This window comes from Dermacentor variabilis, chromosome 11 (genome assembly GCF_050947875.1).
Source record: "Dermacentor variabilis isolate Ectoservices chromosome 11, ASM5094787v1, whole genome shotgun sequence".
In the NCBI taxonomy this organism is placed as follows: domain Eukaryota; kingdom Metazoa; phylum Arthropoda; class Arachnida; order Ixodida; family Ixodidae; genus Dermacentor; species Dermacentor variabilis.
In genome coordinates, this window is record NC_134578.1 from 32185866 (window position 1) to 32329661 (window position 143796).

At 46.4% G+C, this 143796-nt stretch overlaps 1 protein-coding gene and 18 non-coding genes across 19 annotated transcripts; 18 read left to right on the plus strand and 1 right to left on the minus strand.

Moving 5' to 3' along the window:
- The first annotated feature begins 1818 nt into the window (after positions 1-1818).
- On the plus strand, positions 1819-1911 carry TRNAY-GUA (transfer RNA tyrosine (anticodon GUA)). The gene is made up of 2 exons: positions 1819-1855; positions 1876-1911. It is a non-coding gene; the product is annotated as a tRNA-Tyr (tRNA).
- Positions 1912-4585: 2674 nt separating this feature from the next.
- On the plus strand, positions 4586-4658 carry TRNAA-AGC (transfer RNA alanine (anticodon AGC)). Its single transcript has one exon. It is a non-coding gene; the product is annotated as a tRNA-Ala (tRNA).
- Positions 4659-9103: 4445 nt separating this feature from the next.
- Positions 9104-9196, minus strand: TRNAY-GUA (transfer RNA tyrosine (anticodon GUA)). The gene is made up of 2 exons: positions 9160-9196; positions 9104-9139 (listed from the first exon to the last, which is right to left on the minus strand). It is a non-coding gene; the product is annotated as a tRNA-Tyr (tRNA).
- A 12320-nt stretch (positions 9197-21516) lies between these two features.
- Positions 21517-21609, plus strand: TRNAY-GUA (transfer RNA tyrosine (anticodon GUA)). Its single transcript has 2 exons — positions 21517-21553; positions 21574-21609. It is a non-coding gene; the product is annotated as a tRNA-Tyr (tRNA).
- A 2661-nt stretch (positions 21610-24270) lies between these two features.
- Positions 24271-24343, plus strand: TRNAA-AGC (transfer RNA alanine (anticodon AGC)). The gene has a single exon. It is a non-coding gene; the product is annotated as a tRNA-Ala (tRNA).
- Positions 24344-34113: 9770 nt separating this feature from the next.
- Positions 34114-34205, plus strand: TRNAY-GUA (transfer RNA tyrosine (anticodon GUA)). Its single transcript is given in 2 exon segments — positions 34114-34150; positions 34170-34205. It is a non-coding gene; the product is annotated as a tRNA-Tyr (tRNA).
- Positions 34206-34784: 579 nt separating this feature from the next.
- TRNAY-GUA (transfer RNA tyrosine (anticodon GUA)) lies at positions 34785-34877 on the plus strand. The gene is made up of 2 exons: positions 34785-34821; positions 34842-34877. It is a non-coding gene; the product is annotated as a tRNA-Tyr (tRNA).
- A 2241-nt stretch (positions 34878-37118) lies between these two features.
- On the plus strand, positions 37119-37191 carry TRNAA-AGC (transfer RNA alanine (anticodon AGC)). Its single transcript has one exon. It is a non-coding gene; the product is annotated as a tRNA-Ala (tRNA).
- A 2957-nt stretch (positions 37192-40148) lies between these two features.
- On the plus strand, positions 40149-40240 carry TRNAY-GUA (transfer RNA tyrosine (anticodon GUA)). Its single transcript is given in 2 exon segments — positions 40149-40185; positions 40205-40240. It is a non-coding gene; the product is annotated as a tRNA-Tyr (tRNA).
- Positions 40241-43337: 3097 nt separating this feature from the next.
- Positions 43338-43410, plus strand: TRNAA-AGC (transfer RNA alanine (anticodon AGC)). The gene has a single exon. It is a non-coding gene; the product is annotated as a tRNA-Ala (tRNA).
- An 8053-nt stretch (positions 43411-51463) lies between these two features.
- Positions 51464-51555, plus strand: TRNAY-GUA (transfer RNA tyrosine (anticodon GUA)). The gene is given in 2 exon segments: positions 51464-51500; positions 51520-51555. It is a non-coding gene; the product is annotated as a tRNA-Tyr (tRNA).
- Positions 51556-52165: 610 nt separating this feature from the next.
- On the plus strand, positions 52166-52258 carry TRNAY-GUA (transfer RNA tyrosine (anticodon GUA)). The gene is made up of 2 exons: positions 52166-52202; positions 52223-52258. It is a non-coding gene; the product is annotated as a tRNA-Tyr (tRNA).
- Positions 52259-80597: 28339 nt separating this feature from the next.
- TRNAY-GUA (transfer RNA tyrosine (anticodon GUA)) lies at positions 80598-80690 on the plus strand. The gene is made up of 2 exons: positions 80598-80634; positions 80655-80690. It is a non-coding gene; the product is annotated as a tRNA-Tyr (tRNA).
- Positions 80691-85848: 5158 nt separating this feature from the next.
- On the plus strand, positions 85849-85921 carry TRNAA-AGC (transfer RNA alanine (anticodon AGC)). The gene has a single exon. It is a non-coding gene; the product is annotated as a tRNA-Ala (tRNA).
- Positions 85922-88464: 2543 nt separating this feature from the next.
- Positions 88465-88537, plus strand: TRNAA-AGC (transfer RNA alanine (anticodon AGC)). Its single transcript has one exon. It is a non-coding gene; the product is annotated as a tRNA-Ala (tRNA).
- A 1624-nt stretch (positions 88538-90161) lies between these two features.
- Positions 90162-92492, plus strand: LOC142563986 (uncharacterized). Its single transcript, XM_075674751.1, has 2 exons — positions 90162-90308; positions 91571-92492. The coding sequence occupies exons 1-2, from the start codon at positions 90224-90226 to the stop codon at positions 92299-92301; spliced, it is 816 nt and encodes a 271-aa protein (XP_075530866.1). The 5' UTR covers positions 90162-90223; the 3' UTR covers positions 92302-92492.
- Positions 92493-120919: 28427 nt separating this feature from the next.
- TRNAY-GUA (transfer RNA tyrosine (anticodon GUA)) lies at positions 120920-121012 on the plus strand. Its single transcript has 2 exons — positions 120920-120956; positions 120977-121012. It is a non-coding gene; the product is annotated as a tRNA-Tyr (tRNA).
- A 4179-nt stretch (positions 121013-125191) lies between these two features.
- TRNAA-AGC (transfer RNA alanine (anticodon AGC)) lies at positions 125192-125264 on the plus strand. Its single transcript has one exon. It is a non-coding gene; the product is annotated as a tRNA-Ala (tRNA).
- Positions 125265-127592: 2328 nt separating this feature from the next.
- Positions 127593-127665, plus strand: TRNAA-AGC (transfer RNA alanine (anticodon AGC)). Its single transcript has one exon. It is a non-coding gene; the product is annotated as a tRNA-Ala (tRNA).
- The last annotated feature ends 16131 nt before the right edge of the window (positions 127666-143796 follow it).

The following is a 143796-nucleotide window of genomic DNA, read 5'->3' on the forward strand; positions in this document are numbered from 1 at the left end:
TACCTAACGAATTTTTGTCACCATTCTTGTAGATTACTGAAACTCTTGCGACCTGCATGTTGTTTGGAAAAATTCCCATCGAAAAAGAAACGTTATATATGTGTGTAAGCGCTGGCGCAATTAAATCTGTAACGTATTTGATTCGTTTTATTTTTAGATCATCTACATCACGGCTACGGCTATATTTAAGCTTCGGATACAATATTGTTACTTCAGGGATGGATGTTCGCAGTAAGTACGCTGTGTGGAATAATCTCTGGAAGATGATTAGTAGCTTCATGACAGTATGTACTAGCGCCAATTTCAACAAAGAAATCGTTAAAAAGGTTAACTAGTTCGTTTCCACCAACCATTTTGTTATTTATAACAAGGTTGTCAATCGTGGCATCCTTAGTGCTCTTGTTTGATACCTCGTTAATTTTCCTCCACACTTTGCCGCTATCACGCAAGGAATTGTTGTCAAATACACGCTTGTAATATCCGCTTTTTGATCTTTTTATATCTTTATTCAACCTATTTCGAAAGATGCTAAATTCTTTTAATTTTTACATGCAACGTGGCTTTAGAAAGTTGTCAGAAAGTTGGTTATTATGCTTAATAAGCTCGATATGTTCATGTGTGATCCATGGTTCGCGCAACCTTTTTCATTTACGGTATGTGCGTAATGGGAAGGACCAAAATAATGTTTCTTGAAGATTTTTAGAAATTTTGCTGTTTGTTGCTGTTTTCAAAAGTAAATGTTTCCTTCCAGTTTGTTTGAGCGATCTTATCCCTGAAATTTTTTAACCTGATAGATGATATTCCCCTGCACGTGACTTCAGGCCACTCCTTTTGTTTCAACGTGCTGTTACGCTGAAGCATACGAAAAGTAGGTAAGTGATCACTGTTGTCACTGTTTATAACACAAGAGAAAATATTATTAGCATTTAAATTAGTAATGAATAAATCTAGCACAGATGCAGTTGAAAGAGTAGCTCGTGTTGGCGTTGCTATAACATTCTGAAAAACATTATTCTATAACACAAACAAAAAGTCATTCGCCCGGCTCGAGACCTTTTGAACATCAATATTAATATCACCGCCTATTTTCCGCATTCATCTATTTTCATTGGCACAAGAAAGTAAAAAATCAAAGAAGTTTAAAAATGTGACGAAGTTGCCGCTTGACGGTCTGTACAGCACAGCGAACACATTCTTGTTTTTCTTAATACAAATTATTTCAGTATCACTGGCAACGGAGCTAAATTTGTGTAGCATTTCGAAACATAGTACAGCAACCTGAATGGAGACTCCGCCGCCTCTGCAATTTTTCCGATTTAAAATGAAATGATTATAACATGGTAAAATAAACTGATCCGAGTTTTCACCATACCAAGTCTCAGCGAACATGAGTGCATCAAATCTAACACTGCATGATTCTAAAAGTGTGATATTTTTGTCCAATTCCTACTGAGTGGATCCTACTTTTAGATGAAAAAAGCTTAAAAAGCTCGTCTGGATTGTCAGATGTGACACCACGTATGTCCTGAGGTAGCACACAAACGGTAGCCATGTTTGCACATGCTTGGAAAATCGTAGTGCTCGCGCCAAGCATGCGCACTCTTATCCTGTCGCGGTAACTCGGTTCCAGTAATGACGTGACAATAGCAGTGTCAACAAAGGCACAACGACACGGACAAAGCGCGATCATTCTTCGCCGCGAACGAAACAGGTGCGAAGCCGAAGTGGTTCCGCACAAGGTGTGCGAGACACGCCTCAGTTTATCTTAACTGTGTGGGGCCGCCTTCAAGACACCCCGGCGGGATATTGCGTCCCGTTCCGTCGATAGCTCAGTTGGTAGAGCGGTGGACTGTAGAGGTTTCACCCGAAGCGGACATCCATAGGTCGCTGGTTCGAATCCGGCTCGACGGACTGTCTTTTTTTTTTTTTCGGAGAAGAAAAAAAGAGCGAAATTGACGGTTGAGGTGCCCAACATAGAAATTTTCTCGCGTCACCGCGACGTGTATCATGGGAGGAGACTAAACCAATCGCATTTTAGACTTCAGTAAAATGCACCTGGCTGTTAAAAAGGATGAAATTTTGGGCTCTTACTTGTGAAAACCGCGAGATGAGAATGAGGCTCGACCAAGTGGTGAACTCCGAATTATTTTGACCACCTGGGGGTTTCTAAACGTGCACGCAATTCAGTGTACACGGATGCTTCTTGAATTTCATTGAAATTCGGCTGGGATTTGAATCCCCTGCGCTTTCGGGCTTAGCAGTGCAACGCCAGAGCCGCTATGCAAACCCGGCGGATGGCGAGGCTGTTGAGATGCATGATTCGACCCTCGTAACTGGATCAGACAGTGTGTGGATGTACTGCACCAACGAGCTGACCGTGATGACGTCGACGCCTAGTCGCTAGATCAGCCGGTGATCAATACACCGAAAGGGTGTATGGCCTCGTAAAATAGCAATCGATATTAACAGCCCCGTTATTAAGCGCTGCTCCGCTGCAAGCGTGCGTACCAAGCCGGTCAAAATTAGCACGCCGGTCAATTAGCACCCGACAGAGGGATGTCAAAGCGACTTGTTGGGGTCAAAACCGGCCGTCGGTTTGGAGTAAGCGCTAGCAGGTCAGGCCAAGCGATAGTCGATGCGAGCTCAGTCAAGCCGCCTCTAGGAGAAGGAGGGACTCATTCAACCAGCTTGGCAAGATGCCTGGCGACACTGTCGGATCGGGCTCGGTCTAATCGAATTCCGAAACTCGACCAGCTCGCGTCGAGTTCATGTGAGCGAAGGGAACAAGTGTAACTGAAGCTGTTTGCCAAAGTTACTCAACCTTGAATACGTTTCGCGCTGTCTTCTTTTTTCTTTTTTCTTTTTTTTTCTTGTCACCGCCAGTGGAGAACGTTGATACATGGATTGCGGAAACACAGTGGAAAACGGAGAGCTAAGACTGTCTCTAGTTTCATTCGATTGACAACACTTCATTTATCCTCGCGACAACCAGATCGCATCCCTTTTAGTGTGAAATGAGAACAAACAATGGAAAGGAGAAACAGCAGCGACCACCGGTTTCTGCTGCTGTTTCGCTCTCCTTTCTTCGTTCGGGTTTCACAATAAACGCGGTGTGCTATTTGAGGAGCCCTGTAACAAGGTCACTCTCGTCGGGGATGTAACTCAGATGGAATCCCTTTGAATGGGATTCCATCTGCATTCCATCGCAGTATACCGAGACGTGTACTGCGATGGATACGCATCATCTTTACAATTGTTTTTTCTATTGTTTTGCTTTGAATCTCGCAAACGTCTTCTGTAATGTTCAGAACAAAGCGACAACAAACAAGAGATGTCAAAAAGCAAGCGCTGTCTGCTTTTCTACGTTCATTGTTCTTGGCTCAGGTCATACTTCATACTGGAGGAATCTGAGGCACTAATACACTGCTTGGGTATGGCAACCCTATGTCTGCCCAGAGAGCCTAGGATTGGTGGGCAATAAGTGGAGTTGCCTATAGTTCGTGGTCCTGATTAATTAACTACCTTGGGAATAGCATACCGACTCGTATGTTACGAACGTGAAAATACAATGTCTTTACCGCGGTTAGATGCTGAAGGCAGCATGTGCCTTTGTGGGGTAAATATTGTCACCACCCATCGATGGTTGTCACAAAAATCTTTTTTTATTCGACTAAACACAGTGATGAAGATGTAACGTCACGTGGTACGTTGACGTGCTGAGCCTGGATCGTGAATTTTTGTCTCAACTCGCGGTACTCTATAAAGGTACTTGAAGGGTGCCTTTCGTCGTCTTTGATGACACCGTGGTCTACACCAACTCGGTAGGAATTTTCACAAAACATTTACGTCAGTAATGCAGCTAAACCACCCCCATAAAATTTCGAATGCATTTGACTTCGTATGCGGGATTAATACGCTACGTAATCTCTTGTGAATTAATATAAAAATGACTGAAAACAAGGTACACAATTGGCTAGTTAGGGACAGAATAGGATATGGTTTCCTTGTGGAACTTTTTCCTCTAGGAAAGACACAATTCGTGCGTAAGACGGGCAGGCTACGCGGTGTAAATTGGACGTCAGTGTCAAGAGTGTCAGTCAAGAGTGTCAACAGTGTCAGTGTCAGTGTCCGAGCCTAGCGGTATTGTTTTATAGGCAGCGCCAACTCAGAGCAATTGAGCTCGAAACACCCCAAATGCAATATATGTCTTTTTTGTCCTCTTCTGTAAATGAATTGTCTTTGAGTTGGACAACGGTGTACTTGCGACTGCATTCTATAGGTTGTCAACGTCATCACAGTAGTGTGAAATAACGTGACCCGGACGGTCCAAATGTAATGCCGAATAACTTAACAGACGAATACCGCAGTTGGAAGCACGAAAAGGCATCAGCGCCGATTTAATCGAAACGAGAAGGTTGCTGTTCAGCCTCCGCACCGTACACTGACTGACGCCGGCTCGTTAGAATGCGAGGTGAGGTTGTCGGAGCATCCGGTTGCCGCCGGCACCTTCGGCCCCGTCGTACGGCCTAGTTTCCCATCGAAGGCCTACGGACGAAGTGGCGTTCTGTTGCGCTGTTTCCCCGTCGGGGGTGTAGCTCAGATGGTAGAGCGCTCGCTTAGCATGCGAGAGGTACTGGGATCGATACCCAGCACCTCCACTGTTTTTTTTTCAGGTCTTACTTCTTTTTCACTTGACACGGCTGTTCAGGATCGATAATTTATAGCGACTGGCAATAACGCGACACCGAAGACGCTGTGAAACGAGCACAACGATGCAAGGGAACCAGCCATGCTCTATTGTAGTTTTTTTTTATTCTCTTTTACCGACGAAAAAAACCTGTGCACACGTAATAAAAAAGAGCAGCAGCTAAATAAAACGTATGGTAGCTGCGTTTAATATTAGCCCGACTATATATCATAGGCGTATTTGACGTGCCAAGCACATCAAATGTTTTGGAGGGCGCAGTGGCGTAGCTAGAGGTGGTCTGGCCCCCTAGGCCCATAGGTCTTCGGTCACCCTCCACCCACCCGGGTGTAGCCAGGAAGGCGAGCATATTGAAAATTTTCGGAAAGGGGGGCGGGTGATGTTTAAGCACCAGCACGGACGCCTCGGATGCCGCGCATGTCCCCCAGGGCACGCGCTTTCGCTTTCGTTTCCAGAGATTGCGAATGTAGCATACATAAACGATGTTTTATTTTCTGCACCAAATAACACAGGGTGCTGGATTGATAACTTGTGATAAGCGCATCTGCGCATCTGCTGTCAGAGTGTAAGGCTTGGCAGCCAATAAACGCGCAGCATCGTGGAAAATATGGCTCACAAGTAACAAAAATAGTTTAATGAAGTTTTAATTAGCGATTTAGGAGGCCACATTGCATTTGCGGAATTGAAGCCCGACAGTCATGTGTTGTCCAACAACTTCACAAGAATCGTCGTAGTTACTACGGTGTGCAGTATTTTGGGCTGCCGGCAGCCCTGAACACAAACGAAAATTAAGTAGCGCGTCAGCGACGCTGATCTCTCCACCCTATAGAAAAGGCCATCTGCTTCACTGTTGCGCGGGCGCTAATGCTATCACAATTACAAGTTCTCTTCATTCTGATCCACATAACCTTTTTTTTTATTTGCTGCTGTTCGCAAACGTGGTTGTACGAGCTGCGGCACCTCAACAGGATTGGGAACGGAATAGAGCATGCCCCCCCCTCCCCCTCATCCCACCCCACCCCGTCGATAACTGGCGTCACCATGCAAAAGAAAGAGAAGGCCGTGATGAAGTGCCAGCGGAAGCTTGTGCTACTGTTGGTATGCAATAGAGAGGATGGAGATATCCACGCAAGTGGTGCTCTATTCCATATTTCTTTTGATAGCGCCATTTTAGACCGCCCGCAATGTCAAAGTATTCCAGGCTCTGTAGCACCCGAGACATTTTTGTTTAGAGGAGAAGTTTTTATTGAGTTAATGATATGAATTTGGGTCCTAAATTCCCGAATTGCAGTGTTTGATCTGTAATTGCCAATTAATCAGGTATTTAAGATATCCTTATTAATTATGTGCCATATTTTGCACGATACCTAATTCCAAGTGGTCACAAAGACACCTAACCTGACAGGATATCAGAAAATAACATAAAATCCAGCTTTTCATAAAATGGCGTGCAGCTGAAACAACACACTGTATTTGTGAGATGAAGTCACACAACAACAAAATGATGAAGAGATGGTTAGCTAGGACTAGAAGACTGTGTTTTTATTGAACACCGCGAAAGTGATAAAAAGGTAATATAAACGATACACAACTGATAGATGGAACACTGTACGTACGTGCTGACGACACCGAAACCATTTAGCGAAATAAATTTTTTAGCCCGCACATTTGTGCAATTACACGTGGGATGTTGATAAAGCTGCAACCGACAATTATGCGACACTACACGTCTGGTACATCGGGTACATGACCTCGGGCTGCTGGTTACTGGAGCATTCTTTACCATTTACGCCTAGTCAAGCCGGCGGAAATAGGGGTGTCTGCTAACATATATGACATATATCCCTGGTGGGAGCTATAGCGTCTGTTCGTGCGCCTTACGTATAAGCTGGCCTGCATGTCCAAATCCGCCGAACGAAGAGGGATGTGCGGGGCCGCGTAAGCTACGCGAACCGATCATGAGGACTTGTGTGAGTCCCCATCAGTCATCTTCTCTGAGGCCATGCTTTCTGTTTCTAATACGAACTGACCAAGCGAAGGACTTGCGTGCTGGAGCTTTGCAGCCGTTGGAGGCATAGACACCGCAACCGTCGGCTTGCATATGCAGGCCGAGGATGCCAAGGGTATTTTCTTTACCCGAGGGATGCTGCTTGAACCGATTTGGAGGTCTGTGTCTCAGATCTACTATTCCTCTCGGCTTGCGAGCCGGGATGAGAAGCGCCGACTTCTCAGGTGCATATTAAAGTCAGCTGCGGGTTGCGTAGGAAAGTCTTGTTGACGGCACGTTTAGAAGCATTTTGCTGTTTGCAAACAGATCCACCCGTTGTCCCGATTGCTTGTGGCATCAGCGAAAAAAGCATGTAGGATGTTGGGAATGGCTCGTAGTTGTTGAGGGAGTTTCGTGATGGCGATGTCGAAAAGCGTAGGGGAGAAGTAGTGCGTCTTGGTTGATTCCCATGTAGGGGAGGGGAAGATAACTGATGCGCACAGATCACACATGGTTATAGTGTCTGCATGGTTACAGTGAGGGAAAGTCCGATATAGTTTTAGGGGGTTGCCTGCAGTTGGATGTGGTCCGAGTTCTCCAGGGTGGAGTAATGTGTGCTGTTGTCGAAGTGAGCCTTTAGATCGACAGCGAGAATCTCGTGGGTATTGTTATGGGAGACGTGATCTATAACCTTTTCCTTGAGCTGGAGTAGCACGTCTCGCACTGAGAGGACTGGGCTGAAGCCAAACATGGCATCTGGGAAGAGCTGGTTCTCCTCGATATATTGTTGAAGTCGTTCGGGGCCGGTGTGTTCTAGTATCTTGCCCAGGCACGACGTCAGCTATTCTGGGTGAAGGTCGAGAACCCGGATGACATACGGGGTACACATGTCTCACTAATAATCTCCAGACAACAGCCTGCGTGTAACCAAGGCGCCATCAAGCCTTGCTGTAGGGGCGTGCGAATAGTGATTTTCAGACTGAATAGAATACGAACCGAATAGTGCCAGAAGTGAATCAAACATCAAATTGTTCTCGAATAATGAACAGTCGTTGTCACAATTCTTATAAAACGATGTTCACATCCTAGTATTTTTATTCTTAGCAAGTTTCTGTCATTATATTGTACGTTCTGAAGCATTGTTACAGCGAAGCTGTATATGGCTAGGATCCCGGGAAATGTTCACGTCCGTCGACAAAAAAAAAATCATCATCAGTGGCCCATACCCCCGTAAACACTCATATCCCTTTCACAGCCCAGTAAGCAAGGAAACAATGCAATGACTCATAGCCTCGTAAGGTAAAGGCTACAAGCACTCAGCAAAGTGACATTAACAGTGCTTGCATTCTTTGGAAACAAACATACAACATACAGAACACTCCGCCGAAAACTATGAACATCAAGAACAAACAGCGTGTCGAAAATTATCATCATCAAGGGGTCATACCCCGTAAGCAAGCAAAATGAGCGGCTTATGCTTAACTCTTGTAAACCTAGTTATCACGGGTGAAAGGTCTGTGTGGTTGGGTTTTGCAAAGACTATTTGCAAAACCACAGTTTTTCTGCAAACACACACAGATTCATTAAAATTAAGCGACGGCCTTTCACGCGCGTTACACACGCTGCTGAACAGGTTGTCTGTGAAGTCGCGGTGAGACCTGGCCGTCACAGTCGAGCTTGACGCAAGCTGAAGGGTGCGGTTCGTCAAACGTGCGCTGGGGGAGCCGTTGCTTGTATCCACGGCTGTTCCAGAATGACGGCGGTGGTTGCACTAGCCTTCGATCTTGGAACGCTTCCGCGCTTGGTAAGCTTCTCTATAACGTGCTATTTTTGCGTCCCTTTTCTCCGCTGTTTCAGCAGGTAACGCTGCCTTTGCTTGAGATTTGGCATCCTGCCGTCTGGGCATATCTACTGAATTATTAGATTTATTGTGTCGCTTGCGCTGAACGCCTGCACAGACGGTCCAGCCGGCGTACCATCCATGGCGAGACTGAGCTACCAAACACCTCGGGAAAGGGAACCTCACACGTCGGCTATGGCATGGCGCTGCTCAGCCTCAGGTTGCGGGTCGGATACTCGGCAACGGAGCCCGCGATGACATGGGAGCGGAATGTAGAAAAAAAAACATTTAGTTGCCTGTTAAATAGGGTGGATCCAGTATTGTTTTGATAAAAATATTGCTGGATTCATTTTTCAGCTTGGGCACTTCAATCCCTCACAAATAATTTATTTAGTAACCCTTTGGAACAAAACTGCTGCTATATGTTACGTTTCTTTCAGCTGCACTATGCCAACGCAAAATAAAGAATGAGTTACAGAACATATCATAGTAAGACCGAGCAAAGACGAAAAATATACATATACTATCTCCTAATGGCTTTCTTAATTTGCAGTAAATAAAAAAGGAACAGTCCGTCGAGCCGGATTCGAACCAGCGACCTATGGATGTCCGCAATGGGTGAAACCTCTACAGTCCACCGCTCTACCAACTGAGCTATCGACGGAACGGGAAACACCGCGCCTACCGGTTTGTCTTGAAAGCAGCCTCGCACGATGTGACCCAGTTAAGATAGCCGACGCCGGTCTCGCGCACCTTACACGCAGCCGTTTCTGCTCTGCACCCTTTTTCATTGGCCAGAATGAATGATCGCACTTTGTCCGCGTCGTTGTGGCTTTCTTTCCGCTGCTATTGTGGCTTCATTAACGCAACGCATACGCAACCTACTTCACGTGAGGTGCACTCCTAGCTCACGTGAAAACAAAAGAAATATGTGGGGAAAAATTCACCGACGATTACGACACTCCGTAAGGTGAATTTTGAGCGTGACTGTTAGTGTGTTTTTATTTCGCGATATATTGGCTGGCGCGCAACATTAGTTTCGTTTTAGCCGCCGCGCTTGCTTCGTGGCTATGGTGTTGGGCTGCTAAGCAAAAGGTAGCGCGATCAAACCCCGGCCGCCGCATTTTGATGGGGGCGGAATGCGAAAGCACCCGTGTATTCAGATTTAGATGCACGTTACAGAACCCCAGGTGATCCGAATCTCCGGAGTCCCCCTCTACGGCGTGCCTCATAACGAGACCGTTCTTTAGGCACCCAAAAACCCCCAAGAAATCTGTTTTATCCGGTACTTCCAAACGAAGCGAAGTGTGGCGCGACTGCCTCGCTAATAGTTAGATAGCGAGAGGCAGCGCGTGGCTGACGCCTGGGTGCGATTCACAGCAGGCGCCGCAGACAGACCTCCACTCATGCAGCGCTTCGGTGAACAGGCGCAGCTTTTAGGCACGCTCCCTTGTGAACGGAGCGGAGGTGAGCGAGCGCTTCGAGGCACCCTGACGACGTGCGATACTCTGGCGCCACCTCGTAGCCATCGTCGCCATAGTCCGTCTTGCGCGACACTCCCCTTTACTTGTCGCGCTTTAGCCATGCCCTCCTCCTCCGCTTTCCTCCTCGCGTCCACTTCGCTCTCGCGGTTTTTCATCGACCACTAGGCTGCGCGTTCACTCTCGCTCTGCTCGTTCCATCGGTTACGAGGTACGAAGCCGACGGTCACCGCAGTAACGGGCGGCGAAAAGCTGCGCTATAAAGAAAATCTAGCCTTAGATAATGCACCACGACGAATTACACCAATCTCATTAGTAAAAAAAAATAGCTTTATTGAAAGAATTTCCTTCACCATTTGTACATAATCCTACAAGGTCATGATTCAGCCCCGTGGCCCCAGCAATTGTCTAGTCTGTACTTTTCCCCATAAGTTAAGCTTTTAGTGCGATCCACGCACACCCATGCACAGTGTAGAAAATGAACCGCTGCACACGCTCAATATCCAAAGGCAGCTTTCATTCAAGGCCGCAATCAAAGGTTTATTCCACTGTTCACATTGTAAAAACTGTTCATTTTTTGTTTTGTTGAATTCGTAGTTTGTGAAGTGTCCTTCGTCGTCTACCACTGCTGTTTGACCTCACAGGCACCATTTTGAACTTTCAGGCTCTTGTATAACGCGTCGCTCTCTCTCTCTCCAGTTTTCTTCTTCTTATTTTGCACTTGTAAACCTCACCAAAAATCAATTATTCCGTCTTAATAAACTTAATAAAGCCTTCCTACAACTTCAATGGCTATCTATAGACAGCCTTTGCAATTACCGCTCTGCAGGTTTTGTCGACTAGTTCGTGCCGCTTTCCAACTGACTCCTTGAAAACAGCTTATTTGCATATATATGGGCAGCAGTTCGACTGCTTGTGATGCCTATGGTCAAGCAATGTAAATACCTTGATGCATTTACACAGGTATTCGCACCAACCCCACCTTGCGTGACCAAGCAATCCGCAAACGGTTTGCGGACAAACTAAAGCTATCTGATATTCCTTCACGTTGCTGCTCGAGGAGACGCTGATATGCCTACACACCACGTGGGTGGTGTGTAGGCATTGGATTCCTTCTCCGCTGTGCGTTCCCTCTCCAATATTGGACTTCGATGGGATATTCAAAATACATAGTCATCCGGCAACACTGGCGGCGTCCGTCGTCTTTCTGGCAGCATAGCTCTGCGAGGCCGGCTGCATGTTTCTGGGCTGGACAGTTGTCATCGTACGTCTATTCAGGGCTCTAAACTGCAACGATTGCGTTCGTATTCCGGAGATGAATGAACATCCCGGATCATAGTGGAGCCGCGAATTAACGAAGCTACGCCAGTGGGATTTCGTATCCGTCGATATGCTTCCGGACGGCATTCACAAAAGGCGCACTCCTTTGAAACCAAAACGTTGGCCATGTCCATTTTCCGCTGCGGCATGAGCTTCGAACCCGAGCTTAAACGGCTAGAAAAATCACCCATTCCCTCTCAATGTTTATCAAGTCTCTAACCTTGCTCTGCAACCTTGCTCAGCATTGCGATGCCCTAGACTACAGTTACATCCGAAAGAGAATGTCTTGCATATATATCTGATGTTTCAGTATTAGTGTTCATCGTCTGAGCTGATAAATAGGACAAAGGTGCTCGGCAAGTTGAAAGTCTGGACTTGATTCAGTGCTCTATTTTAATCCGTTCGCCACCGCACTATGTAGTTGTTACATGATAGGGCGTCGCACGAGTTTTCTCTCTCTCTATGCAAGAAGTATGCAAGCAAACGTTTGCCAACGTATGCTTGCGTACTTCTTCAAGGCGACGTATGCTTGCATACGTCGCCTTGAAGAAGACAAGTCCACTTGTCAAAACGTTGGCTCCTGCTTTCTCCTTGTTCACGTTTTGCTCATCGTCTTGAATTTCCATCTCCCGCATTCCCCGTATGAACCCCTATTGTATAACAGCCAGATACTTGATTTAGTTTTTGGTGAGAGCAATAATGGGCGTGCTGATGCAAATGTTACCCAGCCGCTGCATCTCGCCAGCGTCTATGATTTCACGTGCAAGCTGTTCTCGGTATTTGGATATTACGACGCAGTTCTCAAATTTAGGGTCACAGTGGCCGTCTCTGCAGTGAATGCCAACATGACCTTGCACGGCGGCGTAAACATCGGCGGACCCCAGCGGACCGAGTATCGGCATAACACATGAGAACCTGCGTAATGGAAGCAGGCTACGTAGCTTAGGCAGTCATACTTTACAGGCGATACAACGATCATTCGCACTTACCGAAGAGTCCTAACTGTGCCTGCGAAGAAACTACTCGTTTGCTCATAAGGCTTCATTTGGGCTTTTAATAAAAAAGTCGCCATCCGGCCCTGCGAAAGTGGCTGTGGACCACTACAACTGCTGATGGGGCATGCAATGCTTTATGGCTTTAGATAAATGATAGCAGTGCTATTATAGATTAGTGGTAGGAATGAGGGTGATGGTAATTTTGAGTGCAGACCATCGCCCTTAGCGGTGATGAAACAACATTGAAATGATTTGCTAGGCTGGTTACTTTATATACAAAACGATAGGACGTCACAACCCACTTCGCAAGTTGGCGTCGCCGTGACAGCTTGGACAACAGTAATCTTTACCGGGAATTGTACGCGGGCAGAGAGAGCTACGTGCTTCGAATTGCTATCACGAGCGCCTTATCGTCAATTATTCGGCTTGGAGGCTTGTTTCGAGCTTGGTCTTTATTGAAACGTATGCTGTTCAGTATGTAGTATGCGTGATTCCAAGGAATTCGTGCACTGTTCGCTTCACCTTTCCGAGGACTTGAAGCCTCTGCCTCACAGGGGTAAGAGCCATTGCATGTTTAGGGCGAAAGCTCTACTACGGCATGTCTCCCAAGGTCATTCATCCGGTCGCAGTAACCTCGAGCTTCCGGAGCGCGATCGCGGCAGGTGTGACGTCACGCCACGAGATGCGCTGCAGAGAGGTGTCGCAACTGCGCTAGCTCAGCGCCTCGCCGCTGCGGTGTCACGTGAGTTACGTGAGTGACATGACGTGCGGTGTTCCCGAGTTGCCCTGGCCAAAACATTTGCATTTCTTATGTTTTCTATTTCTACATTCACGCCAAGCGTAAACAACAGCAACGAAACAGGGTATAAATATCTCGCATCGACGGGTGAGGTTCCCAACATAAACAATTTTCTCGTATCGCCATGACGTGTATCATGGGAGGTGACTAGCGCAGTTGGATTTTAGACCAGCAAAATTCCCGGCTAATAAAACAAACTTAAATTTTGAGGTCTGAAAGCTCAAAATGCTGCCTGTGAGGTCGAACAGCAGTGGTAGACGAAGAAGGATACTGCGCAGACTACAAATTTAAGGAAACAAAGAAATGAATAAACACTTGGTACAATGCGAACAGTGGTATAAACCATTGATTGCCGCCTCGACCGAAAGCTACCTAGCTACCTAGTTGTGCTCCCGGAGGGCATGTTTGGTGCTAAATCCTCTGAGGAACTGAAGAAGAACTTTAAATATATTAGGTACTCTGAAACCAGAATAAAAAGCAGGGTTGTAAGATTGTGCAAGTCTGTTAATCTCCATAGACTAGCTAGGGACATCAGTAGCGCTTCGGGCGCAGCGCTAAGTGTTTTCTTTACTGCGAAGACACATAAGCCGGGCATTCCATTCAGGACAATAGTCAGTGAGCGTGGACCGTGGCAGGTTCAAGTTAGCCGCTTCATTTTAAAGAGTTTGAAGACGTTTGCTAATCCGACCCCTTTGTTACAAAAACCTCTGACGAAGTTGTTGATTTTCTAAGGGCTAACCAGGACATATGTCCGGCTTTTTCGGTTGATGTAGATCTTTTCTACTCCGTTCCTCATAGACATCTGTTTGTTGCTGTGAAGTTGCGTATTGAAGAAAATGACACTATTCCCTTCCAGAACGCAGCTGGTATCTCGGTGGAAGATTTTTAACGCTTTTAGAAACCTATCTCAGCAGCACTTTTATCAGTTTTGACGAACTCTTCTTCCTACAGAAACGCGGAATCTGCACCGACTCGTGCATTGCGCCGCTTTTGTGCAACATTCTTTTAGCTACCATAGACAAAGCGTTTGATCAAGCGTTTGGGGAGGAGGGGAGGAGTTTTTAAACATTTTAAAAGTTTTTAGATATAGGGATGATTTTTTAATTGTTTTAACGGGCAAGGAAGTTTAACTTCTTATGACAGCATTCTAGCCATTTTTAAACAACTCGGTAAAGGGCTTTCTTTTACTCACGAAATTCCACTCGACAATTGTCTGTGTTTTTTAGACCCACACGTTTTTTTTATTTTGCTAAAGGCCACGCGTGCTGGCAGTACTTCCCTCGGGCACAGTAGGGTTTGGTGCCATATGACTCCTCCCAGTCAAAGATTGTTAAGCGAGGAGTAGCGATGCTCTGCTTAGAATCGGCTCACCGCAAATCGTGTGTGCAGAAGATGCAGCTTACCTTTGACAATCAGATTACCCGTATTAGTACGGCAGGGTTCCCTGACTCGATGGTGACGCCAGTGGTGGAAACCCTCCTGCAGAAGATAAAATGATCTATGAGCAAAGCAAGGGTGAGGACGACTACTATGGCCGTAAGACCTGAAGTGGTACCGTATATTTACAGGGTCACTCACAACCTAAGGAAGGTGGCAGGCAGGTTTGGAGTCTCCCTTGTCTTTTCAAACCGTTTTACACTGACGCGGCTCTGCCCTCGTACCTTTCGTGATCCTAAAGATACGCAAGGCTTTGGCAAGAACCATACCAAGCCGTATGCAAAATGCAATATAGGAGTTGTGTACGAAATCCCCTTGGCGTGTGGCAAGTCCTACATAGGGCAGACAGGACTATGCCTGAATTATGGAGCCAGAGAACATGAACAAACGTTAACGAAAGATGCTTTGGCGCACTTGCCTGCGCACTGCAATGCCTGCCTCAGTGCACCACTTTTTAAGGAGATAAAGATTCTGAGGAGAAGCCAGGACCAGACTGCACGCGAACTGACGGAGACTGCACGGAACTGATGGATAAAAACGAAAGGCCAAGGCTGTGTTAGTTACACTTCCATTAGGTTGTTTCTATCGGGGATAGATTTTTTTGATAATTGGTTGCGCCGCTAGGCTGATGAGTGTTCTTGTTTGCTGCGTTCTGCGCATGTTCTATTTGCCTATATATGCCCACGGGTTGCCGTGAATAAACCAGTAGAAAGTTAGCGCCCTTGTTGCTTTTGTGTTCTCTTCCGCTGTCCCCGTCTTTACTTGCAGTCAGTATGATCTGCAGTAAACACAAACTAGGCCAAACTGAAGTTCTTCTACCTTAGGACAATGAGCATGTGCAGCGGTTCATTTCCTGCACTGTACTTTAATATGCGTGGATAGCACTAAAGGCTTAACTTACGGGCAAGAATACGAACTAGTCGTTAGCTAGGGCCATGAGGTTAAAATATGATCACATAGGATTATGTACAAATGGTGAAGGAAATTCTTTCAATAAAGCTAGTTTTTTTAACATTCATTACCACAGACTTGTGGTGCCAGTGGCCACAGCTAGATTTATTGTGCCGCACGTTTGGCAAGGACCAGCACGGGAGGAGAAACCCCACCTCATGTCGGCCTTCGCTGTCCAGCACTGGCCTCCCCAAGACGTCAGTTGTTATTGTGTCTTTGTAATACTTATCTTTTATAGCTGTAGCCTACCTCAACTAACTCCATAATAAGGAGCAACACAATGGTAGTCAAAACAGTACAGAAAAAAAGAGAAAAAAATAAGAAAGAAAATTGTTAAACCACAATGGACAACTAGAAATGTTAACGAACTCGTGACGAATCCTTAAGGAACATCTATACTCTTTTTCTGAATCTATTGAGACAAATTGAGCTACCGCGAAGGACGCAGGCACTCAACTAAGCCAGATCCGAACGAGACAGGCCTAAGGTCTTACCTAACTCCAATGTCTCCCGACAGGTCGTGCTTCTAGCTCCGGAAACTTAACTATAAGAGGAGAATTTCTTCTATGGATCGAAGCAGCTCCGTAAAGCTGCCTTCTCACGTACCTTGTCTTTAAGCAACCCCACATTGGCGTCCCACACGACAGCCAAGTCGACCACCAACACTTTGTCCATAGTCTCGATGACTATGTCAGGCTTCATCCTGCTGCCCTCTCGAGTCGTTAAACGAGGTTCTTCTTGAACCGTAACGCTCGGGCTTTTTTCCTGCACTAGATGGGCAACCTCTTTCGCCACGAGGTTGTGCTGCTCAGTACGCGCGAGGTGCACAGACTCACACTGCTGCAAAATGCGGAATGTAGTTTCCGGCTTTTCATGACATCGACGGCACAGCCGTGACATCGGATCGCTGCTTTGTTTGTTAGGGATATACCAGGTTGGATACAGATTATTCATATGGCGCAAAGCCTCAGACGATCCCATTCCTTCAACAACTTGAAATCATGATTCAACCAAGTGTTAGCCACGAACTGGCCTTGGTGTGCCAAGAGGTCTTTGTTGGTTTGCTTTAACTTTAGATCGGACCACCATTTTCGGGATCCTCTATTTAATGCTCTCTCAATCGCCTTCAGAGAGGTTATTCCAGAAGGGATTGAGAAATGTTCAGCAATACTTCGAAAATTCTTATCCAGGATACTATCAAAAATATTAACTACGAACGTATCCCCTAGTCTACGTAACCGTGCGAGGCTCTTAAACTGAACCGCCTGAGCAACCCTCTGCAGTTAAATGACGCCCAACCCCCCATTCTTTGACGGAAGCCATATGTGGATATTGGGGAAACCTGGAGGTAAATGAAGAACTTTCTTGATCCACTTGCGAATGAGCCTGTCCAGCCTGCAGGACTCTCTAGCAACCTCAAGAGTATTTGACGCACTGTACAAGAATAGTGAGATAACCAGTTGTCTTAGGCAATTGACCTATTGAAATGACTTTAGCGAGACCTTCGCAAGGAGATCAAGAAATTTCATAGATTTTTGAGAATGGGCGGTTGGATTTTATTTATGAAGATATCTAATCCTAGATATCTAATCGGTTCACCTCTACATTTCGGTTTGATATCGTGCCCTAAGATAGGCAGAGTAGGAATGTTGCAGTCAAAACCCTTACTGGTGTGATCGGAACGCCGACCGAAATATTGAGACTTTGAAGGATTTATTTGCAAGCCAACATTCTTAAGAAAGGAAACTATTTCATCTACGAGGAGTTGAAGTACCTGAAGAGTATTAGACATCAAAAGCAGATCATCAGCAAATGCCATAGCAGACATTGAACTGTCAAGCAATGGGACACCCACACCTAACTCATTTAGGCGGTATATTAGAGGATTAATTATGCTCAAATGTTAACATTTTTTAGAGGGTCACCTTGTTTCATAACTCTTCTTAGTAGTACTCTGACGTTATCTGAGACACCACCACAAGTGTGTGTGGTGGTGCAATGGACATATAAATGATTAAGTTAAGAAGGCGCAAAGGGACATTACGTGCATCTAGGGCACTGAAAATAGCAGAGTGAGAAACTGAATCAGAAGCCTTGCGCAGGTGAAGTTTTAAAGCAAAGAAAGGTTTACGTTTAAGTTTAAGCATCCTAATAATGCTTGCAAGACAAGTAAATTGGACGAATTACTACAATTTTCGACGAAACCCGACTGATACTTATGAAAATGGTTGGTGGCACTCAACCTACACAGCAAGAGTTTGGAAAATAACTTGAAAAGAACGGGAAAAACAGAGATGGGCCTAAAATCGCCTGGACCACCGGTTTGTATTTCTTCGGTCTAAATACCGTCCTGCTTTGCTTCATTTCCAACGGAACTAAGCCAAAAGCTAACCAATTATAGAAAATATGAGTTAAGATACTCGGTGGTATCTTTAAGAGTTCAGTAGTTCAGACATTATCTGGTCCTGGCGAGAACATTGAAGAGACCAATCTGACTGCGACAGCAGCTTCCCCCTGCGTAAACAAAGATTCGTCAACCTCTGGAGCTATTGACGCGTTAAGTGGAGAAGACAGTGGTGCAGAATAAGCATTAAAAATGGGATCAAACTCTTTGTGTAAATCTTGTAAGGAGGATGCAGCTGAAGAATCACCTATAAGAAAGTGATCAGCCAGAACTTCCGGACCTAAGTGATAAAGCCTTTGAAGCTCAACGTAACGTGACCACTTACGTTGACTTCGATTTTGAGTTTGCTGAATGTGAGGATTGTAGTTCTTACTGTTTGTTACTTTTCGTTTTCTGCTTTACACTGAATGCTTTATAGATGGTCCGAAGTTCATCCATAGAAATAGGACGTGCTACAAGACAAGATACAATAGCCTCGTCCGTAATGCCAACCTCAGAGAGCGCGAGGCGTACCTCCGCAGAAGAAAGATCCAAAGGAGGAGGAGGAGTTATTTCACCAGAAAAAGACGAAAGAGCAGGGGGTGGGACAAAAGCTTCAGATTTCAAGAGCTGAAGTATGTCCTAATAAAGACTTGTACGCCAAATTTGAGAAATCGACGAGATGGTTCGGCTATTGAAAATCCGATGAGCTGCCTCATTAATTCTTTTATGAAAACCTATATCTATTGCACGCTTATCCAAAGCTATATGTTCCGAATCAGACCATCGACCGTGTGAGTACGTAGGACCATCTAAAATGTGGACTTCTCCTAAGCTAGCGTGTGTCGCCTTAAGTTTAGATAGAATTTCTTTGTAACTCGATTGCTTGCGTATCTTTTCGATGGAGTCTTTAGACCGGTGCGGAAACTTAGTAACTAATACGTCCATCACTGAGTAGACTTCACCCAAACCTAATTTTGCATAAGCAGCAGCTTCCAACTCAGCTGGGGTCCATTGACCTCCAGTGAAGGTAACATTCCGACTCGTCGAAGAACCAGGCGGGGGCAAGACCGTTTGGGCGTCAACCGCGCCGGAAGAAACATGTGCAGAGTTGGGCATAGAAATACCAGGACAATGTTCATAAATACTGTGAGTCTAATCACCGATGTTCTCGCCCCCATCAGTAGTCATCAAAGAAGCCGGAATGCCCACTGATTCCAGACTGACACTTGATACAGGAGAGTCAAGTTCAGTGACCACCTCTGGAATGGACTGTCCAGCAGGTTGAGACTGCAACATGTGAACATGTGAAACATGTGAAGACATGTTTTGACTAGACGGTAGTTTATAAAGAAGATAGTAAGGACACTGCCACGACTTGTGGATAGCATTAGAAGAGTAATGCGTTTCGAATTTGACTCGCGAAGTCAAGCGATCATCACAGATGTGACAAATGTAGACGTCGCTATTATAAGAGATGTGTGTTTCATTTCGAGGATTATACGTCAGCCGCGACGGTTACAAAGAACTACGTCACCCAGGGCAAAAAAAAAGATATGTAACCCAATCCGAAGTACAAAGTACGAGACAATTTCAGAGCCTATTATGTGGGCAGTGGTGATTAAAGTTGGACGGAGCAAACAGAAAAACCTAGCTCAGTAGGCGAAACACATTCAGCCCATCAGACTGTTGCTGCTTTGTTGAAACAACAGGTGCAGCAACCTTAAACCTAACCCTGTTTTGCAACTGCTGGTACAGGTAACCGAAGCTAGGGCTGCTTTACTGGATCAGACGGTGCAGCTAACCGTAAAATTATGCAGTCGTAATTTCAGACAACTTCAAGCGTGGCACAAAATCAAGTTGGATCCAGAGAAGATCCTGCTAGGAACAAGCTCCCATTCCTTGGCAAGCCAAGGGCGCGCTTTTGGGCGGGAGGCACGGACCCGCTTTAGGAGGCGAACTCCTCTTCCTTGGAAAACCAAGGGCGTGCCTTTTGAATGGGGGGCACGATCCCGCTCTAGGAGATGAACTCCCCTTCCTTGGAAAATCAAGGGCGTGCTTTTGGACGGGTGGCACGATCTCGCTTTAGGAGGCGAACTCCCCTTCCTTGGCGAGCGAAGTGCGTGCTTTTTCCTGGAAAAGCAGGAACCACTCTCTGGACCACAGACCTGTTCTCCTTCGCTGTTCAGCTGGTGCAGTCAACCAAGAGCCCTGTACTGCTTCGCTTTGGTCAGCTGGTGCAGTTTACCAGAAGCTAAGCCTGTTTTGCTGAATCAGCAGGTGCAGTAACCTGAAACCTAACCCTGTTTTGCAACTGCTGGTACAGGTAACCGAAGCTAAAGCTGCTTTTACTGGATCAGACGGCGCAGCTGACCGTAAGAACAAACGAGTGGTAGACCTAGGGGAGTAGAGTGAAGAAAACCCATTAGAAATTCGTTAAGCACGTGGCTTCAGAAAGATGCGACCGAAGCCGCTGGCGACCAAGGCCGCTTAAGACAATGTTGGGAGGAGTCCGTGTTGCTCCCGTGGGTGGAGGGACTCAAAGGCTGATGGCTTAAGGCCCTTTATTCAGAGAGAGGTCAACAAGTTACACCTGCGCGGCCATCTTGGGCAAATGAGACGCTACTTAGTTCCCCAAGCTGACGCCTGGATATCCAGGGGGCACCACGACGAGGTGAGCGTCTCTGAAGCACCCGAAAACTAAACCTGTGCTGCTACGCCCATCAGAGAACGGCCTCATTTGTCGTGGTGCATTAATTAAGGCTATATTTTCTTTAGAGCGCATCTTTTAGGCGCCCGTCCCTGCGGCGACCGTCGGCTTCGTACCTAGTAACCGAGCGAACGAGCACAGCAAAAAAAGATAGCGAATGCGGAGCGTACCGGTCGATGAAACAGGGCGAGAGCGAATATGACGCGAGGAGGAAAGCGGAGGAGGAGGGCATGGCGAAAACGCGAGAAGAAAAGCGCATTGCCGCGCAAAACGAACTACGCCGACGATGGGTACGAGATGGCGCCAGAGTAGTGCGAGTCGCTAGGGTGCCTCGATGCGCTCCTCGCTCATCTCTGCTCTGTTCGCAGGGGCGCGCGCCTATAAGCTGCGTCTGTTCACCAAAGCGCTGCATGAGTAGAGGTCTGTCTGCGGCGCCTGCTGTGAATCACGCGAATGAGTCATTCACGCGCTGCCTCTCGCGATCTGCCGATTAGCAAGGCAGTCGCGCCACACTTCACTCCGTTTGGAACGTGCCACCCGAGACAGATTGTGCGCGCCAGCCAATACATAGCAAAAGAAAAACACGTGTAGAGCAGCGTTCAAATTTCGCTTTAGGGTGTATCGTAATGATCGGTGATTTCTTTCCCACATCTTTTTTTTTGTTTTAATGTGAGATAACAGCGCGCGTCACGGCGAAGCTAGTTGCGTATGCGTTGCGTTAACGACGTGACAATAACAGTGACAACAAAGGCAGAAACGACACGGACAAAGCGCGATCGTTTGTTGCGGCGAACGAAACAGGTGCGAAGCCGAAGTAGCTCCGCATAATGCATGCGAGACACGCCTCAGTTTATAATAATTGTGCGGGGCCCCTTTCAAGACAAACCGGTGGGGCGGCGTATCCCGTTCCGTCGATAGCTCAGTTGGTAGAGCGGTGGACTGTAGAGGTTGTACCCAATGCGGACATCCATAGGTCGCTGGTTCGAATCCGGCTCGACGGACATTTTTTTTTGCGAAGAGTAGAAAGAACAGATTGGAATTGACGTGTGAGGTGCCCAACATAAAAATTTTCTCGCGTCACTACGACGTGTATCATGGGAGGTGACTAAACCAATCGCATTTTAGACTTGAGTAAAATGCACCTGGCTGTTAAAAGAATTAAATTTTGGGGTCTTACGCGTGAAATCCGCGATATGATTATGAGGCACGACAGAGTAGTGGACTCCGTGTTAATTTTGACCACCTGGGGGTCCTTAAACGTGCACGCACTGCACGGTACACGAGCGCTTTTGCATTTAGCCCCTATACAAATGCGGCCGCCGCGGGTGGGATTTGAATCCCCTGCGCCGTCGAGCTTAGCAGCGCAACACCAAAGCCACTGTGCTAACCCAGCGGGTAGCACGCTGCGCTGTTGAGATGCATTATTCGATCCTCGTAATTGGATCAGACAGTGCGCGGATGTACTGCACAGACGAGCCGACAGCGATGACGTCGACGCCGCCTCGATAGCTCAGCCGGTGATCAATGCGTCGAAGGGGTGTATGGCCTCGTAAAACAGCAATCGTTATTAACAGCCCCGTTATTAAGCGCTGCTCCGTCGCAAGCGTGTGTACCAAGCCGGCCAAAATTAGCACACTTCTGACCCAAAGGGACCCACGTTTGTATGAACCCGACAGAGGGATGTCGAATTGGTTTGTTGGGCTGAAAACCAGCCGTCAGGTTCGAGTAAGCGCTAGCAGGTCGGGCCAAGCGATCATCGAGGCGAGCTCGGTCAAGCCGCCTCTAGGAGGTAGAGTGACTCATTTAACCGGTTTGGCATGCAGCCTGGCGACACTGTCGGATCGGGCTAGGTGTAGTCTAATTCTGACACTCGACCAGCTCTAGTCGAGTTCATGTAAGCGAAGGTGATAGTATAACTGAAGCTGCTTGCCAAAGTTACTAAACCTAGAATACGTGTTGCTCTGTTTATTCTTGTTACCGCCAGCGGAGAACGTTGTTGCATAGATCTCGGAAACACTGTGGAAAACGGACAGTTAAGGGTGTCTCTAGTTTCATTCGATTGACGAAACTTCATTTATCCTCGCGATAAGTAGATCACATCCCTTTTAGGGTGAAACTGGAACAAACAAAGGAAAAGAGAAACAGCTGTGACCACCGCCTTTCTGTTGCTGTTTCGCTCTCCTTTCTTCGTCCGGGTTTCACATCAAACGTGGTGGTCTATTTAAGGAGTCCTGTAACCGGTTGCCCTCGTCGGGGATGTAACTCAAATGGAATCTCTTTGAATTCGAGAGGTATACTGCGTTGGATATGCAGTTTGTCTATAATTAGTTTTTTTCTATAGTTTTGCTTTGAATCTCGCAAAACTCTTCTGTAATGTTCAGAACAAAGCGACAACAAACAAGGGATGTCGAAAAAGAAGCGCTGCATGCTTTTCTGCGTTCATCGTTTCTTGACGCAGGTCAGTCAGACTGGAGGAAAATGAGGCACTGATACAGTGCTTGCGTATGACCCCCCTATGTCTGCCCAGACAGCCTAGGATTGGTGGGTTATAATGGAGTTGCCTATAGTTCGTGGTCGTGGTTTTTAACTACCTTGGGAATAGCGTACCGACTGGTATGTTACGAAGGTGAAAATACAATCTCTTTACCCCGGTTAGATGCTGAAGGCAGCATCCGCCTCTGTTTGGAGAAAATTATCACCACCAAGCATTCTATCACCAAGAGAAATTATCACCAAGCATTGTGTGACAAGCACTGGCTTGTCACAAAAACAGTTTTTTTATTAGACTAAACACAGTGGTGAAGATGCAACATCCCGTGGTAGGTTGACATGCTTAGCCTGGTTCCTGCATTTTCGTCTGAACTTGCGGTATTCGAAAAGTACCTGCAGGGTGCCTTTCGTCGTCCGTAACGACACCGTTGTCTACACCAAATTGCTAGGAATTTTCACAAAACATTTACGTCAGTAATGCACCTAAACCAACGCCATACAGTTTCGAATGCATTTGACTTCATATACGGGATTAATACGTTACGTAATAACTCGTGAGTTAATACGGAACCTCACTAAAAGCAATGTATTCGATTGGCTACTTAGGGGCAGAGGAGGATATGGCTTCCCTTTGAAACTTTTCGGAAGTATGCGAGTCATGTGTAAGACGGGTGGGCTACAGAGTGAATGGCATCTCAATGCCAAGAGGCAATTGTCCAAGCGTAGTGGTATTGTTTTATAAGCAGCACCAACTCAGAGCAGTTTAGCTCGGAAGACCCAAAATGTAAAATATATCTGTCTGTCCATCACTGCAAACGAATTTTCTTTTAGTTGGACAGCGGTGTACTTGAGACTGCACTCTTTAGATTGTCACCGTCAATATTCTAGTGTGGAGTAATGTGAGCCAGACGGCCCAGAGTCAATTTCGACTCAATTAACAGACGAATACCGCAGTTAGAAGCATGAAAAGGCAACAACGCCGATTTAATCGCAACGAGAACCTGACTCTCGAGCCTAGGCGTTGTACACTGGCTGACGCTGGCTCGTTAGGATGCGCGACGAGGTTGCCAGAGCAACCGGTTACCGCCGGAATCCTCGGGCCCATCATACGGCCTACTTTCGCGTCGAATGCCTACGGATGAAATGGCGTTCTGTTGCGCTGATTCTCAGTCGGGGGTGTAGCTCAGATGGTAGAGCGCTCGCTTAGCATGCGAGAGGTACTGGGATCGATACCCAGCACCTCCACTGATTATTTTTTTCTTTCAGGTCTTCTTTTCCACTTCACACAACTGTTCAAGACGATAATTTATAACAAGACTGGCAATAACGCGACACCGATGACGCAGTGAAATGAGTACGACGATGCAGGCTTTGATGCAAGCAAATTTTCAGCTGACCAGCAGCAATGGTGGAACAGTGCTCGTTAGGACACAGCGCTTCGTAACTTTTACAACACCACGGCGGTCAAACAGACATCAGTGCTTGCACTCTATAGCATGATTTTAAGACACATACGCACCGCATAACGTGAATTGCAGACTCTTGTCTTGTGTAGTGTTTGTGTTTGAGCTGCTTCTTTTTCAGTGTTAAACTCAAGCGCGAGAATATTGCGGTATAGAGGCGGGATAAAGGATCGGAAAAGACGACGCTAGACAGGCGCCCAGTAAGAAAGTGATTCAAACATCGATTAAGCATCCATTAAAGTCACGCACCTAAGAGGAGGTGTAAACATAAATCGAAACAAACGCGTTCACAAAACCGTCAGTTTACCTCCTTCCTGTCTTCATCGACTAGAGTGTCTCGCCTAGTCCTATGCGATAGGATATATCTCACTGAACTTTAAAACATCATCTCATCTCTTATTCGCCACGGGCATCTTTATTGCATATTCTTTTTCTTCTCATGCCATGTTAGCTGACTCGTTTTTTTCCCGAGGACGTTGAAGCAATCTAATAACTTGCTTCTCTTCGTCACCAGAACTAATAATTTAGTGCGCCGAGATCAGCCATTATTAACTCGTTTGCGCTTCTAGCGCAATATTTTTGGAATTTATTCATTGACCATATCTAAATTTATTGATGTTATACTGAGTTTTGTAGACATAGAAGCGTCAGGTCTACATAAATCATCCTGCGGAACTGCTCGCTGATTGTCATTTTGCGTGAAGTTGAGTTTACTGCCACATTGTCAGGCACTACTTACTAATGTCATCCACGATAAATTCGAAGTGCGAGGCTTCTTGAAAAAAAGAAATCAGTTGTGCTGCATCAGAACGGCAACGCCATATACGACGGCTCTGGTGACCAACGTGTTTTCGCAGTAGCCATGACCACCGTGGTGACGTTGGCCGTGGCCACGCCATCACGGATGGCGCCACCTTACCGTTGCGACGGAATAAAATTTGTGTTATTGGCATCGCGGCAAGCGACACTCACTTCACTTATTGTGAACTGACAGGGGGGGGGGGGGAGGGGGGCGAGTAAGTAATGCCTCCTCCCCCTGAGTAAGTAATAACTAAGCTCCCAGCGTTAAAGGAAGGAAACGTGAGCAAGACAGATGAAGGTTATCGTTGTGGGACAAGATAAGCCCCCAAAGGGCGTAATCTTCTTTAAGAATGTATTCCAGAGTCGTTATCCGCTGTTGCGTAGTGCAGCACGGCTAGGGACAAAAAGCAAAGCGCGTGCTCGTCCGTAGCAATGTGTTACCTAGGCAAAAGCGCATTTAAAAGCAAGATTCCCCAGCGAAAAGTCCACAGATTTCATTGACCGCACAGTCCTCCCTGCAAAAAAAAAAAAAAAAAAGAGAAGAATGCTGCCTCCTCGGGAAGCACGTCGCGGCTTTGTCTAAGGTGAAGGTTGCAGCAACCACCGAGCTACAAACCATGTTCAAGGAGCTCTTAGCCAAGAGTTGAAGGAAGGCCAGTCGGTTCGACAAACGCATTAACTAACAACACTCCGCACTCAAGGCATTATGGTGAGCTCTTGCTTCAACTTGCCTTTTACGCGCCCAACCATGAAGCAGGCGGACGTTGCCTGAAATGGTAGGCGGAGTTAAAGCTCCTCCGTACACGTTTTCGCCGACGAGGTTGAATACCGCCAGCTACTCTCCTCCTCCGCGTTCCTCCCTCGCTCACCTACTCAGCTTTCTACGTCAAGCGGAACTGGGTAGTCTCAGCTTCTGGTTTCAAGCGGAAGCGACGTAACTGCTGCATAGAGGCGCGAGCGTTCAACAAGCGAATATTCAGGAACAGGAAATCCCAGAAGTGGAACTGCCGCAAAAAAAAGAAAAAGGAATACAAGAAGCGGGATTTGGCGGAAGCGGAACTGGTTTTAGCGACGATTCGGGGAAGTGTGGCGTGACTTAGCAAAAGCGGTGGTGGTGCGTGGATGGAGCCGGCTTTGGGTGTTGTATAGGAAAAGGCTGCCTGCTGTCCCTACGTCATTTCACTGTGTCCTTGTTTTATGCATGCTCCAATTATAACGCCGGATCAAGAACAACTCGCATGGAGGCTTTCAGTGACAGTACAGCGCGATGAGAGTCTAAGGTGTGCTATGATGCAATCAAAGAAATTAGGCAGGCCTGAGTGCTGTCGAGTGCTGAACTATCTTTGTATCCAGCTTTCGGCAAAAGCAAGTCATCTTATCCAAAAACAGGTAATAAAAATGCGAGCCGCAGATTTTTTTTTTTTTTTTGGTGGAGATTCCTGCTTACGTATTTTACGATATTGACTAGCGAGTTTGAGCAACAATATACATTCGACCTTATTTCGCCTATGGCGCCGACTGTACTTGCGACAGTCGATAGGGATCTATCGTTAAACACATCAAAAGCGATCGAAGGTTTCTTTACGACCTATCTCCTACTTTGCTGAAGGCTTGTTGACCGTGACTGCTCCTGCTGTCATGCGCACTAACAGATGCACAGGACACACTGAATAAATAGTTTATATTATATTGGTATATATATATATATATATATATATATATATATATATATAAATAAATATAATATAAACTATTTATTCAGTGTGTCCTGTGCCTGTCCTGTGTCCTGTATATATATATATATATATATATATATATAGTGGTTCGTCGAACGTTCGTTGCGGGTGCCCTTGCTTGTATCCAGGAGTATGGATTAATGACGGCCAGTACCATCGGTCTTGGCACGATTCCGCGCTTGGTAAGCTTCTTTATACATGGTAATCCTGCCCTTCTTTTCTCCTATGTTTCAGCAGGCAACTTTGCCTGTGCTTGAGATTTCGCATCCTGTCATCTAGGAATATCTACTGGATGATTGGATTCAGACTGTCGCTTGTGCCGAAGCGCACGCACAGATGACCCAGCTGGCGCACCATCCGGGGCGAGACTGAGCGACCAAGCGCCGGCGAAGTAGCCGCGACGCGCGTTTGTAGTCCGACGTTATCGACGCGCGGGCAAGCGTCGCTCTACGCCGGGCGCGTCGGAGCGCGCTGGCCGCTTCCGCGGTTACGTTGGCTACGCCTGTGCGTCGAACCATCGGTCGATCTATGGACGCTGTTCTCGGAAACGCGATGTAACGTGTAAGCGCGCTCATGCTACGTCGGGCTACACTTAGCCCTTGAAACCTCGCCTTCTCACGTGACACCGCAGCGGCGAGGCTCTGAGCGAGCGCAGCAGCGACGCCTCTCTGCAACGGATTACGTGGAGTGACGTCACATAAGCAGCACTTGCGCTCCGGAGGCTCGAGGTCACTGCGACGCGATGAATGAGCTTGTGAGACGTGGCGTAGCAGAGCTTTCGCTCTAAAAATGCAATGGCTCGTATTCCTGTGAGGCAGAGGCTACAAGACCTGGGCAAGGTGAAGCGAACAGTGCATGCATTCTTTGGAATCACGCATACAACATACTGAACAACATCCGTTTCAATAAAGACCAAGCGCAAAACAGGCCTCCGAGCCAACTAATTGACAATAAGGCGCTCGTGATAGCAATTCGAAGCACGTAGCTCTGCCCGCATACAATTCCCGGTAAAGATTACCGTTGCGCAAGCTGTCACGGCGACGCCAACTTGCGACGTGGGTTGTGACGTCCCTAGCATTTCGTATATAAAGTAACCAGCCTAGCAAATGATGTCAATGTTGTTGCAGCTCCGCTATGGGCGATGGCGAGCTGTCAAAATTACCGTCACTCCCATTCCTACCAATAATCTAAAATAGCACTGCTATCATTTACCTAAAACCATAAAGCATTGCTACCCCCTCAGGAGTTGTAGTGGTTCTTTTCAACAGCTTTTTTAGACACCCACTTTTGCAGCGCCGGGATTGCGAGTTTTTTTTTATTAAGAGCCTAAATGAAGCCTTACGAGCAAACAAGTAGTTTCTCCGCATGCACAGCTATGACTCTCCAAAGAATGCGAATGATCGCTGTATAGCCTGTAAAGTATGGCTACCTAAGCGACGTAGCCTGCTTGCGTAACGCAGGTTCTCTTGTTTTATGTCTATAGGAGGTCCGCTGAGGTGTCAGTTTACCGCACATTTGCTCCAATGTTATGTTTAGTTGGGCGCAGTTGACATTCTGAAATGTTCAAAAGTGTTCGAAAGATATTGTCATCTAAAAATAGCAGCTATTAGATTCGGTATTCGAAAGTTTCAAATATTCGCACACCCCTGCCATGGCGACACACTGGAGAAGTCCTGCAGGACGCGCTAGTAATTGGTTTACACAGCTTTCGAAAAAGGTTATTTCAACAAGAGACGACACGAACGCTGCGTCCCAATCACGGCACAATTCCACCAGGACGATAACATATAGGAAGTACGAAGCATCGTATACACGAGACGTTGTAAAAGAACTGTCCGAGTCTAAACTTGCTAACATATAACCGTACAGACCTACGGAAACGCACAGTTACACATAAACTAATTTTAACATTACACAAAGTGATGTTCAGTATATACAGTGTACACAATGTTTATGTACAATGATGATGCTACTTTTGTAGTTTTTAGATGATGTGAGTTCTGTAGCGATTCTATAAGATCTGCACATACAAAAGATGATTATGCATACGAGAGCTTACTGAAATCATGGGCACCTACCACCATGTATATTCAATGAACACTCCTGATTGCATGGTTACAAGAACCAGGCTGGTTGAAAATTAAGCCATACGCGAACATCACCCACTGACAGGAAACGGCATGACCACTGTCGAAGGAACTCGTCTTCCCCAAGAAAGAGCAACTCCTCTGACAGAAAGTACAGTAGTTCAATGTAGAGTTAACAAGGAAATTTATTCACCCGTAGGCACGCTTACAACTGTGGTATGAACGCAAAATACAATATAAGGTATAGCTCCATGTTATACATGATATTTGATATAAACAAAACAGATGAGCAAATGAAATAGTAAATGGTGTCCGCCTGACACTGGTTTTGCCACACACAAAAACAACAACCGCAACAAAGCATCTTTAGAGCGTCCATGCAGAAACAATTTCGTGAGCCTTGAATTCATGAATTGCACCCGGGGCACATACAAATGCAAAGTCTCAACTGAGGCAAACAGAATTTGAGCATCATTCTGGCTATAGGAAGGCGTTGCCTCGGGAGACGGTTAGGTACGGCGTAGACCGGCGGCGAATAAACACGGCTTCACAGAGTTCGAACAAGTGCTTTCTCGTGTTTAAAAAAGTTTATTTGAACAAGGGACGATTCTCATGAAACGCAAAGTAGTCACCGGTGCCAATGTAGCCAAATGTATGCATGCGCAGTTACCATACGCTATCTCTAAGAGCCTTCGTGCTTGTTCTGGTTAGAGTGCAAGTTTTCATGTGATATCTAATTAGCATTTTGGGCAACCTTAAAAAAGCACTAATGTTAATTCTCTTTAGGACTGCTTCATTTTTTTTAATGAAACATCTTCAAAACCAGACAAGTACGCCTGAAGTTTATATGCTGTTCAGGTGCATTTTTTTCCAAATGATACGAAACTGATTTGCCGTGAATAAAATGTGAGAGTGGTCGGCAAAAAGAAAAACAACAAAGCACAACAAACACTACAAAATCAACGAAAGCTTTCTTTTCTGTTTTTATTAGGCTAAAATTAAAAAAGAATATAAAATGTTCGGGATAGAATTTCTCGTCAGTTACGTTACGTTGTTGTTTCGCTTTCTCTTCGTGATATTGCGTCTAGCTCGAAACAGGGCCGAGGGATTCCTGTCTTCACTTTCACGTGGATCGTTGGGCTTTTGCCGTCTTAATTTCTCTAAAAGTTTCTTTAGCGGTGAAATTTCTGAACAATGCTTCACCCTAGTGTGAGCATCGAAAACTCCAGCTGTGGTCCGTCCAATGTCGCACATATGGAAGTATTTAGCCTGGCGACGCCCCAACTGCGGCCAAAAAGTCATACGCGTTCTGCAAGAACTGAGGTGCGTTGCGCACCTTCGTCAATGCCACACGACTTATCGGCGGACTCGTCAAGCAAGAGTTAAAGCAGCGGCATCTCAGTGGGAGCGTCTGAATAAAAAGGGGGCGCGTCAGCAAAAAATGCGCAATGTTTTAATGCGTCGCAGCCATTTGGGCTCCCGGCTCCACGATTTATGCGGCTTTCCCCAAATCGCAATTCAGGAGCTAATTGGACGCATGTCCTACCTCTACGAGGAGCGAAGTGCAAATTGCGGCATAACAGTTGCCTCCGTCCACCTCTACCACTGCCACGTGACAGGCTTCCCACGTCTCACACACATACACTTTTTCCGATTTCGACACTCCTCATGCTAACCCATCAAAAGTCCTAAAATATAACTTGATAAGGTAGAAGCTTGGGCGAATTGGTGATTCAATATCGACATGTGTGCACAGCGTAAAAGACGAGTACTGAAGGAAGAACACAACACAGGCGCTGACTTCAACTGATCTTTATTTGCGAAATCACCAGAACTATATACAGAAGCAAAAGTAATGCAAAACAACTTTGACAACAAAAAACCACATGAACCCCTATTGCATCACAGCCAGATACTTGATTTCGTTTTTGGTTAGGTCAGCAGTCGGCATGCTGATGCAAAGGTCACCTAGGCACTGCGTCTTTTCAGCCTGTAACATTTCACGAGCAAGCTGTTCTCTGTGTTTGGAGATTACGACGCAACTTTCAAATTCAGGGCCGCAATGGCAGTCTCTGCAGTGAACGCCAAGATGTCCTTGCACGGCGGTGTAAACATTGTAAAAATGCTCTTTCATTCGTTCATTTAGACGTCTACCTGTTTCGCCAACGCATCTCCTTCCGCAAGTCAAGGGAATCATGTAAAACACACCCAGGGCGCATGCTCCAAACCGCTTCCTATGGTTAGTAGTGCAAATATTTCGTCGTGTGGCATGAGCATCCGCACTGATAAATTTTCCGGGGCAGGAAAAACAACTTTAACATCTACATGGTAAAAGACTCTGATTATATGATTGCGTATTTGCTAAGTGATGACAAGGGCCTCAACGCCTGCTCTAGTGACATCAAAGACCTGTGCTACTCTTTACCGCATGATACGCTGCTATACAGTGCGTAGAGGACTGCATTGACAACTACGGCTTAGTTGCGTTCCTGAATGCTTCTGCTGTTTACGTAGTCGGCTTCCTTGTGCTGCTTGGATTGTACTTAAAGAAAGTGTGTTTATATTAAAGTGTATTATAAAGGTGTTTTTAAAAGTGTTATTGAAGTGTTTATAATAAAGTGTGTTTATATTAAAAAAAGTGTTGTGTGCATTGGATCATGCATGCGCATGTATGCAATGGCACATGCTCGTGCATAAAAGCCGAGGCGCTTGACCGGCAGATCAGATTTTCGATGATCGCCGACTGTGCTTGCCGCTATCGACATTCTTTGAGTGTAGCCTGATTTTGAGGGCAAAGGTTCGCCAAATAAAACGCTGATTTCGGATGGCTATGCATTTTGAATATCCTATGCCGGATGAACTATGCATTTGAACTATGCCGGATGACTATGCATCTTGAATATCCCATCGTATTGCACTATTGGAGAGGGAACGCACAGCGGAGAAATAGGAATCCGATGCCTACACGCCACCCAAGTCGCATGAGCGGAAGCGAGAATATCCGAGTCTCCTCGAGCAGCAACGTTAAGGCATATCAGATAGCTTTAGTTTGTCCGCAAGTCGTTTGCGGATTGCTGGGTTACGCAAGGTCAAGTTGGTGCAGGTACCTGTGTAAATGCACCAAGGTATTTATATTGCTTGACCATAGGTATCACAAGCAGTCGAATTGCTGTCCATAGATTTGCAAATAGGCTGTTTGCAAGGAGTCTGTTGCAAAGGGGTACCTACTAGTCGACAAAAAGGTGCAGAGCCATAATTGCAAAGGCTGTCTATAGACAACCTATAGAAGTTGCAGGGACGCCTTATTAACTTTATTATAGACTGACTGATTGACTTTGAGTGAGGACTACATGTGCGGCGCGGGTGTAGCAAAAAACGAAGAAAATGGGGGAGAGAGAGAGAGAGAGAGAGACGCATTATGCAGGAGTCTAATCTTTCAAAATGGCGCCTGTGAGGTCAAGCGGCAGCGGTAGACGAAGAAGGATACTATGCAAACAACGAACTCAACAAAACAAAAACAAACAGTTGGTACAATGTGAACAGTGGCATAAACCATTGATTGCAGCTTCGGGCGGAAGCTGCCTTGGGACATTGAGCACGTGCAGCGCTTTATTTTCTGCACTGTACGAAGATATGCGTTGATAGCACTAAAGGCGTAACTTACGGGGAAGAATACAAACTAGTCATTTGCTAGGGCCATGGGGCTACAATATCACCATAGAGGATTATGTACGAAAGTTGAAGCAGGTTATTTCAATGAGGCTATGTTTCTTTAACTAAAGAGAACGGTGTCATTCGTCGTGGTGCATTACTTAAGGCTAGATTGTATTTGGAGCGCAGCTTTTAGGCGTCCGCTCCTGCGGCGACCGTCGGCTTCGTACCTCGTAATCGATGGAACGAGCACAGCGAAGGATCAAAGCGAACGCGGAGCGCAGCGATCGATGAAACGCGGCGAGAGCAAAGATAGTGCGAGGAAGAAAGCGGAGAAGGAAGGTATGGCGAAAGCGTGAGAAGAAAAGCACCTTGCCGCGCAAGACGGACTATGGCCGACGATGTCTACGAGATGGAGCCATAGTAGGGCGCGTCATCAGGGTGCCTCCATGCACTCGCTCACCTCCGTTCCGTTCGCAATAGACGCGCGCCGAAAGGCTGCGTCTGTTCACCAAAGCGCTGCATGAGTGGAGGTCTGTCTGCGGCGCCTGCTGTGAATGACGGCCACGTGTCAGCCACGCCCAGCCACCCGCGATCTCCCAATTAGCGAGGCAGTCGTGCCACGCTTCGCTTCGTTTGGAAGTGCCGCATGAAAAAAATATTTTGGGGGGTTTTACGTGCCTAAACCAGGATCTGGTTATGAGGCACGCCGTAGTGGGAGACTCCGGAAATTTGGATCAGCTGGGGTTCCTTAACGTGTTCCTAAATCTAAATACACGGGTGCTTCGGCATTCCGCCGCCATCGAAATGCGGCCGCCGCGGCCGGGATCGGATCCCGTGACTTTGTGCTTAGCAGCCCAAAACGTAGCAACTAAGCAAGCATGGCGGCTGATAGGAAACGGTTGGTACGCGCCTACCAATATATCGCGAAATAAAAACACCTAAACAGCTGCGCTCAAAATTCGCATTAGGGAGAGTCGTAATCGTCGGTGAATTGTTTTCCCCAGAATCTTCTTTTGTTTCCACGTGAGGCAAGAACGCGCCTCACGGGAAGTGGGTTGCGTATGCGTAGCGTTAATGATACCACAATAGCAGCGAAAAGAAAGGCACAACGACGCGGACAAAGCGCGATCAGTCATTCTGGCCAACGAAAAAAAGTGCGAAGCAGAAACGGCTCTTCCGTGTAAGGTGTGCGAGATGGGCCTGGGCTATCTTAACTGGGTCACACCGTGCGGGGCCGCTTTCAAGACAAACCGATAAGCACCGCATTTCTCGTTCCGTCGATAGCTCAGTTGGTAGAGCGGTGGACTGTAGAGGTTTCATCAAAGCGGACATCCATAGGTCGCTGGTTCGAATCCGGCTCGACGGAGTGTTTTTTTTTCTGCAAATCAATAAACGCAATTGGGAGGGAATATAAGTATATTCTTCATGTTTGTGTTGCTTTAATATTAGGCTATGTTCTCTTAGCTCTTTCTTATGTGCGCGTTGGCATATTGCGACTAAAATAAACGTAACATATAGCAGCGGTTTTGCTCCAAAGGGTTACTAAAGAAACCATTTGTGGGGGATCTGAGTTCCTAAGCTGAAAAGTGAATCCGGTAGCATTTTGATCACACCTGGGTGGTCAAAATAATACTGGATCTTCTTGACTTTAACATGGAACTAAATGTTTTTTTTTATAATCCCCTCCCATACCTTCGCGAGCACCGTCGCCGGGTATCCAACCCGCAACCTGGGGGTGAGCAGCGCAATGCGATAGCCGACGTGTGAAGTTTCCTTTCCAGAGGCGTTTGTTTTCTGTAGTCGCCACATGCCGTAGGTGGTAAGGCGTGTCTTTTAAGGTCGTATTCAATAAGAGCGGCCAAAAACATGTTGTTAGAACACGACTGTTGGAAGGCACGCTTCGGCCTTCGCACCTGAGGTGACACATTACAAAACTGTCCTTGTTCCGTCGATAGCTCAGTTGGTAGAGCGGTGGACTGTAGAAGTTGCACCCAATGCGGACATCCATAGGTCGCTGGTTCGAATCCGGCTCGACGGACGGTATTCTTTTGTTCCCCGTCAGGGCAATGTTTTTTATTGTCAAGTCGGTGTTGGCTACGTGCATCGTATGCACATTAAAAATAAGTGGCTACGTGTCGGGCTTCCAATTACGCGCGTAGTTTTCACCTCGCTCTGGCCGAAATCTTAGCGTTTTTTTGGTGTTTTGCGTTTCTACAGTCACGCGAAGAGTAAAAATAAAAGACCGGAAAACAACAACAGAACGACACGTAGCGATCTCACACTGACGGGCGGGTGACGTGCGCAACAATAACAATTTTATCATGCAACCATGACGTGTATCATAGGAGGTGGCTAAACGAATCGCATTTTAGACTTCACTAAAATGCAAGGCGGTTAAAACAAAATTAAATTTTGGGGTGTTACGTGCCAAAACCATGATATGATGATTAGGCACGCCGAAGTGGTGGACTCGGGATTAATATTGACCAGCTGGGGCTTCTTTACGTGCACTTTACTCGCGGTACGCGGGCGTCTTTTTGCATTTCGCTGCCATCTAGACGTCGAGGCGAGCTTGGCCAAGACGCCTCCAAGTGGTGGACTGACTCATTCAACCAGCTTGGCAGGATGCCTGGGGACACTGTCGGATCGGGTTCAGTGAAGTCGAATTCTGCAACTCAACCCGCTCTAGTCGAGTTCCTGTAAGCGAAGGTAATAGTAAAACTGAAGCTGTTTGATAAGATTACTAAAGCTAGAACACGCTTTGCTCTGTTTTTTCTTGGTACCGCCAGCGCAGAACGTTGTTGCAAGGATTGCGGAAACACAATGGAAAATGGAGAGTTAGGAGTGTCTCTAGTTTCATTCGATAGACGAAACTTCTTTTATCCTCGCGACAACCAGATCGCACCCCTTTCAGTCTGAAATGAGAACAAACAAAGGAAAAGAGAAACAGCAGCGACAACCGGTTTCTGATGCTTTTACCCTCTCCTGTCGTCGTCCGGGTTTCAGACTAAGCGTGGTGTGCAGTTTTAGGAATCGTGTAACATGCCGCCCTCGGCGGGCATGTAACTCAGTTGGAATCCCTCTCTCTGAATACGAGAGGTGTACTGCGATTAATATGCGTCACGTCTACAATTTATTTTTCTATATAATCTTGCTTTGCATCTCGCAAACCTCATCTGCAATGTTCAGAACAAAGAGTGCACAAGCGATGTATGTCGTAAAGGAAACGCTCTATGGTTTTCTGCGTTGCTGACTCTTGGCGCAGGTCAGTGTTTCATCCTGGAGGAAAATCAGACACGAATATTGTGCTTGCGTATGGCACCCGCATGCTTGCCCAGACAGCGTGTGATTGGTGGGCAATAAAATCAATAGACTTCGTGCTCATGGTTTTTAACTACCTTGCGGACGTGACGAACCTGAAAATACATTTGCTTCAAGTACCCTTGTTAGGTGCTGAAGGCAGCATCTGCGTCTATGTGCAGAAAATTATCATCGCTATATGAAAGCCGTCGCTGCTATTCGTCGCCTGTGATGCACAATGGTCGGCGCCAAATCAGCGGGAATCTTGAGGTAACATTTACGACAATAATGCACCCAAACCACTTTCATACACTTTCCCATGTATTTGACTTTATATACGACACTCATACGTTAGGTAATAGCTTGTGAGTTAATAGTGAAACTACTATTGAAAGTAACGTTGAAACTATTGAAGGTAGCCGCGTAGCTACTTACAACAGATGAAGTTTTGGTTTCCTTGTGGAACTTTTTGGAAATACGTGAGTCGTGTTTAAGACGGGTAGGCTACGTGGTGTGAATGGCACCTCACTTTCAAGGGGCAATGGTCAGAGCCTAGCGATATTGTTCTATAAGGAGCGCCAACTTAGAATGCAAAGTATATCTGTTTGTCCGCTTCTGTAAACGAATTGTCCTTGAGTTGGACAGCGGTGCATTTGCGGCTGTATTCTATAGGTAGCCACCGCCAATGTCCTAGTGTGAAATAATATGACCCACATGGTCCAGAGTCAATGTCGGCTCAATTAACATACGAATGCCGCTGTTGGAAGTACGCACAGGCAACAGCACCAATCTATTCGAAACGAGAACGCCGCCTGTTCAGCCTCTGCGCTGTGCACTGACTTACGCTGGCTCGTTAGAATGCGAGGTGAGGTTGTCGGAGCAGCCGGTTGCTGCCGGAACGTTCGGTCCCGTCGTAAGGCCTAGTTTCGCGTCGAATGCCTACGGATGAAGTGGCGTTCTGTTGCGCTCACCGTCCGTCGGGGGTGTAGCTCAGATGGTAGAGCGCTCGCTTAGCATGCGAGAGGTACTGGGATCGATACCCAGCACCTCCACTGGTTATTTTTTTTTCAGGCCTCCTTTCTTTTTAACTTGACACGGCTGTTCAGGAACGATAATTTATAGCAAGACTGGCAATAACGCGACACCGAAGACGCAGTGAAACGAGTACAACGATGCAAGCGAATTAGCCATGCTCTACTGAATTTTATGTATTTTCTTTTAGCGATTGAAAAACACTCGTGCACAAGAAATAAAGAAGAGCAGCAACTAAATAAGACGTCTAACAGCAGTGTTTCATGCAGACCGGACTCTATATGATAGACGTGCATAGGCCATGATAGACGGACTATACATGGTAGATGGACATGAGGCTTATGTGCATAGGTACATAGGCTTCATCGAGCTTGAACGACTGTTCTCTTGTGTTTATAAAAATTTCATTTCATCAAGAGTCGATACGAAGAGTGAGTCACATTCGCGGCACTATTCCACCAAGACGATAACATATGCAAGAAGGGAAGCACTGTTCACACGGCAGCATAAGCATAAGCAATGAATGTAAATCCTGTTTAAGACTGCCTCATTTTCTTTAATAAAACATCTTTAGAAGCGCTGCAAATATACCCGAAGTTTATATGCTGTTCAGGTGAATTTTTTGTTTGTGGATTATACGAAATAGCTTTGGCGTGAATAAAAGATGAGAGTGATTAGAAAAGTAAAAGAACAAAACACAACAAGCACTACAAAATCAAAGAGCGCTTTCGTTTTTTGCTTTTTATTAGGCTAAAATTTCAAAAAAGATAAAATGTTCGGAATAGAATTTCTTGTCATTCACGTTAATTTCCCGTTTCGCTTTCTCTTCGTGATATTGCGCCTAGCTCGAAACACCGCCGAGGGATTCCAGTCTCCACTTTCACGTGGAATGCTGTGCTTTTACAGTTTCAATCTCTCTGAAATTATTTACGGGGAAAATAGCTGAACAATGCGTGACCATAGCCTGATTATCGAAAACTCTAGCTGTGGTCCGTCCTAGGTCGCACGTATGGAAACATTTAACCTGCGCGTCGCGCCAGTGAGTGAGTGAGAGTGAGTGAGTGAGTGAGTGAGTGAGTGAAGGCTTTATTAAATATAAATAAACTAAGGCACGATGGTTGGGGTCACTATTCCAGGGCCCCACTGACACGAGGACAGGCTTGGTACAGAAGAGCCAATTGGCTCTCCCAACCCTCGTCCGCAAGCCATGCCTCCCACTGCCTATTCCTTTTTAGTGGATGTTGGTGTAATATGGGGCTGTCTATGTGCGGAGGATTCCCGGGGCACTCCCATGTGATGTGGTTTAGTGTGAGTGTGTCTGTGCCTCACGGGCACTCGTCAGTGAACCTCGTGGGGTGTATTCTGTGTAGGGTATGTATTCTTCTGAGTACGACGCCAGTGCCTCTCCTGTTGGCTGTTTAAATCGGAGTGAGGATGTCTAAAACGTCTCCGCTCCTGCCTTTGCTGGAGGATGTCACGAGAATTCGGTGGAAGGCCGCCGCTAGACCATGCCGTTGCTCGGACGTTTAATCCTCGAGGAATATGGTCTGCCCTCGCGTTTCCTTCCAGTCCCTAGTGTTCCGGACACCATATGATAGTGTGGTGCCCCTCTAGTTGATTGCTTGTCATTTTGAGTATTGATTGTGGTGCCGTTCTACGTAGAAACAGGCGGCAAGCCGCTTGTGTGTCAGATAATATGACAGCCGAATTGGTTTGGCGCTCGGCGTCTTGAATGGCCAAGGAGATGGCTACAGCCTCTGCCACGCATGCCGAGGTGGTTTTGAAGGATGCCGTTGTTATGTCGTTCTTACATGTAGAGACTATGATGAAGGTGTCTCAGCTGGTTCGACTGGCATCCGTATAGTACACTCCCGGTCCCATGCCAAAACGTTTGTGAAGAGTCTTTGCCCTTGCCCTGCGTCGTCCGGGATGGTACTTGGAGTGCATGTTATTGGGAATTGGGGCCACCGCGATGTGCGATCGAACGTTGCCGTCTATTTGTGCCGTTTCCTCTCCGCCAACTTCGGGCATAAAGCCATAAGCATTCTGGAAGAACTGAAGTGCGTTGCACAGCTTCGTCAATTCCGCACGACTTATCGGCGATCTCATCAAGTGAGGGTTAAAGCACCGGCGTCTCAGTTGGAGCATCTGAGCAAAAGAAGGGGCGAGTTAGCGGTAAATGCGAAAGAAATGGGTTAATACGTCGCACCTATTTGAGCTCCCTGATCCATGGTTTAAACGGCTTTCCCCAAATCGCAATTCAGCAGCTCATTGGACGCATGTCCTTCCTCTTCGAGGAGCGAAGCACAACTTGCGGCATACAGTCGTCTCTGTACCCCTCAATGTACCACGTGACTGGCATTCCACACTTCACACACACACACACACACACACACACACACACACACGCACACACACACACACACACACTTCACACACACAAACACACACACACACACACACACACACACACAAACACACACACACACACACACACACACACACACACACACAAACACACACACACCCACAAACACACACACAAACACACACACACACACACACACACACACACACACACACACACACGCACACGCACACACGCACACACATTTTCCAATTTCGACACTCCTAATGATAACCCATCTAAAAGCTTTCAATATAGTTTGATAAGGTGTAAGCTTGGGCAAGTTGGTGACTCAGTATCAGCATGTGTGCACAGCGCAAAATACGACGTAAGAACGCGCCTCACGTGAGGCGGGTTGCGTATGCGTTGTGTCAATGACGCCACAATAGCAGCGAAAAGAAAGGCACAGCGACGAGGACAAAGCGCGATCAGTCATTCTGGCCAACGAAAAAGGCGCGAAGCCGCAACGGCTCCCTGTAAGATGTGCGACACGGGCCTCGGCTATCTTAACTGGGTCACACCGTGCGGGGCCGCTTTCAAGGTTAACCGGTGGACGCAGCGTTTCCCGTTCCGTCGATAGCTCAGTTGGTAGAGCGGTGGACTGTAGAGGTTTCACCTAAGCGGACATCCATAGGTCGCTGGTTCGAATCCGGCTCGACGGACTGTTTTTTTTTCGGCAAATCAAAAAAGTGATTCGGAGGTAATATGTGTATATTTTTCATCTTTGCGTTGTTTCAATTTGAGGATATGTTCTGTTAACTCTTTCTTTAGTTCGTGTTGAGATATTGCGGCTAAAACAAACGCAACATGTGGCAGCAGTTTTGCTCCAAAGGGTTACTGAAGAAAATATTTGTGGGGGATCGAAGCGCCTAAGTTGAAAAATGAATCCAGTATTATTTTGATCTCACCTGGGTGATCAAAATAATGCTGCATTCACTCTACTTAAACATGCAACTCAATTTTTCTTTTTCTAAATTCCGCTCCCATATCTTCGCAAGCGCCGTCACCAGCTGTCCAACCCGCAAGCTGAGGCTGAGCAGCGCCATGCAATACCTGACGTGTGACGTTCCCGTTACCGAAGTGTTTGTTTTCTGTAGTCACCGCATGAAGGAGGCACTGAGGGTTGTCTTATATGGTTGTATTCAACCTCAGCGTCGTAGAACTTATTGGAATTCACGACTGTTGGAAAACACGCTTTGGCCTTCGCACCTGAGGTGACACATTACGGGAGTGTACCGCCAGGACAATTCAGCATTGACGGCCTCCTTGTTCCGTCGATAGCTCTTTTGGTAGAGCGGCGGGTTGTAGAGGTTGCACCCACAGTAGAGATTGCACTCTGTTCGGCTGGACGGCCGATGTCCCTTTATCGCATCAGGGCAAGAATTTCTTTTAAAATTTTTGTTGGCTGCGTGTAGCATATGTACGTTCAGCATCAGTGGTCACGTCCAAGGTTTCAGAGCACGCGCGTAGTGTTCAGCTTGCTCTGGCCGAAACGTTAGCATTTTTTTTTGCGTTTTGCATTTCTATAGTCATGCGAAGAAAAACAATAACAACAGCTGAAGACAACAACAAAACAACACCTAGCAATCTCACATTGACGGGTGACGTGCCCAGCAAAACAATGTTCCCATGTCACCATGGCGTGTATTATCATTGGAGGTGGCTAAACGAATCGTATTTTATGGCTGTATTATCATGGGAGGTGACTAAACGAATAGTATTTTAGAACTGAGGTTAAACAGCGCGAATAAAACGCGCTGTTCCAATTCCAGCTGTTTAACCTCAGCTCTAAATGTGAACCAACTAACCCTCGTCAAGATCCTACTAACGCATTTTAGACTTCAATAAAATGCACGGTGGTTAACACAAAATTAAATTTTGGGGTGTTAGTTGCCAAAACGGTGATATGATTATACGACACGCCGTAATGGTGGACTCAGAATTGAATTTTGACCACCTGGGGCTTCTTAAACGCGCACGTTATTCACGGGAAGCGGGCGTCTTTTTGCATTTGGCGCCATCTAAGCGTCGAGGCGAGCTCGGTCAAGCCGCTTTCAAGTGGTGGATTGACTCATTCAACTAGCTTGGCATGCAGCCTGGGGACACTGTCGGATCGGGTCCGGTGTAGTCGAATTCCGAAACTCGACCAGCTCGCGTCGAGTTCATGTAAGCGAAGGTAATAGTATAACTGAAACTGTTTGCCAAAGTTACTAAAGTTAGAATATCTGATGCTCTGTTTTTTTTCCTGCTACCGCCAGCGGAGAACGTTGTCGCATGGATTGCGGAAACACATTGTAAAACGGAGAGTTAAGAGTTTCGCTAGTTTCATTCGATTGACGAAACTTCAGTGATCCTCGCGACAGCCAGATCGCATCCATTTTAGTGTGAAATGAGAAGAGACAAAGGAAAAGAGAAACAGCAGCGACAACCGGTTTCTGCTGCTGTTTCCCTCTCATTTCTTCGTCCGGGTTTCACAATAAACGCGGTGTACTATTTGAGGAATCCTGTAACAAGTCGCCCCCGGCGGGGAGGTAACTGCGATGGAATCCCTCTGAATGCGAGAGGTACACTGCGATATATATATGCAGTACCTGTACAATTTGTTTTTCTATAGTTTTGCTTTGGGTCTGGCAAACCTCTTCTGGAATGTTCAGAAAAAAGATAGAACAAACGACGGGTGTCGTAAAGCAAACGCTGTCTTCTTTTCTGCGTTGCTGTCTCTTGGCGCAGGTCAATGTTTTATACTGGGGAAAAATCACACACGAATATTAGAACTTGCGTATGGCACCAGCATGTTTGCCCAGACAGCGTGTGATTGGTGGACAATAAATGGAATCAATAGACTTCGTGCTCCTGCTTTTTGACTACCTTGCGGACCGCATATAGCGACGGGTAGGCGACGAACCTCAAAATACATTTTCTTCAAGCGCCGTGGGTAGATGTCGAAGGCAGCATCTGCGTCTATGTGCAGAAAACTATCATCGCTATATGAAACCCGTCGCTGCTATTCGTCGTCTGTGATGAAACAATGGTCTACGCCAAATCAGTGGGAATTTTGAGGAAACATTTGCGGCACAAATGCACCCAATCCACTTCCATACAGTTTCCAATGTATTTGACCTTATATACGAGATTAATGCGATAGGTAATAACTTGTGAGTTGATACTGAAACTGACTAAAAACAAGGTACCGGATTGGCTACTTAGGGACAGAAGAGGATATGGTTTCCGTGTGGAACTTTTCGTAAATACGCGAGTCGTGTGTAAGCCAAGTAGGCTATGCGGTGTGAATGGCTCACCAGTGTGCGAGCCTAGTGGTATTGTATTAAGCAGCGCCAACTCAGAGTAGTTTAGCTCGGAAGACCCAAGATGTAAAATATATATTTTGTCCCCTTCTGCATGCAAATAGTCTTTGACTTGGATAGCGGTGTATTTGCGACTGCGTTCTATAGGTTGCCATCGTCAATATTGCAGTGTGATATAGTGTTACCCAGACAGTGCCGAGTCAATGTAGACTCAATTAACAGACGAATACCGCCGTTGGAAGCACGAAAAGGCAACAGCGCCGATTTAATCGAAACGAGAACCTGACTCTCCAGCCTAGGCATTGTACACTGGCTGACGCTGGCTCGTTAGGATGCGCGGCGAGGTTCCCAGAGCAGCCGGTTTGCCGCCGGAATTTTCGGTCTCGTCGTACGGCCTAGTATCGCGTCGAATGCCTATGGACGAAGTGGCGTTCTGTTGCGCTGATTCTCCGGCGGGGGTGTAGCTCAGATGGTAGAGCGCTCGCTTAGCATGCGAGAGGTACTGGGATCGATACCCAGCACCTCCATTGAAAATTTTTATTTTCAGGCCTTAATTGACTCGACTGTTCAGGAACGATAGTTCATACCAAGACTGGGAGTAGCGCGACACAGAAGACACAGTGAAACCAGGGCAGCTAAGAAAGCGTAGTAGCCATGCTCCACTGAAACTTCTCTCTTTTTTTCTTTTAACGAAAGAAATACGCTAGTGCAGAAGAAAAAGAAATAGCAGCAACAAAATATAATATATAGCGGCACTTTTTCATGTAGATAGGGCTATATACATGATAGATGGATGTACGCCAATAACAGCAAAATTGTTGGCGTGCCCAAAAAGTGCGCGTGACCTGTGTGAGCTTGCTGTGAAGCGAGGTACTCCTTATCCGTGCTTTGGTGGTAACCTATACGTATTATATTTTTTTTTGTTACAGCCTGGCCTTCTTTTTTCTCGGGTTTGGGGAAATTTTCGGCTTATCAGCAGCATCGGTGGTACACAGGCGCTCAATAAGAAAATGGTCCAAACAGCGAATAAGCATCCAATAAGGTCCCACTGAGCGAAGAGGGGGCGTGAATGTAAATGGAAACAAGCATCTTCACAAGGAAAGTGTCTGTTTACCTCCTTCCTGCCATCATAGAGAAAAGTGGCTCGCCTAGTCCTACCTCATAGCATATATCACAATGAACTTTCAAACGCCAACTCATCTCTTATTCGCCACGAGCATCTTATTGCGCATTCCTTTTTCTTCTAGTCTACCTGGCTGAGTAATTTTTTCTCCTAAGGACGTTGAAGTGATCTAATAACTTGCTTCTCTTCGTGGCCACAACTTATAATTCAGTGCGCCGAGACCAGTCATTACTAACCCGTTTGCATTTCTTTAGCCACAACTTTGGAATTTAATAATTGCTCATATCTAAATGTATTGCTATTATACTGAGTGTTACGTGTATTGTAGCGTCAGGTGCACATAACGCATCCTGGAAAAACGCCCGCTGATTGCCATTTTGCATGAAGTAGAGATTACTGCCACATTTACGGGCATTACTTACTGATTTTATCCGCGATATATTCAAGGTGGTGTTTTCTGCGTCGATGCCACTGAAAAAAAAAGTAAATTGCGCTGCAACAGGATGGTGGTGGAATATATGAATGCAGCAGGGAACACCGTGTTTTCGCAGTAGTCGTGAACACTGTAGGAACGTAGGCCGTGACCAGACTATCACGGATAGCGCCGCCTTATCGTGGCGGCAGAATAAAAAATTGCCTGTGGTTTAGCTCTGGTTAACCCTAGTTGAACTGCGAAAGCAAGGGCTGCAAAAGCGGTAGCTTCTGCACTTGTAGAGTCACTCCGGGACGTGGCAGGACTTCTTCTAGCCGCATCTTCGCTACGACGCTACTCGAGTCGCTCGGCGCGTTCTTCTCGCGTCTCTTGAGCGCGTTGTCTCTTCCTCGCTTCGTTCTGTCGTTCTAGCGTCTCTTTCGCGCTCTCCATAACAACTAAGTGCGCTGAGGCGAAGCGCATATATATATATATATATATATCCCCGGCGAGGCGGCACCTTCTCTCCCTCTACCCCATCGGAGCACATCTGGTGGATCGAGCGGCGCGGCAGCGGCATCGACGGCGACGTGATCTGTTGGAGCGCGGCTGCGGCGTTGCTAGGCAACGGCGGCTCAAGGTCGTTCGTCAGCCACGGCATATGGCATACGGCTGCCGGCATACAGCATACGGCGCGACGAGCCAAAATGGCTCGCTGGCTGGCGTAGTAAAGCTTTCGCTTTAAAGGAATTCTCATGGGCATCGCATATATGGCGACACTCACTCTGGGTTTTGTTGTTGACTAAAGCTTGGTCTCTCTCTTTCTGTGTGTGTCTTAGGCGTTTTAGCCATCAATTTCGCAGGAAGAGTCATATTTACCTGGCCCTCCTATTTGAGCAAGAATCGGAAAAATTGGTCGCGTAACCATTTTGATTGGCTACCGCATGATATTCCTGAAGCTATATATACTAATAAAGGAATAAATCCTTAAGAACTCAGTGGTTGTATGCCAAAGTAAGTAACACCATCAAAGGCAGCGAAACTCTAACCGTGTTTTGACGCTCTTCAGCAGTCATATGTGTTCGGTTTGCCACTTTCCAAAATCTATACCAATACTTACAAAACTCTTCACTACATCTTGCGAAGTTCCTAGCGTTCACGTTCTATGAGAAGCCAGCGTTGAAAAGAAATTGCCACATCCGCCGACATGGCCATGCATGTGAAGCACGCCCATGGTGTGATCGTGTACATATACACAAATAGCCAAGAATGTGGAAGTGTGAAGAGCCGTGGCAGGGGCCCTCCATGTCAGGCCTGATGCTGAAGCACCGAACAAAAAAGAGCATCTACTGGAGCAGTCAAAGAGAAAATGATAAGATTTTAGACAAAAAAGTTTATCCAAAGGGCAATATAACTTTTCAAGAAAAATTTCAAGGAAAACCAACTTTTTTTCGTTCTGTACATTGACGATTGCTTCTGCATCCTAAAGACATCAGTGGTGAAAAACTTCCTTGCACATCCGAATTCGGTCGAGCCATATATGCAGTTCCCAATGGAACGAGAAAAAACAACACGTTGGCATTCATTAACGTCCTTATAAGAAGACAAGGGGGCGATCTAAAGTTCGGTGGGCATAGGAAGACAACTCATACCGGCAGCTACCTAAATTTTAATTGTAATCACCATGTAAACAACAAGGCATCCGTCGTCTCCTCTCTTCTGAGGAGAGCAAAGTGCATCTGCTCCTCCGAAGCGGAGAAAAAAGAAGAAGAAGCCACCGTGTTCGCCGATCTGCAGGGGAATGGCTACACAGGCCACTTTATTCGAAGAGTTTCCCGCCGTCAGGATCAGAATACAGGCAGTCCAGTCACCGCGGAAACAACAAAACGAGCTCGCGTTGTGCGTCCCATACCTGAGCGGCACCTGCGAAGCACTGACACGCACCCTACGAAAGTACGATATCTGCGTATCTCGCAGACCCTGTTTCTACATTCGGCCGCTTCTTAGCACGACCCAAAGACCACGTCTCCAGAGAAAAACAACCAGGTGTAATCTACAAAATCCCGTGCGCCAAGTGCCCAGCTTCGTACACCGGCGAAACAAAATACCTCTCCGAGTGGATAAGGCGACACAAGAACGACGTCCGGTTCTTGAACTCTGAAGGCAACGCCCTCGCCGAGCACTCCGAGCGCGCCGACCAGAAAATCACTTTCGAGGAGGCGAGCGTCTTGGCCGCGGAGCATAATCCGTTTAGGAGATGCCACGTCGAGTCTTGGCCCATCCGGCTCACAAAGGCGACAATGAATAGGACATCGGGAACTCTCCCCTCCCGCGTACGTTAGACTGCGTCACGTGCTAACAAAGGGAGACCGTAGGCCGTCCCGTGCTGCTGCTGGCCCACGTTCTAGTCACCGCTGGAGAAGGGACCGAGCTGGTCCCGAAACTTTGGGTTTCAAATAAATTATTGGTTGGAGTTCATAATAATTAAATTTTTTTTCAAAACCAAGGAGGTTTAAATTTTTCGTAAAGCTTCCTTGAACAATACCGATCAGCAAATGAAATAGTAAATGGTGTCTGCTTGACAATGGTTTTCCGACACACAACAACAAAACATCATTAGAATTACCATGCAAAAGCATTAGTGTCAGCCTCGAATTCATGTATGACATCCGAGGCACATACAAATACCAAGTCTCAACTCAGGCAGACAGGATTTGAGCACCATCCTTTTGCCTCAGAAGTCGCTTAGGTACCGCGTAGACCAGCGGCGAATAAACTCGGCTTCACCGATTTTGAACAATTGTTCTCTGGTGTTTAGAACAAAAATTGGTAGTGGCTTAGCTCGGCTATGCCAGGATATACGTAGCGACAGCTAAGGCATAGCATGGTTAGCCTTGGTTAATCTTGATTGCAAGTCCAGGTTAGTATGGTTGTCTAGCTATGTTGCGACGTTTAGCCAGTCGTTCGGCGCACTGTTTGTCTGTTTCCTGTGCTATTCGTTTCATCTTCATCTCTTTCTGCATTCGATACCAGGCCTCCTCCTGCTTATCAGAATTGTCGCCGTCCATACTGCCGCCTCAACTGTGGTTGCGGCGCACGCGAGCTCTCCTTTTCAGTCCTCCGACCTGTTGTCAGGCATGCGACGCAGCTGGCGAAGCAAGCGGAGGCAAGCGCAACGACGAGGAACGCAATGTGACGTCATAGCAAACGGCGGAAGCGGCAAGGCGCGGCGCTGGGCAGCGGCGGAACACCTGTGGTACAGTGTACTAGAACACTTTCCGGTGGCACGACCATGCCTTTGCGCTGACGTGCGCGGTGGCATCTGCAGCGGCGGCGCTGCAATCGACCGCTCGTGAAAGCTTGTCCTGGTTCGCCTCTGCAGCGTACGTGGCGCAGAAAAATAGAAAGCGCATTTGGTTATGTACAGCCGCTGTTTTAACTTAATTCAGCTTGGGTTTGCAATTATTCTTTTGGGTACTTTATGTGCGCAGAGGTGTTTGAGCTGGCCGTATGATTTCGGGCGTGTCTTACAAAGCAAAACCAGTAGCGGACGAAGGACAGTCGATGCGCTGCAATTTCTTTATTTTTCACGCTTAGTCGCCAACTCGGGCTAGATGGCAATACCGGAATAATTGGCGAGTACTGAATTTTACGAAGCAATACTTATTCGCGGGACCAAACATTCGCATGACGTTGGCGATCGCAAAAGACAACTTGTTCACAGTATCTGCTAGGGTGTACATGCACAGAAATTCGGCCGATTAAGGCGGATTTAATATTTACACGAGAAAGCACTTCATTTTAAAGCACGTGCTACAGAAGACGAAATCTGACGCGCAGAAAAAAAGAAGGAAGAACTTCGAAATTGCTTTCTCTGTCCAATACGATTTTATTGTAGGCGCTCAGCAATAGCACAAGAATCATTAATGCACTTGACAAGCAGTGTAGAAATTGAGCTAAGTCAGTATGCTTAGCTTCAAGTGCTCTGCTGCCTTTCTTTTTGACAGAATATGCGCTTTGTTCAAACCTTTCTTTAAAAAACGGAGCCGTACGGTGACATAAAAGCTGACAATGCGAGGAGTCAGGCTCTCTGCACGAGCTCTGCATCCCACCTTCAAGGGAGCGGCACAATGAATCATGTGCAGGAGGTCCATTTCACTTTCCCGATGAAGTTTTTGTGCACTAAAACAATTTATGACAATGTCTTCAAGCTGTGTGATAAAACGGAACAGTTCCACCGAGGGGTAAAGCAAACCTCCTTCATAATTTCACATCAGTTCCCATACCGCACAGTCTGTGGTTAGCGGCTTGTCGGCTCTATGTAGGTTTCTCTCCCACGTGCACCTCCGTTCCGGGTCTGCAGGCGCCTTGAATAGCGACAGCTTCTTCGCACTGTTAGTTCGGGTGTATCCTGCGCTACACGCTGCAGCGTAGCAGTGGTTGAGACGTTGCATTGCACTCATTGATGCAAGTAGCCGCACTCACACGAGAACTTTTGCGAAACACAACTGCACAAAACAAAAAGCCGCAACCAATACATACCACTGAAATGCAATGGTCGCGCGTGCTCAGACTGGTCGTCTTCAAGAGTGGTCGACGGCAGCGCCACCGCTTCAGGTGCCACTGCAGGTGACACGCGCCGCAAGGCGCGGCCCCCGCCGCTCGTTGCACTGAATTGCTTCTAGTTCACTGTACCTGTGGCTCGGTGCTACCAGTGGCGCATGCGCAGTAGTGACTAGGGAGCGAGAGAGAGAGAGAGACAAAAAAGAATCGGCAGTGGCTTAACTCGGCTAAAGTCTCTTGATAATTTGAAAGTAGCGACACTCTCCTCCTCGCGGCGCTTCGCTCTTCGATTCTCCTCACACGCCGGCTGCGCACGGCCGCTTTATCTCCTGGGCTCCCACGGACGGGCCGCAGCATTCTATGGAGGCGTGTTATTTTGGGCGAGTTGCGTGCCCCAGTTATGTTGACAATTTTGAGAAATGCTGATAAAAGCATCGATAGTGATGAAGGCAATGTTTATGAGGAGGTTGGCTTTTCTTAAAGCCGTATGAAAAGGGTATACTGATGTAAAAGAAGCTTTGAGGGGAGTTATATATTCCACACAATTTTTCTGCCATGTGAAAGGCTTTACTTTGTGCGTCTCATCTAGTATTGCTTGTGGCACATCCCATTGTGTGTGGCTTATAAAGCGAAAGCCTTAGATCTGTCTCAAGGTCGCGTTGTGAGCTACAGAAAATGTCACGGGACCGAAGGAAGGCCAGAAGTGAACCAAAGCAAGTGTAGCCGTGTATAAGAGATGATTACTGATTAGCAAAGTTAAGTAATGATTGATTAGTGATTGGATTAAGATGTAATAAAATAATTAAGGTGTATTAAGGAGAATTAAGGTGGATTAATGTCGACGAAGGTGTAGTAGGGTGCATTAAGGTGGAGTAAAGCCCCTAGGAAGGATTATGGTGGATTAGGCTGGATTAAAATGAATGATGAAGGATTAGCGTGGATTAAGGAGGAATAAAGGGCGTTAAGGAGCATTAGGATTATTGTGCAACAAGGTGGATTACGGCCGAATAAGGTGGATGAAGAATTAGTATAGACTAAGGTTTATACAGTAGGCTTTGCAACCTTAATCATCCTTCATACACTCTAATCCTCCTTAATCCTCGTTCATGTCTCTTAATCCTCGTTAATCCACCCTAGCAAGCCTTAATACACTTTCATCAACCCCAATTCACCTTAAGCCACCCTAATCCCCCTTAATGCTCTTAATGTACCTTAAACCTATTTCATATACCTTAAGCTAGAACATCCTCTAGTGAGGCGAAGCTAGCAGTGTTATTGGAGAAATTAGAGGGCACTAAATGGGATATAATAGGGCTCAGTGAAGTTAGGAGGACAAAATAAGTATATACAATGCTACCGGGGCTTACCGGAGAGACGTGAACTAGAAGTCGGAATCCTGATTAATAAGGATATAGCTGGTAACATACATGAATTCTATAGCATTAACGAGAGGGTGGCAGGTTTTGTTGTGAAACTTAATAAGAGGCACAAATTGAAGGTCGTACAGGTCTATGCCCCTACATCCAGTCATGATGACCAGGAAGTCGAAAGCTTCTATGAAAACATGGAATCGGCGATGGGTAAAGTCAAAAGAAAATACACTACATTGATGGGCGAAAAAAGAAAACAGAAGAAAGAGAGAGAGAGAGAAAGAGAGAGACGCGTTATGCAGGCGTGTGAAAGTTCAAAATGGCCCCTGTGAGGTCAAACAGCCGTTGTTAGACGAAGAAAGATACTACGCAAACTACGAATTCAACAAAACAAAAAAATAAATAAATAAACGGTTGGTACAGTGTGAACAGTTCCATAAACCATTGATTTTGTCCTCGAACGAAAGCTGCCTTAGGACCCTTATCATCTACAGGTGTTCATTTTCTGCACTCTCCTTGGATGTGCGTGGATAGAACTAAAAGCTTAACTTACGGGGAAAAATACAGGCTATTCAATTGCTAGGGCTATGGAACTAAATTATGAGCTTATAGGATTATATACAAATGTTGAAGGAAATTCTTTCAATAAAGCTAGTTTTTTTTTTTACTAAAGAGAACGGTATCATTCGTCGTGGTACATTACCTAAGGCTAGATTTTCTTTAGAGCACAGCTTTTAGACGTCCGTTCCTGCAGCGACCGTCGGCGTCGTACCTCGTAATCGATTGTACGAGCACCGCGAAAGATGAAAGCGAACGCGGAGTATAGCGGTCGTTCAAACACTGCGAGAGCAAAGCTAGCGCGATGAGGTAAGAACTCACCTCACGCGAAGTGGGTTCCGTATACGTTTTGTTAATGATGCCACAATAGCAGTGAAAAGTAAGGGACAACGACGCGGACAATGCGCGATCGGTCATTCTGGCCAAAGAAAAAGGTGCGGAGCAGCAACGGCTCCTCCGTGTAAGGTGTGCGAAACGGGCCTCGGCTATGTTAACTGGGTTACACCGTGCGGAGGCTCTTTCAAGAAAAGCCGGTAGGCGTTGCATTTCTCGTTCCGTCGATAGCTCAGTTGGTAGAGCGGTGGACTGTAGAGGATTTATCTAAGCAGACATCCATAGGTCGCTGGTTCGAATCCGGCTCGACGGACTGTTCCTTTCTTTTTTTTCAAATAAAACAAAGCGATTTGGAGGTAAAATATGCATAGTTTTATGTTTGTCTTACCTTTATGTCAGGATATGTTCTGTAACTGTTTCTTTAGTTCGCGTTCACATATTGCAGCTAAAAGAAACGTTACATATAGCAGCAGTTTTGATCCAAAGGGCTACTAAAGAACGTATTTGTGCGGGATAGAAGTCCCTAGCTAAAAATGAATCCAGTGTTATTTTGATCATACCCTGGTGGTCAAAATAATACTGGATCCAATCTACTTGAACATGCAACTAAATATTTCTTTTTCTGCTTTTTGCTCCGATATTATCGCGAGCGCCGTTGCCGGGTATCGAACCCACAACCTGAGGCTGAGCAGCGCCATGTAATAACCTACATGTGACGTTCCATTTCCCGAGCTGTTTGTTTTCTGCAGTCACCGCTTGGCGTAGGCGCTGAGGAGTGTCTTATAAGGTTGTATTCAAACTGAACGGCTCAAAACCTGTTGTTAGAATACGATAGCTGGAAGCCATGCTTCGGCCTTCGCACGTGGATCACACACTACGGGACTGTACAGCCCAGACAAGTCTATATTGACCGTGCCATCATTCCGTCGATAGCTCAGTTGGTAGAGCGGTGGACTGTAGAGGTTGCACCCAATGCGGACATCCATAGGTCGCTGGTTCGAATCCGGCTCGACGGACGGCATTATTTTTCAAGTCAGGGCCTGATTTTTTATATTCAAGTAGTTGTTGGCTACATGTATCCTATGAACGTTCAGAATCAGTGGCTACGTGTCAGGTTTCAGAGTGCGCGCGTAGTTTTCACCTCGCTCTGGACGAAACCTTGACGTTTTTATTTTCGTTTTGTGTTTCTACAGTCATGGGAAGAGTAAGAACAAAGGAGCGGAAAGCAACAAGAAAACAACACGTAGCAATCTAGCATTGACGGGTGACGTGCCCAAAAATAACAATTTTCTCATTTCACCATGACGTGTGTCACGGGAGCTGGCTGAACGAGTCGCATTTTAGACTTCAGTAACATGCACGACGGCTAAAAGAAAATTAGATTTTCGGGTGTTACTTGTCAAAACCGTGATATTATTATGAGAAACGCCGTTGTATTGGGCTCAGGATTAATTTTGACCAACTGGGGCAACTGAAAGGAACAGGTCACTCACGGTAGGCCGGGCGTCTTTTTGCATTTTACCGCCGTCTAAATGTCGAGGCGAGCTTGGTCAAGCCCCCTCCAAGAGGTGGACTGCCTCATTCAATGAGCTTGGCAGGGTGCCTCGGGTCACTGTCGGATCGGGTTCGGTGAAGTTGAATTGTGAAGTTCAACCCGCTCGAGTCGAGTTCCTGTAAGCCAAGGTAATAGTACAACTGAAGCGGTTTGTCAAAGTTACTAAAGCTGGAACAAGTTTTGCTCCGTATTTTTCCTTGTTATAGCCAGCGGAGAACGTTCTTGCAACGATTGCGAAAACACAATGGAAAACGGAGAGTAAAGAATGCCTCTAGTTTCATTCGTTTGACGAAACTTCATTTATCTTCACGACAGCCAGATCGAACCTCTTTTAGTTTGAAATGAGAGCAAAGAAAGGAAAAGGAAAACAGCAGCGACTACCGGTTTCTGCTGCTGTTTCCGTCTCCTTTCTTCCGGGTTTTATACTAAACGTGGGGTGCTGTTTGAGGAATCCTGTAACAAGTCGGCCTCGTCGGGGATGTAACTCAGATGGAAACCCTCTGAATGCGAGATGTATACCGCGATTTGATTTGCAGCGCCTCTACAATTTTTTTCTATAGTTTTGCTTTGGATCTCGCAAAGCTCTTCTGTACTTACTCTTCATTACTCTTCATTACCTACTCTTCTGTAATGTACAGAACAAAGAGGCGACAAACGACGTATGTCGTAAAGCAAACGCTGTCTTCTTTTCTACGTTTCTGACTCTTGTAGCAGGTCAGTGTTTCATAATGGAGGAAAATCAGACACGAATATTGTTTTTGCGCATGGCATCCACATTTTTGTCCAGAGAGTGTGTGATTGGTGGGCAATAAATGGAGGCGATAGACTTCGCGCTCGTGGTGCTTAACTAGCTTGTGGACAGCATTTACCGACTGGTATGTGAACAACCTGAATATACATTCTCTTCGAGCACCCCGGTTAGATGCTGAAGGCAGCGTCTGCGTCTATGTGCAGAAAACTATCATCGCTATATAAAACCCGTCGCTGGTATTCGTCGCTTGTGATGACACAATGGTCGCCGCCAAATCAGTGGGAATTATCAGGAAACACATACGGCAACAATGCACCTAAACCACTTCCATACATTTTCCAATGTATTTGACTTTATATATGAAATGAGTACGCTAGGTAATAACTTGTGACTTAATATTGGAACTGACTAAAAGCAAGGTACCCAATTAGCTACTTAGGGACAGAAGGGGACATGGTTTCTTTGTGGAACTTTTTGTAAATACGCGAGTCGCGTGTAAGCCAGGTAGGCTACGCGGTGTGAAGGGCTCGTCAGTGTCCAAGCCTAGCGGTATTGTATTAAGCCGCGCGAATTCAGAGCAGCTGAGCTCGGAAGACCCAAATTTCAAATTTATTTTTTTTGTCCACTTCTGTGTACAGATAGTCTTTGAGTTCGACAACGGTGTACTTGAGATTGCATTCGATGGGTTGTCACTGTCAGTATTGCAGTGTGAAATAATGTGACCCAGATGGTCTAGAGGCAATGTAGACTCAATTAACAGACGAATACCGCAGTTGGAAGCGCGAAAAGGCAACAGCGTCAATTTAATCGAAACGAAAACGCCGCTGTTCAGCCTCGGCGCTGCGATTAAGCATCCATTAACTTCCACTGAGCAAAGAGGAGGCGTAAACGTAAATGGAAACAAGCATATATTCACAACGAAAGTATCTGTTTACCTCCTTCCTGCCTTCATCGAGGAAAATGTCTCGACTAGTCCTATGTCATAGGATATATCCCATTGAACTTTCAAACGCCAACTCATATCTTATTTGCGACGGGCATCTTGTTGCGTATTCCTTTTTATGCCAAGTTGGCTGACTCGTCTTTTTCCAAGGAGCTTGAAGTAATTTTATAACTTGCTCTCTTCATGGCCAAAACTTATAATTTAGTGCGCCGAAATCAGCCATTAATAACTCGTTTGCGTTTCTTTAGCAAAACCGTTGGAATTAATTAATTGCCCATATCTAAACGTATTGCTATTATACTGAGTGTTACACATATAGTAGCGCCAGATGTACATAACTCATCCTGGAAAACCGCTCGCTGATTGCCATTTTGCATGAAGTTGAGATTATTACCACGTTTACGGGCATTACTTATTAATTTCATCCGCGATAAATACAATGTGGGCGTTTTCTGCGCCGATGCCAATAAAAGAAGTAAAATAAATTGCGCTGCAACAGGACGGTAGTTGCATATATCTTAGCAGCGGTGAACACCGTGTTTTTGCAGTAGTCGTGACCAGCGTAGTAACGTCGGCCGTGACCGTGCTATCCCATATGGCACCACCTTACCGTTGCGGCAGAATAGAAATAATCCTCATTGGCATCGTTTCTGGCGACACTCACTCCGGGTTTTGTTGTTGACTAAAACTTTCTCTCTCTGTCTTAGCCGTCTTAGTCATAATAAATAATCAATTTCGCAGCAAGAGTCACATTGACCTGGTCCTCCTGTTTGAGCAAGAATAGGAAAAATTGGTCACGTAACCATTTTCTTTGCTTGCCGCATAATATTCCTGAAGCTATAGATATTTATAAAGAAAAAACCATCAAACATCAGTGGTTGTATCACAAATTGAGCAGTATATCAAGGACAGCGAAACTCTATAAGCGGATTTTCACGCTCTTCGGCAGTATTATGTGTTCGGCTTTCCACTTTCCAAAATCAACACCAATACTTACAAAACTCTTCACTACATCTTGCGAACTTCCTGCTAACTGCTCCCTAGCGTTCACGTACTATAAGACGCCAGCGCTGAAAAAAAGGTGCCATATCCGCCGACATAGCCATGAGTGACACACCCATGGTATGATCGTGTACATATACACAAATAGCCAAGTGTGAAGAGCCGTTCCAGGGACCCTCCGTGTCAGGCCAGATGCTGAAGCACAGAACAAAGAACATTTACAAGAGCAGTCAAAGGGAATATAATATAAGAATTATGAAAAAGAAAGAAGTTTATCAAAAGGGTGATTTGAGCTGAAGACATCTTCGTTCACGACGCACTGGCGCATCACCATTTAAAACGACCTATTGCTGAGTATTTATCCGCTGTTAGGTAGCGCAGCTTGGCTAGGCACAAACAGAGAAAAACGCGTCCTCGTCCATAGCGTTGTAGTACCGAAGCAAAAGCACATTTGGAAGCAAGATTCCCCAGCAACAAGTCCATAGATTTGTCTGACCGCACGGACTTCCTTGCAAAAAACCGCGCCCTCTTCGGTAGGCATGTAGCGGTTTCGTCGTTAATGTCAAGGTTGCAGCGATCATGTTAAAGGAGCAGTTAGCCAAGACACTAACGAATGCCAGTCGACTCGACACACGCCATAACTAGGAGGAACGCGCCCCAAGTAAGACATTGGAATGAGCTCTTGCTCTAAGTGGCGTTTTACACGCCCAAACATGTAGCAAGTGAATGTCGGCTTAAATGGTATGGATATCGCCTAATGAATGGTACTTGCAACAATCGATAGGGACCTTTCGTGAACCACATGAAAGGCGATCGAAGCCCGCTTTGCAAACTATCCCCTACGTTGCTGACTTTTTGTTGACCGTGACTGCTCCTGCTGCCTTTCCCACTAACAGAGGTACAGGACGCACTCAATACAGAAATTGGTTTATATATATATATATATATATATATATATATATATATATATATATATATATATATATATATATATATATATATATATATAGCCATAAATTTACCCCTAAAGAGGCACCCTGGCCTTCTTTGTAAACAATACGGCAAAATTGACCGCCCGTCCACGACTGTGGAGAGAGGTGCAAGCGAAGCTCGGGATCTGCGGCTCTTCGTTTTCGTAACGTCTCAGCTTCACGTTCCCTCACGGCGAGGTCGGCACGACGACGACGAGCCTTTTTTAGGCCAAGTTGCCGGCGGCGTTCACCATGCGCTGCCTATTCTTCGGTCGAACGCAAGACTCGCGACGCGCTCCCGCTCTTTCAAAGGCGAATGCTCTTGAGCAGAACGAACCAAACGCGGCCTCCATTTCTGGCTGCCGAGACCGAACGGGCCGGAAGCGGCTGGTGTGAGGCAAGCGAACATGCGATCACATCCTTTCTCTCCTCGGAGGGCGGTGACACCTGTGATTGGCTCGCGCCTTGCGCGGAGTGTACTTCTTGATGCATATAAAACCCCGCTTTAAAGGGCGCATATGATGAACCGAGAGTGGCTGAATCGTTTAGAGTGGTGGTCTCGCAACCCGGAGGTAGGTGGCTCGTATCTGGAGCGTGACAAGCTATTTCTATTTTCGCGCGGCTTGGGTATTTTCGTACGGCAACACCAACACCGACCCCGACACGAATGAGGCAATACAAGCTTCGCTTGAATAATCAACGACACCTGAATATGTTCAGTTCAACAAATTTACGCCACCAAGCGCATAATTCTTTTATTACAGCGATGCAGTTCGCAACGGCGTTCGTGCATGTCCCCCGGTGATGGGGCGTTAACTATGGTTTAGGAGATGGGTTCCTTTCATCTGTCGAATGATGTTGTGAAAGCGAAGTGCTTCCAGGCAAATTGTCGATGTCCGGGGTGAGAGCCTTAACGAAACTTAACGAAAGGCTTGTATGCCTTTCGTGTAAGCCGGGTCTGCATATCCAAATCCACCGAACGAAGAGGAAGGCACGGGGTCCAATAAGCTGTGCTAACCGAATATGAGGGTTTGCATGAGTTACGGTAAGTCGTATTCTACTTCCGTTCCTAATGCGAACTGACCATGCGAAGGACTTGCGTGGTGGAGGCTTGAAGCCGCTTGAGGCACGGCCACCGTGACCGTCGGCTTGCGCGTGCAGCCCGAGGACGAGAAGAGTCTTTACTCGAGCGATCTTGCTTGATGCCTTGTGGAGGTCTATGTGTCCGATCTACTCTTTTTTTTCGGCTTTCGAGTCCGGATGAGAAGCGCCCACTTGTCAGATGCACATTAAAGTCCGCTGCGGGCTGCGTAGCAAAGTCTTGTTGATGGTATGTTCATGAGGATTTTGCTGCTCGCAAAGCGATCCACCCGTCGTAGGGATTGCTGTGGCATCAGTGTAGAAAGCGAGTAGAGTGCTGGGAATGGTTCGTAGTCGTTGAGAAAGTTTCATTATGGCGATGTTGAAAATCGTAGGATGAAGTACTGCGCCTTGGGGTGTTCCCTTGTTTGGTGGAGAGATAATAGATGTGAGTTGGTCGGCCATGCCTATGGTAGCCGCACGGTTAATGAGGGAAGCTTTGACATAGTTCTACGCGCGTTGCCCACAGTTGGAGGTGGTTCAAATTTTCTAGAGTGCAGTAACGCGTGACGTTGTCAAAGTCGGCCTTTTGATCGACAGCGAGAATTTAGCCGGGAGTGTTATCGGAGACAGGGCCGGAATAAAAAAAAGGGGGCCCTGGGATAATGCGCATGCAGGCCCCCTTTCCCTATACTGAACACCCACGCCCCTGTCCCCTGCTACGCTACTGGAAATATGCCATATTTCATTTTAATTCCACGAAATTAAAAAGAACGAAGTGCGATCAACGGGATTATTATTATTGTTATTATTATAAGGAAAACAAGAAAACTTGCTTGAAACGCGTGCTGTTGTAAGCACCAACACATATGTTCACTTTGAAATTATTGTGTATTCTGTTTTCAGCAAAAGCTAAGCTTTACTGAAATGTTTAGTGCACTCAAGACGAACAAGAACGTAGAAAAGACAATACAGCTCAGATGTCGATCCTTCTGAAGCTATGCTTTCTTTGCATCACTGTTTAATCCTGTGAGGAGACGCATGGTTGTATCCAAAACATTCTTTATTAAAAGTGAAGCATCAGACTGAAGTAATCGTTATACACCTTACTCTATTAATATGCAATAGATATATAAAATACTTAAGGCAATACAAACACCATAAAAATGCACTAGAATACCGAAGATAATTACCAACTGTAACTACAAAACACTATTTGAAAACATTTTCGTCAAAGGTAAGACCAAGCAAGGACGACACCAAATAAACATCGCACTATCAAAAACAACAAAAATACAGTTCTTTATGAGCACGCTAAATATCACAAGAAGAACAAACAAGAGACGAACAACGAAGATTTGCATATCTTGAATTACACTGCTGAGCCTTTCGTTGGCAAAGTGGAGGCTGGGAGGCGACACAACGAACTTATTGGAACTATTCATGTATAGCGCAAACAGTCCTCTTATAAAATGGAATCTTTCGCGCCTTCGCTTTGGCGAAATAAGATATGGTCTCTTCGAAGGGTAGATCGCGGAGGAGGTCACTTTAAATGGACATGATAGCAAGCGAGTTCACCTTGTCGTCAAAGAGGCTCGAACGAAGGCGATTTTTTATCAGTGACAACTTGGAAAACGATCGTTCGGTCTCACAGTTTGCCACGCGTATGCTTAAGTACATTCGCAAAGCAATATAAATGTTCGGAAGCACATCAATAAGCTTTCTTGCATGCAGTAACTTCATTATTCCCAGGGGACTCGTGTCCTGGCACACGGAGTTGTGCAGAAAGAGCGCAAACTGAACGATTTCAGCGGAAAATGCTGGCTCCAAACCATTTTTGTAGGTTTTCAGCAACTTCTCAGCCTGCCGTGCCCGAGAGGCCTCGCTCCTAACTTCTGTCCGCAAATTTAAGAATCCGAACCTTTCGCAGAGTTCAGTGTAGGCAGCCTTTCGCACTCTCAAAGCAGAGCCTCGGCTGTCAAGTACAACATTGTAGGTCTCTACGATAAACTTTTTTCTACCTTGTAGCGCGTTATCTCTTTTTCCGTCCGGGTGCTTACTCAAAACGATGCGTTTGCCCTCATCCTGATAACATTGATTGGTACATAGCGTGCGTGCTCTCTCTTCGAAGGTATCAAAGAGAGGTCGCAAAGAATTAACAAAGCCTTCTAGAGAGCTGAACAGGTCTAGAGCAGTTGAAATGTCTAGGCCTGGTTTCTGAAGTGCTACGCTCGTTTTGTCAAAGCGCTCCAAGATTTAACTCCAGAAAATCGCCCTGAATGCAGTCTCTGGTTTTGTCATTTTTTTGAAACAAGAGTGCGCTTCGTTTCTAGTGTCACCGTTTTCTTCCTCGTTCTTTGATATAGCTTGAAGGCAACAGAAGACTGTATTGAGATATTTCAGAATGGCCTTACATGATTCAGCGTGTCTTGACCACCTGGTCTCAGAGAGACTTTTCATGACAAGCTCCTGGCCAGTTCCACTCATGCTGTCCGAGAGATACCTCCATCGCTTAGGTGAGGCAGCAAAGAACACATACAGTCTCTGAATTACAGTGAAAAATGTGACTGCCTTAAGGCAACTTTCAACGCTACACGCGCCAGCTAAGTTCAGTGAATGACCAGCACACGGGACGTAGACTGCCAATTCGTTCAGGTGTTTGATTTGAGCTTGCAGTCCTTTGTATTTACCTGACATATCACTCTCATTATCATAAGCTGGGCCCCTACAATCAATTGGGATGCCATTGGTCGTCAAGAGGGACATCACGGTATCGAAAAGATACAAGCCGGTATGCGATTCAATTGGAACAAATTCAAGAAAGCATTCGTACACTTTTCCATTTAAATAGTATCGTAAAACAACTGACCGCTGGAGTCAAATCAACAATTCAACAAGGTCTGGAGCCAACAACAAGGTCTGGAGTCGAATCAACAATTAAAGAGAAGTATTTGGCACGTTTCACTTCGTCAACGAGACGTCGCTTGACAGCCTTTGCCATATGCTCGATAAGTTCATCACAAATGGTTTTTGACAGATACGATGGGTGACCTTTTCCTTTGTTCCCGTAGCGTTTGATGTACACCTCTAGAAAGGGATCTAACTTGGCAATGGCCTCAAGCACTCCCATATAATTGCCATTTCTCGGTGAACCAAAAATCTCCTCACTGCCCCTAAACGCCAAGTTGCGCTCAGGTAGAAGCTTAACTACAACGACCACGCGCTTCAACACATCTGTCCAGTAAGTGGTCTCAGGGACAAGTTGCTTAACCAGCTGCTTGTCAATTGCGCTGCTCGTGTTAGAGCGGGCGAGTCGTGCGGCCAGGTAGTTCCGGTGCTCAACGCTATTTTCATGTGCGCAAACCTTTTTTCTGCTCTCTTCCGATCAGAAAACCTGTGCGTGGCAAAAATCCTGGGGTTGTTTGAAATCGAAAATAGTTCGCACATGAAACAGTAAACGGAACCTTTGGACTCCGAGTACATTAACCAGTGTCGCTCGTACGCCTCCTCATTTAGAGCCTTTTGCATGAAAAGATGAGGTGACATATAGCGTTTCTGAGTTTTGTACTGTCTTTCGGAAGACGGAAAGTTTTCTACCCGATTTTGAAAACACAATGGCCCTTTCTCAAGGCATACACTCCGAATGCTATCAGTAATAACGTCCGGCCACTTAGCGGGGTCACTTCGGAGAATCTCGCAACGTACCTCTTGCTGCGGGGGTGTCTGTACTTCTCTGTTGCCGCAACGAGAAGCCATCCCATACGTCCTCTTGAGACACATTTTATGGCTGGTAACATGATTATTTGAAGCCAAATTAACACAGGAAACATGCGCGTCGGTTCTTGAAACGTTGTTTCCTGGCGCTCGTCAGTAGAAGGAGGCTCATTGTTGAGGTTTGGCACCTGTTGATCAGCAGTAGTAGAAATCGGGCGTGGCGGACCGGACACATAGAGCTCTGTGGCAGGGGCCCGACAAAGTAGTATAGACGTTGCTGACTCAGGAACAGGACAGGGCTCGGTTGGCATCGGTTGCTCGGAAATATGTACGACCGAGGTTGGCCCCGTTTTCACAGGATCCCGACAACCAAGATGAGAAAAACCTTGCTTCTTGCCAGGAAACCGTGGTGATGGAGCTGGCAAGCCCTCCACAGAAGCATAGTCGGTACTATTGGGAGTTTGACCCAGACTCTGGGTAGAGCGATCATACTGCTCCACGGAAGCTGCATTCAGTAGGTACTTTGTCTTATTTGGTAGCTTCTTTTCACGCTGTTCTCTTTCTAACTTCGCCTTTCGATTAGACGCACCACTTTGATGCTTTCGACCGAGAATTTTCGCATGAATGAATGCTAATTGTTCCCCGGGTACTTCATCAGTCCGACGCGACCGCAGGTGTCCAACGGTGGCCGTCCCAATGACTGGCGCACGCTGCCTGTATGGTCCGTGGCTGGCTGAGAGTGGTGCATCCCCCGGGAGCTCCTCAGCGGGCGGGCGTATGCAAGCTTAACCCGCGGCTTGAGGCTGAATCGCAGCCCGCGATCAACTTCCTTTGATAGACGCGTGCCGTGTCTGTGTGTTACTAGCGCCAAAGCAGGCGTTCACATACACATAGAGTTCCTTCTGTAAATTCCCTCCTTCTCCGTACAAACTCACTTCTCCACCTGTTCCGGTCTCGTTTTCCTATTGGCTAGGAGTAATCGTCTGTTCTGGGAGGTTATCGATTTTTCATTCGTCCCGTCGACACCGAGCGCGAGAACGTAGGGGAGAGGGCGACTCTTAGCGCGGGCGAAGTTACGCGCCCTCCATCGCCTCTGAGTCCACTTTTTCTACTTCTTTCTGGAAAGTTCTGTGGCTAGTCTGACCTACTTTTTTCGTCGAGCGATCGCGAGCGTGTGCAGCCACTAGGCAGGAATGGGCCCTGGAGACAGGCCTTTGTGTCCAGCTCTCCAACTTCCCCCTTAACTCTTCCACAACCTTAGTCCGAACAGTGAACATTCCATGCCCCACGGCACGCAGACAAAAGCACCTGTGACGTCTTCTTTCCTTTCCTGCCTAGACTCTGCCATCAAAGTCATCATAATCTGCCATCGGACTCATCCTCACCCACCCAAATTACCATCATGGTAAAGAAAAGTCGAATGGGAGGCACTGTTGGGTACTGCAGCACATCCTTTCCATGAGAAGGACAGCGGCGGAACTATTTGAGAGGTGGGGGGTGGCGTGGTGGAGACGGGAGGTGCCAGGGAGATTTAGGTCCTCATCCCACATTCAATGTTTTAGGTGTTTCCTCTTGCCCCTCCTTTCTAGACAGCACTGGACAGACGGTCTAATAGGAAACCACGAAAACTCTTCCAAGCAAACGCACCTCGCTTCGTAAGAAAGAGGGCCCTCGCCGGGGTGGCGGGGGATTGCTGTTTTTGCAGCTCGACGAGCTATCCCCAAATGATCAGACTAAACGCATGCTGTTACATTAGGCGGGGGGCTCCGTCTGCTCGTTCTGGTTTTCTCGATTCACACGTGTCGCTCGAAGTTCCGTTGCCCATGGTTCCATATACTAAGCAGGTTCGAATAAATGGGCCCCCTCCTCCTACTGTCCGAGGTGAGGCCCTGGGCTGCAGTCCCCTCAGCCCCCCGCCCCTTGATCCAGCGCTGATCGGAGACACGATCTAAAGCTCTTTCCTTGAGATGGAGAACTACGTCACGCGCTGAGAGGACTGGGCTGAAGATAAACATGGCATCGAGGAAAAGATGGTTGTCCTCGATATATTGCTGACGACGTTCGAGGTGAGTGTGTTCTAGCAGTTTGCCCTGACACGATGTGAGCGATTCTGGGCGAAGATTGAAAACCCGGAGGACATACGGAGCACGTCTCTCTGATTGAGAATCTCCAGACAGCAGCCTACGTGTGACCAAGGCGCCATCAAGCCTTACTATTGGGGTGTGCGAATAGTGATCTTTGAGACCAAATGCAATACGAATCGAACAGTGGCATAAGCGAATGAAATCGAATAATTAATAGCTTGAGAATAGTTTTCGAATGAAAAGATATTAAATTCTAGGTTTAACTTACCAAAATCGCGATCTGATTATGAGGCACGCCTTAGTAAGGAACATCGGAAATTTAGGCCACCTGAGGTTCGTCAACGTGCACAGAAATCCATGTACAAGGGTGCTTTCGCAGTTCGCCCTCATCAAAATGCGGCCGCCGCGGCCGAGATTCGATCCCGCGACCTCATGCTTAGCAACCCAACACGTAGCCATTGAGCAACCACGGCGGGTAATTTTTGAATAATGAACAGTTGCTATCACAATTCATAATAAAAGCGAGGTTCACATTCTAGTACTCTTAAGGTTAGGTAATTTCTGTCCTTATGTAGTACATTATGAAGCGTTGTTACAGCGAAGCTGTATATGGCTAGGATCCCGGGATTCTTTCGTGTCCTTCGAGAGAAAACTATCATCATGGATGGCTCATACCCCGGAAAGCACTCTCATTCCCGTAAGAAAGCAAAAAAATGCAATGGCTCACACCTCCACAAGGCAGCTGCTACAAGTCAGCAAAGTGAAGCGAACAGTGCATTTATTCTTTGGAATCACGCAAACAAGATACTGAAAAGCATACCCAAGCTCAAAACAAGCCTCCGAACCAGGCACTCGCGATAGCAATGCGAAGTACGTAGCTCTCCCTGCATACGTTTCGCGCTAAAGATTACTGTTTCGCAAACTGCCGTGTGCGACGCCAGCTTGAGACGGGGAGTGTGACATCTCTAGGCTTTCGCGTACAAAATAATCAGCCTAGCAACTGATTTCAACATTGTTGCAGCAATGCAACAATATTGGTGGCGGCGTATTGTCAAAATTGCTACCAGTTCTGTCATTACTCTCAAGTAGCACGGCTACCATTACTCTATATCTATAAGGCTTTGCATACCCCCTCAGTAGCTGTAGTGGTAGTTTACAATAGCTTCGCTAGAAATTTCCTTTCGCAAGGCCTAGATGGCGACATTTTTTTTATTAAAAGCACAAACGGAGCCTTAGGAGCAAACAAGTAGTGTCTTCGCATGCACATTTAGGACTCCTTAGGGAGTGCGAATGATCGCTGTATAGCCTGTAAAGTACAGGTACCTAAGCGACGCAGCCTGCTTCCATTACGCAGGTTCTCATGTTTTATGTTTCTAGTGAGACCGCTGGGGTTAACATTTACCGCAGCTTTGCTCCAATTTTACGTTTAATTGAATTTCTGAAATATTCGAAAGTATTCGGAAGATATTCGCATTTACGAACAGTGACTATTCGATTCGGTATTCGAGAGTTTCAAGTATTCGCACACTCCTACCTAGGTGACAAACAGGAGACCTACGGTGCGTGCTAGCAATTTGCTTAGACAGTCTAACTTCTGACCCATGACCGGTACTTATGTAGCGAAACGAATGCAGGCGCAGTTACCACACGCTATCTCTAACAGCCTTCGAGCTTTCTCTGGGTAGAGTGTAAATTTTCTTTTCATACCTAAACAGCATTAAGTGCCACTTTAACATAAACATTAAATGATAATGCTCTTTAACACTACCTCATTTCCATTAATAGAACATCTTGAAGGCGAGGCAAAAATGCCTGAAGTTTATGTGCTGCTCAACTGTATTTCCTTTAAATGGTCCGAAAAGGTGGTGGTGTGAATAAAATGTGACAATGGTCGAAAAAAAGAACAAAAATGAAAGAAAACAAGCACAACAGGCAAAACATGTAAGAATCATTTCTTTTGTAGCTTTTTATTAGGCTTAAATTGCAACATAAGATATCAGATGTTCCGGATAGAATTATACGCTATCCCGTCATTCGCGTGAAGTTCTCGTTTCGATTTCTCTTCGTGATATTGCGCCTAGCTCAAAACACCGCCGAGGGATTTCAGTTTTGACTTTCAAGGGGATCTTTGTGCTTTTCCCGTTTCAATGTGTGTCAAATTATTTACCCGGAAAGTAGGTGAACAATGCGTCACCGTAGTGCGGTCATCGAAACTCTCTCTATGGTTCGTGCAATGTCGCACGTGTGGAAACATTTAACCTGGGCAACGCGCCAACTGCGAGCAAGAAGCTGCAAGTGTTCTGCAAGAACTGAGGCGCGTTGCACTGCTTCGTCAACGCCACATCACTTACACGGCCTCTCTTGTCCTGCATAATGTGCCCCCCAAAAAGTACGACAGATATGGCTATTAGCCTGAAAAATGAACGATGTGAGAGCTCATCGGCGGACTCATCAAGTAAGGGCTAAAGCACTACTAGGCAATGAATGAATGTTTGATGTTTTAGGGCGCAAGGGCAGAGTATGGCCAAAGAGCGCCATGTCTGTGGTAATGACTTCGCAGTGTAATGGCGAGTTCGATGAAGTTGGTGTGACGTGGCTGTAGAGGGGCCTTAAGAATGGTCGCGCTAAAGTGCGTAAAATCTGTATAATAAGATTATGGCGATGACTTATGACGTGTACTATGAACATTAGGTTGCATTTAAAAAGAATGATACGGTGTGTAAAAATATATAGGTTATAAGATATGCTAGAGCACTACTGCCTCCTTAGAGCCCTTGAAACACAAGGGCCTGGAGGCATGTGCTATGCAAAACTGTTATCGCAGCGGCATCCTCTGAAGCGAGGATGCTCTACGAATTTGATGGACTTATAACGTGTAGAACTACATCCTTTAAAAAGTCGAGGACTGCCTTGGTGTTAAAAAGCGGTTCCTTACCAAGAAACATAGCCGGGTGTAGAGGGATGTAATAACGGTATGCAAGCGGAAAATGTTTCTTTCTTTCAGGTTCGGCTTTCCGACACTCCAAGAGGACATGGAGGACGATCAGCCTCTCACCGCATCTACCACAGGTTGGAGGTTCACTTCCAGTAAGTAGAAAATGATGGGTCCCAAATGTGTGTCCTATTATGAGGTGACAGAATAAGACCTCTTTTTGCCGAGATTTTGTTGGGGAGGGCCATAAACCTAACTGTGGCTTTATAACGTGCAATTTATTATTTATTTCTGCGTCCCACATGCGTTCCCAGTGGTTTCGCAGTTTCTTTCGTATGTAAGGTTTCAGATCTGCGAGAGGAACCGAAGCAGTATTATTAACACCAGGGGGTGCAATTGATGTAGCCATCTGGTCTGCCAGAACGTTACCTTCGTTTCCCCTGTGGCCAGGTACCCAGCATATGATGATATGCTGGCTAGATAGATAAGCTTTGCACAGGTCGGCATAGACCTCAGTAAGTACAGGATTTTTTCTTTTTGTAGGGTGACATTAAGGTCTTCACCACACTTAGGGAGTCCGTATATATTACGGCTTTTTGGTGTTTTGATTTCCTTATATGCTTTACAGCCGACCATAATGTGTAGGCCTCTGCCGTAAAGATACTTGTTTCTGGATGTAGTATATACGATTCCGAGAAGGATGGACCGACAGCTGCATAGGACGCTCCGGCATGTGACTTGGAAGCGTCTGTGTAGAACTCTGTGCACGAGTGCTTGTACTGAAGTTCTAGAAAATGCATTTTTATTTCGACCTCTGGAGCGTGTTTTGGGACTTCTAAAAAGGATATGTCACATTCTACGACCTGCCACTCCCAAGGTGGTAACAATTTGGTTGGATGCATTATGCGAAGCTCGAGGAGTGGAATATGCATTTCATGACTAAGCTCCCTCACACGAAGCGAGAAAGGCCGTCTTACAGAGGGTCGATTCTGGAAAAGTGTAGAACACTATCGTTAACAGTGTTAAAACATGGATGTTGATGATTGGATTGTATATTCAGAAAATATGTAAGACTGGTGTAAGTTCTCTGTAGATGAAGATACCATTCATTGATTCCGTATATAAGCTTTCAATCGGGCTTGTTCTGAAAGCGCGCGTGGCTTAGCGGATACCTAGATGCTGCACAGGATCTGTCATCTTTAGCGCGCTCGGGGCGGCAGAGTTATATACGAAGGCACCATTATCCAATCGAGACCGAATTAGGCTCTTGTATAGGTTCATTAGGCACTTCCTGTCACTACCCCATGTAGTCTGGGATAGAAGTTTCATTAGGTTCATTGTTTTTAGACATTTTTCTTTCAGATATTTATTGTGTGGAGTGAAAGTGAGTCTATAGTCAAGTATAATACCTAGGAATTTGTGCTGCTTGTTGATAGGTATTTGTTGTCCACACAGTTTTAAGCAAGGATCCGGGACCAGGCCTCTTTCTCTTGTAAAGAGAATACAAGAGCTTTCTTGGGGGTTTATTTTAAATCCATTTTGGTCTGCCCACTTGGACACCTTGTTCAAGCCATGCTGTACTTGTCTCTCGCACACTGCGAGGTTACATGATTTGAAAGCTATTTGAATGTCGTCCTCATAGAAAGAGTAAAAAATGGCAGGTGGTAATGAAGCACGAAGCGTGTTCATCTTCACGATAAAGAGCGTGCGGCTGAGCACGCCTCCTTGAGGTACACCAGTTTCTTGTGTAAAAGGACGTGAGAGTACATTGCCGACTTTTACCCGGTAGGTACGAGGGGACAAATAGTTTTCTATTAGGATTAGCATATTACCATGGATTCGCATTTCTGACAGGTCTCTCAAGATTCCGTAGCGCCAAGTTGTGTCGTATGCCTTCTCCATATCGAGGAATATGGATAGGAAAAACTGTTAGTGCACAAATGCGTCATGGATGTTTGCTTCAATACGTACATGATGATCAGTTGTGCAGCGCCCCTCTCTGAAGCCACACTGAAGCATTTTACTCTGTTCAAGGAAATGAATAAGTCGCCGATTAATCATTTATTCAAATACCTTACAAAGGCAACTTGTGAGGGCTATCGGGCGGTAACTTGCCACTGAGGAAGGGTCTTTGCCTTGCTTCAAAACAGGGACGACAATGGCATCTTTCCATGCGGTTGGAAGGTATGCTACAGCCCAAATTGTGTTGAACAGTGCGAGTAGTGTAACGTGGGTGTCAGTGTGTAAGTTTTTGATCATTTCATACATGATTCTGTCAGATCCTGGCGCATAGCTCTTGCATGCACTCAAGGCAGCTCTCAACTCGGCAATGCTAAAAGGACGGTTGTATGGTTCATTCTGTCGAGATTTTCTGATGAATGGCTTGGATTTTTCTGTTTGTTTGAATTTGAGAAAGGATTGTGAATAATTTGTTGAGCTTGACACGCTCTCAAAATGCTCCCCAAGAGAGTCTGCCTGGTCTTGCAGGGTATCGCCTTGTGTGTTTACCAAAGGGAGTGAATATGTTTGTCGCCCTCTTATCCTATTAACCTTATTCCAGACTTTGGCCTCATCTGCATATGAGTTGATGCCCGATAAAACCTTCTGCCAAGTCTCTCGTCTGGCCTGTCGGCGCGTTCTCCTGCCTTGAGACTTTACTTTCTTAAAGTTAATAAGATTCTCCGCAGTGGGAGAAGCGCGTAGCAACCCCCATGCTTAGTTCTGTTTTTTACGAGCGATCCTACATTCGTCGTTCCACCACGGGACACGCCGTTTGCATGCCAAACCATTTATTTCTGATATACATTTAGATGCCGCATCTATTATAAAAGCTGTAAGATACTGCACAGCAGCATCAATTAATAGCGAGGACATGTCATCCCATGAAATACTAGTAAGAGTTCTGAATTTGTCCCAGTCGGCTGTATCAATCTTCCACCTAGAAGCCTGTGGTGGACATTCCTTTTCTTTAGGTGTTTTTAGCAGTATGGGGAAGTGGTCGCTTCCGTAAGGATTGTTGTTAACTTCCCATTCGAGTTCAGACAGTATTGACGTGGAAACTAGGCTAAGATCAATTGAAAAAAAGGTTCTGTTTGCGAGACAGTAATAAGTGGGTTCCTTGCGATTCAGCAGACACGCACCACACGAAAAAGGAATTGTTCAACGAGACGACCTCCCGCATCGATACGAGTCTCCCCACAAGCTGCTGTGTGCAATGAAATCACCCAGAACAACATAAGGTTCTGGCAATTGATCTATAAAGGATTGGAATTCATGTTTCGTTAATTTGTAATGTGGGGGTATGTAAAGAAAGCTAATGGTGACGAGTTTGTTTAGGAGAAGAGCTCGAACCGCCACTGCTTCGAGGGGCGTTTGTAGCTGTAAAAGTTGACACGCAATGCTCTTATGGATAACAATGGCGACACCACCCGATGATGCGACAGCATCATCGCGATCTTTGCGAAAAGTTAGATACTGTCGCAGAAAGTTTGTGTGTTTTGATTTTAGGTGTGTTTCCTGTAAACACAGCACTTTTGGATTGTGTTGGTGGATGAGTTCTTGTACATCATCAAGGTTTCTCAGAAGACCTCTGACGTTCGATTGTATGACTTGTGTATCCATATAAAGTAAATTGGTGCTGTGTATACGGAGAACAGAAGTGATGTATTAGATTACAGGGCTCTTGCGAGGCCCTGTAAACGGGATTTTGCATTTTCTGGAGCGCTCGAGGGAGCCTCGCCGCTCCTTAGGCGCTTGGTGCGCCGTGGGGATAGGTGTTGTGTCCATTGCCTCTTGTGCGGCGCCGGACACGCGCGCTTGCGAGCGACAATTTTTTCGAGAGAAGCTCACCTCGGAAGGCAAGACCCCTGCGCCCACCAGCCCGGAGGTCGATGAGACTCCCTGTGGAATTTGGCTGCGCCGGCTGTTGCCAGCCCTGGAAGGGGCCGGGGAGGCTGAGGCAGCCTCGGCTGCGCCTACCTTCGGGGCCACTATCGTTCCCTGCGGGATCGCTGCGTGTAGCGCAGGTTGCCGCAGATAACTCTTGTGGGGTCGGCAACCCAAGGGTAGCATGGCCTGTTTGCTGGTTGGATTGAGTAGGCTTACCTACTTCCACCCTGGGGGCAGGAGCCAGAGGTGCCTGCTCGCTGCACGCGGGCTGGGCACTTGGCAATGGCCGCTGCGACGCTGCCCCCCGACGCGCCGCATCAGCATAAGTGTGTTGTGGAAAGGTGAGCACCGTTTACGGGCTTTCTTAAACGAAATATTTTCCTTGACTTTAAGTGTGATTATCTCTTTTTCTTTCTTCCAGTTCGGACAGGAGCGTGAGTAGGCTGGATGGTCACCACTGCAGTTCACGCAGTGAGGTGTGCCACTGCAGTTGTCGGAGGGGTGGCCCTGGACTCCACACTTTGCACAAGTTGTTTGACCACGGCAGCTCTGCGAGCCATGGCCGAACCTCTGACATTGGAAGCACCGTCTAGGGTTGGGGATATAAGGTCGGACAGTTAACCTGATATATCCTGTTTCGATTGTTTCTGGCAGAACGCTGGATGCCAATGTTAGGACAAGGTGCTTGGTGGGTATTTACTTGTTGTCTCGTCTAAGTATAATTCGTTTTACATTGGTAACATTTTGTTCTTTCCACCCTTCCGGGAGTTCAGCTTCTGTCAAATCTTGGAGGTCTGCCTCTGATACGACTCCGCGTGAGCTATTCATTGATCTGTGTGGTGTAACAGAGACTGCTATATTGCCAAATGTCTCAAGCCTGCCTAGTTTCTCATACTGATTTTTCTGAGGGATCTCCAGAAGAAGGTCTCCACTTGCCATTTTAGTCACTTTATAACCTGACCCTAAGGCTTCGGTCAAGGATTTTGCTAATGTGAAAGGTGAAATGAATCTGGCTTGTTTTTCAGGGTTCTCACTGTGTACTACGTGGTATTTTGGGTAGGTCTCTTTAGGGCGGGTGAAACATGTGCTCAGGTCTTCGGTGCGCCCCCTCCTCTGAGGGTGACGATCAAGTAGGCGGGGAAATGCAGGTGTTCCCATAGTATCTGACTTTCTTTTCGGCAGCAATGGCGGCCACCCACCACGGAGCCCAACATGGGGACGCTGCAGGACTTAACGCGTAAGGCCGCAGGCGCCAACCGTGCATTGCCACTATAACCTAATATATTATACCCAAGGGAGGGCACATACACAAGTTTAACCCTAGCCGTCTAGGAAAATTAGGAAGTGACGGAAGAGAAGAGATGAAAGGAGAGTAAAAGAAAGAAGATAGGAAAGAAAAAGGTTGGAGAGGTGGACAGGAAAAGGCGACTGCCGATTTCCCCCGGGTGGGTCAGTCCGGGCGTGCCGTCTACGTGAAGCACAGGCCAAAGAGGTGTGTTGCCTCCGCCGGGGGGCCTTTAAGGTCTGAACACCCGGCATCGGCTCAACCCCCAGGATCTCCGTTTCCCCGGGCACGGCTAAGCGGCGCACGGTTACACGCGGGAGGGTCCCACCCTCATGTGCTCGGGTACGTGGTGTCGCAACATACCAAACGCCTGTTGACGCAGATGCCCCTGCGGGGCACAACTAGGCAAGACTAGGTAATCAAATACTCTCAGTGAGAGTATTTGAGTAAAAAAAAAGTGGCGAGTTAGCGGTAAATGATAGACAGACGCGTTAGCGCTACGTTGCATCTCGTTGAGCTCCCACATTCATGATTTAAATCCCGTTCACTAAATTGCAAAGTTTGGTTGAGGAGCTCACTCGACACAATATATATATATATATATATATATATATATATATATATATATATATATATATATATATATAAGAGAGAAGAAAGGGTGTTAAGCGAGGGGCCCAATTTTTATTATTCATATCCTAAGAAGCCAACAAACATTGACACCACGGACAATATAGAGCATCGCACGCGTGATGCGAAGACGCGAGACCGTTCCCCAGCTACGGCATGTGGTTTTTGTTGTTTTTTCATCCGCTTTCATTTCCAATAGTTTATCATTTCTTTGCTCCATTTAGTTAGCAGATGTAATTTCCCCTATGTAGTGCTTGGTGTCAATGTGGAATTCTCGTGGTATTATATATATATAGCGATCTTCTAAGCTCTCCCATCCCCTCTGTACATCTGCCACGTGGCCTGCTTCCCACACACGCACGGGAGCGCGCACACACAAACCCATACTTTTTTTTCAATGTTGACAGTCGTAATGCAAGCGCATTAAATGTCCTCAAAATGTCGCGGTTTGTGCGACAGCATCACGCCTGAAGCACAACAGAACATTGATAAAGCCTTGGACAGGGCACCGTATACACAGAAGTGCGCCGACCTTGTTTACCAGAATATGAGCACTGGCTTGATGATTTCAAGATGCTTCGGCCTTCGCTCATAGCACTCAGCCGGTACGTTTTCAGTGTCAGGTTGCTTGACGCGCAATAGAAGCCAGTAATATTTAAGGTGGAGGAGACTCTGACAAACGAGACGCGCCTTGGAGTGTTTTCTCACTGGAGGAAAGCCATTCCAACAGTGTCAATAGTGAACATGGTGGTAGCTAAACGACAAACTCTTTTCTAGACGTCAGTGGACACAGGCACGCATCTACACACTGCGACCTACATAAACAGCGAGACCTTGAATGTCATTAAATCCATGGAAGCGCACAAAGTAGTTTGCGTTATTAAGGGAAGATCAAGTAAAATACAAGCATCTTGCCAGATTGCTTGTGAAAAAATTTGCGCACTTAGCGATTCCATGGAGTACGCAAGCGCATCGGCTCAAACTTCTGTTTTTTGAGCCCATGTGACGAAAAATTGGGATAGATTTAGGATAGGTCAAAACAGTTGTTCAAGTACGTGAAGTACACTCCCCTTGTTTCTTGCTGCATTGCATATGGCGAGGAAAATTTATCAACGCTTAGCTTGCCCAGCAAGACAAGATGCAACAAAGCCTCCTCAACAACCAAGAAGTACTCCAAGAGGCAGTATTCATGGGAGATCTTGGGGTCAACAAATATACACAAGCAGTCTCGGACAAAGTTTAGCTAGAAAAAAAAGCATGCGCATTTGTTTGGACCTGCTAACACCAGTTTCTTCAGCAATCAGTGCGCTTGAACCGGACAAGGCCTTGCTATCGCACGTGTGGAAAGTCTTTCACTCCACCAAAGGAGAAATGATGGCAAGGCTATGGGACAACTTTGCGCGAAAGCAGGCTAACAAACATGTATGTGATGAGCGGGTGCGAAGAGTACTTTGTGCGACTAATTCATCTCGCTGCTAATCTCTTAGAGCAAGAGGAACCGCTGCAATAACCTCGGTGGCGAGCTGCTTGCGGTCGTATTTGACTGGTCCCGTTTTTCCAAGCAAGCCTAGCAACTCTCGCTTGAAAATTGTTATGTTAAACATGTCTTACAATGTTAAGTTGATATGTCAGTAATGTGTCGTGCGTCTTCCTCCCCCTGGTGTCTGCTTTCTTCGCTCCGACCTTTCCCGGGCGGAGGAAAATTGTCTTCGTAGTCTTCGGCACTGACACCAGTTGTAACCTACACCTGGGTATCTCGAAATGACTGCTCTAAAACGTGTCCTAAGCGCACGGTACCCGTGTCGACAGCGGGCAGTCGCCTTGTTTTGTGGCTGTGTCCTGGCACTAAGGACATTAGGCGCGAGATGCTTAGGTAAGTCAAACTAAAGGCGAATGTCCCACATGACTTTATAAATTGAATATTCGACAAATAGTGCTCTAATCCATTGCTGTAGTACCTGCATCAAACAGGGAGGCATGCATTTAAAGGACGCTTTTTGCTATCTTTTTGTTGTACGCTTCGTGTAAAAAATTAGGGGCGAAGATAAAGAAGAAGTTGAAGTGATGCTCCGGGCCTCCAGCCTCTTGCTTCTCCTGGTGTTATCCGCTTTTCGCTGCGGTAGAAGCACCATACTGGTCGCCAAGAGACTCCAGGTGCACCGCGTTAGACTGCACGACTCTCTGGTGATGCCTTGCGCGGCCAAGGAAGGCGTAATGGTTAGACGGGCTCACTGGAGTGACCAGGCTGGCGGCACGGCATGGCTCAGCCAGGCGCTGCTGTCAGACAGGTGAGGCACGTGGTCTGTGGTAGATTGGCCGATGAGCGGACAGATGATAGATAAAACAGATGGAGGAATAAAGTGCAGAGATGTATTTATAGAGATATACATTTTTCCATTTTAATTTATTAAAGCGTCGAAGCAACTCAAAGTACAAACAAGAGGCGGTTGGCAGATACGAGGTGCAGAAAATCCTGAGTGAAAAAGCCGTAATCATAGCCGTGTCCTCTCTCGTCAAGCAGCACGGGTCGCCTCCGGTTTCCCAAGGTCACGGCCGTGCTGAGCGGTCACTACGAGTGCTCGGGCTATGTCCGGCTGCCACGCCGCGAGGTGTTCATCAAAGTTCGTCATGAGATCCAGGGTGGGTGTCGGGGATAGTGCGCATTGCATTACCGTAACAAATACCACCTGAATTTCTTTATTGTGCGAGAGTACATTCGAACGTCCCAAGCATGTGTGGTTCGCACACGCACGCACAAACATGCATGTCCAAATAGCGCGCACACGCAAATAGACCACGGACGTGCAAGCTTACCCACAAGTAATAACACACGCACATAAACGCACACGCATGCCCGTGAACACAAACATACATGTGTAAACATCATGTGCCTCATAAACTTAATGACCGATGTTATCGTTGTCGAGAATTTTTAACAGTTGTCTTTAACAGTGAAGTTAGAAATGTACGGGAGAGTTCCGATCTGTATAGGATTGTGAGCATTCGCACTAGATGAGTGGATGGTGATATCAGACTTAATGCCCTTTAATACCAACAGCACAAATGAAAGTGCATTTAAGTGTCATGTCGAGACCACGCATAACACTTACGAGGTTTAGTTTGAGACTTCTCGGTGCATTCACCTGTATCCCATACTTTGTGCTTTAGGTGTGCACAAATGTATCTAAAAATGAGTGATCAGAAAAGGTTTTCGTTCTGTCTTCCAGTGTTCGAGAGCGACAAGAACGGAACCGGATGTCGCGTGGGATATGTCGTCAGCGACCGGCGTTGCTGTGAGTAAACTCGCATGTCGTCACAGGATCGGAGCGAAAGTCACAGAAACTGGAAAAGGAATCGGCAATGCTCCGGGAGGCTGGAACCCTTGACGAGCCGTCCAAGTTTGTGTAACGTGTTTAATCGCAGCTATCCTTGAGGCTCGTGTAGTGGAACACATACGCTGGTCCTTTGCTAATTGCGAGAAGACGATAGATTTGTCATCATGTCCCAGAGCGGTACTTGTAGCTACGACGGGGCGGTTAGCGTAGGCTACGGGTGAATTTCCCCCTATGAGGTTTTCCGAAAGGCACCAAAAACGTCCTTCGTGCGGGCGTGTAAGCATGTCACCGTCCAAGCGTAAAGATATGTCGAAAATGTGAAGGTCTGGAACAGACCGTCGTGTGGCTTTATCTGGGGGCATTGCGGAAACGGGGAGGACGGAACAAAGCGCAAGTAGCCGCTGTGTGTGTCCTCAGTTGCCCACTTGCGTCCCGCTTACGCAAAACCCCAGTCAATGTCTGTAGAAAGCGAGAACGTGCCCCAAATGACCATTTTCTTTTTTTTTTTAAAGAGAAGCATCAAGGCCCGCAAGCTTTAAAAACAGACAATCGACGAGTACGCGATGCGCTAACAGGAAGAGGAACCGATCACTCTAGCATTGCCATGTCTCGCAGACGTCTGCCGGCCCGGGTCCTTCAGCCCTGGCGGCCAGTTCCGCAACTGCATCCCCTGCGACTTCGGCTCCTACACCGAGCAGCACGGCTCCCCCTTCTGCCTTTGGTGTCCACCGGGCAAGTCCACCTATAGGCAGGGAAGCACCTCGCCCAATGATTGCGAAGGTGCAGAAATCCGTTTTGCGCGCTGATTAGCGTTAGTTTAGATCCGGGCATTGTTGCAGAGTGAGTGCATACTAGTAGGGCGTCATACAGGGCCTCCTACGGTATTGAGCACCTAGCGAGGAAGGTGCATAACGTTCATAACTAGCCTGCATGTACAGGGTGTGCCAGCTGTCATGCACCGAGATTTAAAGATACGCAAATGCCACGTACCTGGACAGAACTAACGTGATGTTGTTTGCCGTCGCTTGGAGATACTCAGATTGCCTTTTGAATTCTGCCTAATCCCATATTTAGTCTAAATAATCAACTTCTCAAATATCGTAGATTAAAAGTGTCAATGATAAAATTGCAGAGCAGCATGAAAAACTCCCGACACAGGCTTCTGTTTCTCAATACGTCCTTCGTAAAAGTATTTTTCTGAGAGTGAAAAAAGCCCGCGAACAAATGCAGAGTGCCTCGAGCGGCTAGTCGTGCAGCCACGAGAACATCCGGGCAAGTTGCGAGAACAAAACGAGATCACCCGGGTAACAAGTCAAAACTTAAAAAAAAATGTGAATGTGGTCTCTGGCCCCGAACCCTTTGCACAGGACCACATTACATACGCTAGTTACTGCCCAAGCAAGTTACAAAAAAAATTGCGTCCGAGTTTTTCCTAACGTTTGTTCACAATATCACTCAAGCTGCAACTTCTAACACGCCGAAGGTTTATTTGTCATACTAAATAGCAGCGTTCAAAACGCAGAGACAGGGCACCATACACTTCAATGTAACCTTTTGGCGCTGAGCGCTGAAGGCGTGCGGTCCGTGAGTTACACGGCACGGTTTTTGTGTCACCTCGTGAGATGGCGCCACGCAGCCTTCAGGCGCTTTTACCCGCCGCGGTGGCTTAGCGGTTGTGGTGTTGCGCTGCTAATAACGAGGTCGCGGGATCAAAATTTCGGTGGAGGCGAAATGAAAAAAAAAAACGCCTGTGCTTGTGCACTGGAGGCACGTTGAAGACCCCCTGGTCGTCAAAATAATTCGGAGTTCCCCTCTACGGCGTGCCTCATAGTCAAATTGTGGCTTTGGCACCTAAAAACCCCAGATTCAATACATTCCTCTTCTAGCTAGGCAGTGCGCTCTGTCTTACTGGCGTCTTTGGCTGCCTGTCGTGCGGCCTTCAGCCGGTTTACTTCTTCTAGCTGGTCAGCTACATTATGGTCCTGTGCACAGTATAGCGTGGTGCGGTGTGGTGCGGTGTGGTGTGGTCAGGTGTGCTGTTGCCAACATGCACTACAGCCATTTTAAGATTGTTGCTAGTATGATCTCCACCCAATCATCTTTGCCGGTTACCATTTCATGCTTACATCTACTCTCGATTACGGGAGAGCCAGCATTATTGTTTATTTAAGCATTCGTTTCGGTACAAAAGATGTGGCGTTTTACTAGGACTGCTCCGACATATTTTTCAGTTTCTTGGGTGATCTATGCTTTCCTCTTTGGAATAACGACCCTGACAGCGCTGGTCCTATTTGTATGGTAAGTGCCATTTTGCAGACTAGACATTGTGACACATAGTCTTCGATAATTTTACCATAACAAATGTGTGAAACGGTTTTTCCTAGTGCCATCAGAGAACAAGCCTTGAAAATCAGGTATCGCTTATGCTATTCCATTGAGTAGCATATTAAAGCTTTGAATTATCATGAACAAACAGCATGCTCGGCCGCCTACGGATATACGCATATAATTTCCAAACTTTCGTTCTGCATTTTTTTTATTTGGTTGCCTGGATATTGCAATTTGTTGTGGAAGTAATTTACACGTATTCAGGCAATCCACCAAAACCGGCAGGCTGATCGACTTTACATCCTGCACGTTATTTTAGAAAACCAGTTTGAATAAAAAAGAAGTAACCCAGTTCATGTTGTTTTGTATATTAGTCGAACCAATATCCAAGGCTTTTTGTCTGTATTCCTGATACTATCTGCAGTGTGTGCGTAAATTAGGTGTCAAGTAAACTTCAATTATCACGTATTTTTCATTAAAGTTGATCTCCATTAAGCACGGTCCTCTGCCACACGTGGCGTTCCTATGTCGTCTTAAACATTAACGCGACGTGACACGACAGCGTATGACTGAAATCAAGATCGTTTGAATTATATTATTGTTAAGCGGTAGCTACGGTTCCGCTACAAACTTACAGACCTCGCACAATAAAGGAAGCGCTGGTTGAACATGATTTAAATAAAAAGTCGAGAAACAAGGGAATATAAAAAAAAGGAAGAAGAAAGCCGCTTTCTTGAGAGACTTCCGAACTGTCGCAAAACGGTATCGCTCTAGCCGAAGGTTGGAGGTCTTACTCACACGCCAAAAATTTGTGACTTTTCGGTGTGAACATGTTGTCGCTGTTTAAACCAGGGTGTCACAAGTCTGGTCATCCAAACGGATGGTTAGGACCATCATCATGGAGGACAAGCTCTCACGCTGCTTTCAGGTAAGCAGGGAGATACCGCATACCAGTCAGAAGTACTTGTTGTCAGCCTAGTTGGCATTTTCTGAAACTCGAGTTAACTGTTAGAAAGAAGACGAATATCCAGACTCGGCAACCATCTTCGATATCCATACTTATACGCTTTTTGTATTCGTTAATGTACATTACGTAGCGACATATATGTGGACACATTTATACTTCAGCATCGTAGTGAGCTTAGTTTCCTTGGAATGAAGTTACTGTTTAGGTCAGTTGATCGGAGTAAAGATTGGAATGATATAGAAATACATAAACGCCCCTTTCTCTTTACTGCAGCCCAAGGCTCTTCCGCCAACTCGTAGCAGAGCTTCGGACCGACGTAAGTTGACGCAAAACCCGATGTTTGTGCAAATGGACCTTGCTCGAATCCCAACTGCAAGTTTCACTCCGCTTCATTTTAGAAGCCTCGACGGCCTCATGAAGTGCACCGAATCAAACACAGAACCAAATTTAGAAAGTCCATTTTGTTTTCATAGGGTTCCTCAAAGCCGTCGTGCTTTCCTGATAGATTTGTGCTTTTGGCAATATGAAGTCTGTATAAGCTGACTACGTACAGCAACTGTTCACTAGTACATTTTTTACGGAGTGTAGCGTCCCTCAATGGTATGCGGCGGTTTACGTGGGACGCCGTATGGGGCTGCTCTCGGATAACTTTGACAACTTGAGCTTCCGTAACGTGCACCTAAATGTATTTACGTCAAGCTTTTAATTTCGCTTGCATAAGGATGCGGCTGCAGTGGCCGGTTATGAAACTGGTTAAATAACTTGTGCTGGAAGTCCATTTTGTTTTGATCCGCAGACTTCCGAACAGCCTGTTATGGCTGCGAAGAGTTCATAAGCAAGTACTAGTTCACAGAAATGGGTAGAACGATAATGCCAAGGCGGTACACTGGCAAGCTACATAGCTTGCATGGATGATTTATTAAGTTTTCTGTAAGCTGGCTGAATGCATTTTATTGAGGGTTACATGAAAATTATGGCTGCAGTAAAAAAAGAAAACAAAAAAGCTAGAACAGATAAGCGTTATGTAGGAATCTGGAAGCTAAAAATGTAGCCTGTGCGAGCAAATAGCCGTGACTACTGGGCAACCAACAAATGCAGAAATGGAGAAAACACTGGTACAATGCGGACAGCCAGGAATGTAACTACCTTAGGGCACTGAACTCGCGCAGCGTGTCATTTCCAGCATTATAACAATGAGCGGTTAGCTGTAGGGCGTACAAATTTATGTATAAATACAAAGTAGTTAGTCAATAAGGCCTGGTAAAAGAAATTTGGGCGCCATTCAAGCTTTAAGGCCCCTGCTGATCTACTTATAACCAGTCGCTGCCTTTGAACATTCTTGGACATTTCGATACCTAGGCTTAAACCGGTTTAGAAAGACCCATAGGCCCCACGGTATGAAACTATGTGGTCATAACTGATTTGTATGGAATCATGCAGGTTTTCGTACAGAATCTCGTATGACCATACGTGACGTATGGAGACGGGGTACATGAGTCTCACGGTTTTTCCAATAGGAACAGATTTGTTTCATTAATTGTACTAAGCAGAAGACTGTCATCTACAGTGGGGCATTATCTAAGGCTGTATTCAGTTCCCATATTGTCAATTTTTTTATTGCACACGAGGCAAGAACGCGCCTCACACATAAGCTAGCTGTGCATGCGTGCTGTTAAATGACGCGACAATAGCAGCGACAAGAAACGAACAACGACACGGACAAAGCGCGATCATTCTTTGCCACGAACGAAACTAATGCAAAGCCGAAGTGGCTCCGCATAAGGCGCACGAGAAACGCCTTGGTTTATTGTAACTAAAAAAAAAAAAAAACATAGGTCAGGCGGTGCGTGGCCACTTTCAAGACCAACCGGTTGGGCAGCGTGTTTCGTGCCGTCGATAGCTCAGTTGGTAGAGCGGTGGACTGTAGAGGTTGCACCGAATGCGGACATCCATAGGTCGCTGGTTCGAATCCGGCTCGACGGACTACTTTTTTTCTTTAGCTGTTTCGTAAGTTTCGAGAATATATATTTTTTTCCACGTTGTTGTTTGCTTATTATTAACATTTCAATAATTCTTCCGTTAATTCGTGTTGTTCTTTTTTTTTGCTGAAATAAAAATAACGCAACTGCACAGAGGAAGGAAAGCGTAGGAGTGGCCCGGGCCAGCAGAGACGTGTTGGAGAAAGCGTGACGGAAATCACGCGCTGTTTTTCGCAAGGGAGCACTGGGAATGCTATCCCAAACGTCAACGTTGACATGGCAACCACCCTCTTGAAACTCTCGTTGCTGCTCTAAGCCTCTGGAAAGTGAGACAAGTTTTTTTTTCAGCCAGTGTCTTTCTCGCAGCGCCTTATGTTCGCGAGAAAAGCTGATATTGGAGCGTGGTGTGTAAGCTTGAAAGTTGTGTGTTGGGTCTCTCTCTCTCTGTGTGTGTATGTGTCAGCCGGCAACAGACACAATCAAGCAACGATGGCGCGGGTCTTCGTCGTCCTCTTCAACGTGCCACTGAAAAATACATGAGCGCGGCTGCTTCCATAAAAACTGTTACAAAAGTTTCGCAGGCTTTGTTCTGACGCGCGTGAGCTGCACGCAATTCCGGTGGCCCGCAGCAATGAAAGTTCGAAGCTCGCGCCTGTCTTCTCCAGCGAGCTGATCGGAGGCGCAAAGAGAGATGGCAAACTTGGTTGCATTTCTGGCTTCCAAAAACGTGACGTCAGGGCCTCCCCTATCTTGTTTCTTTCCTCCATGCACAACTGCAATACTACTCTGCATATTGATCAATAATTAATTCTCATTGTTCGCGTGCAGAAACTGCAAGTGAGCTGCAAGGAACGCCGTTGTCGGGGATCCGGATTAATTTTGCGCTCCAGGGTTACTTTGCTAATGTCATAAATCTTTTGTTTTTCGTTCCGCTCCTATGCGAAATTGATCGCCACGGCGCGCATCCCACCTAGGATGCCGCACTCGTATACAAGTTTACACGTTTACGTATAAACAACGTATAAGCGTTATGAACGTTGAAAAGTTAACATTAAAACGTTAACGTTATAAGCGTTAACGTATAAACTATAAACGTATACACGTTTACAAAGAATATTGCGAGGAATTCCACAATAAAACGCCCGAAAACAATCATACCAAAGTTTACCAGAAATAATATGCCCCCTGTAACTTCCTGACTGCGTTTGGTTTCCGGAACTCTGCAACAGCGGCGGTGGCACCGCGATATGTGGCTGAGAAATTTACATGCAGCTGTCAATATTTACGCGGTGTCATCGCCAGCTCATTTTTTAGTCCAACCCTGATAGTGTTCACCCTGTTTTGCAGCTGTGATGACGAGGGGTTCCCGAAAGACGGCGTCGTTGCAAGAAGAGCAGCAGCCGCTTTTGGCGGCCACGACGGCTGCTTCGCGGCAAGCTGTAGGCACGCAGACCGACGTGAGTGTCAATAATTGTGGCCTCAAAGATTGTACCTTGATAGTGTGCGCCGCTGTGGTCTCGGAGGTCACGCGATGATTAACATTGAATGCTATTCTATAGCCCGGAGTGCCAGCTTGCACGTTTTAATACTGCGCCGTACTGTCGAATTCACCATCTTGACAGCTTCGATGAGTCCAGATGATTGCTGCTGCATCGCTGATTGGCTCAAAAGTGGCGCCATCGCGGACTATGACAATAGGCTGACAATTGGACAGCGTCCATAAATCGCCTCTCTGGAAATGTATACTATCTACGGCCCTATTGTCGCCGTTGCCATTTTGTAACCTCTGATTGGCTCACGGGGCGGCTGTGGTTGGCTGAAAACGGCCACGTTACGGAATTTGACATCAGGGCACGCCAAATTTGAGTGCTCCTTAAGAACAGAGAGCTTTGTCGGTGGCCATATGAATGTTAGTACAGTACATTTGCGGAATCTCCATTTGTCTCAATGTAATTTTCTTGATAATGTTCTAAACTCTGTAATTTTCCATTTTCTGTCGCCTGATGCTTCCTTTGCTTTCTAGACGTAACTATGTACCATTTTACAATTCTATCCCATTTCTAGCGCACTTGAACCGTATACGAGCCATATTTTAGAGGGAAGCTGAACTTAACTACGGTGGGCGTATATATAGTTGCTATAGTATCGCTGCAAACACAACCTTGGCACACACACACACACACACACACACACACACACACACACACACACACACACACACACACACACACACACACACACACACACACACACACACACACACACACACACACACACACACACACACACACACACACACACACGCACACACACACACACACACACACACACACACACACACACACACACACACATATATATATATATATATATATATATATATATATATATATATATATATATATATATGTATATATCTTTGTAGCAATGCTTCGAGTGAGTGAGTGAGTGAATAAAGTTTGATTTGGTCCAGCGAAACGCGATAAAGCGCACACCCGGCTAATCCCACGACGGGACCGACAGATCTAGTCTCTAGTCTGCCGGCCCGATCGCGGGGGCGCTGGACGGCAAGGATTTGGTCCTCAAAGACGGGACTTCGCAGGAGCGCATCCCACTCTTCCTTGGTGAACTTCGATCCCAGCGACCCGCACTCCCAGAGCATATGAGGCAAAGTAGCAACCTCACGACAGGCCCCGCAAGAAAAATTCCGATAGATCTCGGGATATATGCTAATAAGGGATGCCGGATTCGGGTAGGAGTTTGCATGTAGGAGTCTGACGAATTCCAGAGGAATTCTGGAAGTGCCCTGCTCCCACTCTTGCGTGGAGCCTGTCGGACAACTAAACAAAGGTCCCGAGCCAGTCCACTCTGTGAAGCTGGAAGGTCAACGGAGCGGTGCAGTACAGGAAAAAGAGGGGACACAGAATTTTGAACAAAGGTATACGAACGCATTTAGTGTCTTGATCGGTGGTCATTGTGACGAAAGGCACGCGCGCACATTTATTTTTGCACATCCGCGTTCATTCGTGTTATGCATTCGTTACATACATTCGTGTCTTCATTACGCGATACACTGAGGCAAGGAATTTGAGACGGAAATCGCCGCACCGACTGGCAGTGAGCCAGTGCCGTCAGCGCCTTCGCAGAGGGAAGGGCAGTATGGGAAATGCTGGCATCATGAGTGGCAACGGAGCCACCTTTGGAAGAACACTTCGACGAACGCGGGAGCACTGGCGTGAGCCATTGCTGATGATGATAGTCGCTCACACAGATTTTTTGACGCCGACACGAAAAATTCACGGAACCCTAGCCAACAACAGCTTCGCTGTGACACATTTGTGCTCACGTGGCTTTGGTGTGTCAACTGAAACATCGTTGCAGTTGTCGTTTTACGTATCCTAGTTGGTATCGCTGCGTTTACCCCTTTACCCCGTTTCATCCAGAGCGTAGGGGCTTCCGTCCAAACCTGGACTCAAGACTCAACAAAGGTGTGGTATGATGGGACTCAATTGACATCCCCATAGCAACACAGTGGATGCGATAGACGTCGGAGCCGAAAGTTTTCAAACAATTTTCGTACCCCCGGTAGGCCACGTAAACCCAACGACTAATAAGCTAGCGTACATGCATCATTGCACTTGCGCCATTGTGATGCAACGACCAAGGATGGGAATCGAACCCCACGTCTTACGCTGAGTAGCAATATGCTGAAACCAGTCAGCCCCAAAGCCACTAATCCACCGCATGTTTAAACTCAGCGAGAGACGGTGAACGCGATAACTTAATTTGTTTGTTGCAAGTTTTGGCTCAGTTTGTGTATTATTTGCGTCTCTAACGTGCACTGCATAATTTAATTTGTCATAATTGGCATCTGGAGTGTATCATACTAGACATTCCCCGCAGCGAACCACTCCAGGGTTCGTTAAATAACCCTCCCGCCTATATTTCTTAATAAAGTTTATTGGTTCAAGGGGTATCAGCATAAGGAACGACATTACTATGACACTAATTGGAGGCTGCAGGCAGCTATGTTAAATAGCCTTCTTTTTTTTCACCACCTTCAAGAGTCATTTCTGATGAGGGCGCAAGGCCTATATGGGCTGTACTTTGGACCACACGGATATTTATCGTGTAGCAATGGTCGTAACGCCGTGCTAAAGGCAATCTGATATTAACAAGAGGTCAAACCACACGATATAATAACTAATTCGGCGAGCATGCGTCCCCAGTGACATTTTGTAATTCTTTGCATGCCTCTTTAATATGGGAGTTACACAGTAAAAGCCGGGAAGGGGGGGGGGGGCGTGTTTTGTGATTCGTCCCATGTACGGGGCCAGAGCGACGTATTTAGGAAGAATGAAGCGCTCTACGACAAGCGTGCGCCTCCCGCTTGTTATTCGCGAATGCCACGCGCATTATTTTTTCGCGCTTTTTTTGCAGGACCACGTCCACGTAGACTCTGCGCACCGCGGGGTCCAGACGGAGTCCTGCGAGCCAATGCCTCCAGGTACTTTCATGCAAACGTGCATTTACAATGAGCACGCATCTCACGTAAAGTTTGAACGCATGCATTCACTCAGCTCTCAGTATTCCCATATACATAATTGGTAATACTTCACTGTATTACTAAGTACATAAGGCATGATCAGTCCTTTTTTCATGGGGGAGACTTTTCACGTAGCTAATTATTGTTGTCGTGGCATCATTGATTACTACAGAAGTATTATTGCACAACAGAACAAACACGGACGCAAGAGAAGAACACTGATGCGCAATAACACTTCACGAATGGATCACCAACTTGCCCGGAATGCTGCTATCATTGGTTATGCCTGTCTTTGCAGCTCTTTTTGTGGTCCTGTCCTTACAGTCATGATATTTATTTTCTGTTGCTTTTGTTTTCTTTTTATTATTGTGTCACGCACTGTACGTTCCGTAAGCTCTGTAAGTTTCTCACCCAAGCACTCTATGCACACACAATGCAAAATAGGGATTGCAGTTGGCCACAAGTGTTATTCCAACAGAATATGTTCCTGATTGCGCAACGCCCGATCATCACGACAGCCGGTCGGTTGCCTCTTCGCTTTCCTCCATGCCCCCTCGACTCACGTCAGAAGCGTTGCGCATTGGAAGGAGCCTTCTTACTTGTTGCACCACCCGTTGGGGGTGTAGCTCAGATGGTAGAGCGCTCGCTTAGCATGCGAGAGGTACTGGGATCGATACCCAGCACCTCCACAATTTTTTTCCTTTTGAGCGAAACCGTTTGTTTAAACAAGCATTTAACGCTTGGGGGTTTTCATCAGACTACAGGAAAGTTAAATGTCGGAGTTTGTTTCTCAGAAAATGACGATTGGCGATGAAAGACGACGTAGTATGATGCCCTGATTATTTCTGATAACTGAGCTTTCTATGACCCCCTAAGGACTGCACACGAGTGTTCTTGCATTTAAACCGAATCAGGATGGGGCCGACGTGGCTAGGAATCCAAACCACGATCTTAGACTATTCAGGCAAGTGCCTTGACATTGTGGAAAAATAAAATAAAAATAAAGCTGGAGTTTCGTACTTCAAGGTCATTGGGGGACCACTGTCTGTGATAGTCTGATAACACGGTGCGCTGTTCAGAAAAAACTCTCTTTCTGGAGCTGTGTGGAAACTATACTCTCGGAAGACTTCCCATCTCCTCCCTCTCCCCTCCTCCTGCCAACAGCCTCACCGGGGCGCTGTCTCTGGCCTTCTTTTTTTCTTTCCTCCTGCCGCCTCCCCTCTCCCCCGATCTCTTCACCTCGTCTTCCAAACCTGTCCACCCCGCGGCGAGGTCTGGAAACGACACGTGACAGCGCTTGTTTTTTTCGTCTGTCCCTTTCTTTACAGGCAACCGCTGCCGACAACGACCGCACGTGACGTTACCGTGTACTAACCCGTTAAAACTAAAAGGCCGAGGATGACAAGACCGCCTTTGTCAATGATAGGCCCACCTATCGAAACATAGGCCAGCCTTTCTGAGGCACTTTATCACCTGTTTATGCGACTTATTTACCACGGTGCAGTGGAGCTACACCGTTTCATTAAAGGGATATCCAGCGCTAGATTGTTTGCGTGCGTCGCACCAGTGTTTGTTGAGACAGTACGGCGATGATGGCGAGTATAAAGGGTTGCCTATGTGTTCTCGCTTCTGCCTTGAATGGTCTTGTGGATTCATATCTTACCTTTCACCGAGTATTATTTGTAGGTCAAGCAATTAAGCTTGTTTAGCGCACGATTTGTGCCCATTACCATCTTCGAAACATTAGAAATAAAAGTAATTGTTCTGAATATAAAAAAAATATATGTGCGCTTAGTCAGTGTTAGACGACATAGTTAGTGTTAAGCGAGTTGCACAGTCGAAGCTTTCTCAGTAATTTATTCACTGAAACTTACATAATGAAAATACTTGCTTTGCGAATTGAAGCCACGCAAGTGATAGAAGGAAGCACAGCGATATCGGAGCGCCATTGAACAGCAAAGAACTAAAAGCAAACGGAACGGCCCTTTTCAATAAATCCTCCCGAAAGTGAAAATACTTTGATAATTACTGCAGAGAAGTCAACTTGACGTCGATTCATCTACATTCCGTTGCTTGACACCGGGGAAAGGGAAGAGAGCAGGGACGGATCACTCGACCGGTGTACACCCGTGAGCAAAAGTATACGGACCACAGTGTCGCCTAAATATATAGAATTTCTTAGTACTTAAAACGCATAAACAGAAACTGACGAGTACACTAGAAGTATTGTAATGCCACGCTTGGTCTGCAGTCTTTAATTTCAACTTCTATTCGCAGACAGCGGAAAAAATTAGTTTTATCGCGCGATCCCTGGTCCCTGTAGTTTTGCTCCCGGGTGTACGTATTCAGAACCAATAGGGAATTCAGACAAATGCTGCATACAAATTTAAGTATGGCCCGGGTGACCAGCCAACTTCAAGTTCGCAGAAAAATAGATGTACAGCATGGAACACTCTTAAAGGGGAACGCAGAGATAGCACTACGCAGTAAATATAGAAATACAGAAAGAATACGCGGCCAACTCCGATGCCGCCTACTGAATCGCATGTGAATCGCATAAACGCTCTTATGCGCCAACCCCTTGATCGATTTCAATGGAATGTGCTTCAGTTAAGAGGAAAAGTTATATTCTAGTGACTGTAGGAATCAGACTATTGAAGTAGGGACCGCAGAAAGCAGAATGTCCTTTCGCACGCACTTAGACAGGAGGCTCCGATCTAATTCTTCCGCTTAAGGCGTGCTTCACTTCCACTGCCCGAGTGTCGTTCTTGTGCTTTTACTACGAACCAAATTGCGTTTCGGGATCCGGACGGGTGCTCTGTCGGATCCCATGTCGATATATCTTTTTTGTTCACCGCTGTACAAGCATTCTCTGTGGGTTGGAGAGCCGCTCATATGCAACGACATTTTTATAGGCTGTCGCCGTCTATATCATTAATTGCGGAAAACTAGGTGATACAGACGGTCCAAAGGCAATGTCGATAGAATTACCGGACGAATTCTGCAGTTAGTAATGCGAAGCTAGGGGAGTGCGTCGATTTAACATAAACGAGAGACACCCTCCGCTCGCCTTTACGCTGCACATACACAAGTGAAAGCTCGTTAGATTGTGAGGCGAGGTTGTCGGGAAAAGACCGGTTGCCGCCGGCCTCTTCGGTCGTCGTCGTTCGACCCAGATTCGCGTAGAATGTCCCATGGGTAAAACGGTGTTCCGTTTCAGCTGGTCTTCGTCGGGGGTGTAGCTCAGATGGTAGAGCGCTCGCTTAGCATGCGAGAGGTACTGGGATCGATACCCAGCAGCTCCACTGGCTATATATTTTTTTTTTCAGTAGGCATGTTTTTTTTAGTAGAAATTGTTGTACGGGAACGATTGTTTATAGAAAGATGAGAGTAACGCAAAACTGTAGACCATCCTTACCAAATATGCGGATGTTTTTCGTAATGCTCACGAATTAGCAGTCGTTCTACAGTTTTACGAATTTTGCACAGAAGTTGAAGAATTATGTTCTCGTAAAGCTTAAGAGTTATTAAACATGGAACAGGGCAAGACTGCAATAATACATGCAAAATTAAATTTCTATGTAACTCTGGCCACGCTTTTGCTCTAGCGCAAGATACTCTATGCTAGATGAGCACTTGCTTCGAAAAAAAAATTACCTTTGCAAATTCTTAAAGTAATTGAAATTTGGAAGACAAAAGCTACTAAAGAAAGCTTCACCATGAGCTAAAAGCATTGTAAATGTAGCCTGTCATTCTTTACTGTTTCAACTTAGCTGTTTGTGCGCACCACATAAAGTAAAATGATTGTTAATAAAGTGCGTATGCATCCTACAAGAGACGTGCACTTGAGCCAAACATTCTTTTTTAAAACGTGTGCTACAGACGCTCAAGGCGGTGTGCTCCAAACATTAGGTATCAAAATGAAGTTCTGCTGAACTGCGGTGGAAGACCTAAAAAGAAATGATAGAGTTCAGAAAACACAACGCAACCAACACAACGTAAGCAAGCTAACCTCGCTGTTACCGCTTCTCTACGTCTCTCTCTTCATGCAGGAAGGTGTCCAGTCCAGCCCCATTTCATAACTTTCACATATTGAACGTCTTACGCCAATAACGTTCCAAATCCCGCTTAAAACAAGTCCGTTCCACTGCAACGGAACAGTTACGTCATCTGTCATGGCTACGGTGAACCCAATGTTTTCGCCGTAACTACGACAATGCAGTGATAGAGAGGACAGCCTTTTCGTTGCAGCGGCGTCGAAAATTTTTAAATGGCGCCGCCTCAGACGACACCAGCTTCTGACTTATTGTCCACAAGACGGCTAAGCGGCGTCCGGAAGCTTTGCATTATACTGGACATCATGCACAATATTGCCAAATCTGAACGGAGATCAGCCAATGGTTTAGGACAAAGGGGGATGTGTACCTGGCGCTGCTATTCGTTCGAGGCTCAGCGTAGGATTAATAAATGTACAATTGAGCAATCACGAAATACAGAAGATGTTCCACTACAGAAAATAATGCGAATTGTTAACTGCTAATGGCAGCGCAATAAATTATTATAGTTGCGCCGATCAAGAGTTGCTAGCAACTCCGTTACTCCGATACTATTGATTTGAATGAGTAATTAGCAACTTAGCTCGAGAGTAAGGGATGACTTCGGTGGGTAAGAGAGGAATTGGTGTTTGGGACGTTCGTTACGACGCGTTTTATGTAAAAGGGTTACGCGACACACTTTCTTCCATGAATGAAGGAAGGAGCTGTCAAAAGATAACTGCCTTGTGGAGTCCCCGGGTGTACGAAAATAGGGCGATACACTTGGTGCGCCTGTTTCGGCAACCATTTCATTGGGTAATGCATCGTGTCCTACAAATAAATAAATAAATAAATAAATAAATAAATAAATACGCAGCAGCGTCGTCTGCTTTGCTCGAGAAGCGCGTCGTGGCCTCCTCGAAGGCCAAGGATCCAGCGCCGTGTGATCAAGAGACCATGTTTAAGGAGCTCCTAGCCAGGACTGCGCGGAATGCGAGGCGGCTCGACAGACGCAAGAACACCCCGCAGCCGAGGCCCTTCGGTGAGTTCTCGCAACAAATGGGCGTTTACGAGGCCTAACAAGCAAGCGGATGTTGCGGCAAATTGCACGTGTCGTAGGAAATGACATTACGATGTGTACGTCGTTTCTTGTGTCGTTCTCTTGTGTATGCTCCATAAACAACGAAAGATCAACACCAACTTGCATGTTGGTTTTCAGGGTTATCACTGAAACGTATGATGTTATCACCGGTAATTTTGATGTGCCGTCAATCACGCTAGAAGAATAAGTTTAACATGTTCTTTACTTGAACACCCAATAGCGTGCTTATGCTCCGCAATGTAATTGCTGATGGCGTTGCGGATTAGTTTTTTTTTTAGTATCAATGCTCAGTGCAGGACATTCAGGGGATACCGTTCTGAAGGAAAGGGAATATAGGTTGATGTCCTCTGGAGAAATTCCGCAGCCTTGGTTTTAAATACATTTATATTCCGCAATGACAAGCTTTGTGGAAGCTAATAGTATGCCGTCTGTAAACCAGTTTGAATTTATCAAAAGCAAAGGACATGGAACACTTTAGAAGAATTTAGTGATCACTTAAACAATTGCAACTGACCGCAACCAGAACGCCTGGATATCTTTAAAGCTTTAAACTCAGTAGACCTACAATTTTCTCGCTGGAGAATTATACCACTGCGGGTTCCGTGGACCTTTTCTCTCCCTGGTTAGCCGATCCTGTATATTTCAAAATTTTTGCACATGTTAGGTGGGACAGCCTGTCTAGCCAGCTGCCTGTACGATATCCTTACAGTTGTACGAATGGCTTGCTTTGAAACAACCTTGAAAGGCATTGAAACAACAAACGATATTTAAATATCCTCACAGCTACAAATAATCGCGTTCAAGCGCATAATTTCTACAATAAAGCGATGTTTACTATACATGCCTCTTGCCCCATGGTTTGGTGCAGCTGCTGCTCTTGCATCTCACGAGAATTACGGGCCGATACTAAAGATAGTGAGATTGTAAACCAGGATGATCCTAGAGATAGTGTAATGAAAGATGGCCGACCTTGAGACCGCGTAGTACACACTCACGTGGGTCGCGTTGTGGCAGCAGCGACGTTTTGGGGATTTTCTATCCAGGCAAATTTTTACCTGCAATGGTGCAATATGTGTTCCAGAGGATTAACAGTTCTGTAGCATTGAAATACCTGCTTTACGAGTGGTTCGTTTCAAAGCGTTAGTTGCAGTGTGTGCGTTCGACCCGCATAACTTTCTTTTGTGCGTTATAATACGTTCCAGGTCTCATGAAGCTGAACGCTGTGGGCGGCAGCCATGGCACGATGCAGAAGTCTCCACTCACCGCTCACAGGCCATCTGACGAACTCTCATCTTGGCGCTCCCAAAACCCATCGGCTCAGCGCAAAACCCGAAAAACAGGAGCCTTGGCTCCTGTCACGTCGACACCGGCTAAAACACCGGCGAACCTATGCGGGAGGCCAAACCGTCGAAGCGCCCAGGGCGAAATCGAGAATGCTCCCCGTTACAAAGTGCCAGCGTGGACCTCGTCACCGGAGGACTACCGCAGGACCTTGCATAGCGCACGGATCCGCGACAACGTACCACGTGACGTCCACGGGATCTACGAAGCCGCCGACAGTGGCGCTTCCGGCGGGTCGGTCCCGCTTTACGACAGGCCTGGTCACGTGAGCCCCCGGCGCTCTGGGTGGCCCTCGCCGCTTGGCCGGGAAGACAGGCACGACCGACTCAGTTCCGCCGTTGCTCCGCCACCCCGCCGCTACCAGGCGGCGCGCGGGTGCAGACACTCTGAGGGACAGTTTGTGAACGAAGTGTCGCACGGCGAGGGACTTTTCATTCCTCCCCGCGGCGCCTATTCATCACCGGGCACTCGAAACAGGCCCGGAGCCACTAACATGTTCAGGCGTTTCGGCTCGACCACGGCCTGGATCACGAACGAATACTCGAAGCACAAGCAGCAGGGCCCCGGTTACTACGGCTCGCCGAACACTTGACATATATTACGAACGCATATCGCCCGCATACTTCACTATCAGCAGCATAGATGTCCTTTTATCTTTTGGTGTTCTCTATCAATATGATTGTGTACTTGCAAAATTGAAGTTGATGATGTAAGGAAACTATCTCTCTAGCGATACAAAAGCCCCCGAGCTTTCTCAGACGGCAGACGCATTGCTGCACACGTGTACTCGTACCTTTAATTGTGGTGTATGTGGCATATTTTCCTGGAGAATGAAGTCTCTGGGAGAATGACAGTTCAAATGCACCGTCGAATATTCTTTTGTTGGTCCTTTTTAATGGAATAGGCAAGTCTCAGGCGGTGCAAAGGAAACCTTCGAGTCAATACAAATGTTTCCGCCACACCAGGCACTTCCGAAGCAGGGATGTGTTGATGGAAAACGGAAACCATGAGAGGGACCTGTTGCGAAGGTTCCATAACTGCGGCAGTCATGACCGCCCCTTATATCATGGCTTCACATTAAGGTGTTCCTGCATGCCAACCGAAGGCACTATATGCAGATCATTACTTACTGAGCATTCCGATAAATAAAATCATGCAAAGCAAATGCTTAGTTATCGGCGTCCGAGTTCTTGGACCTAGAACAAGCCTTGTGTGTGGTAATAGCTCGCTTTCTAGTATACTGACTGACAATGATAGCAACCTCAACGGGTAATTATTGCATGCTTGGCAGCAGTTAGATATTGATTTGGAACCAAAAACTTCAGTACTAACCAAAACGGCGCATAAACGGAGTGAGAACTGCGAGGATACACAGTCTGAGTCCCGTTAGGTCCTAGGTTGCACAGTGTCTACCATTCTAATGTATATCGCTGAAAATTCGTGCTCCGAGAATTGACGCGCTTCTTTTGAAAGAGGCCGATGACAGGCCCGTAATTGTGCTGAAAAGTCTGTCACTCGATAAAATTTCAATACAGTGCAACTCGGGATTCCCGCGAGAGCCGTTTACTACTATGCTTTTCTTCATTCGCGCTCGTTTCACGCCAGGAGCAGCGCGGATTTGGAGGAGTCTTCTTACGAAAATTGCACTTGTCGGGGGTGCAACTCTAGCGCTCTCTGAGGAGGCGAGATGTACTGGGTTCGATACCCGGCCAGTGCTTACACCTGTGTTGTCTATTTCTATTGCGATATTAATTATATGGACACTCCAGGCGCATTTCCGCCGTCATCGTGAGGTTCCGTATGAGTGAAAGCGTGTGAGGGTGAGCCAGCGAACGCGGTTCTATCTTGAGTGCGCGAGCGAGGAACGCCACCCAGATGAGTTTCCTCTCCTGTAGCGCGCGAGGTCAACTTGTCTAGGTGGTGTTGGCGAGGCAGGGTGGTCAGGCGAGGGAGAAGGGGCCTCCTCCTGCGGCGGCGGCGGCTGGGGTGCCCCGATGTCTTCGTCGCCCGCCGCTTTGTACTGAGTGGAGAAAACCGCGGCGTCTACTGCGGTGTTGGCCACACGAATCATGGACGCCGTTGTAGACGTCTTTCGTAGATGCTGTAGGGACCCGTTACCGGCGCTCGTGTGTCTTGAAAGCGATCTGCCACGTGGCGAAAGTGAGCCCGCGCTGGCCTCATCTTCAAAGCGATCTGCGATGTTTACAGAGTGCGCGTAGTGCCGGTAGCTTATTATGCGCTTTGCTTTCGACGTTTCGTTCGCGTTGAAGCGACAGATGCACGGAGGTCAATGGCTTTGCGGCTGCTGCCGCGATTCCTAACTCCAGCGTTTTCACAGTTTCCGTTGTCATCGAGCGAGATGTGCTCATATTTACCTGTGCGCACGTGACAACGTGCTGGTTAATTTAGTTAAAACACGTTGACGGGTTTAGTTTTATTCCATAACAGAATGTGTAAACGCGACTGAACAATGAAGTAGAAGGAAGCAGACATACAAAGACAGCGCTGTCTCTATGTGTCTGTTTCTAAGTACTCGTTGAATGACGCTTACACATTCTATCATTGTTAATTTAGTTAGTAAGCGAATGTTTATATGTTTATACGGTCGATAAAGGTAATATCCTTACTTCGTACAGCTATCTAGTAATATGCTATCGCAATTGGTGCTTTGCCTCTAGGGCGGAAGTGCGATTTTTTTTGGCACGCACGCTCTTGTGAGCCTTGGATGTTTTATGCGACGCTCAAAACCATAAGTGCTTTCAGTTCGTTTGTTCATGTCGCTAGGCAGCGCAAGTTTGCAGGCCTCTTTGTCTTTAAAGCGGCAGCTGTATGTGGAATGTTGAGCATGGATGGCGTGCACGGGTAATGGTTGCATGCCTCAACTCACCGTAACTATTTCGGCACATCTTTCGAAACTTGTATTATTATTAGATTGTACTTTAAATTGTACTTTGAATTCTAATGACTCTTGAGATCGGCCGTCTGACTTCCGCTCCGAAAGAAATGACTGAGAATTTCCGAATTTTTCACACGCAAGCGTAGGTGCCCTTTCTGTAAAATAGACGAGATTATGTTTAAAGGAGGTTCTTAAAGGAGGCAGGTGAAAGTGGGGTATAGTGCAGAGCGATAACTGTGTCTCAGTAGAGGACACCTCAACCACGCTGCATAGGGGGGGGGAAGGAAATGAAAGTGGTAGTGATACTGAGAGGGCATCAGCAGCGAATAGCGACGTAGTTACAGGCGGTCGGCAAGGCCTAGGGCCTCGGCCAAAGTCAGGTCATGATGATGATGATGGTGACCTACAGAAAGGAAAGACGCTTGATTCTGCAACCTGGGAGGGAGCACGTCGAAGCGTCGTCAGGGGAGAAGGAGTGGGAAGTGAAAGGTGATAAAGAAAGAGGGATGATGTGGCCTAATAGACTCCGCTATGTGCGACAGGTATCAGTCCTCAGTAATGTGGCCAGAGTTGTAGCGGACGCTTATAGGGTGTCTATTGCAGTGGAATTTATAAACTCCAGCAGGCTTCGCAGCGCAGGGAGCCGGGGACCCAGTGGGAACAGCAGGTGAGTCTCTGTGGCCGCTGGAAAGCCGTGGCGACCATAAATGTTCATCACTACGGAGCCTTCCTTCGCCAAGGATGGGCAAGTACAGAGAAGGTGCTCCGGAGTCTCGGAGTAGCCGCATCTCTTGCAGGCAGGTGACGTGGCGCGGCCCTTCGCGTAGAGCCGGGCCGCAGTCCGGGTGCAGCCAGTCCGCAAACGCAGGAGCGTGGAACGGTCTCATCTGGAGAGGCCCCTCATTGAAAGCGGCTTGGAGGCGCTGCCACTAGCTACTCAGGGGTCCGGGTGAATGGAGGTGAGCAGGCGCCGTAGCCTATGCCTCGTGTAGTCCGAAGCCGCTACCACTCTGGTAACCGGGACTACATCATGGTGGGCAGCTTCGGCGTAGGTATCCGCCTCCTCGTTGCCGGCCACGCAAAAGTAAGGAGCGCGCGAAGCAGTAAGCCCGTGGGGCGAGCGCTGGAGGAGGGAGACGCCTGGAGGTGGAGAAGAGAATGGCCGCGATCGCGCCCTTTCCGTTTGAGCTTCGACGCCGCGGCACTCGCTTCATCTTCGTAGCGTCTCCTCTTTGCACGTGTAGCAATTTGCGCTTTCCTTGCGGCACAGCAGGCGTCGCAGTAGTAGTGGCTTAATGTGGAAAATGATGCTCATTTCTGCATTAGGGTGTCGCACCGTCGAAATCAATGTTGCGATCGCGTTCCCGCCCTGTCCATTCGGGATTCGACCCCGCGGTGCCCGCTTTGGATGTTCGCGGCGTTCATACGTTTGCGCGTGACCCGCGTTCACGGAGTGAGACATCACTGTAACTTTGAATTATCTTAATAGAGAAAAGACAGAAGCATCACATGTGAAACTGAACTGCACATTGGAAGCATATGGAATGATCTTGCAATCCCAACGTGTTACAACGTTTACACTCGAAAACCAATTCTCAGGGTGTTTTACGAGGGACAAACACGATCTACTTACGAGGCATAGTGCATTGCACGACTTCTGAATTATTTTCTCCACCTGGGCCTTTTTCACGTGCGCCTAAATCTAACTACACGAGCGTTTTCGCATTTTGCCCCCATTGAAATGTAGGCTGCCGCGGCGGGGATCTACCTCGCGATCTCGAGCTTTGGAGAGTAACTTGTTTAAAACAAATAGATCTAACATGACGGCAAGGTAATTCACAGGAGAACAGCGATGCGTTGGAGGGCATACGGCAGGCATTACCTAATCATGATTGCCAGCTTGCCACTGTCGTTGAAAGGTAAACTGTAATATCGCTGCGTTTTACCGGTGCTAACATATGAGGCATAAACGTCAAGATAAACCAAGAAGCTCGATAAGAAGATAAGGACCGTGAAAAAACGATGGAACGAAGAATTTTAGGTGTAACGTTAACAGACAGGAAGAGAGCGGTATGAATCAGGGAACCAATGGAAATAGTAGATATTCTAGTTCATATTAACAAAAAAACACTGTGAATCTAACGCAGGAAACCAGTGGTGCGCCTGCACAAGAACACAGTAGTCGCGCCTGGGAAGACGGGAGAAGGGGCAAAGAAAGCTTCGCTTAAAGAAAGGACCTGGGCAGGCCATGTAATGCATAGGTCCAATAACGGGTGCACTGATATAGTTATAGAATTGAGTCTTTACTCGAGGCATCTTGCTTGATGCAATGTGGATGTCTATGTTTCCGATCTACTCTTCTTCTCGGCCTTCGAGTCAGGAAGAGGAGCGCCGACTTCTCAGATGCGCATTAAAGTCCGCCGCCGGTTGCGTAGCAAAGTCTTGTTGACGGCATGACCAGGAGGATTTTGCTGCTCGCAAGGATCCACCCGTCGTACGGATTGCTGTGGCATCAGCATAAGAGCATGCAGAATGTCGGGAACGGTTCGTAGTCGTTGAGAAAGTTTCATCCTTTTTTTTTTTTTTTTTTTTTTTTGGGGGTTTTACGTGCCAAAACCACTTTCTGATTATGAGGCACGCCGTAGTGGAGGACTCCGGAAATTTTGACCACCTGGGGTTCTTTAACGTGCACCTAAATCTAAGCACACGGGTGTTTTCGCATTTCGCCCCCATCGAAATGCGGCCGCCGTGGCCGGGATTCGATCCCGCGACCTCGTGCTCAGCAGCCCAACACCATAGCCACTGAGCAACCACGGCGGGTAAAGTTTCATCCTGGCGATGTTGAAAAGTGCAGGGGGTAGTACTGCGGCTTCCAGTGTTCCCTTGTTCGGTGGAGGGATAATTGATGTGAGTAGGTCGGCCATGCCTATTGTGGCCGCACGGTTATTGAGGGAAGCTCCGACGTAGTTTTACGGCCGTTGCCCGCAGTTTGATGAGGTGCAAGTTCTCCAGGGTGGAGTAAAGTGTGACGTTGTCGAAGTCAACCTTTAGATCGACAGCGAGAATCGTGCGGGCACTGTTATGGAAGACATGACCTAGAACCTTTTCCTTGAGCTGGAGTAGTAGGTCTCGCGCTGAGAGGACTGGGCTGAAGGTAAACATGGCATCTGGGAACATATGGTTGCCCTGGATATATTGAAGTCATTCGAGGCCAGTGTGTTCTAGCAAATTGTCCAGACACGATGTGAGCTATTGTGGGCGAAGATCGAATATCCGGGGGACATACGGAGCAAGCCTGTCTCACAAAGAATCCCCAGACAGCAGCGTACGTGTGACAAAGCCGCCATGAAGCCTTACTATAGGGGTGCGCGAATAGTGATCTTTGAGACCAAATGAAATACGAATCGAACAGTGGCATAAGCGAATCAAATTGAATATTTAATAGCTGGAGATTAATTTTCAATATATTAAATGCTAGGTTTGATGTGCCCAAATCACGATCTGATTATGAGGCACGCGTACTAAGAAACATCGTAAATTTGGGCCACCTGGGGTTCGTTAACATGCATCGAAATCCAATTACACTGGTGTTTTCGCATTTCGCCCCCATCGAAATGCGGCCGCCGTGGCCGAGATTCGATCTCGCGACCTCGTGTTTAGCAACCCAAAACCATAGGCACTGAGCAGCCACGGCAAGTAATTTTAGAATAATGAACATCTGTTATTACAATTCATAAAAAACGAGGTTCACATTCTAGTATTCTTAAGGTTAGCTAGTTAATGTCCTTATATAGTACGTTATGAAGCGTTGTAACAGCGAAGCTGCATATGGTTAGGATCCCCCGGGATTCTTTCGCATCCGTCGACAGAAAACTATCATCATCAATGACTCATACGCCGTAAGCATTCACATTCACATAAGAAAGTAAAAAAATGATATGACTCATGACTACGCAAGGCAGAAGCTGCTCGCGCTCAGCAAAGTGAAGCGAACAGTGCATGTATTATTTGGAATCACGCATACAACGCACAGAAAAGAATACGTTTAAAAAAAGACCAAGCACAAAACAAGCCTCAGAAGCGCATAATTGATCATAAGGCGCACGTGATAGCAATGCGAAGTACGTAACGCTCCCTGCGTACGTTTCGCGCTAAAGAATACTGTTGCGCGAACTGCCGCGGCGACGCCAGCTTGAGACGCGGAGTGTGACGTCTGTAGGCTTTCGTATACGCCTCGTGCACCGCCTATAGAGGCGCCAATGAAAGCCACCTAGCGGACGCTTCCAGCAGCACACGCGGGAGCAGTAGCAGACTACAACCCTTTGCAGCAAGGATGGCTGACGTTCGCGGCTGCGATTTCTCATTTGTTCGGGTGCCAGGCTGCTTCTTCTGCGGTGACAGCTGTAGGGAAGATGCTGACCTCTGTGCGAGCGGGTATGAACACGATGTTACCGGTGCTTGGGACTAGATGGTCCACATACGTGCAAGGTGTGTCCCGCAGACAAACGCCATGAACCCCATTTACATGACGTGGAGCTCATGTTGACTAGCCGATAAATTTTGTTGAGTGATGCCATCTCTCGATGGTTTTTTTTATTCTACCCTTGCCGCAATGCCGCTTCTGTAACTGAATAATAAGCACCCGTCGTTAGTGCAGACTTATATCAAACAAATCCGCGCGGTGCAATCTCTGCATATGCCATTGTGATTTTTCTGCCGATGAATACATGTGACATCGCCGAATAACTGCAGTCCAATAACTGCAGCCTCAAGAAGAGTAATTGCCAATTTATTTATGGGAACGCGTACACTAGCCAAAGAAGTCACCAAACACACGGGTTAACAAAAGCGCGTGTTAGTGCTGAACCGCCGATGCAATTCTGCTGCATACGCCGATGAACTACCGTTCCCGCTGCAGTTTGTGCAATTTTAAATTCCCCAAAGGGAGCTGCTTGGAAAAGTACAAAGCTAAAGACTTACTAACTTTTCAGTACTTTTTTTATATTGCTACGGGATAGTACTGATATATTTAAGGGCAGAGCAGCGCCAGTGAATGTAGATGAGCGCTGGCGCCAAGGCCCGGTTTAGTCGTCTGCAGCGTAAGTATAAGAAAGATTTCAGTTGAGTACAAAACCCATATGCAAGAAGGGACTACGTTGTGAAACAAACAAATCACTCAGCGTGTTGAGTTTACTCAGGCAGCATCGAGGTGTGATGACTTCCCAAATGGGACGCGAACTTTTCAGCGAGAAATGGAACAAAAATACCATATGCAGAAGCTATTAGCAGTTCTCACCCTGAACTAGCTATTTTCTAAACATTTCCCAAAACGCAAACAATATCTAAGATGCCCTCGGGCGAAAAGAATAAAGCTGTTAAAGAAGCACTTCCTTGGTATCATTCCGATAAGACGAAGCGTGATTTATACCCTTTAGAAACAAGGCAGGGTGAAAACTTCGCAGCTCAAAAGAATCGACACGTGTCATCCATGGAGCAACTAGCAACAGTTAAACATGTGCCAAGCCACGCATAAAATAGATGTAAAAACATGAAGTGCGCGACAGCTGGTGCGAGGATTTAAAGCGCCACATGAACCTAACAATTTCAGTTCTTGCAAACTTCAGTAGCTTTAAGATACAACGCAATGCGCTCATGCAGTCGTGCTGCCTAGCTAGCGCAACGCGGTAAAGAAGCGGAAAACAATATAAGCGGCAAACAGCATTCCGAACTTTAGCGAAATGCCTTTAAAACTCATGCTGCACTGCAGACGAAGTTCGTTGCTCACGAGTCTATGATCGAGTGAAAAAAAAAACACCGACGAGACAACCCCGCAGAGGCGTCTGCGTCAGCAGGTGTTTGGTGTGTTGCGACACCACGTACCCGAGCACACGAGGTTGGACCCTCCCGCGTGTAGCCGTGCGCGGCTTAGCCATGTCCGGGGAAAGGGGGATCCTGGGGGTTGAGCCGATGCCGGGTGTTCGGACCTTTAAGGCCCCCCGCGGAGGCAACACACCTCTTTGGCCTCTGCTTCACGTAGACGGCACCCCCGGACTGACCCACCCGGGGGAAATCGGTAGTTGCCTTTTCCTGTCTCTCGCTCTCCCTCCAACCTTCGTCTTTCTCTCACTTTCCATCTTTCCTGTCTTCTCCTCGCTTCTCTTTACTTCCAATTTTTCCAGGCAGCAAAGGTTAACCTTGTGTGAATAACCAACCTAGGTTATTTCAGATTTGGTTATAGTGGTAATGTACAGCTGGCGTTTGCAGGCCGTGTTTCACAGGCCCTGCAGCGTCCCCTTGTAGGACTCCACGGTGGGTGGCTGGCATTACTGCCGAAATTACAATCTCCTATGGCTTCTTCTTTCCCCCCACTACCTGATGGCTCCCTGAAGAGGGGGCGCACCGATGATGTGTTAGAATTTTTTGCCCGTCAAAACGAAATTTTTCCTCGATTCCATGTAGTCCACTCTGAAACACCAAACAAACCCGTTCGAACAATCTCACCATTCCTCCTGTCCAAGTCTCCGACCCAAGTTTTTGGTACCGGTTACAAAGCATCCAGAATGGCAAGCGGTGATCTCCTCTTGGAGCTCCGCAACCTGAAGCAATATGAAAAGCTACCCAATCTAGTATCATTTGGCGACGCCAAAGTTACAGTAACACCGCATCGTACTATGAATACCAGCCGTGGCGTAGTCTCCGATGATGATCTCTTGGAGCTCACTGAGGCTGAGCTCTTGGAGGGCTTCAGCGAGCAGAACGTCATCAACGTTAAGCGAATTAAGATGAGGCGTGATAATAAGGAAATTCAGACCAAACACCTGATACTTACTTTTGGCACAAGTGTTCTGCCCGAGTCCATCGAGGCCGGCTATATCAAGCTCCGTGTTCGCCCATATGTTCCAAATCCCCTGCGTTGCTTCAAATGCCAGCGTTTCGGTCACAGTTCACACAGCTGTCGAGGCCGCCAAACCTGCGCGAAATGTAGTGCTCATGAGCACACCTCTGAAACTTGTGAAAACTCTCTCCATTGTGTAAACTGTGAAGGGGAGCACGCTGCATACTCGCGGTCGTGCCCATCGTGGAAGAAAGAAAAGGATATAGTTACAATTAGGGTAAAAGAAAACATAAGTTTCAAAGAGGCACGCAGACGGGTATCCTTCCTGCCAAAGCACACCTTTGCCGATGTGGCGCGTCAGGGGGCAGCGCCACAACGGTCTCCGGCGGCTGTCCGACCCACACCCAGTGAGGTGGCAGTAACGCCAACCGCCCCCTCGGCGGCTGCAGCTAACGCTGCTACGCCAACCAAGCAGACGGGGCCATCGACCCCGAAGGTGGGTGCAGCCGAGGCTGCCCCAACCTCCCCGGCCCCTTCCAGCGCTGGCAACAGCCGGCGCAGCCAGATCCCTCAGGGAGCCCCATCGACCTCTGGGCTGGTGGGCGCAGGGGTCTTGCCCTCCAAGGCGGGACTCTCTCGGGAAACATCTCGCTCGCAAGAGCACGTGTCCGGCGCCTCACAAGAGGCAATGGACACTACAGCCATTCTCAAGGCGCACCAAGCGCCTGAGGAGCGGCGAGGCTCCCTCGAACGCTCCAGAAAGGGTAGAACCCCCGTTACAGGGCCTCGAAAGAGCTCTGTAACCAAAGGCATCACCTCCGTTTCCGTAAACATAGCACCAATTTTTCTTTAAATATGGATACACAAATCATTCAATGGCATGTCAGGGGTCTTCTTAGGAATCTCGATGATGTGCAAGAACTTATCCATAAACACAATCCAAAAGTGCTTTGTTTACAGGAAACCCACTTAAAATCAAAATACACAAACTTTCTTCGACAGTAAGTTACTTTTCGCAAAGATCGCGATGATGCTGTCGCGTCATCGGGCGGTGTTGCAATTGTAATTCAAAAAAGCATAGCCTGTCAACGTTTACAACTACGAACTGCTCTTGAGGCAGTGGCGGTTCGAGTTGTTCTGCTAAACAAACTTATCACTATTTGCTCGCTTTGTATACCTCCACACTACAAACTAAGCAAACATGAATTTCAGTCTTTTATAGGTGAATTGCCAGAACCATATGTTGTTCTTGGCGATTTCAATGCACATAACTTCCTGTGGGGCGACCCTCGTATAGATGCGCGAGTACGTCTTGCTGAACAGTTCCTTTTTTCTTCTGGAGCGTGCCTGTTGAATAAGAAGAAACACACATATTACTCTCTTGCAAACAGAGCCTATTCTTCAATACATCTTAGCATAGTCTCCCCGTCTGTACTGCCTGAACTTGAATGGGAAGTTACCGACAACCCTTACGGCAGTGACCACTTCCCTATACTGCTAAGGTCACCTAAAGAAAACGAATATCCTCCACAAGCTCCGAGGTGGAAGATTGAGACAGCTGATTGGGAGAAATTTCGAACTCTCACTAGCATCCCATGGGCTGACATGTCTTCTTTAGAAATTGATGCTGCGGTGGAGTATCTTACAACATTCATAATAGATTCCGCATCAAAATGCATATCCGAAGTGAGTGGTTTAGCATGCAAACGGCGCGTCCCGTGGTGGAACGACGAATGTATGACAGCCCGTAAGAAACAAAACAAAGCGTTGGGGTTGCTACGCGCCTCTCCCACTGCGGAGAATCTAATTAACTTTAAAAAAGCAAAATCCGAAGGCAGGAGAACGCGCCGACAGGCCAGAAGAGAGAGTTGGCTGAAATTTTTATCGAGTAATTAACTCGTTTAGAGACGAGGCCAAAGCCTGGAACAGGGTCAATAGGATTAGAGGGCGCGAAACATATTCACTCCCTCTGGTAAACACACAAGGCGATACCCTGGAAGATCAGGCAGACTCACTTGGGGAGCACTTTGAGAGCGTGTCGAGCTCAACCCATTATTCTCAGTCCTTTCTCAAATATAAAAAAATAGAAGAATGTAAGCCAATAATTAGAAAATCCAGACAGAATGAACCCTATAATCGGCCTTTCAGTATTGCCTAGTTGAGAGCTGCCTTGAACACATGCAAAAGCACTGCCCCGGGACCTGACAGAGTCATGTATGATATGATCAGAAACTTACATACTGATACACAAGTTACACTACTCACACTTTACAACACTATTTTAGCTGCGGGATACCTCCCATCTGCATGGAAAGAGGCGATTTTGGTTCCTGTCCTGAAGCAGGGAAAAGACCCCTCCTTGGCAGCAAGTTATCGTCCGATAGCTCTTACGAATTGTCTGTGTAAGCTCTTTGAAAAAATGATTAATCACAGACTCATACACTTCCTTGAATTCAACAATATACTCGATCCCCATCAGTGTGGCTTCAGACAAGGGCGGTCAACAACAGATCATCTTGTGCGCATTGAAGGATATATTCGCGATGCCTTTGTACACAAACAGTATTTCCTCTCCATATTCCTCGATATGGAGAAGGCATATGATAGAACATGGCGCTGCGGGATCTTGCGAGATTTGTCGGGAATGGGCATCTGTGGAAATATGTTGAAAATAATTGAAAGCTATTTGTCCAATCGTACCTTCTGTGTAAAAGTCGGCAATGCACTGTCACGTCCCTTTACCCAGGAAACTGGTGTAGCCCAGGCAGGCGTGCTCAGCTGCACTCTCTTTATCGTCAAGATGAACACACTACGTGCTTCACTACCACCTGCCATTTTTTATTCCGTATACGTAGACGATATACAAATAGGCTTCAAATCCTGCAACCTCACAGTATGCGAACGACAGGTACAGCAGGGCTTAAACAAAGTGTCCATATGGGCAGACCAAAACGGATTTAAGGTCAACCCCCACAAAAGTTCTTGTGTTCTCTTCACAAGAAAGAGAGACCTGGTCCCAGATCCTTGTGTAGAACTGGGCGGACAACAAATTCCTGTCAACAAAGAACACAAATTCCTAGGCATTATTCTTGACTGCAGGCTCACTTTCATTCCTCATCTAAAACATGTTAAAGAAAAATGTCTTAGAACAATGAACTTACTTAAAATCCTATGCCACACAACTTGGGGTAGCGACAGACAGTGTTTATTGAATATTTACAAGAGCCTTGTTCCATCACGGTTAGATTATGGTGCCGTAGTATATCACTCTGCCGCACCGAGCGCGCTTAAGATGTTAGACCCCGTTCACCATCTGGGTATCCGTCTGGCCACTGGTGCATTTAGAACAAGCCCTGTTGAAAGTCTATATGTAGAGTCAGATGAGTGGCCACTCCATCTTCAGAGAACAAACATCAGCTTAACGTATTTTCTCAAGGTTCGCTCTAATAATGAACATCCGTGTTTCGCAACTGCTAACGACTTGACGTGTGAAACACTTTTTCATTACAGACCCTCTATGAGACTTCCTTTCTCACTGTGCGCAAGAGCATTTAGCACGGAAATGGATGTCCCAGTTCTCGAACAACGCCTAATGCCTCCAGCTAAGCTAGTACCGCCCTGGGAGTGGCAACTGATAGAGTATGACACATCCTTTATAGAGGTCACTAAACATGCGCCTGAGACACATATCAAAATGCACTTCTTGGAGCTCCAGTACAAGTACTCGTGCACAGAGTTTTACACAGACGCTTCTAAGTCGCATGCCGGGGTGTCCTACGCAGCCATTGGCCCATCCTTCTCGGAATCCGGTGTACTGCACCCTGAAACAAGCATATTTACGGCTGAGGCCCATGCACTATTGTCGGCTGTGAAACGTATCAGAAAATCAAATATCCAAAAAACAATTTTTTCTACAGACTCCTTAAGCGTCGTAAAAGCCTTGAAGTCACACTGTAAACACAGAAACCCCGTAATTACTGAGCTCTATTCCATCCTCTGTAGAGCGTATATGTCTAACCAGCATGTCATTATATGCTGGGTGCCTGGACATAGGGGCATCGAGGGTAACGTTCTAGCAGACCAGATGGCCACATCAATTTCATTGCATACAGTTAATCCTACTGCTTCGGTCCCTGTCACAGACCTGAAGCCTTTTTTAAGAAGGAAACTGCGAAACCACTGGCAACGTAAGTGGGACGCAGAAGTAAATAACAAACTGCACGTGATAAAGCCACAGTTAGGTTCTTGGCCCTCCGTAACAAAATCACGACGAACAGATGTCCTATTCTGCCGCCTCAGAATAGGACACACATTTGGCACACATAACTTTTTACTCACTGAAAATGATCCTCCAACCTGCGGTAGATGCGGGGAGAGGATGACCGTCCTCCACGTCCTCCTGGAGTGTCGGGCAGCCGAATCTGACGCGCCTACTGCGAGCAAGAAGCTGCAAGCGTTCTGCAAGAACTGAAGTGCGTTGCAGAGCTTCGTCGACGCCACATGACTTAAATAACCTCTCTTGTCCTGCATATTGTGCCCAAAAGAAGTAAAGGACAGATATGACTATACGCCTGAAAAATAAAAGATGTGGCAGCTCATCGGCGGACCCATCAAGTAAGGGCCAAAACACCGGTGTATGAGTGGGAGTATTTGCGTAAAAAAATGTTGCGAGTTAGGAGTAAATACGGGAGAAACGCGTTAGCACTATGTTTTATTTATTTATTTATTTATTTATTTATCCATTCTTTCAAAATACTCACAGGCTTCAAATAGGAGTATAGTGTGAGGGGGGCATGTACAGAAAATGAAGGACACAAGAAAAAAGCAGCTCATGCATCATTATACAATGGGTAACAGTTTCGCAGGACGCAGAGAAGTAATCACAAGTATAAGGCTACAAATCTAAGGCCAGAAAAATATTGCACAGTATATGTAATCTCTGAAGGAGCATCGAAATGGCGGCTAAACGGGTGACTAACAAAGTACAAGGCAGTGAATAAAACAGCTAAGAAAACCAGAGCAGTATTTGGTCTTTGAAGACTGCAGAGTCATGAATGGCAACGATGCGATCAGGAAGATCATTCCAGTAGCCTATGGCACGCGGAAGCGCTGATGAAGCCGTGGTTCCGCCAAATATGCGCCTAAAGCTGTGGCTATTACAAAGACGACGGGATGTGCGATGTGGTTCGGTAAGGGGAAGGCTAGTATGATGCTGAGTATGGAATTATTTTGTGCAAAAGAGCAAAGCGACCTTCCCTCGCAGCTCTAGTGTGGAGAGTGATAGCGAGAATTTCAGGTTAGTAACACTAGTCTGTCGGTCATATTTCCTGGTAATAAAACGTACCGCGCGGTTCTGAATTCGTTCTAGTGAGTGAATTAGCTAAGCCTGATTCGGTGACCATATGGGCGAGGCGAATTCAAGCTGCGTACGAACAAAAGTCGGATAGGCTAGTTTTCAAGTGGTTAATGGGGCATCTCGATGATTACGTTTCAGACAGCCAAGCACTTTAATCCATTTCGTTAGTAGATGTAAATTCTTCCATGTTGTGCAAGGTGCCAATGTTTGTTAGATTCTTATGCTATGGTTATATATATATATATATATATATGTATATATATATATATATAGCGATCGTGTAAGCTCTCGCATCCTCTCTGCACATCTGCCACGTGGCCTGCTTCCCACACTTAACCCACATGAGCACACACGCACGCGAGCGCTACAGAGAAACACATACCTCTATTTTCAATTTTGACAGTCATAATGCTAGCACATTAAATGTCCTAGAGATGTCGCGGTTTTTGTCGATAGCATCACGCCTGAAGCACAACGGAACATTGATAAATCCTGGGACAAAGCACCGTATGCATCGAAGTGCGCCGACCTGTTAATCGGAAAATGAGCACTTGGCTGATGTTTTCAAGATCCTTCCACCTTCACTCACAACACCCAGACACGTACGTTTTGAGTGGCCGGCTGCTTGACGCGTTATAGGAGGCAGTAATATTTAACATGGTGGAGATTCTGACAAAAACACGCGCTTAGAGTGTTTTCTGACTGGAGGACAGAGATTCCAACAGTGTCAATAGTGAACATGGTCGTAGCTAAACGACAAACTGTTTTCTACAAGCAGGTCGAAACAGGTATGCATCTGCGCACTCCGACCTACATCAACAGCGAGACCTTGAAAATCATTCAACTCATGGAACCATACAAAATAGTTACCTTGAAAAGGAAATAACGAGTAAAATACAAGCAGCATGCTAGATTGCTTCTGAAAAGTTTGCGCACATAGCAATTTCATGAAGGGCGCAAGCACATCGGATCGAACTTCTATTCTTTGATCTCAAGCAACGAAAAATTTGGGTACATTTATAAGCGGCCAAAACGGTTGATAAGATATCTGAAGCCCACTCCCATTTTTCTTGCTTCATTAAATATGGCAAAAAAAATTTCTCAACTCTCAGCTTGCCCAGCAAGACAAGATGCAACAAAGCCACCTCGACAACCAGCAAGTACTCCAAGAGGCAGTAATCTTGGAAGATATTGGAGTCAACAAATCTCCACTGCAAGCAGTCTCTAACAATGTTTCATTAAAAAAATAAGAAAAAAACTTGCGCAGTAGTTTCGACCTGCTGACATCAGTTTCTTCAGTGATCAGTACGCTCGAACCGGACAAGGCCTTGTTACCACACGCGTGGAAAGTCTTTCAGTCCACCAAAAGAGAAATGACGGCAAGGGCAGGAGACAATTTTGCACAAAAGCAGGCTCAGAGAAATGCGTATGATGAGTGGGTGCGAATGGTACTTTGTGCGACTAATCCTTTTCGCTGCTAATCTCGTAGACCAAAGGAAACAGCTGCAAGAACCTCGGTGACGACCTGGTTGCGGTCGCGTTTTTCCAAGCAAGCGGAGCAACTCCCGCTTGAAAATTGTTATGTTAAACAAGTTTTGAAACGTTAAGTTGATAGGCCATCGTGTGTCGGGCGTCTTCGTCCCCCAGGTGTCCGCTTTCTTCGCTCCTACCTTTCCTGGGTGAAGGAAGATTGCCTTCGGAGTCTTCGGCGCTGACACCTGTTGTCAGCTACACCTGGGGATCTCGAAATGACCGCTCTGAAACGTGTCCTAAGCGCCCGGCACCCGTGTCTACAAAGGACAGTCGTCCGGTCTTGTGGTTGTGTTCTCACACTAAACACATTAGGCGCAAGATGATTAGGGAGGCCAAACCAAAGGCGAATGTCCCAGATGACTTTACGCATTGGACAACCGACAACAAGTGCTCCAATTCATTGCTGTAGCACCTGCATCAAACAGGGAGGCATGCATTTAAATGGCGCTTTTTGCTATCTTTTTATAGTACACTTCGCTTTTAAAATTAAGCGGGAAGATGAAGAAGATGAAGTGATGCTCCGGGCCTCCAGCCTCTTGCTTCTCCTGGTGTTTTTGGCTTTTCGCTGCTGTAGAAGCACCAAAATGGTCGCCAAGAGACTCCAGGTGCACCGCGTCAGACTGCACGATTCCCTGGTGATGCCTTGCGCGGCCAAGGAAGGCGTAATGGTTACGCAGGCTCGCTGGAGTGATCAGGCCGGTGGTACGGCGTGGCTCAGCCAGGCGCTGCTGTTAGACAGGTGAGGCATATAGGTCGTGCTAGGTTAGCTGATGGACAGATATAGGATAGATAAAACAGATGGAGAAATAAATCGCAGAGATGTATGTGTAGATGTATATACTTCTTTAATTTAACTTATTAAATACTGTGGGCACATGGTACCGCAGGACAGATAAGGAGTATATACAGTGGAAACAAGCTAACATTAAGCGGTAAAATGATGGAAATTATACATGAAAATTTTCTGTCATTATGACATGGATTCAAGTAAAAAAATTGTGTTTGTGCATATAAATGCGCAAGGAAATTGGAGGACGCTTAAGCTTCGTCTTTAAGAGTGGAACGTCCGATAGCATTCGAAAATACCTGACTGCTTCTCACGCTTCTGACTGTTTCTCACTGCAGCCTATGTAACCGTAATGCTTACCGGGAAACGCTGACGGCGAACGCTATGCACGAACGCGAGTTTTCTGGTAGAAACGCGGCCTCTTGCGTGGGCCGATCCCGGAGGTATTGCACAGCCGTGCCAAAAAATAATTGCATCATTTTGAGATTTGTTAGTTTCGAACATCTAATATTTCAGTCTGAGAAGATTGAAAGAAAAAGGCGTGCGCTGTCGGTGCTTTGTTTCATGACATTTGTTTGTGGGCTGTCATTCTCAAAATTCCGAGGAATAACTTTGTTCAGAATGCAAAACAAGATATGAGCAACTTTACTGATCGAATGGTGTGGCAATATAACCCACATACACCGCATGTCATATAGCGAAGCATATACCTAAATATATAGAAGGTAACTTTCGCTCATGGGGACGCCGGCGCGGGACGCCGATTTAGGATCTTTGACGACACAGTGCCCATACGCTATCGCGCTAAGATGATAATTCTGTCATCGTTCGCGCTAAATACAATTTTAGCGCCTCCCACTGTTGGGAAGAATGGGCTTAGCGAACAACGGCGACATATTATACATCTATATCTGTGTGTGGGCAGAATGAGAGACAATCGATGGGTACATTGATATATCGAAATATAGATGGGATATCTGATATAATGATTATACACGTAGGGTGTGTTCCCTTGTGTCGAGGTAGTGACGGCCATCCCCGTTTCACAGGGGACAATAGCGAAGGATATTCCCATGAATACTGATCGCATGTGCCATGGGTCTGTCTGGTCTTATGCATGCGCCCCGATCCACCGCGGTAGGAAGCCTTTTAAACGTTCGGTCAGAAATTGGCGCTCGTGTGCCCTGTTATTTCGGGCACATGCGCATCGCGCAATGCTCCCTTGCTTTAATCGCACGTGGACTCAACCCTTGTATCATCACAACCACCACCACCACCCTTGTATCATCGTTTCACTATGGTGCAGTTATTCTGCTTCCGAACAAAGGACACTGACCGCGCTACCCTTTCGTAGTTTGATATGCGTTGATAAAATCTGTGAAGGGTGGGGGGGGGGTGCATCGAAGCAACTCAGAGTACAAACAAGAGGCAGTTAACATGTACGAAGTGCAGAAAATCCCGAGTGCAATCACCGCACTCATAGCCGCGTCCCGTCTCGTCAAGCAGCACGGGTCGTCTCCGGTTTCCCAAGGTGACGGCCGTGCTGAGCGGCCACTACGAGTGCTTGGGCTACATCCGGCTGCCATGTCGCGAGGTGTTCGTCAAAGTTCGTCACGAGATCCAAGGTAATAATGCACGTTGCATTCCAATAAAAAATACCACCTAATTGTGACACTTTTTTTTTCTCGCACGAGACCTCATGCGAACGTCACAAGGTTGTGAGGTTCGCACACGCACGCAAACACATACATGTCCAAATTGCGCGCACACGCAAATAGACCGCGGACGTGCAGGTTTTACGCAGAAACACTTACACATGCGCAGAAACACAGACGCATGCATGTGAACACAAACATAAATGAGTAAACACAATTTACGATGATAAACTAAACTACCGATGTTATCGTTATCGAGAATTTCGGACAGTTGAATTTAACAGATCAGTTAGGAATGTACTGAAGAGTTCCGATTCGTTTAGGAATGCGGGCATTCGCCCTACATAAATTGATGGCGATATCAGACAATCTCCTTTAACACCAACAACACGAAAGAAAGTGCACTTAAGTGTCATGTCGAGACAACGTATAACACTTACCAGGTTTAGTTTGAGACTTCTCGGTGCATTCACCATCATCCCATACTTTGTGCTTTACGTGTGCAGAAATCCATCTAAAAATGAGTGGTCAGAAAAGGTTTTTGGTCTGTCTTACTGTGTTCGAGAGCGACAAGAACGGAACCGGATGTCGCGTGGGATATGTCGTCAGCGACCGGCGCTGGTGTGAGTAAACTCGCATGTCGTCACAGGCTCGGAGCGAAAGTCGCAGACACTGAAAAAGGGGGCTGTAATGCACCGAGAGGCTGTAACCGTTCACGATCCGTCTACGTTTGTGTAACGTGTTTAATCTCTGCTATCGTCGGGGCTCCTGTAGTGGAACACATATGCTCCCCCTTTGCTAATTGAGGGAAGACGGTAGATTCGTTATTATGTCTCAGAGCGGTACTTTTAGCTAAGACGGGGCGCGTCTTAGCTGCGGATTAATTTAACCCCTATCAGGTTTTCCGAAAAGCAACAAAAAAGCACTTCGTGCGGACGTGTAAGCTTGTAACCGTCCGAGCGTAAAAATACGTGGATAGATTGAAGGCCTGGGACAGACGGTCGTGTCTTTTATCTGGAGCATTGCGGAAACGGGGAGGAAGGGACAAAGCACAGGTAGCAGCTGTGTGTGTTCTCAGTTGCCGACTTGCGTCTCGCTTACGCCATACTTCAATCAATGTCTGTCGAAAGTGAGAAGGTGCGCCAAATTACTATTTATCCCTTCTTTCGTTGAAAGAGAAGCATTAAGGCACTCGAGGTTTCGAAACAGACAACCGATGAGCCCGTGATGTGCTAAAAGCAAGAGGAACTGGTCACTCTAGCATTGCTATGTCTTGCAGACGTCTGCCGGCCCGGGTCCTTCAGCCCTGGCGGGGAGTTCCGCAACTGCATTCCCTGCGACGTCGGCTCCTACACCGAGCAGCACGGCTCCCGCTTCTTCCATTGGTGTCCACTTGGCAAGTCCACCTATCGGCAGGGAAGCATCTTACCCAATGATTGCGAAGGTGAAGAAATCCGTTATGCGTCGTGATTAGCGTGAGTTTAGAGCAGGGCATTGTTGCAGAGTGAGCGCATACTAGTAGGGCGTCATATACGACCTGTTACGAGATTAAGCACCTAGCAAGGAAGGTGCATAGCGTTCATAAGTAGCCTGCATGCACAGGGTGTCCCAACTGTCATGCACCGAGATTTAAAGATATGCTACTGCCACGCTGCTGCACAGAACTAAGGTAATGTTTTTCCCCGTCGCTCGGAGACACTTAGGTTATCTTTGGAAGTCTGCATAATTACATAATTAGTCTTAATTAATGAGCCTCTTAAATATCATAGATGAAAAGTGTCAATGAGTAAATTGCAGAGCAGCATGGAAAACACCCGATACAGGTTTGTGTTGCTCGATACTTGCTTCATAAAAGTATTCTTCTAAACGTGAAAAAACCCCGCGGAGATTTGCAACGTGCCTCGAGCGGCCAGTCGTGCGGCAACGGGAACATCCGGGCAAGTTACGAGAATAAAACGAGATCATCCGGGCAACAAGTCAAAACTTTAAAAACTTCGGTCTATGGCCCCAAACCCGTTGTACAGGATGACGGTACATACGCTGGCTACTGCGCAAACAAGTTACAAAAATATTGCTTCCGAGTTCTTGCTAATGCTTGTTAACAATATCACTGAAGCTGCAACTTCTAGAACGCCGAAGTTTTAGTTGTCGTTTCCAATAGGGGGCAACGTTTAAAATGCAGGTACAGGGCACCATACACTTCATTGTCATCTTTTGGCGCTGAGCACTGAACGCCATCGGTCCATGAGTTCCGCGGCGCGGGTATTGTGTCGCCCAGTGAGATGGCGCCACGCTGCGTGGCACCTCGTTCCGGCGCTTTACGAGCCGTTGTGGCTGAGCGGTTGTGGTGTTGCGCTGCTAAGAACGAGATCGCGGGATCAACATTTTGATGGAGGCGAAATGCAAAAACGCCCGTATCCCGTGCACTCGAGGCAGGTTGGATAACCCCTGGTCATCATAATTGATCCGGAGTCCCCTTCTATGGCGTGCCTCTTGTCAAATTGTGGTTTTGGCATATAAAACACCAGATTTCTTTTTATTTACAAATACTGCTGTCTCGTAGGGGAGACATAGCAGGAGTGGGTGCATACATTAGCAAAAACAAATAACATGGGTAGTGTAGAAATAGATAACACAGAAGCATTAAAAACAGATCAACAGGTCAAATTGTTAGGCAACTGAACAACAAACTCTTCAATTCGCAATGCATGAAGTGAGCCATCCAAACGATTACAAATTTGAACAGTTCGCGGGAAAAAAGAAAAGTTAGAGCAGTCTATATGTGGTTTGAAAGGAACAATGTTTAATGATTTGTTCCGTCGGGTTGCACGGGCGTTTGAGGGCACAAATTAGAAGGATGCCTGAATGCCAGATGACGTGTGAACAATTTTGTGCAGCATGAGGATACGTTAAGCGTGCGCCTATGTTCTAACGTTTGCAAGAGTAAAGTGTGCATATGTGAAGAAGGTGAAAAGTTGCGATAGCACCGGCCGAAGATGAATCGCATTGCTTTCTGTTTAACTGATTCTAAACAGTGAATGTCGCTCTTGTGATGAGGGGACCAAACAGTTGAGGCGTACTCCAGGATCGGTCGAACTAGTGATTTGTAAGCAGTTAATTTACATTCCTTCATGGCATTTTTTAGGGTTCGTTTGAGATAGCCAAGTTTGCGAATAGCTTTACCAGAAATGTTATTAATATGAGCATTCCATTTCAAGTTATATGAAAAAATAACAACCACGTATCTGAACTCGCTGACATGGGTCTAGTAGTACCGTTATTACTGTGAGAGAAATGCAGCGGATTCTTTTTGTCACCGAAGGTCATTGCCAGCGTTTTAGTGAAATTTATTTTCATTTGCCATGCGTTGCTCCCTTCACAGAACAGTGAAACACTTTGTTTAGTTCCTCTCGACCATGGCGTTAGCAACGTTAGGATAAAGCACGCATTCATCGGCACATAGGCGTAACTTCACTGCGGTGTCAGTAATAACATTTCCTACATTATTATTATACATTATAAATAATAGAGGCCCAAGCACCGATCCTTGGCGCACACTTGCAGTTACAGTGGCTGATGATGACTATGCATGGTTGAAAGTGATGAACTGGGATCTTAAGTTTATGTAGTCGGTTATCCAGTCGAGTAACTTATTGCCGTTAAATATGATACGTAGTTTACGATGAAGCTTATTATGACAGACCATGTGAAGTGGTTTGGAATAATCGATAAATATTGCATCGATTTGATTGCGGTTATTTAATGCGGAAACAATGTCGTGAGTAAATTCAATGAGCTGAGTGACAGTGGAAAAACCAGATCGAAAACCGTGCTGCCAGTGTGACAGTAGATTGTGACAATAATAATAATATTTGGGGTTTTACGTGCCAAAACCACTTTCTGATTACGAGGCACGCCGTACTGGAGGACTCCGGAAATTTTGACCACCTGGGGTTCTTTAACGTGCACCTAAATCTAAGCACACGGGTGTTTTCGCATTTCGCCCCCATCGAAATGCGGCCGCCGTGGCCGGGATTCGATTCCGCGACCTCGTGCTCAGCAGCCCAACAGCATAGCCACTGAGCAACCACGGCGGGTAGATTGTGACAAGTTAAGTACTGAACAATATGCTTGTGAATAATGTGCTCACGAAGCTTGAAACAAGTGCAGGGAGATCGGTCGGTAATTACTAATTTGTTGTTTATCGCCAGGTTTAAACATAGGGATCACATTGACAATTTTCCAAGCCTGGGGACGGAGGATGTGTCCAGTGATTTATTGAAAATAGTAACGGAAGGTAACGGGAACATCGTTTCGAGTACCCCTTTAAGTCTGGTCCCGCACTTTTAGCTGTGTCAATTTTTGATAACAGATTGGGAACCCCACCGTAACTTACTTCGAGGTTGTGTAACTGGTGTTTCGAGCTATGAGTTAAAGGAGGATTGGTATCATCATCATGATGAAAGACAGTGAAAGTAGCTATTAAAGGCTTCTGAAATGGTTACGGGATCAGAGCAAGGCTGGTGGTTGATAATGAAGGATACAGAGCCATGGGAAGAGGGTAGTATTGTTTTCCAAAATTTTAATGGGTTTACTTTCATGAAGGTTGACAGTGTTGTGTTGAAGTAGAAGTGTTCAGCTTCTGTCATTCTTGTTTTTAGTTCAGACTTCAGTGAAAGAAGTAGTGAGTCGCGGTTCTCGTTTTGTGAACGGCTGCGCTTGCGCATACGCTTGATGCGTGTTATGAGATGAATTACGTCTCTTGTGTACTATGGATGCTTCGGGTTGGGTTTCACACATTTTTTGGGGACGAACTGAACCACACAGCTATGTACTAAACCGTGAAACTGCTCTAGCAAAGCATCAACACTGCCCGTTTCACTGCCAGACACGAAATCTCTGAAAGAAGACTCTAGCAGTTCAATAATAGCATGGTCGTTAGCACCGGTAAAATCTGTCGCCGTAATGAACGTCGGCTTATGGGGCTCACAAAGCACGTTAAATTTCATGAAAACACCCTTGTGATCTGACAGTCCATCGACTACGTCACACTGAAAACCGCGCTGTAACAACTGTTCATTAACAAAAACAAGGTCAAGAACAGAGTTGACTCGAGTTGGACCTTCAGCCACTTGCGTTAAATCAAATGATATAGCCATATTAAATAGGAATTCACAAACAGCCTTGTCATGACCTGTTGAAATTAACAAGTTCCAATCGATACCACGAGTATTAAAATCACCTGTAATGATCATTCTATAATTGTGGAGCCTGTGTTCCGCTATGTATACTGTAATGTGCTAGAAAATCTTTTCAGAACCAGGCTGGCCATATACAGCACACACAACTGTTACTAGACCAGAGATGTTTATCCGGCACCAAACAGACTCAGTATTCGGAACTTCTGGCAATACAAAAATTTCAATGCCTTTTCTAATAAACAGAGCTAAACCCCCTTCTTTAGCAAACTGCCTGTCGTTCCTGATAACCGAGGAATCTGGAGGCAAAAATTCTACATCTCATATAGAGTTGTCCAACCATGTTTCCGTTGCGCAAATAAGTGACGGACTGTAGCACTCTACAAGCCAATTGAAATCTTCAAGCTTATTAAGCAAGCTTCGAGCATTTGTGTTGAAAAGAGTTAGTTTCTGCTCATTAGCGAGTCACTCTGTGTTCGTAGGCAATGCAGCACGTGTAGCCTTAACAAGCGTTTTGCAAACATCATCCCAAGTGTAACGAACACTGTGGACTATCAGGGAGTCGTACTGCAATCTATACTTATCTGCTCCTTTGCGGATATCAACCGGATTGTCCCAGAGGGCCCTTAGAATTAGCCGTACACGTGCAGATAAGTCTTCACTAATGTACGTATCAGATCCTTTTAGTTTTCTGGCGTTCTTAAGGATGGAAAGCTTGGTCCTAAAGTCTAGCAGTTTAAAGATTACAGGTCTCGTATTCTCATTTTTTTTGCGTGCCAAGCCTGTGACAGCGTTCAATACCATCACATTGGATTCCAAGTTTGGAAGACAGAAACTCCGATGCAGAGGCTAATAGCTCCTCAGAAGTTTCTGTTGATTTCTCCTTCAAGCCGTAGATGATTAAATTATTCCTACTGGATCGGTTGTCCAGGTCATCATTTTTGCGGTCAAGTTTGGTGATGAAATCTTTAATGTTATCAACAGTTTTATGAAGATCATGAACGCGCTGAAGAGCGTCGTTTGCAGTTGAAGCCAACGCCTGTATGTGCGTAACACGCTGTTCAAAAGAAGCCATTCTTGAGTGGAGCGCGGTAATCGCTACGCTGATTTGTGCTTGTCCGGCTAACAGTTCTGTTGGCATTCCCCCTGACTTTGGGCCTGGATTAGTCTCGACCACGCCGGACAGTTGCCACAAAATTTTTAAGGAATGCAGCAAACAGGAAAAAATACACACAATGTGCTGAGGGTCTGGCAGCAGCAATAAGAAACGATTATCGTTCCTATAACATATGAAAGTGTAATTGTGGCCTACCTGCAAAATGAAGCACACACGTTTCCAAGAACCGTTTGCCATGCCGCTGCCAGACCCACTGAAGAGGATTGGCCGGTGCCTCGCTTTTATGTCCCGACTGGTCCGTGTCAATGACGTTCCGGTGTTGTGTCAGGTGCGGTTGAAACAAGCGAGATCGACAGGAGATGGGGCTGTGAATGAATTGCCATCTATCGGTTGACAGCAACAACTGAATGGAGGGCCAGTGGGGGTGCAGTTTCCGCAAAGGAAGCTTGAATAAGAAATGATCCTCAGGAAGTTTGAGCCAGCGATGCTTGCGGTTATCTGCAAAATGAAGCACACATGTTTTCAGGAACCGTTTGCCATGCCGCTGCCAGACCCACAGATTCAATTCATGCATTTTCTAGCTAGGCAGTGCGCTCTGTCTCTCTGGCGTCTTTCGCTGCCTGTTATGCGCCTTCAGCCGGTTTTCTTCTTGTAGCTGGACAGCTACAATATGGTCATGCACACAGTGTGGCGTGGTGCGGTATGGTGTGGTGGGGTGTGCTGTTGGGAACATGCACTACAGCTACTTTAATATTTCGGCTAGTATCATCTCCAATTAATCTGCTTTGCCGGTTGCCATTTCATGCTTACATCTACTCTCCATTACGGTAGAGCCAGGATTCTTTTATTTAAGCATTTGTTTCGGTAGTACACAAGATGTGGCGTTTTAATAGGACTGTTCCGACCTATTTTTCAGTTTCCTGGGTGATCTATGCTTTCCTGTTTGGAATTGCGACCTTGACATCACTGGTTCTATTTGTATGGTAAGCGCTGCTTTGCTGACTAGACATTGCGACACATAGTATTCGAGGATTTTACCATAGCAAATGAGTGAAACAATTTTTCACAGTGGCATCAGAGAACAAGTCTTGAAAGTAAGAAATAGGTATAACTATTCTATTGAGCAGCATATCAAACCTTTGAATTATCATTAAAAATTGCATACTTGGTCGCCTACGAATATATGCAATTAATTTACAAACTTTCGTTCTGCATTTTTTAAATTGGTGACCTGGATATTGCAATTTGTTGTGCAAGTGATTTACGCGTCTTGAGTCAATCTACTCGAACAGGCAGGCTTATTTGCGCCATATCCTGCATGTTAATTTAGAAAAACAGTTCGAATAATAAAAAAGCTGACCCCGTTCATATTGGTTTGTATTATAGTCTAACCAATATTCATGGCCTTTTGTCTGTATTGCTGTTACCGTCTGCAGTGTGTGCGTAAATTGGGTGTCAAGAAAACTTCAACTATCACGTATATTGGATTGAAGTTCAAGTTCATTAAGCACTGTTCACTGTCACGCATAGCGTTCCTATGTCGTTTTGAACATTGAAATGCGATGCGTCACGACAGCTTATGACTGAAATCAAGGTCATTTCAATTAGTTTACTATTAAGCGGTCGCTACGTTTCGGCTGTGAACCTACAGAACCCGCACAATAAAGGAAACGCTGGCTCAACATGAATAAAATTAAAGCTCGAGAAAGAAGGCAATAAAAAAAAGAATAAGAAAGCCGCCGTCTTGAGAGACTTCCGAACTGTCGCAAAAGGGTATCGCTCCAGCCGAAGGTTGCAGGTCTAACTCACACGCCAGAAATTTGTCGCTTTTGTGGATCAACACGGTGTCGTTTTTTAAACCAGGGTGTCACAAGCCTGGTCATCCGAACGGAGGGTTAGGACCATCATCATGGAGAAGCTTTCACGCTGCTTTCAGGTAAGCAAGGAGACACCGCATTCTTGCCAGAAGAACTTGTTGTTAGCCTAGTTGGCATTCTCTGAAACTCGAGTTGCCTGTTGAAAAGAAGACGAATATCCAGGCATGGAAACCATCTTCGATATTCGTGCTTCTACGCCTTTTGTATTCGTTAATGTGCATTACATAGCGACATATATGTGGGCACATTTATCCTTCAGCATCCTAGTGAGCTTAGTTTCCTTGGAATGAGACCACTGTTCAAGCCATTTATTCGGAGTAACGTTTCGAATAATATATAAATACATAAATGCCCCTTTCTCGTTACTGCAGCCCAAGGTTCTTCCGCCAACTCGTAGCAGAGCTTCGGACCGACGTAAGTTGACGCAAACCTAATGTTGGCGCGACTGGACCTTGCTCAAATCCTAATTTCAAGTTTCACTTCCTTTCATTTTAGAAGCCTAGACGGCCTCATGGAGAGCATCGACTTAGAAAACCAAATTTATAAAGACTGTTTATCTTATGTAGTTTTTCTCTAAGCCATCTTGCTTTCCTGGTACATTTGCGCTTTCGACAATATGTAGACTGTATAAGCTCGCTATGTACAGCCACCGTTCAGGAGTAAATATTTTATGGTGTGTTGCGTCCCACAATTGCATGCGGTGGTTTACGTGGGACACCGTCGGGGGCTGCTCTCGGATAACTTTGACAACTCGAGTTTCTTTAACGTGCACCTAAATGTAATTACACAAGACTTTTTAATTGCGCCTTCACAAGAATGCGGCTGCGGTGGTCGGTAATCTAACCGCTTAACTTATGCTGGAGGTCAATTTCTTTCGATCCGCAGACTTCCAAACAGTCTGTTCTGGCTGCAAAGAGTTTATAAGGAAGTACTAGTTGACAGAAATGTGTAGAGCGATAATGCCAAATACTACACAGACAAGCTGCATAGCTTGCATGCAGGCTTTATTAGCTTTTGTGTAAGCTGGCCTAATACGTTTTGCTGACTGTTACACGAAGAGTATGGCTGCAGTAAAAACAACAACAACAAAAAATCAACAAAAGCTAAGGGTTATGTAGGAATCTGGAAGTTAAAATGTAGACTGGGTGAGCAAATAGCCATGAGTACTGGGCAACCTACAAATGCAGAAATGCAGAAAACACTGGTACAATGCGAACAGCCCGGAATGTAACTACCTTAGGGCATTGAACTCGTGCAGCTTGTCATTTCCGGCATTATAGCACTCGGCGATTAGTCGTAGAGCGTAAAAATGGCTGTATAAATACGAACTAGTTATTCAATAAGGCTTTGGAACGGAAATTTAGGTGGAATCCGAGCTATATGGCCCCAGCTGATCTACTTATAAGCCAGTCGCTACTTTTGAACACTTTGACATTTTGATACCAAGGCTTAAGCCGGTTGGAGAAGACCCATAAGCCCCACGCTATGATACTATATGGTCATCACTGGTTTATATAGAAATGCAGGTTTTCATACAGAATACCGTGTGACCATATATGACGTATGGACACGGGGTACATGTGTCTCACCGGGTACATGTGTCTCACGGAACTGATCTTTTAATTGTAGTAAGAAGACTGTCATCTACAGTGATGCAGAATCTATGGCTGCATTCTGTTTCACACATTTTCCGTTTTTTGTTTGCACACGAGGCAAGAACGTGACTCCCGCATAAGCTAGCTGAGCGTGCGTTTTGTTAAATGACGCGACAATAGCAGCCAGAGGAAATGAACAACGACACGGACAAAGCGCGATCATTCTTTGCCACGAACGAAACAAGTGCGAAGCCGGAGGGGCTCCGCTCAAGGCGTACGAGACACGCCTAGATTTATCTTAAGTAGGTCACACAGTGCGTGGCCACTTTCAAGACCAACCGGCGCAGCAGCATATCCCGTGCCGTCGATAGCTCAGTTGGTAGAGCGGTGGACTGTAGAGGTTGCACCGAATGCGGACATCCATAGGTCGCTGGTTCGAATCCGGCTCGACGGACTGTTTATTTTTTTCGCTGTTTCCTGAGTTTCGAGATTATATATTTTTTCCACGTTGCTGTTAGCTTATTATAAAGATTTTAGTAATTATTTCTTTAGTTCGTGTTGGTTTTTTTTTATCGCTGAAACCAAAATAACGCAACTGCATGGAGGAAGGAAAGCGTAGGAGAGGCCCGGGCCAGCAAGGACGTGATGGAGAAAGTGTGGCGGAAGTCACGTGCTGTTTTTCGCATAGGAGCACTGGGAATAGGTAGCCTAAACGTCAACATTGACATGGCAAACACGCTCGTGAAGCTCTCGCTGCTGCTCGAAGCCTTTGGAAAGTGAGATAAGTTTTTCGGGCAGTGTGTTTCTCGGAGCGCATTATGTTCGCGTCACAAGCTGGCTTTGGAGCGGGGTGTGTAAGCTTTGTGTGTGTGTGTGTGTCAGCCCGCAACAGACACAATCAAGCAATGATGGTGCGGGTCTTCGTCGACTTTTTCAACGTGCCAAGCAAAAACACAGGAGCGCGGCTGCTTCCCTAAAAACTGTTACAGAAGTTTCGCAGGCTTTGTTTTGGCGCGCGTGAGCAATACGCATTTCCGGCCGCTCGTAGCAATGCAAATTCAAAGACCGCGCCTCTCCGCTCCGGCGAGATGGTCGGAGGCGCAAAGAGATATGACCCACCAACATGGCTGCATTTCCGGTTTCAAAAAATGTGACGTCAGGGCCTCTCCTATTTTATTTCTTTCCTCCATGCACAACTGCAATACACCTCTGTAAGGCGATTAGAAGCTCTTTGTCATGTTTCGCGTGCAGAAACTGCACAGCGAGCTAAAAGGAACGCAGTGGCGGGGGTGGTGGATCCGGTTTACTTTTGTGCACAGGGGTTAGTTTGATAATGTCATAAATCTTTCGTTTTTCATTCCGCTCCTACCCGAAAGTGACAGCAACGCCGTGCTTAGCAGCGCAATGTTAAAGCCGACGGGTGACATGGCCGACGTCTGGGTTTTCCCTGGAGTCGCCAAGGCGTATATGGGGATATGGCGTGTCTGATACTGTTGTAATCAACAACTAAGCCCTAGAAACTTCTTTTTTGACACCAACGTTGAAGTACAAGCTGCCGTATATTTTGTAAACGTATACACGTTTACAAGAACGTTGCGAGAAATTCCACAATGACACACCCGAAAACAATCACACGTAAGTTTGCCAGAAATAATGTGGCCACTCTAACTTCCTGACTGCGTTTGGTTTCCGGAACTCTGCAATAGCGGCAGTGACACCGCGAAATGTGGCTGGAAAATTTGCATGCAGCTATGGATATAACGTGGTGTCATCGCCAGCGCATTCTTGAGCCCAACACCGATTGTATTCAATGTTGTTTCGCAGTGGCGATGACGAATGATTCTGGAATGCCGGCGTCGTTGCAAGAAGAGCAGCAGCCGCTCTTAGCGGCCACGACGGCTGCTTCGCGGCAAGCTGTAGGCACTCAGACCGACGTGAGTGTCAATAATTGTGGCCTCCAAGATTGTACCTTGGCAAAGTGCATCGCTGAGGTCTCGAAGGTCACGCGATGATTCACATTGAATGCTATTCGGTAGCCCGGGGTGACAGTCTATACATTTTGATATTCCGACGTACTATCGCTGATTGGCTCAAAAGTGCCGCCATCGCGGAGTATGACAATATGCTGACAATTGAACAGCGTCCATAAACGCATCTCTGGAGATGTATACTATATGCGACCGTATTCTCGCAGTCGCCATTTTGTCATCTCTCATTAGCTCCCGGGGCGGCTATGATTTCTCTGGGGGGCTGAAAAGGGGCACGTTACGGAATAGGACATCCGTGCAAGGTGGACTTGCGTGCTTCTTAAGAACAAAGAGGTATGTTGGTGGCCCTATGAACGTTAGTGCAGTATATTTGCGGAATCTGCATTTGTCTCAGCGCGATTTTCTTGCTGAAGTTGGCAATTGTGCCATTTTCCTTTTTCTAAGCTTTTTTTTCGACTCATCCTTCCTTTGCTTTCTAGGCGCAAGGAAGTACCACTTTACAATTCTACCCGATTTCTGGCTGACTCCCCAACTGAGCATGGGCCATATTTCAGAGGGAAGCTGAACCAAACTTTCGGCGGGAGAATATATGTATATATAGTTGCTATAGTCTCGCTAAACACTCAACCTGCATATAGAATATAAATTCAGTTATGCCGGCAAAGAAAGTTAATATATGTAGCAGTGTTTAGACTCTTGCTTTGAGCCTGTCGCACACACAAAAAAAATCATGAGCCGTTCCACTCTCTCAAGATGTATGACCAGCGAAGTGGTTCAGCCCACTACAAAGAGAACGAGAAGAAAGGGGTTTAACCGAGGGGCCCCATTTTAATTTATCGTGTCATGAGAAGCCAACAAACAAAGACACCAAGGAGATCATGGGAGAAATTAGGCGTAGTTGCTAATTGAATTAAATGATAAATTGATGGCAATGAAAGTGGATGTGAAAGCTACTTGCCGCAGGTGAAGAAAGATCCCGCGTCTTCGCATTACGCGTCGCGCACGTAATGCACGCGTAATGCACGCGTAATGAACGCGTCGCACGCGTAATTAACATCCCATAGCAACAGAGTGGATGCGATAGACGTCGGAGGCGAAAGTTTTCAAATAATTATAGTGGTAGTCCGCGTAAACAAATTACTAGTAAGCTAACGTAAATTGATCACTACACTTACACCATAGGGATGCAACGACCAAGCATGCAAATCTAACCCCATGTCTGGCGCGGAGTAGCAAAATGCCCAAACCACTAAGGCACTAATGCAGCACACTTTTAACCTTCCTGAGAGACGCAGAACGTGATGAGATACTTTAATTTGTGTGTCAATTGTTTTGGTATAGTTCGTGTATTACGTCTGTCTCTAATTTGCACTGTATAATTTCATTCATCATAACTGCCATTTGGAGTATCATTCTAGGCATTCCCCGAAGCGATACAACTCCAGGATTCTTTAAATAAACCTCCTGCCTATATTTCTTAAGGATGTTTATTGCTTCGAGGGGTCTCAACATAAATAATGACATTACTATGACATCATTTGCAGGTTATGTTAAAGATAATTTTTTGTATTGCTTTTTTTACCACGGCTCCCATTCACGAGTGGTGTCTGGTGAGGACGAAAGGCCTAGACAGGCTGTACTTTCAGCCACACAGGTATTTATCGTGTCGTAGTGGTCGCAACTGCATGTTAAAGGCATTCTAATATTTGCAAGATGTCAAAACGACATGATCTAATAACTAATTCGCCGAGCAAGCGTTACCATTGACATTTTGTAATTCTTCCTACGCCTCTTTACCGTGGGAGCTCCGCAGTAAAGGCCGCGGGAAGTGTGTTTAGCGATTCGTCGCGAGTAGGGGGCCACAGTAACGTATTTTGGAAGAACGAAGCACTCTAGGACAAGCATGTGCCTCCGCGTGTTATTCGCGAATGCCTCGCGCATTATTTTTTCGCGCTTTATTCGCAGGGCCACTTCCACGTGGACTCTGCGCACCGTGGGGTCCAAACGGAGCCCTGCGTGCCAAAGCCTCTAGGTACTTCCGCGCAAATGCCTATTTATAATGAGCACGCATCTCTTGGAGAACTTGAACGCATGCATTCACTCAGCTCTCACTATTACCACATGCACAACTGTTAATACTTCACTGCATCACTAAGTACATAAGGTATGATCTGTCTTCTTTTTTTATGGGGGAGAGTTTTTACGTAGCTAACTGTTGTTGTCGTGGCATCGTTGATTATTACTTAAGTATTATTGCGCAACAAAAAAAGACACGGACCTCAGAGAAGAAGAACACTGTTGCGCAATAATACTTCAGGAATGGATTACCAACTTGTCCGGAACGCTGCTATCATTGTTTATGCCTGTCTTTTCAGATCTTTTTCAGTTGCTTTTGTTTGCTTTTTATTATTGTGTAACAAATTCTGTAAGCTCTGTAAGTTTCTCAAGCAAGCACTCGGTGCACACAATAAAATGGGGATTGCAGTCAGCCACAAGTGGTATTCCAACAGCAGACGTTCCTTATTGGGCTACGGCCGATCACCACGACAGCCGGTCTGTTGCCTTTTCGGTTTCCTCCATTCGCCCTAGTCTCGCGCCAGAAGCGATGCGCATTCGAAGGAGCCTTGTTGCCACTTGCGTCTGTCGGGGGTGTAGCTCAGATGGTAGAGCGCTCGCTTAGCATGCGAGAGGTACTGGGATCGATACCCAGCACCTCCACGTTTTTTTCTTTTGATCGAAAACGTTTTTTTAAATAAGCCTTTAACGCTAGGTGGGGGGGGGGGGGTTCTTTAGACTATAGGAAATTTTAAATGTCGGAGTTTCGTTTCTCAGAAAATGACCATTGGCTGTGAAAGACGACGTAGTATGATGCCCTGATTATTTCTGATAACTGAGTTTTCTATGACCCCCTAAGGACTGCACACGAGTGTTCTTGTATTTAACCCCAATCAGAATGGGGCCGACGTGGTCAGAAGTCCAAACCATGATCTTAATGTCTTCATGCAAGTGGCGGTGACAGTGTGGAAAAATAAAATGAAAATGAAGCTGGACTTTTGTACTTCTAGGTCATTGTGGGATCGCTGTCAGTGATAGACCGAAAACACGGTACGTTGTTCAGAAAAACTCTCTTTCTGGAGCAGTGTGGGAACTACTCTCTGAAGACTTCCCATCTCCTCCCTCCCTCTCTCCTCCTCCCAACAACCTCACCGGAATGCTGTCTCTGGCCTTTTTCTTTCTTTTTTTCCTGCCATCCCCGCTCTCCCCCGTTCTCTTAATCTCGTCTTCCAAACCCGTCCTCTCCGCAACGAGGTCTGGAAACGACACATGACAGTGCTCATTCTTTTTTCTTTAATCCCTTCCTTGACAGCCAACCGCTGCCGACAACGACCGCACGTGACGTTACCGTACACTAACCCGTTAAAACTAACCTGCCGTGAATGACAAGACCGCCTCTGACAATGATGGGCCCACCCATCTAAACATAGGCGAGCCTTTCTGAGGCACTTTATCCCTGTTTATGTAACTGTTACACTACTGTGCAGCAGAGCTTTAGCGTTTCATTAAAGGGATATCCAGCGCTAGATTGTTCGCGTGCGTCGCACCTGAGTCTGTTCAGACAGTAGGGCGTTGACGGCGAGTATAAGGGCTTGCCTAAATGTGGTCGCTCGGACTTTGAATGGTCTTGTGAATTCGTATCTCACTTTTCACCAAGTATTAATTGCATCGCAAGCAATTAGGCTTGTTTAGCGCACGATTTGTGCCAATTAAGATTTTCAAAACATTAGAAATAAAAGTAATTGTTCTGAATATAAATATTTTTAGCATAGTCAATTTTGCACGACATTGTCTGTTTGAAGCGACATGCGTAGTCGTTGTTTTCACAGTCATTTATTCCCTGGAACTTGAATAATGAAAGTACTTAACCACGCAAGTCATAAACCATGCATGTGGTATAAGGAAGCATAGCAGGATCGGGCGCCACTGAACAGCACTGAGTTAAAAGCAAACGGAACGTCCCTTTTCAACAAATCCTCCTCGAAAGTAAAAGTATTTTGGTAAGTACTGCACCGAAGTAAACTTGATGTTGATTCGTCTACATTCCGTTGCTTGACACCGGGGAAGGGAAGAGGGAAGAGGCGGATCGCTAGACCGGTGCGCGTATTCATAACCTATGCAAAATTCAGATACATGCTGCATGAGAAGTCAGGTAAGGATCGGATGACAAGCCCACTTCAAGTTCCCAAATAAAGTAGATGTAAGCATCGAACACTCCTAAGGAGAACGCAGAGATAGCACTACACAATGAATATAGAGATATAGAAAGAATAGGCGGCCAACTCCAATGCCGCCTACTCAATTACATGGGAAGCGCATAACTGCTCTTATGAGTCAACCCCTTGACCGATTCGAATGGAATGCCTTTCAGTTTAAAAGAAAAGTTATATTCTAGACACCGTAGGAAGCAGGCTATTGATTTAGGGGCCGCAGAAAGCAGAACGTCCTTTTGCACGCACTTAGATGGGAGGCCTCGATCTACTGCTTCCCCTTAAGGTGTGCTTCAATTACACTGCATGAGTCTCGTTCGTGCGCTTTTACTACGAACGAAATTGCCTTTCGGGAATCCTGCGGATGCCCTGTCGGATCCCGTGTCGGTATATGTTTTTGTTCGCTGCTGTACACACATTCTCTTTGGGTTGGAGAGCCGCTCATTTGCAACGCCATTTTTATAGGCTGTCGCCGTCTATATCATTCATTGTGGGAAACCATGGGGCACAGACGGTCCAGATACAATGTCGATAGAATTACCGGATGAAACCGCAATTAGTAACGCGAAGACATGCGACCGCGTCGATTTAATCGATACGAGAGCCACCCTCCACTGCCTCTACGCGGTACACACATAAGTGAAGGCTCATTAGAAAATTGAGGCGAGGTTGTCGGGAAAAGACCGGTTGCCGCCGGCCTTTTTAGTCGGCGTCGTTCGACCCAGATTCGCGTAGAATGTCCCATGGGTAAAACGGTGTTCCGTTTCAGCTGGTCTTCGTCGGGGGTGTAGCTCAGATGGTAGAGCGCTCGCTTAGCATGCGAGAGGTACTGGGATCGATACCCAGCACCTCCACTGGCTGTATTTTTTTTTTCAGTAGGCATATTTTTTAGTAGAAATTGTTGTTAGAGAACGATTGTCTATAGAAAGATGAGAGCAGCGCGATACTGTAGAGCCATCCTTACGAACCTTCGGAATGTTTTTCGGAAAGCTTACGATTAGCGCTCGTTCTGCGACTTTACGAATTTTGCATCGAGGTTGACAAATGATGTTCTCGCAAAAGTTTGAGAGTTGTTTAAAGATGGAGCAGGGCAAGACTGCATATATATACATACGGAAATTAAATTTCGATGCAACTCCGGCCACAATATTGTAGCGCTAGATGCCATATGCTAAATGAGCACTTGCTTAAAAAATATTTATCAACACAGAGGTTTAAATTATTTGACATTAGAAACAAACCCACTGAAAAAGCTTCACCATGTAGCCTCACGTTCTTTGGTGTTTTATCTTATCTTTTCGTGCGCTGCTTATGAAGTGAACTGATTGTTAATAAAGTGCGTTTGTATCCCACAAGAGGCGTGCGCTAGAGGCAAATATTTTTTTAAACGCCTGCTCCAAACACTAGGTACCCAACAAAGTCCTGCTGAGCTACTGTGGAAGAGTTAAAAGGAAATATAATATAGTTCAGAAAACCTGAGGTAACCTGCGCAATGTAGGCAAGATTCTTGCCTACATTGACACTTCTTGCCGACGCTTCTCGCTATTCGACGCTACTCGCCATCTCTCTTTATGCAGGAAGGTGTCCAGTCCAGCTCCATTTCATAACTTTCACATATTGAACGTCTTAAAACATCGAAATTTTAAATGCCACTCGAAACAAGTCGGTTCCACTGCAACGGAACAGTTACGCCATCTGTCATGGCTACGGTGAATCCAGTGTTTTCGCTGTAGCTGCGACAATGCAGTGACAGAAAGGACCACCGTTTCGTTGCAGCGGCGTCGAAAATTGTTAATTGGCGCCGCCTGAGACGGCAGCCGCTTCTGACTTATTGTTCACAGGACTGGCAAGCGGCATCCGAAAGCTTTGCATTATAGTGGACATGATGCACGATTCTGCCAAATCTGAGCGGAGATCTGCCAGCGGTTTAGGAAAAAGAGGAATGTGTACCTGGCGCTGCTATTTGTGCGACGCTCAACATAGTAGCAATATATGTACAATTGAACAATGAAGAAATACAGAAAAAGTTGCGCTGTAGAAACTCATAAGGATTGTTAACGGTTAATGGCAGCACAATAAGTTATTAGTTGTGCCAATCAAGAGTTGCAAGCGACTCCGTTACTTCGATGCTATTGAATTGAATGAGTCATTAGCAACTTAGCTCGAGAGTGAGGGATGACTGCGGTGTATAAGAGAGGAATTGGTGTTTGGGACGTTCGTTACTACGTGTTTTATGTAAAGGGGCTAGGCGAGACACTTTCTTATATGAAAGAAGGAAGAAGCTGTGAAAAGATAACTTCCTTGTGGAGTTCCCGGGTGTACGAAAATAGGGCGATACACTTGGCGCGCCTGTTTCTGCAACCACTTCATTCGGTAAAGCATTCGGGTACCACAAATAAATATGCAAATAAATAAATAAATAAATAAATAAATAAATAAATAAATCCGCAGCAGCGTTATCTGCATTCCTCGAGAAGCGCGTCGTGGCCTCCTCGAAGGCCAAGGATCCAGCGCCGTGTGATCAAGAGACCATGCTTAAGGAGCTCCTAGCCAGGACTGCGCGGAATGCGAGGCGGCTCGACAGACGCAAGAACACCCCGCAGCCGAGGCCCTTCGGTGAGTTCTTGCAACAAATGGGCGTTTACGAGGCCTAACAAGCAAGCGGATGTTGCGGCAAATTGCACGTGTCGTAGGAAATGACATTGCGATGTGTACGTCGTTTCTTGTGTCATTCTCTTGTGTACGCTCCAAAACAACGAAAGATCAACACCAACTTGCATGTTGGTTTTCAGGGTTATCACTGAAACGTATGATGTTATCGCAGGTGATTTTGATGTGGCGTCAATCACGCTAGAATAATAAGTTTAACATGTTCTTTACTTGAACACTCGATAGCGTACCTATGCTCCGCAGAGTAATTGCTGAGGGAGTTCCGGATTTGTTTTTTGTTTTTGTTTTTCCATGAGTGCTCAGTGCAGGACACTAAGGGGATGCCGTTCTGAAGGAAAGAGAATATACGTTGGTGTCCGCTGGTGAAATTCCGCCGCCTTGCTTTTAAATACATTTATATTCGGCAATGACAAGCTTTGTGGAAGCTAACAGTGTGCCGTCTGAAAACCAGTTTGAATGCATCGAAAGCAAACGACACGGAATGCTTTAGAAGAATTTTGTGATCACGTAAACAATTGCAGCTCTGCAGCCAGAACGCCTGCACACCTTGAAACCTTTAAACTCAATAGACCCACAATTTTCTCGCTGAAGAAATATACCACTGCGGGTACCGTGGACCTTTACCTCTCCCTAATTAGTAACCGCGCATTTTAAAAATTTTTGCACATGTTAGGTGGGACACCCTGTCTAGCCTGTGCGATATCCTTACAGTTTTACCAATGGCTTGCTTCGAAACAACATTGAAAGGCATTAAAACAACAAACGGTATCTAAATATCCTCACAGCTACATATATTCGCGTTCGGGCACATAATTTCTACGATCAAGCGATGCTGTGTATGCAAGCCTCATGCCCCACGATTTGGTGCATCTGCTCGGTCTGCATCTCACCGAGGAAAAGGGGCCGACCCTGAAGATAGTGAGATTGTAAACTAGGCTGATCCTGGAGATCGTCTAATCAAAGAGAGCTGACCCCTAAGACCACGCAATCCGCGCTCACTACGGTCGCGTTGTGGGAGCAGCCAAGTTTTGGGGATTTTCTGGCCAGGCAAAGCTTTTATCCGCAATACTGCAATATGTGCTGCAGAGGATTGACAGTTCTGTAGTATTTAAATACCTGCTTTACGAGTGGTTCGTTTCAAAACATTAGTTCGAGTGTGTTCGTTGGATCTGCATAACTTTTTTTCGCGTGTGTTATAATACGTTGCAGGTCTCATGAAGCCGGACGCTGTGGGCGGCAGCCATGGCACGATGCAGAAGTCACCACTCGCCGCTCGTAGACCATCTGACGAATTCTCATCTTGGCGCTCCCAACACCGATCGGCGCAGCGCAAAACCAGAAAAATTGGAGCCCTAGCCCCTGTCACGTCGCCACCGGCTAAAACACCTGCGAACCTATGCGGGAGGCCAAACCGTCGAAGCACCGAGTGCGAATTCGAGAATGCTCCCCGTTACAAAGCGCCAGCGTGGAATTCGTCACCGGAGGACTATCGCAGAACCTCGCACAGCGCACGGACCCGCGACGACGTACCACGTGACGTCCACGGGCTCTACGAAGCCGCCGACAGTGGCGCTTCCGGCGGGTCGGTCCCGCTTTACGACAGGTCTGGTTACGTGAGCCCCCGGCGCTCTGGGTGGCCCTCGGCGCATGGCCGGGAAGACAGGCACGACCAACTCAGTTCCGCCGTCCCTCCGCCACCCCGCGGCTACCAGGCGGCGCGCGTGTGCGGACACTCTGAGGGACAGTTTGTGAACGAAGTGTCGCACGGCGAGGGACTTTTCATTCCTCCCCGCGGCGCCTATTCATCACCGGGCAATCGAAACAGGCGCGGAGCCACTAACATATTCAGGCGTTTCGACTCGACCATGGCCTGGGTCACGGACGAATACTCCAAGCACAAGCAGCAGGGCCCCGGTTATTACGGCTCGCCGAACGCTTGACATATTATGAATGCAGATAGCTCGATCGCATACTTTACTATCAGCAACATAAATGTCTTTTTCTTTTTTAGTGTTCTCTATCAATATGATTGCGTACTTGCAAAATTGAAGTTGATGATGTAAGGAAACTATCTCTTTAGCGATGCAAAAGCCCCCCAACTTTCTCAGACAGCAGACGCATTGCTGCACACGTGTTTTCTTTATCTTTTATTGTGGTGTATGTCGAATATTTTTCTGGAGAATCAAGCCTCCTAGAGAATGACAGTTCGAATGCGGCATCGAATATTCTTTTGTGGATCGTTTTTAATACAACAGGCGTTTTTCAGCGGGTGCCAAGGCAACCTTCGAGTCAATACAAATGTTTCCGTCACACAAGGCACTTCCGAACCAGGGATGTGTTGATGGAAAACGGAAACCATGAGTTCCACAAGAGGGACCAGTTCCGAACGTTCCAGAACTGCGGCATGCATGATCGCCGCTTATATCATGGCTCCACATTAAGATGTTCTTGCATGCCGACCGAAGGCACTATATGCAGAGGATTAGCTACTGAGCATTCGGATAAATAACATCATGCGAAGCAAATGTTTAGTTCTCGCCGTCTGAGCTCTGGACCCTTGAACAAGCGTTGTGTGATAAGAGCTTGCTTCTTAGTATACTGACGAATAATGCTAGCGACTTCAACGGGTAATTATTGGAAGCTTGGCTGCGGTTAGATATTTATTTGGAACCGCAAGCTTCAGTAGTAACAAAAACTGTGCATAGACTGACCCAGAACAATGAGGTTACAAAGCCCGAGCCGAGTTTCTTCCCAGGTTGCGCATTTTCAACTATTCTATAGTATATGTCTGAAAATGTGTGTTCCGAGAACTGGCATTTCTCTTTTGAAAGAAACTAATGACAGGGCTGTAATTGGGCTCGAAAGTCTCCATCATCCGATGAAATTTCCATACAGTGCAACTCAGAATTCTTGCGAAAGCCGGTTGTTTCTTTGCTTTCCTTCGTTCGCCCTCGTTTCAGGCCAGGAGCGGCGCGCGTTTACAGGAGTCTCGTTACGAAAGTTGCACTCTTCCGGTGTGTAGCTCGCGTGCTCTTAAGAGGCGAGAGGTACTGGGTTCGATACCTGACCAGCACTTACACTTCCTGCTTTCTGTATTTTTTTGCGATATTGATTATACGGACACTCCAGGCGCATTTCCGCCGTCACTGCCGCCGTCGCCGATCCAACGAACGTGGTTCAATCTCGCGTGCGCCAGCAAGGAACACCGCCCAGATGCGTGCCCACAACTGTGGCTCGCGAGGCCAACACACACTAAAGAATTTATGGCCTTCTGGTTGCTCCTTCCCCCCTGACCTACGTCACGTAAAAGAGGCTCACATAAAAGTTCCGTGCAGCGTGCTACGAAGCTACGATCGGCGCACCCGTGTTGAAGATGAGGTGCGGAAGACCGAGTGGGCGACGACGGCGATAACAATTCGATTAGGTTCGTATAACCCTGCCGCTCCTTTGATAGCTTGGGGGTTACAATAGTCCTGGAATGCTGCACATGCTTCCGAGCGCACCTATTTCTGGACGTGAACCGTGCATGCAGTCTATGCGAACGGCCGCGCTACCTTCTGGACCCATTCAGCCGATGGGAATACAGGCCGAGCATTTCTTTCGGGTTGGCTTTGACCTTCTGGGTCTTTTTCCTAATCAGCGTCCGGCAGCAAGTGGGCCGCTACCGCTACAGATTATGCTCCCAGATGCGCGAGAACTTGAGCGCTTCCCACAAGCTCTATACTGATATTGCCGATTTTCTCCTGTACAATGTCATGTTACACCATGGGGCCCGGCGCCAGCGGCTCACGGACCGCGGCCGCACTTTTATGTCCAGAGTCATGAATGACATCTTGCGCTCCTTCTGAATGCAGCACAAGTTGACCACTTCCTGTCACGCTGAGAGAAGCGGTATCACAGAGCGCATAAATCTCACCCCTACAAATATGATCTCGCTATATATCTTAGTTAGTTAGTTTGGGTTTAGTGGCACAAAGGCAACTAAGGCCATGCTGCGCCAGTCACAAGACAAAATAAAACGGAACGTTAGGGCAGGGAAACCTGCATTACATTATAGTTGGTGTAAATAACCAGTTTTTTCTAAAAAGTCGAAGAGGTTAGGTTAGTTAGTTAATTTGGGTTTAATGGCGCAAAAGCGACTAAGGCCATGCTGCGCCAGTCACAGGACATTATAAGATCCAATGTTAAGGTAGTTATAGCTGTGTTATCTTAAAGTCGATGTAGATAATTGGTTTCACCTAAAAACTGGAACAGGTTAGTGAATGGCACTAGTTAGTTAGTTAAATGGGGTTTAATGGCGCAAAAGCAGCTAAGGCTATGCTGCGCCAAACACGAGGTGTTTTAAAATCCAGTTTGTGAAGGAAAAGGCTGGGTTAGTAATCTATATTTTATGTAAAAATCCAGTGTCGTGTAGAAATTTACGGACGTCACATAATGGGACTAGCGGATCATCCCCTAAAATCAGAGCAGGGTGTAAAGGTATGTGTAGTTGATATAATTTGTGCAAAAGTGTTCGTCTGTGTGTTTCAATATGCGGACATGTCAGTAATATGTGCATAACTGTTAGTGGCTGTTGACATTTCTCGCATGTTGGTGTATCTTCCTTCGTAAGTAAGTAATTGTGTGTGAGGTGTGTGTGCCCAATGCGTAGTCGGCATAAAACTACTTCGCTGAACCGCTCCTGATGATAGCATGACTTCCACTCGCCAAATATGGGTTTCGTGAGATGTAGCATGTTGTCGGCACAAAGGTCCCATTCGCGTTGCCATTTTACCGTTAAGGCTTTTCTAATTGCACGGATGCTATCTTTGTATGGGAGTGTTGGGTTTGTAATGTCTTTGTGCGCTGCCATCAATGCATATGTATCAGCTTCTTCGTTACCCGGTATCCCAACATGGCTTGGGACCCAGCAGAAACGAATTGACCTTCCGTATTCGTTAAGCACCACCATGTTTAAAATGTCTCCAATCAAGGGTTCACACTCAGATTTAAAATTTAGAGCCTTTAGTGTGCTTAAAGAATCTGTGTATATGACTGCATTTTTGTGTTTATCAGCGATAATCTTTTTTACAACAAGCCATATAGCGAAAACTTCGGCCGTGAAGACAGAGGCGTGTTGTGGCAATCGAATACTTGTTCCCCAATTTTCCGTTACGGCCCCCACTCCCACGTGATCTTTTGTTTTAGAGCCATCAGTGTAATATTGCATGTTATTTTGATATTTGTCCTGAAGTGCACGGAATTCTTGTATAATGTGTTCGTGTGGGATGTCTCTTTTCTTTAGATGTGTTAAAGTCCATTCACAAAGGTATGTGAAATCGAACCACGGGGGCAAACGCTGTGGCTTTCTGGCAACCTGTAGGACTTCGCAAGAAATGTTATAATCCCGAACATATTCCTCATATCGCAGGACAAGCGGTTTAATCGTGTTTGGTTTATTTGTATAGTGTAGGCGTGAGTTGCATTGTGTGAGTATATTGTAGCATATGTGTTGTGGTGATGACTGAATTCTTAGTACGTAGGAAAAAGTGAGTAATGCTCTGCGCTGATGTAATGAGGGTTCATTACACTCAACATATAAACTTTGGACAGGTGACGTTCTGTAGGCGCCACTTGCCAGTCGCAGTCCAAGGTTATGTACTGGATCAAGTCGCTTGATGTATGACTGTCTGGCTGAGCCGTAAACCACGGAGCCGTAGTCTAAAAGGCTACGCACAAGAGACCGGTAAACTCGTAAAAGGCACGTACGGTCGGAACCCCAGTGCTTATGGGACAAAACTTTAAGGATATTTAGAGCTTTATTTGCTTTAATCTTTAGTGCTTTTATGTGAGTTAGGAAATTAAGTTTGCTGTCAAAGGTTACTCCTAAAAACTTATGATCTTGTTTCACCGGCAGTACGGTGTCGTTCAATTTTAGGACTGGATCGCTGTTTAGTCCTCGTTTCTGAGAGAACAAAACAGTAACTGTTTTCTGTGTGGAGAAACGGAAACCATTTTTGTTAGCTCATTGTGTAAGTTCATTTATTGTCATTTGAAGCTGTCTTTCACAGGTTGGCAAACTTGAGGCGCGGCAAGCTACTTGGAGATCGTCTACGTAAACAGAGTGCATAAGAGATGACGGTATAATCTTATTAATTGAATTCATCTTTACTATAAACAGCGTCGTGCTGAGAACACAGCCTTGCGGAACGCCATTTTCCTGTGTAAATGTATTAGAATGAACTGAACCCAGACGTACCTGAAATGTTCTGTTAGACATAAAATCAGCTAGGCAATTCAGCATTTTACCACGGATGCCGAGGTCAGCCAGGTCCCTTAAAATTCCATATCTCCATGTGGTATCATAGGCTTTTTCTAAATCGAAGAAAACTGCAAGACAGTGTTGTTTGTGTAAAAATGCATGTCGAATTTCATGTTCAAGACGGACAACATGGTCGGTGGTTGAACAACCCTTTTTATATCCACACTGATGGGGGTCTATGAGGTTCCTTGATTCTAAAATAAATGAGAGTCTTATATTGATAATGCTTTCATATGATTTTGCCAAACAGCTTGTGAGGGCAATGGGTCTGTAGCTGCTTGCGGATGTTGGGGATTTACCGGCTTTTAGAAATGGAACTACTATTGCTTTTTTCCACTCTTCGGGCATTATACCAGATTCCCAGATTATGTTGAAAAATTTGAGGAGAGCCTCTACAGATGCCTGAGATAGATGGGCCAGCATGACGTAGTGAATACGATCGTGACCTGGCGCTGTTGTTTTCCCTGTAGAGAGGACTCTGTTTATTTCTTGTTGTGTCAGGGGGGAATTATAGGGTTCATTTGAAGCGCCAGTAGTGGACAGCTTCTGTTTTTCAGCGGACTGTTTGTATTGCAAAAATTCCTCTGTATAATTCCCTGAACTGGATACATCACGGAAATGTTCGCCAAGTATATCTGCCTGTTCTTGTATTGTTGTTTGTGTGCCTGGACATGTGAGTAGTGGAATTGTGTACGATGAGTACTCTCCTCTAAATTTTCTGACCTGCTCCCACATTCGTTTTGATGTTACTGTACTGTTGATTGAAGATATGTATTTTTGCCATGAAGATTTTTCAGCCTGTCTTCTAATGAATCGTGCTTTCGCTTTGGCTCGTTTGAAGTTTAAGAGGTTGCAATAGGTGGGGTACCTCCGTAGGATTCCCCAGGCCTTATTTTGTTCTTTTTTAGCGTTGGTACACTCCTTCGTCCACCAGGGGTTTAGCCTTTTGCTCACATTTCCCGATGACTGGGGTATCGCCTTTTCTGCCGCTGAGATTATTACCTCAGTGAATTTTTTGTTAAGTTCATGAACGCTTAGGTCTGGCGAAAAGACATCTTCCAGTTTCGAATTTTCCGTAAAGAGCGGCCAATTAGCCAGCTTTAGTTTCCATCGGCGTGGTCTAGTGGTTAAGGTTGATGGTGATGATAGGAGTTTAATGACTGCTGGTAAGTGATCACTACCATATGGCGTGTCGAGGGCCTCCCACCTAAGATCATTAAAAAGAGATGGTGAGCAAAAAGCTAAATCTAAACAGCTAAAACTGCGGGCAGTTGGTGAAAAGTACGTTGGAGCACCTGAATTTAAAAGGCAGATATCATTGGATAGGATAAAATCTTCAACCAGCTGTCCTCTTTGGTCAGTTTTGGCGCTGCCCCAAAGAGTACAATGAGCATTAAAATCCCCTACTAAAACAAATGGTTCCGGTAATTGATCTGTTAAATTTTCTAATTGTTTAGTAGTGAAGTGGGTGTGGGGTGGTATATACAGTGAGCAAATGGTGATGGTTTTGTAAGATAGGATGGTGACAGCTACGGCTTCTAAAGATGTATTCAATTGCACGTTTCGGGTAGGAGTGCCGCCCTGCACGACTATAGCCACTCCGCCTGACAAACGGGTGGAACAATCGCGGTCCCTTCGGACAACTGTGAAACCTTTGAGAATTTGACTATTTTTTGGACCGAGATTTGTTTCCTGAAGACATACGGCAACTGGTGAAAAGATGTTGATGATGTCTTTGATGTCACCTAGATTGTGCATGAGACCTCTACAATTCCAATGAATAATAAAAGCCATTTTAAAATTGAAAGGTAAGAATTGGCACTATGGAATGAATAAGAGGTGAGATGTTAGGTGACATGGAATTTAAAAGGCTTATACAAATGAGCGATAACCTTTAGGTTATCGCTTTCTTATTCTGAGTGGTTATTGGGATCTTGTCCCTCTTACCGCGCTCAAGAGAGCGCTTGTCCTTTGGTGTCAATGACACCGGGGTTTTTGCGTCGACCTCCATCGCTCTCTCTGAGGCGCTGGAGGATCGAGAGTTAGGCGCCGAGACACGTGTCTCGGGCCTTGGGGTTCGCTTGATCTTAGGGCCCTGCGGGACTGGTGTTTGCTGGGCCGTCGAAGAGGGTGGAGCAGTACTGACTGCTTCCACCACGGGGGCGGGAGGAGTCACTGCGGCACCACTGCGCGTGGGCTCGGAGGACTCCGGAGGCCTCTGTGACGCTGCCCCCGCCTGCGTCACTTCGGCATAACTTCTTCGCGGAAGATACGATAGCCGCTTTCGGGCTTCAGAGAACGAAATTTTTTCTTTTACAGTTAGAGCAATGACTTCTTTTTCTTTTTTCCAGCAAGGGCAGGACCGTGAATAAGCTGGGTGATCTCCCTTGCAGTTAACACAATGTGGGGAAGAGGTGCAATTCTCAGATTGGTGTTCGTTGGAGCTGCATTTAGCACAAGTTGTTTGTCCTCGGCATGCATGTGAAGCGTGTCCAAACCTTTGGCACTTGAAACATCGTCTGGGGTTTGGAATATATGGTCTTACATTGACTTTAACATAACCTGCATCGAGCGAGGTAGGCATTACGCTTGTTCCGAAGGTGAGTATAACGTGTTTGGTGGGGATTTCTTGATCGTTTCTGCGGATTACTATTCTCTGTACTTTGGTAAAATTTTGCTCCTGGAAACCTTCCAGCAGTTCCTCGTCGCTTAATCCAATAAAATCTTCTTCAGATATTACTCCCCTACTTGTATTGAGTGTTCTGTGGGCTGAAACAGTCACTGTCGCCTCGCCAATACTGGTGAGTTCAGACAGCTTATCTGCTTGGTCTTTACTATTCAATTCAAGGAGGAGGTCCCCGCTAGGCATTTTGGAGGCTTTGTATGTCTGTCCGATTTTATCTTTCAGGCATTTGGCGACCAGGAATGGAGAAAGCTTTCTAATAGGCGTGTTACTTTCACTGTGGACTACGTAGTATTTGGGGAAAGATGGAGCGTTGCTTCGAAAGGAGAACTGGAATGGTACTTCGGTGCGGCATCTTTTGAGACGCCGATCGTGGACAACGGAGATTTGAGCTGCCATAGGAAGTGTGTGTTTTCGGCAACAGCGCCGACCGCCCACCACGGAGCCCAACGAGGGGACGCGGCAGGGCTTGTGTCCAAGCCTGCACGACACCAGCCGTACGCCGTCACTATAACCAAATATGGTGTACCCAAGGTAGGATATCCACACAAGGTTAACCCTTGCCGCCGTGGAGAAAGGAAGTAAATGGAAGAGAGAAGAAGACAGGAAAGGTAAAAAAGTGAGAGATAAAGACGAAGGTTTGAGGAGAGAGAGACAGGAAGAGGCGACTACCGATTTCCCCCGGGTGGGTCAGTCCGGGGGTGCCGTCTACGTGAAGCAGAGGCCAAAGAGGTGTGTTGCCTCCGCCGGGGGGCCTTAAAGGTCCGAACACCCGGCATCGGCTCAGCCTCCAGGATCCCCCTTTCCCCGGACACGGCTAGGCCGCGCACGGTTAGACGCGGGAGGGTCCAACCCTCGTGTGCTCGGGTACGTGGTGTCGCAACACACCAAACGCCTGCAGACGCAGACGCCCCTGCGGGGATCTCGCTGTATATGTTTCATAACACAAACACACTGGCACCTTGTGCTACCCTACGTGACGTTTTTTCACAATTCATCCTGCGATGACATTGCAAGATATTAGTCCTTCTACATGCTTTTCGGTCATGAACCCCCCTTACCACACGACGCCATTCGTTCTACTGCTAGAGCGCCACCCAGCGAGCACGCATGCAATTGTCGGCACGGTGCAGACACCGTGCCGACAATGTCAGGCAGATCACTCGCCGGGGTTGCTCAGTGGCTATGGTGTTGGGCTGCTGAGCACGAGGTCGCGGGATCGAATCCCGGCCACGGCGGCCGCATTTCGATGGGGGCGAAATGCGAAAACACCCGTGTGCTTAGATTTAGGTGCACGTTAAAGAACCCCAGGTGGTCAAAATTTCCGGAGTCCTCCACTACGGCGTGCCTCATAATCAGAAAGTGGTTTTGGCACGTAAAACCCCAAATATTATTATAATGTCAGGCAGATCGCCTGCTCTCAAAAGCCAACCAGAAGCCCCGGTATGACAGCCGGGGCTCGTCGCATCACAAATTATGCCGGAACACTCCGCATACATGGCGTAGCGTAAAGTCATGCATAGGCAAATCGATGTTAATGAATCGGCACTTCTTGTGACGCTGCTCAGGTGATATTCCTTCAGCCGTTCAACACGCTGACATTGCGGCTATTTTGGACCACGGCTACATATTAGCGAAATCGTAGTTGCATTGCTCGGGCTTGTGCACGCTATTGTTCATTCTAAATCGCTATATTGCTGCGAAGGAATAAAAGTCGTTTGCAGGTGTGTGCCACATTTTCAATATTGACGAAGGCGCAAAATTGCGCTTTGAAAAACTTTCTTTTCCCCATAGAAACTTCAAAACACGACACCTCTGGACAGCCAATTCTAGAGCCAACATGGTGTATAATGGTGGGCGTGCAGTTACCATGCGTGTCGAGACTAGAGTAAGTTTCGGCTGGTGGAAAGGGCTAAATGATGTCTAGATGGACGCGTTGGAAGCATTCTGAATGCTGAAAGAATGATTCGAGTGGCGAAACGACATGTCCGGTTTTTCTGGCACGTTGTCACTGAATGCAGGTGTTCGCCCAGGTGGCCAGTTGCGCTGTATGGAAGGTAAGCCACGAAGCGTGCTAGGAGGCGCAGATATCCAGATGGTTGAGGTCGTGCACCTAGTTAAAGAGGACAAAATGGTGCGATTAGTGCAATTAGTGGTTTCCCGTTGTGTATGTAGCCGTAGGCATTGGTTCGTGAAGCAGGCAGGAGAATTTGCTAGAGCAGGAGCGAAGAACCACCCTTGTGTAGTTGATGGAGTTCGGTAACATCGTAAGTCACGCGCGAAGTGTCGGTGGCAGAGACACCGGAGAGTGTGTCAGCAACCAAACTATCTTTCGCGCTCACATGCTAAATGTCAGTCGTTCGCAGGGTGATGAACGGTAATTTTCTCTGTTGGACTGGCGGAAGTTCATCGTGGTGCTGGGAGAAGGCGCAGGGGAGAGGTTTGTGGTCCGCATACGTTACGCAGCGCTGTGCTTCTAGGTCGTCGCAAAAATGCTGAACTCCCTCGTGAACTGCGAAAAGCTATCTGTTGTGAGCTGGTCAGTTCATCTGTGCAGGCGCCATAGTTGGGTCCTTGGAGCTGACGGTGGATATGTCTGTCTTCTGGGTGGAGACCTTCTTGGAGAAAAAACGCTAAGGGTCTCCAAGTGCTGTGGAAGCGTTGCATGAGATAGACACTTACGCCAATGTTGAAAGCATGCATGATAAGTCCAGAGTGACTGGCGTCGCAGACAGCAGCCTTGCAGTGGTTGAAGACTTGGGTTAGGTTAAGTGCATTAGCAGTTTTTAGAAAACTCGGCTAGAAGCTGGTTTCTAGACGCGTATTTTATATATGGTGGTATGGAAAGTATAAAATCACACAGCTGTTACCGGAGCTGTTACTCCAAAACACATTAAATTCATTATTGAATTAGTGCTGCCAGTGTACGTATTCAGTGTATTCTTCAGGCGTGTTGGAATAAATAAATTTTTTAATTGAATGGAATTTTTGACGCAGACGATCTCCGCAAATCGAACCGAATACCGAATATTTTTTTTTCTAAGCAACGTGAAATACAATACTTGCGCGTAGCCCGTTCGTTGATAAAATGAGGCTTATTTATGTGAATTGACTGGATTATGTAATACTACTGAAAAATGGACGTCAGAACCACTAATGAGGTTGTAAGTGAGTAAAAACTGCATTGAGTTATTCGCAGCCCCACAAGAATAAATTAAGGGAACAACATTTCACAAGATGCGCTTACCATGATGCATATAGAATTTGCCAGAAATGCTCCGTTTTTCTAAACTAGACCTGCTAGAAACGCGTAGGCAAAAAAATCGATTGAAATTAATATTCCAAATACTTCAAGGCCAAATAAATATTAGAAAGGAAACATACATACTGGCACCTGGCAAACAGAGCTCCAGAACTAAACATAATCGATCTATCCAAGCTTACACCACTCACACTGATACATTCAGGCATCCCTTCTTCCCCAGCGTAACTGAAATTTGGAACAAGTTACCGATGTGCGTAGTGGAACATACTGATCTGTCTCAATTCAAACGAACTCTGGATGACTATCTGTGCGAGTGTGCCACTTGATTCCGATGTATTTTGTGTTTGCTATTATTCCACATGTTCCTTTCTTTTATATTTTTCATAACCCTCTCTGTAAGGACCCTCGCAAGAGGGTTGACAGTATAGTTAAATAAATAAATAAATAAATAAATATCAGAAATAGAAATACTACGATGCTACTGGCTATGAAGGAATGCAAGGATGTTCAGACTCGCCAAATGATGCATCGAAACCACAAATTCCTGTATAATTTGCCTAGAAATGAGGCATTCTTATAGAACAATTCGAAATTGTAGATCTGAAGTAATCTTCCTCATATTTTCTTTCCTGAACATGTAGTAAATGCGCAGCAACAATAGCTAATTCATAGTGGAATCCTTAAGAACGGTGTCCATTGTCATTGTTCTCTCTCATTCGAGGCTTAATATTACAAAGAAACGATTACTCGACAACTTCGAATAACGCATGCCCGAATCGTGTATGGATCGCGTAGCAGAGATTATTGAATTCGTATTCTAAGTTTAGAACATTCGCGCAGCCGTAATAGTTTTTGCTCAATTGCTCCAGAGTCGCTAGGCAAAAAACGGAAGCTAGACAAAAAGCATATAATTGATCGCCCTGGGCTTCTTTCTGTCCCAATACTGCTCGGTAATTTTTATTGCACAGTAGCACAACAAACAGCATTGACCCCCCTTATAACTACCACTCTGACCGTACACCGACCAAAACATGTACTATGTGTCATACTGATATGCCTTACACTTCATTTTATACATTCTTTACTTTTCACATGTTTCCAATCCTCCAACTTGGCTCTACGTGTGGTCCTAGTGATGAAATTTATTCCACCATCACCAGATCTTTCAAGACAGCCTTCATAGAAACTGTTCTCCGAAGACATTTGTTTTCTACCGCCGGTACAAGACATTCATAAGGTTCAGATATACTTAGATTCTGCAAGCCTGGGTGTTTAGCCCCGTGAGTAAGAGATTTGGCTTCTCTGTCTAGTGTATGACTCGCCGCACCCAGCATTCTTCATTTCGAATTTATTCTGTCTTTCTTCTACATTATCTCTCCATAGCGATTCGTCTCAGGTCTCATTCACACTAGGCCAACACGACACCAATTTTGGCCTACCCACTGTCTGCGACAGCATGTTTGCCTGCATGTCGGCGCCTCTGTCAAACTGTATCGACGCCCAGCTCTACGCCGACCATCCGCAGATGGTCGTCGCTGGTACAGTGAGACAGACGCGCCGACACGAAGGAAAAAAACGGTTTCGACGACAGTCGGCAGTCCGAAATCGGCGTCGTGTTGACATAGTGTTGATGAGCCTTTACATGACACGGGAACTGATGGGCTCCACCGTTGGGTAGGCATATAAATTCTTATGCGCGTATATTAAAAAGAATACTTCTACAAAATATGTGGCACTCAAACCTAGTTGTCTGTAACCAAAGCCACGCCAACAAAGTCTGTCACGCTCACACATAAGTGTCTGTAAACAAATAGTTATTTTGAGCTCGCATCCATACATAGCGTCCCTTTGTCTTGACGCTGAAGAAAATGAAAGTCCCAAAATGCGGAGTCATGAATTTGATTCTTTATTCGGCGTACACGTGCACAGAAAAACACGTTGTGCTTGATACTCAAAGCCTAGCGAAACGGCGAGCACGATGGCTGATCGCTGAAAATGTAATCAACGAGTCGGACGGATTAGCTATTTATACGTGACTCTTCAACAATTCTCCTGCGTAATCTTTG

Bases quoted from the DNA above. Each gene is read 5' to 3' on its own strand.
- LOC142563986 (XM_075674751.1), top strand. From the start codon at position 90,224: ATGTTTAAGGAGCTCCTAGCCAGGACTGCGCGGAATGCGAGGCGGCTC. The intron at 90,309-91,570 runs GTGAGTTCTCGC...AATACGTTCCAG, and splicing joins CCCGCAGCCGAGGCCCTTCG to GTCTCATGAAGCTGAACGCT.